The sequence below is a fragment of the Amia ocellicauda genome, chromosome 10 (genome assembly GCF_036373705.1).
Source record: "Amia ocellicauda isolate fAmiCal2 chromosome 10, fAmiCal2.hap1, whole genome shotgun sequence".
NCBI lineage: Eukaryota > Metazoa > Chordata > Actinopteri > Amiiformes > Amiidae > Amia > Amia ocellicauda.
In genome coordinates this window covers 2258239-2402417 of record NC_089859.1, presented here as the reverse complement: position 1 = coordinate 2402417, position 144179 = coordinate 2258239, and the positions used below count along the sequence as shown (strand labels likewise).

The 144179-nt window shown below is 40.0% G+C and overlaps 3 protein-coding genes and 1 long non-coding RNA gene across 13 annotated transcripts; 1 reads left to right on the top strand and 3 right to left on the bottom strand.

Moving 5' to 3' along the window:
* Nucleotides 1-4638: 4638 nt before the first annotated feature.
* On the bottom strand, nt 4639-9102 carry LOC136759722 (G-protein coupled receptor 83-like). The gene is made up of 4 exons (XM_066714720.1): nt 8424-9102; nt 6837-6962; nt 6271-6404; nt 4639-6023 (listed from the first exon to the last, which is right to left on the bottom strand). The coding sequence occupies exons 1-4, from the start codon at nt 8796-8798 to the stop codon at nt 5399-5401; spliced, it is 1260 nt and encodes a 419-aa protein (XP_066570817.1). The 5' UTR covers nt 8799-9102; the 3' UTR covers nt 4639-5398.
* Nucleotides 9103-83622: 74520 nt separating this feature from the next.
* On the bottom strand, nt 83623-113354 carry LOC136759718 (hephaestin). Of its 8 annotated transcripts, none has more exons than XM_066714712.1 (22): nt 113008-113354; nt 107813-108017; nt 104677-104921; nt 103740-103952; nt 103140-103319; nt 102556-102810; nt 100157-100325; nt 99915-100054; nt 96543-96690; nt 95591-95664; nt 95249-95460; nt 92768-92918; nt 92209-92421; nt 91736-91955; nt 90814-90953; nt 90448-90579; nt 88678-88784; nt 87057-87282; nt 86289-86428; nt 85641-85803; nt 85388-85414; nt 83623-83912 (listed from the first exon to the last, which is right to left on the bottom strand). In XM_066714712.1, the coding sequence occupies exons 2-22, from the start codon at nt 107971-107973 to the stop codon at nt 83704-83706; spliced, it is 3525 nt and encodes a 1174-aa protein (XP_066570809.1). In that variant the 5' UTR covers nt 107974-108017; nt 113008-113354; the 3' UTR covers nt 83623-83703. The 8 variants fall into 8 exon arrangements, with proteins under 8 accessions (XP_066570809.1, XP_066570806.1, XP_066570811.1 ...); XM_066714709.1 differs by having other exon boundaries at nt 113012-113354; XM_066714714.1 differs by lacking the exon at nt 113008-113354 and adding an exon at nt 111590-111627.
* Nucleotides 112456-129662, top strand: LOC136759720 (heat shock factor protein 3). Of its 3 annotated transcripts, XM_066714719.1 has the most exons (16): nt 112456-112631; nt 114445-114553; nt 114795-114922; nt 116992-117116; nt 117811-117886; nt 119590-119651; nt 119735-119819; nt 120964-121094; nt 124481-124561; nt 125335-125580; nt 125862-125967; nt 126337-126402; nt 126669-126717; nt 127155-127307; nt 128919-129003; nt 129501-129662. In XM_066714719.1, exons 1-15 carry the CDS (start codon nt 112536-112538, stop codon nt 128966-128968), a joined length of 1563 nt encoding a protein of 520 aa, XP_066570816.1. In that variant the 5' UTR covers nt 112456-112535; the 3' UTR covers nt 128969-129003; nt 129501-129662. The 3 variants fall into 3 exon arrangements, with proteins under 3 accessions (XP_066570816.1, XP_066570814.1, XP_066570813.1); XM_066714717.1 differs by lacking the exon at nt 129501-129662 and having other exon boundaries at nt 128919-129280; XM_066714716.1 differs by lacking the exon at nt 129501-129662 and having other exon boundaries at nt 127630-129280.
* Nucleotides 129663-138415: 8753 nt separating this feature from the next.
* On the bottom strand, nt 138416-141004 carry LOC136759717 (uncharacterized). Its single transcript, XR_010820102.1, has 2 exons — nt 140271-141004; nt 138416-138822 (listed from the first exon to the last, which is right to left on the bottom strand). It is a non-coding gene; the product is annotated as an uncharacterized LOC136759717 (long non-coding RNA).
* Nucleotides 141005-144179: the final 3175 nt, after the last annotated feature.

The following is a 144179-nucleotide window of genomic DNA, read 5'->3' as shown; positions in this document are numbered from 1 at the left end:
ATTTATTATTCGGCTGTGATGTAGCCTGCTCTACAGGATGACATTATCTGAGATAGTAAGAAGCTTTCCTGATGAAACGGATAAATGCATAACAAATCCAGTGTAATAAAACCCCTGCTAATGGTAAACCCCAAGAACCACATGTTAGGATAATCAATATCCCAGATGGTTCCCTAATAATTTATAGCTTCCTTCATTCAGGCTTACTTAAATGTCACTTACATGAATGCAATAAACAAAATCTGAACTCAACTGTCATTATCATTGGAGATTCAAGATACGTTCCTGGTTGTTATTTACAACGACAACTTTGAGAACTTGAATAAAGTGTTACCTGACTTGCTGTGTGCATGATCCTTAGGAAACCTCTGAGTGATGCTTTGTCATCTCAACCACTCTTAGCTCTTACCTGAGATGGCTGTAACTATAGAGTAACCCAACTCCATAATGATAAATGCTGTATGAAGTAAATATACCCTTTAGCGTTGAGTGCTTTTAGTGCGCTGTGTTTGTGTACTGGAGTCCAAACAATCCCTCTTAAGGGTAAGGACAACATCTTCATCCAAAGTGGCACGAACCAGACCAACTTCCGCTCTTTGAAAGAGTCACTGTGGTACTGTTTTTGATTTAGGTCTTTCTTTTCTCAAGGGGCATTTGAAAAGAGTTGCTTCATGTTTGGTACCCAGAGCATGCACACAAAAAAAAAACGTAATTTTATACATACATTTCAAAATACGATTACATAAATTATGTACGTGTACCACAGCTCTCGGTTCTTTAAAGCTCAAGATGATGCCGTGGCAAATGCCTGGGTATTATGAAAAGGGAAATGTTTGAACAACGTTTGTATAGAATGACAGGGTTGAAAAGTATGATTACAAAACATGTCATAATATAGATGTATAACTAGAATGTAATTTGTTAGGCAACTTTTCATTTAAATTGCATTGAATTGAATCTTTGGATGGATTTACTTGAGAGAAAGAAACATCAGAAAGTGTCCAGTTGAGAGGAGGCCATTCACCCCATCGTGCTCGTCTCATGTCCATTAATAACTAAGTGATCAAGGATCCTATCCAGTCTGTTTTTGAATGTTCCCAAATTGTCTCTTCAGCCACATCGCTGGGGAGTTTGTTCAGATTGTGATGCCTCTCTGTGTGAAGAAGTGTCTCCTGTTTTCTGTCTTGAATGCCTTGAAGCCCAATTTCCATTTGTGTCCCCGGATGCGTGTGTCCCTGCTGATCTGGAAAAGCTCCTCTGGTTTGATGTGGTCGATGCCTTTCATAATTTTGAAGACTTGGATCAAGTCCCCACGTAGTCTCCTCTGTTCCAGGGTGAAAAGGTTCAGTTCCTCAGTCTCTCAGTAGGACGTTCCCTTCAGACCTGGAATAAGTCTGGTTGCTCTCCTCTGAACTGCCTCTAGAGCAGCGATATATTTCTTGAAGTGTGGAGCCCAGAACTGTCCACAGTATCCAGATGAGCTCTAACTAGTGCATTGTACAGTCTGAACATCACTGCCCTTGTTCTCAATTCTACACTTTTGACAATATACCCTAGCATTTTGTTTGCCTTTTATATTGATCCACACATTGTTTGGATGGAGAAAGTGAGGAGTCCACGTAGACTCCTAGGTCTTTCTCATTACGTTTGCAGATTATTGTAAAGATTATTGTCTTTACATTTCTATTGTCAGCATCTAGTTTGATTAAGTTTGCTAGAGCTGTCTAAATAATTTACTTTAAAAATACAAACATCTTCTAACTCAAAGAGTCTACCTGTAGCAGAAGAATCAGTAAAATATGAAATTGTGTATCGTCTCTCTCTAATGAACTTTACAACCATTCAAGACAAAAAATTAAATAAAGAATTATGAGAAAGGCATCTTGTAAACCAAAAAAAGTTTAATTAAGTAATCGATTCACCTCCTGTAACATTATGTGTATAATTTATTACTGTATTTATGTGGATGGTGTCGAGACTGAGCAAGGTACAAGGAAATGTAACATTCAGAATCCTCGATTCAAGTCCTTAATTTGTTGGACTGTTTCCCTATGATGAGCATCTTTTTTTAGATTGATCACACGCTGAGTAAACAAGCCAAACAAACAAGCAGTCATTTTGTAAAATCAACAAACAGTGGAAGGAATGTGTCTTTGCTGGAGTGTAATTTGGATTTGAATGAACTTCATCTTTCTGATCAATGATGTTACCAATAAGCAATCAGTGTATCTGTCAGGTGAACACACCTCAAAGCAGACGGATAAAGTGATAGCAATGATAATGGTTCCTGTGTTGATACATGAAACTCATACATCCAACATGTTTTCAAAACACAACACAAACTCACAATTGTCACATTTTCCCTGAAAATAAGACTGCCGTCTGGTAATTTATCGGCCGCACCGGTTTGACCTTTAATGAGTCTAATTAGCATTACACTGAATAACATGTACTTGACGGGTATTACAGATGGTGCAGTGACTCAGACACGCTTCAATGGCGTTCACAACTTTGTTTCAAATAAAAGATTCACATACATTTTCTATTTCTGTTGTCTTACTCAAAGGCTGGTTGATTACCATGCTGAAAGGCTTCAAAGGCAGCCGTGTGGTAGTGAGACAATCATGACGTACTCAATGGTTAAAGGACCACATGTGTGACTACAGATTAGTTTTGTTTAAATCCCACAAGGTCTCCATGTGTAAAAACAAAGAACTGTAACACATTAGGAAACACATTTCTATATATAAACCATGTTAAAAGCCATGTATTTAGAAAAGTGAAGGAGAAGAGCATTATTTGACTTTTTCCTATTCTGTTAATCCTCATCACATGGTCTCACTGCAGACTAAAGAAATGCTAAGCATCTGAGTGTATGTCGTGAACAAAACCTGCCCCTTCACCTTTCTTGCAATTCTCTGTCCATTAGAGACTTCTCCATTAGAGCTGTTTTGTTTCATATCAAAAACTGTACCTTTCCAAATGTCAGCAGGCCCTCCAGCTGTTTTCAGTAACCGCTTAATCCACTACGGGAACCGGGGCCTAACCCAGCAGGCACAGGGTGCGAGGCAGAGTACAAACACACGCGCGCGCACACACCCCTCACATTCACCAGTCAATGTAGAAGAGTGAGTCCACTAAGCAGCATGTTTTTGGGAAGCATGAGGAAAGCAGATACCTGGAGAGAATCCATATGGACATGGGAAGGGCCATATAAACGCCCCACAGGCTGACACTGTGAGACCACTGCACCACACAAGACAAGCGTCTTAACGTTTGAGACAATAAATCATCATGATCATTCATTTAGCTGGCACACCAGAATACTGACACCCCCACCCTGGTCTACAAAAGGTCCAACAAAGACTCAGATTGGTCCTGAAAGACCATGGCATATTTTTTGAGAAATATAACAGCCTGAATCTCTTAGTCACCCAGTTCTGCCTTTCGCCTGAAATACATCCTGACAGTGAGAGAAATATCACTGCAAATTAAACCAACTACATTCATATTTTCCCTCTGTTTAAATATTCAGCAGCATCATATCAGCTTCTTTGGGAGGATGTAGCATATAAGCTCAAAAAAACACTTCCAACTAATATGAAAGGAGGGCCGTACAGGACAGGCAAGAAGTTAATTAAGTAAACGAATTCACTCGTGAGCAAAAGGAATGAAATGCCATCTGCGGTGCAGCTTTCTTTGAAGGACTCTTGAGTTTTATTGAAGAAGTACACTTAAAACCTTAAGAGAACATAATTCTGAAAAGGTTTAAGTGTTGTATGATAAAAAGACATAATGAATTGGGATAACATTCACCACCTATAATGTGCCTTATCTAAATAGTAATAAACCTTATAAATATTACAAAGTACAGCAATACATTAAACACTTTGGTAATCGAAGGATCAAATCAAATAACAAACGAGTGCAGTGCTGTACTTTAAACACAGGATATTTAAATTGTGTTTGGATCAATTGTTTTTTATACAGATTGGCACAAGAAAATAAATAATACATCTGAAAGGCTTCATAAGCTCATACAATTGAAATTACATGTGGTAACAGTACAATTTTACAATGGTTAGCGATGTCTTTCCTTTTTCTGATGAGCAAAAAGATTTCTACCCAAACAATCCGATCCAATAACTTGTTTTCTATCAATGTCCCCAATTTAAATATACAATAACTCAGTATTTCAGTATTATAGGTGCATTTACATGTACATTGCATATACAAAAAGCTTAAATACAATAATGTACAGCAGATATTATGGGGATTGTTATTGATGTATCTATTAACACTATATTTGCTGATAAATGGAATTTTTCAAATTGGGATGATCTCAAATAAAATTTGACACCATTTTTTTCCTTTTACAATGTAATATTTATTGTGCTATTCAGTAGATTGAGACAATCCAATGAGGGTGATGTTATGTTCACTTTAATCTCTTCATCCACTTTTCTCAAGTGAGAAAATAGATTTTGGAGATTTTTTGGGAAATATAAAAAAACACTTTGGAGAATAAATGTTGCTATAGGTTTTATAGCAACATTTATTCTCCAAAGTTTTTTTATATTTCCCAAAAAATCTCCAAAATCTATTTTCTCACTTGAGAAAAGTGGATGAAGAGATTTAAGTGAACATAATATCATATCTAAAAGTATAGTATGAGCACATGAGGAAAATGGGACACTAGGAGCAGTCAGGACAGGACTGCTTGACTTGGTCAGCTGAGAGTTGCATTGATTCATTACTTCTGTAAAAATATAACCTATTCTGTCTCTAAATCTAAGGCTCAAACTTCCCATAAGAAATGATTGTGTTACACATATTTTTGTGCGTTCTGGAGCAATATGCCTGCCCAGCACTTATATATCTGCAATATATCATCTCTGTGTCATGGCATTATAAAAACATATATACAGTACAACTTCATAACTGGAGTTGAATAAGGAGATCAAATCCTCCACAGCAACCTTCTCATTCTTATGAAAGCATGGATTTGTCCAGAATTTGCAAAATTGAGAGTTTATAACCACTCACGATGTCTAGCATCAACAGATTGACCAACGATCTCTTCATCAACGCACAGCACCAGCTGCTATGGAGGAATTTCTATTATAGATGCTGTGACACACACACGCTTTTCCCTGTATAACGAGTATGTCACTTCTACCACCAGTCCACAAAATGCACCTTCAAACAGCAAACGTGCGGGGCAGGAGATCAAGTGTTCAAGTATCCTGTTTGACATGCTGAATAAGTGTGAGGTCATCGCAGTATAATCCATGATCCTGGCAAGAGTTCAGATGGAGACGTCTGTATGATGGATCATTGTGTATGCGCTTCCACAAGGAGAGCCGTGATCCCATAGATTCCTCCGCTGCCAGGCCAGCTAGGTCACAGCCACGATGGGCTCCACAATGGAGATGTCAGTCCTCCCCGAGTGCACGTTGGACGTGGAGCGAGTGCACTGGTTGAGCTTGCTCCTCTTGTAGTTGTCACTCTCGACCCATGCGTTCCTGAAAGGGGGCGAGATGGAGGGCAGGGCGTGGGTGTTGGTGGGCGGCTGGCGCCTGCAGACACACAGCAGGGACTTGAGCTCAGAGCGGAAGCTCTCGTTCAGCCAGCAGTAGATGAAGGGGTTGTAGCAGGTGCTGCTCATGGCGAACCAGTGGAACGCAAAGTACAGGCCGTTGTTGGTGACGATGGCTTTGCTTGAGACGAGGACCACGTAGCAGTTCAGTGGGAACCAGCACACGGCGAACACCACCACCACCAGCATGAGCATCTTGAGGGTCATCTTCTTCTTGCGGCGGTGGGCGTAGTACTGCTCCATGGTGATGTCCCCGATGGCGTTCCTCATCCACAGCTTCTTGGCCACGATGACGTAGGCCACTGAGATGACGCACAGGGGCAGCACATAGAGCAGGACGAAGGTGGCCAGGTCCAGGTACTTCCAGAAGAGATCGGCGGGCGGCGGGAAGCTGTGAAGGCACACCATCCGGACCTTCTCATGCCTTCAAGACAAAGACAAGAGACCTTAAGCTTTTCTGTTGGGTATTATGCGAGGGCATGAGAAAGGTCTTCAACATTTCACAGCAGATGCAGTCTACAATCCAGGTTTGGAAACCTCATCAAAACACCTAAATGCAATAAATATACAGAGAAAAGGACCCATCTCACAGGGTGCCCAGTCGGTCTTTATAAAGGTTGTGATATAGGCTGACTGAGGACAATCTATGACAAAAGTGCAAGAGCTCTTACCCAAAGTCGAACCGAAAAAGCTTCTGATAAATCGCGTGCGGTAGTGAGAAGCAGGCGGCCATCACCCAGATCACCACGATGCAGATGACTCCTCTGACGGTGGATATGCGGGGTTTGAGAGGGTGCATTATCACCTGGAGAAACACAGCGGGTCAAATGTCAAGTACACAGTCTGGAGATCTAAACACACACAGAAGCAATTCAGTTTGTCACGGTGTTTTATTACTCCTCCCTGTGTGTTGATCTGATATAATCAAAGTCATCGGCAAATTATTTCAGCACGACTATTTCTCAAGTGCCACAACTCAGATGATTTTAGCGTACAGGTGATTTTTGTGTTTCTGCTCACAACTCACGCAGACCATAGACATTAATTAGCTGCTGGCAAACAAGTAATCACTCTCAGGTCTGTAATAAACAGCTGTAAAGTGGCAATTCTTCAAAAGGATGAGTCACATTTCAAATGAAGATGACAGACTTAAATTAGGTCTGAATTAAAGCATGTCACATAACAGGATCTGCTTCTGTGTTTCTAATGTTGACCATCAGTGACAGGGTGTTCTCACCTGGTGTCGGTCTAAAGCAATGGCCGTCAGGGTCAGTACCGACACGTGAACTGAGCAGTACTGGGCAAACCTGCTGACATGACACATCAGCTTCCCAAACACCCAGGTGCTGTTGACAAACCTCACCTGGAAGAAAAGACAAAAATCAGCAACGGCAGCACAAAACAAGCTGATCGTTTATTGCATTTTATATCCGAAATGCAAAGCAGTAGAACTGGGTCATTTAAAACAGTGCATCCTTTCATTTATGCCATGAAAACTAAAACATTTTTGCAGCTGTACACAGTGACATGTATATTATCAATCCAGACAAATTAAATTTAAAGTAACAGATTAGAGTGGGCTAATTTGGGGAGAAGGGGTATTCTTCTGAAATGATAATGCCCTCTTTTGAATGTACTTATTATGGTAATATTTTAGCATTATCAGACCATCTTAGTTTTTTTTTTCTTGTTCCATTTGTCACACAGATATTCACCTAACCCACTCGGGGCTCATAGTGGAGAAACAGCTCCCTCAAAACCCGCTAAAGGTCAATTAAGCCAAATCAATATAATTGTTTTCGCATAACCCTTAAAAATGTTCAGAAAAAGACTGAATTATTTAATAGACAAGCTAATCATATTTTATATCGTTGTAATTTGTGTCTGTACTGTTAATCACAATACTTCAACCTTGAAATTTAGAAAAGTAAATGTGAAAAAGTCTTTTAATACATACATAGCTAGTTAGCTTGTCCGTTTGGTTCATTTCGGCAACCGACGAAAATAATATCCCATTGACATGGTGCGCATGTGAATTTATTATACAAACTTTCATTACAAAGATATAGCCTATTACTTATTTAAAGCTCAGGCATTATTATTTAATATAATTTGACAGTCTACATCGTACTTAAATCTATTGGAACAGTAACCGCATCATCTATAGGAGGAGATGCATTTAACACACAGTTCAGAGGAGTTTCAGGTCAATTATTAAACTTGGCAAACAGGGACACAAATAGATCATTTGTAACCATTTATCATTATACAAATGTGTTCATGTACTGTCCAGTTACATTGATAGAAGCTCCACCATCAGTCAATACATAATCTTTTTTTGTATATATATATATATATATATATATATATATATATATATATATATATATATATATATATATATATATATATAGTTATTTGTATGGGGTTTACGTATTTATTTCTGGCTTTATTTTTATTCGTTTTGTTTGGTTGAACTATGTGGTTCATATTAAGCCAGGCTATGTTATCGAATAGAATACAACTGTATTTCTCTTCTAGACTTCTAATTAAGTCATTAATTGGATAATTATAACTATATTACACACAGGTAAGACTTTTAAATTAAACTATAATTCTCAACAGCATATCTACCGTCAACTCATAATTATGAGGTGACTAAGGACATTTCAAGCAAAGCGCAGATTACGTGCCTTCAATTAATCGGATATCTGCGATCGGAGAGGACTATTAAAGCACCCAACTGTCCTAAAGTCATATTAAACAGCCTCCACATCCCGGGCTGCACAGCCGCGCCTGAGCCGAGAGGACCGGCCTCACTCACCAGGGTGAAGGGGGTGTTGAGCAGGGTGATCAGGATGTCGGCGATGGCCAGGTTGGCGATGAACAGGCTGGTGGCCGAGGGGGTCCTCTTGCTCTTCAGCACGACGTGGCACACCAGGATGTTGCCGAACAGCGAGATGACGATGATCACGGAGTACGCCACCACCAGCAGCGCCTGCACGGTGCGGTTCTGCGACTCGGTCTCGTAGCGGGTCCCGTTGGCGTAGATGGCCTCGTCCAGCGTGAAGTTCCAGCTGAAGAAGGAGCTGTTGGGGAAGCCGTACAGGGTGGAGAAGAAGTCCGACGCGTTGGTGCCCCCGCTCCTCCTGAACGACTTGGACACGTAGGGCAGAGACAGCCACATGAACTTGGTCATTGTGCAGCCGGGGCTCCAGCAGGACGGGCTGGCTTCAGTGTCTTCTGCCCCGCGTATAAAAGCAGCGCTCCTGCATCGGATCTGCGCTGGAGGCTACTGAGGGGGTGCTTGTGCATGGGAGTGCACTGGTGCTTTTATCAGTGGGTGGCAAAACTTTCCTGTCCTCCTCCCGTCACTTTCTGCGCATTGGTTTCATAATGAAAGTGTGATGCCCACTCAGCCTGCATTATGAGACACAACCACACAAGAGCAGCAGAGATCATGCAAACTGCACACCTACGACTGCTCTCTGAATGCCATTCCCCCGTCTTGCAAGAGGTCTTTCTGTTATATACAGCTGCTCTGAATAAGAGTGATGTCTCTATGAAAGCACCAATAAAACTCCAGGCGAGAGGCGTCGCCACTGTGCCAGCTGTGGACCTGCCCGCCTGCACTGCCAGACATGCGCAGAGAGGCGCACACCTGCAGCCGCCGAGCAGCAGACAGGGGGTGGACGTGTGAGAGTCAGACCCAATGAAGCCCGATGTGCTTCTGCAGAAAACAGCACCGACTGAGCATCCGACAGCACGGTCGCTATTTTTAGAGCATGTAAAACAAACTGCAACTTGTTCAATGAAAGCCAGCAACACAAGGACATGTTTTCTGCAGCCACAGATTAGACACTATTCTGAACAGAATACGATATTTAATATGACCTTATTAGACAATCTCTTTATCGTCGTGATTATATAGTCTACAAAATGTAATGTAAAGCCAACACGTTTAGACTCTAAATTGCAATATTATTGTCTTACTTTTATGTATGTGTGATACAACATACAATTTTCTATTTGTACGAGGCGTTATGGTAAAGTATACAGTCTGGTATATAATGTTGTATAGTTTGGAGTACATTAGCGTAAATTAAAAACAAAAAACACGTCAGTAAAAAGTGCCAAAACTGTCTATAAAGTGTGGGGATGCTGCTATAGTGTTTGGATCAGCAGGAAACTGGATTTCTCAAGTGTGCCCGAGAGATTATTTTATTTATAATGTGGAGGGATAAAACAATGTACCTGCACTGAAATCTCAAGGAGGCAAGCTGTCACACTTTACTAATCCTACTGTCAAACACTTTTGATCAATTGTATCAAAAGATGTTTTGACAGGAGAAATGCAAGTGAGCAATTATTTCGTTTTTTTGATCCAGTAGCCTTGAACTTTTGATGATGGACACTATACTGGGAACTGGTAGGCTCAACTTTGTGTTTGTCTAAAACCATCACCCAACTTATGGAAGTCAAGGACCCTATGCCTGAAAATTTCAGACAACTCCCTGACATTGACCACAGTGATGCTACTACTGGATTTCTGTGTGCAACTTACTTTTATACCCCACAGAAATGGGTGATTCTGGGAAGTTTATATACAAGTTACAAACATCCTATGAACTTCCAGACAACAGAGCATTGATGCAGGATTATTTTTTATTTTGAGAGACTTCTAGGTGTGAATAATGGTGATATAAAAGCTTAATAAAAATGAGACATTTGTAAAACATGGTGTTGCTCTGTGCAGTGTTGTTAGTATTTAGAAAGGTACATATTTTCATGTATTTGAGCAACAGAATGTATTGCAAATGTTATATATGTTGACACACACATGCACCGATCAGCCATTACATTCTGACCACTGACAGGTGAAGTGAATAACACTGATAATCTCGTTATCATGGTACCTGTCAGTGGGTGGGATATATTAGGCAGCAAGTGAACATTTTGTCCTCAAAGTTGATGTGTTAGAAGCAGGAAAAATGGACAAGCGAAAGGATATGAGTGACTTTGACAAGGGCCAAATTGTGATGGCTAGACGACTGGGTCAGAGCATCTCCAAAACTGCAGCTCTTGTGGGGTGTTCCCGGTCTGCAGTGGTCAGTACCTATCAAAAGTGTCCAAGGAAGGAAAAGCAGTGAACCGGCGACAGGGTCATGGGCGGCCAAGACTCATTGATGCACGTTGGGAGCGAAGACTGGCCTGTGTGGTCTGATCCAACACACGAGCTACTGTAGCTCAAATTGCTGAAAAAGTGAATGCTGGTTCTGATAGAAAGGTGTCAGAACACACAGTGCATCGCAGTTTGTTGCGTATGGGGCTGCGTAGCCACAGACCAGTCAGGGTGCCCATGCTGACCCCTGTCCACTGTCGAAAGCGCCTACAATGGGCACGTGAGCATCAGAACTGGACCACAGAGCAATGGAGGAAGGTGGCCTGGTCTGATGGATCACGAGTTCAAGGTGTCGACTTGGCCTCCAAATTCCCCAGATCTCAATCCAATCGAGCATCTGTGGGATGTGCTGGACAAACAAGTCCGATCAATGGAGGCCCCACCTCGCAACTTACAGGACTTACAGGACTGAAAGGATCTGCTGCTAACGTCTTGGTGCCAGATACCACAGCACACCTTCAGAGGTCTAGTGGAGTCCATGCCTCAATGCGTCAGGGCTGTTTTGGAGGCAACAGGGGGACCTACACAATATTAGGCAGGTGGTCATAATGTTATGGCTGATCAGTATACATAATAAATACAGACGTGATAGCAATGTCTTATCTAGCATGGAATTAGAGTAAAGACTAAAAGGTTAATTGCATTATACTGGAATATGATTTTAATCTACCCTTCAAAATGACATGAAAAGAAGAATACATTAATATGAAATGCCAAGGATAAGCATGAAGACAGGACGACACAATGCCAAATGTTTCATTACTGAGCGCAAGGTCACTGTTTTGTATGCGTCTTTGCACATGTTTCAGTAATATACACCTCCTGATCATGTATAATTATCTTACAGGATTTGCTGGAATGTGTGTGTTTCCATGTCTGTTTCATGGCTTCACACCACTGGCATCCTCACCAGAAATGCCAGAGAACAGCTCCTTTTAGCCTCCACTGTACTGAAATTGATGCATTATTCCCCACTCTCACTGCCTGTCTTGTGAAATGAAATGTGAGAAGAATGCAAAGGTTTGGTGCTGTGTGAGTTTAGAGTCTGTTTAAGTGTGTGAGATAATCTGTTAACCCCAACATTATTATTATTATTATTATTATTATTATTATTATTATTATTATTATTATTATTATTATATCAATAAATAACAGCCATGTGCAGATCAAGCACCCTTCAAGTACGTTTTAAAAATACAAATAACGCTGTAGTTTGACACTTTTAAGGGTAGAAAAAAAATACTTTTAAATTGTTTAATGACAGAGGTTATTAGCAATATTTTCTTAATACGGTTTGAATTCTGGACGAAGTGTAATGGATTGACTCTGTGTGGTATTTGAAGCGGGAATGTGTAATTGGCACAACATTTTATAAGGAACTAAGCCTGATAATTATAATGTGCCTCCAGGTATTTCTTACTATCTAGCACGGACTTACTATAAGGAAGAAGCACAACAGAAAGAGTGAAAAACATACATTAAATACAAGTCAAATAATTTAATATCTCTGCAGACTCTGGATCGCATTTGAGATGCCTTAAAACTTTGTGACACTCTTTGTAGTCAGAGTTGTATGATATTGTGTTGACAGCGCCACAGAGAAGCTAGGATCCCCTTTTATCTAGAGTACAGGGTGATTTTGCTCCCCTACAAATTCAAAATCAGTCAGTGATCCTTTACACAGACTAAACATTTTACATCACACACGTGGGAGAGGTTACAGAATACACTACGGTCATTAAAGCAATTAAAACCATAAAATCATTAATAATCATCTCTAGTGCCACCGTGTGGAATATACAAGCTGACAGAATGCACAAGCACTTGTTTCCCACAATTTCATTAGCTGTTAAAATCAACTCAAACAGTAATGTCTACCCTCCCACACAAATGTCCGGAGGTTTGGGAAACTCAGGGAGGGCAACATCCTCCAAACTTTCCTGCTCTGTGCCCTGGAGGGGTGTGTGCTGGTGGTAGAGGAGGTAGTGGGCTTGCAAAAACATCATGTCTGCCTCCTGCACGAGGGGAGCTACAGACCTATTTCTAAAATGACAGATTAAGTTAATCTTGCAGTCGGACACGGAGCTGCCACCGATTATACTCAAATGCCGACACTGGACCTAGAAAGATCTCTCTGTCGAATATTGAATCTGCAATCTGCAATCTTCAGACAGCTGGCAAAACTGAGGACACCGAGAAGACTGACCCGACCCCTGAGCACTCGCTGCAGCACTGAACTGATTGTCATGGATTGGATTGGATATTGGGTTAATTTCACTGGACCAGACTGGGTTGATGGCCAGTTTTTGTTGGGGACCAAGCAGTCCTTTGTGTTCAGCTGTGACTTTGTGCTGTATAGTGACAAATACACTGTGCTAAAGATCAACGGGGGGCTTAGTGTGCCGTTCCCATGGTCCACAAACTATGCCATAGCCTCTGTAGACCAGCCATCCCTAGCCGCCCCTCCGCACTTGCAGTGGAGGGTCCGGCACACTACTGTTGCTGTCAGTGCTTTCATTCTGGCTCTGAGCTCTGCGTGTCAGACGTGTCCGTTATGCACTTTTTAAATGGCAACTCACTGATTGCAAAGATTATCGATAGTAAGTGCTGCTCAATAATGCAAAAAACGGGGACCATTTTCTCCCTCTGGTTGACTTTCTTCTACATAATTGGCACAGAATCTCTTTCTGTGATTCCTGTGAGCCCTGAATCATCTGACAAAAAATACAAAGATTAAGATTCATCACAAAATTATTTTTCTTAATCCAGCTGTACTTTTTCCATTGCATATAATTATAAAACTGGCACAGTACTTTTTCCCCCTTCACCTTTAAATTGCTTTTTTATAGCTTAAACCACTCAGCCAAAAGTTTTAGAAAGCAGACAAAAGATGAAAGGCTGTTAGTATTAATAACGTGAAGTTCAGCAGCTACAGCCCATCCGGTGTCTAGGATACACAGTGTTTTTATTTTATTTAAATCTTTTAAATTGGCTTTCCCACCATTTAAAGTTTGATCACAATTTTGAAATTAAACTATAATTAGCTTCCTCAGAGCGAGACAGAAGAGACAAAGTAACACTCTCGGGCGCATGTTAAAGAACAGAGTGCTCCCAAAGAACGGCCTACGATTTCGTATTGTGTGCTTTTGTATTCAGTTATTTAAGATTGTGTCTTGGCATTGTGTTTAGACTGTGGCAGCAGTTGGTTAAAAAGCGGGACATTTTTGAATATATATCAATTTGTAAACAGATGATTTAGCCAAAGTGTACATAAAATACATGTTATATAATAAAATAAAAGGTTATATGCGACTACGCCACCTTGTATAATAAAGTAACGAGTCTCCATTAGCAAAGATACACTGATAGAGGGAAAAAGCACAACCAGCTAATGTAAACCTAAAGTCCACTTAACAATTCCTCATTGCCCATTTGAATTTAAACATTTTCAAAGGCCAGTATTCGGTGGTTTACACCAATTCAGTCCTATACACACTTTTTCAAGACTAAATAAAGATACAAATAAGCTGCAAGGACTGGCACAACATACATCATCTTTTAAATCAAACAGTAAAGTCTTACATGTCATGTATTTTATTCAGTTTAGAAAAAGCGTCCGTATCAGCAAATGGGTGTAAAACTAAATATAGGCCAGTGTTGCTTTATCATTTGCTTCAAACACAACAGTCCTGAAGCACCACTCGATGCATTATTACAGTGGTATAGCTGCAATATACACTCACCTCTCCTCCCTCACTAACACACAGACTCGGTACTTGACTTGAGCCAGAGATGTTTTATGAGTAGGTCTATGCTGGCTTTAATTAGACAATTTCACTCACCTGTGGGAGCTGAGAAGGTACTAGAAACAAAGACTAATTAGTGAAAAACAAGTCAATGGAATAAGAAGTGTGCATAAATAAATAAATAAATAAACTAAATTAAATCCACCATGGCACCATTGTTTACAGGCTATAAAAGTACCATGACTATGTCAGGAAACTTGACCCTGAAGTGGGAAAGTGATAGAATAATTTTGGTATTTAAACGATCGCTGTTGCATTAACCTCTTTATTTTTAACCTTAATCATGTAAAGTGGCTGTTTATATGAGTTAGATACAATCAATAGCATAGATGAAAGGCTGCACATGGGAGATTTAATACACACTTATTCATCAGAGGAATTCTAAGAGATTTTGATCTGTAATATTGATAAAATGTTCATCTGTATTTATAATTTCTGCAGTCAATGTTGAATATTCTACAGTGTTAATTATGTGTCCAGCTGTAGTGGAAGAGAACAGTAGAAGGAAATGTCTAATAATGGCATTATTATTATTATTATTATTGTTGTTGTTGTGTATGCTGTGTTTGCGTGTTTGTTTTCTCTGAATCAATCAATGTCATTGGCCTTCATCATATCTGAAACAGTATAGTATTTGGTACAATTAGTGTAATGAAAATATCTTCTGAAATACTTATTTCTGAGCAAAGCAGTAGGATGTATAAACTTGCATGCAACCATCCTTCCATATATATTCCCCCCCACCCTTAAATGAATTCACGTGCTCTCTAAGAGAGGCTTTGCAGTTATCATTGTGAAACATTAGGTGTCTGATGCTCATATTCTCACCATCGTTAGCCAGCACAGACTGTCCCTGTCTACACAGTCGATGGGGAGCAGATCAGGTCAGATCACTTCCACAGTGACCTATTCTTTTCTATCTAATCTATGAAATTTGGTTTTAGGTGTACAATGTTTATATATAGGCAGTATAATGAATTAAAACTACAAGTTATCTTCCTCATTGTACAACAAATGTTTGATTAGTTTCCTGTGTTCAAAATATCCTAGTTCTTTGATCTATCTTTATTGTGTATTGCTCATAGGCATTTATAAAAATACATTAAAAAAAAAGAATGTCCTGGTTTTCAAAGTTGTTTGAAAGGATCACTCTGAGACGTTTTGAAACCTTGAATATTCTGAAACAGCCAGAACAAAATACTAGATGCTGGGGTGCTGCTACACAACACTTTCAACATTTGTGAAAGTCCTTTCATGAGTTTCTCTCCCACACAATCCTCATTTCCGTTTAAAGACCGGCATTGTTATTCTGCATATTTTTGATGTGCTTTTAAATGCAACGTTACAAACAGGCACAGATGAAAAATCTAACCTTCAAAGTTCACACCAGCCTCAGAGAACACCTGTCCAAACTATGAGCCTCTTGCTGATCTCCTCTCAGGACAGTGTTATGCTGTTCAGTTTTTCAAAAGCAACAAGAACAGAGAAAGCTGCTCTGTGTTAGAAAACCAAGCAAGCCATTTTCAGAAGCTCAGGCCTGGGCGGATGAAACTCATTTTTGAGTGTCAGTCGTGTCATTCACAGTCTGTCGGTGGCGTCGGGATTATCTGAGGTTGCAGCACTGCTTGTGTATTTAGTTTAGAGTCAGTGTTCCACACAGAAGGTTTTTGGAGACCTGCAGATAATTATCAAATGGGTTGTACTGTTTGAGCGACTTGAAGCAAAGTAGCACAGGTTGACAAACAGCAACATCACTCACCCTTCTGTCATAACTGGAAAAAACTAAAAAGCAGCGCAAGGTCCACAGCAAAGAGAAATCCCCACTGCCTTTTACATGTAAACAAAATAAGAATATAAGAACATAAGAAAGTTTACATTCGAGAGGAGGCTATTTGACCCATTGTGCTCGTTTGGTGTCCATTAATAACTAAGATCCTATCCAGTCTGATTTTAAATGATTCATGATGTTGAAGACTTGGATCAAGTCCCCATGTAGTCTCCTCTGTTCCAGGGTGAAAAGGTTCAGGTCCTCAGTCTCTCAGTAGGACATTCCCTTCAGACCTGGAATAAGTCTGGTTGCTCTCCTCTGAACTGCCTCTAGAGCAGCGATATCTTTCTTGAAGTGTGGAGCCCAGAACTGTCCACAGTATCCAGATGAGCTCTAACTAGTGCATTGTACAGTCTGAACATCACTGCCCTTGTTCTCAATTCTACACTTTTGACAATATACCCTAGCATTGTGTTTGCCTTTTTTATTGCTTCCCCACATTGTTTGGATGGAGAAAGTGAGGAGTCCACGTAGACTCCTAAGTCTTTCTCATGCATTACTTCATCTAGTTCTATTCCTCCCATAGTGTAATTATAGTGGACATTTTTGTTACATGCATGTAATACCTTGCACTTGTCCACATTGAATTTCATCTGCCAGGTGTCGGCCCACAACTGAATATTATCTAAGTCTCTTTGAATAGCCTGTGCTGCCGAGATTGTATCTGAGTCACCTATTTTAGTATCATCTGCAAATTTGTCAAGTTTGCTAACTATCGCAGAGTCCAGATCATTAACATAGATTAGAAACTGCACAGGCCCTAGTACTGATCCCTGTGGAACTCCACTAACAGCCTCACTCCAGTTAGAAGCGACTCCTCTAATCGACACCCTCTGTTTCCTAGACATCACCCAGTTCATAATCCATCTACTTACATTACCCTGAATGCCTACAGCTTCCAATTTGAGGATCAGTCTTTGGTGTGGAACCTTATCAAAAGCTTTTTGGAAATTTAAGTATATCATATCATATGCTTTCACAAGATCTACAGCTGCAGTTGCATGTTTGAAACATTTTAATAAATTAGTAAGACATGATCTGCTTCGTCGAAACCCATGTTGACTATCTCCAAGAATATGGTTTTCATTAAGATGCTCCTCTATTTTCTGTCTAATCATTTTTTCCAACATTTTACAGGTGATGCAGGTGAGACTGATTGGTCTGTAATTTTCTGGCTCAGTTTTGTCCCCTTTCTTGTGGATTGGTATGACATTTGCTATCTTCCAGTCAGTTGGCACATCCCCTGTTCTAAGTGTCATTTGGAATATTTGACTTAGCGGCCTATAAATAATTTCCCTCATTTCTTTAAGTACTGTTGGAAATATCCCATCTGGCCCAGGTGATTTGTTTGTTTTTAATTCTGCTAGTCCCTTTAGTACCTCCTCCTCATTTATCCTGATCTCTCTTAGGGTTTGACAGGACTGATTGTTAACCTGTGGCATGTTATCCTTTTTTTTGTAAAAACCTCTGTGAAATACTCATTTAGAACATTTGCTACATCTTGTTCGTTTTCCAAGATACTTCAGTTTTTGCCCTTCATCTGTTTCACCTCCTTCTTTATTGACCTCTTGCTGTTGTAGTGTTGAGAAAGGCTCTTTGCATTAGTTTTAGCTCCAAGAGCTATGTTTCTTTCTATTTCCCTCTTTGCTTTCCTGATCCCTTTCTTAAGATCTCTTTACAGGTCAACATATTCTTTGTATTTTGTTTCGTCTCTATCCCTTTTGTATGCGCTATACAACATTTTCTCTCTTTGCATACTTCTATTAAACCATTTTGGCCAATGTAAAGATCAAGTTAATACATGCACTCTCCCTGGATGTTTCCCTGACAAATTGAGTTAGAAAGCAGTCATTTACCATCTCAACCATTTCTATTTCTGCTTCTGCAGTTCCGACTGGGCTTTCCCAGTCTATGTTTGGGAAATTGAAATCCCCCATTATAACAGCCACATCCTTGCTACATGCAGTCCTGATTACACTGTACAATACAACATCTTTCTGAATATCTGAGTTGGGTGGTCTGTAACACACTCCTACCACTAATCCTCCAGATCTTTTATTCAAAAGCTTAACCCACAAAGATTCAGTTCCGTTACTGGGATCTAATTTGAGTTCTTCTGCCTCAATGTCCTTTCTGACATATAATGCTACCCCACCCCCTCTTCGATTTTGCCTGTCTCTCCTAAATTGTGTGTATCCCTTCAACTTGTATTCATCCCCATCATTTTCTGTAAGCCATGTTTCTGTCACTCCTACAACATCATAGTCACCCGCCAGCACTGTGGCTTCTAGGTCTACCATCTTGTTCCTTATCCTCCTGGCATTGAGGTACAAACATTTCAGGACTTTTCTACTAGTAGTTGCCCTTGGTTTTCTTTCTTTAGTGGAACATCTGATCCATCTGATAAGTTCTGATCCATGAAAAACCCTACCTCTAGCTGCGGGCCTTGTACACTGTAAGCCTCTCTGTTCTTATTTTAAAATGGAGGATACGGTTTCCTCCTGCAAGGCCTGTTCCAATCTGCTTGTGCTTTTGGTGCTTTCACAGTGTGAATGGAAATGAAGACCTCTGTAGCGAGAGTGGGCTTGTCGGCGTTCGTGTGCAGTGGCGGGTTCTGGTCTGGCGCCAGTGATACAGAGTGAATACAGAGAGGTGCTAAAAGGCACAGAGACACCAGCGAAGGCGTAATTGACGTTTGTTTATCAACAGCTCCTATGAAAAGAGCCACATAAATTACTTCACATGAAGCATGGAGAAGAAACCAGGAACAATGCACTCAAAGGAAGATTTATCCTGTTGCATTCATTTCAGATGAGGGACAGGTTTTATTTCCATTCCTGCAGGATGGTGGCTCAATCGTTTGTTTTTCTTGGATTCTGAATTTGGTAGGAAGCTACTTCTCACGTTGATCTGCACAAAATTTAAGATTAAGTTAGAAAAATGCAACTCAGACCAAATTGAAAACCTGAAGTGTTGATGTATTTGACTTGAAGTATTTAAAGTCAGTGCTCTGTCTGATGACTGATGTGCATGACTATCATCTAGATTTGGAGTGAATAACAAGTTGAAATCCACAAAATGAACACAAATATCACTGCTTCTAGCGCCTGGTGCCTTAAATTGGAGATTTTCTGCTACAGAGAGTAAGTTGTGCTTTAATAAACCAAACACATTATGCACATCATTTTCCTTTTAAAAAGAGAAGGTCGGGACATCTATTAAAGAAACCGTGCACACTGGCAGATTACATCCCATTGGGTTTGTGTGTAGCAATTACCTTGTGTGAAAGCGAAGGTAATTAAAATGTTCACAGATTAACTTATGATACTATAGCAGTCAACAGCAAAGCCCAGAGTATTCTAATTCAGAAGCCTGAGACATTTTAATAAAGATTTCTAAATCATGATAGAGACCTAATATAGGAAATTAATTATTGAGTGATGCCTGATTGGAAGCCAAGGTGCTGCTCCATATTCATGACTATTTCCTGCAAGGGAAAATGTAATAACACTGTATACAAAATCACTGGACTTCAGTGGCATAGCAGTCAGGGATCTGGACTGTGATATATTATAACAAGTCGCCCTGGATAAGGGTGTCTGCTAAGAAATATCATTTTTTGAAAAAGGACAGGGAAGTATGTAACACATGCATTTTATGTGGGGTTTGTATTTTAAATGTATTTATTGTTTATAAATCAAGTTATAAGTTTCTACCACTTTAAACTGATGAATTGCAACACCTGAATGGTATCCTGCTCATTAATTTACACATGCAGAACTAATTGCAGGCAATTAAGGGGCTAAGTTTTTTGTTTGGTTCTGGCTTATACAGCTCTGGAAAAAAAAAACACTGCAAAGGTTTCTTGAATCAGCATCTCTACATGTATGGCAGCCATCCCATTCCAGTGTCTGTTGAATTCCATCACACAGGCACGGCTCATTCTACTGAATGAGGTACTGATTAGGTGATCACCTGAACCAAATCTTATTTAACGAGGAAAAGTATAACACCCACTGCTGTGGTCATCACTATCCTCTTGCAATAGGACCAGCTGGATGGCAAAAACAGTGCTAGTAGAACCTCAAAAGTAATTGGAATCAAAAAATAACTATTGACCATGCCAAAAGAGTTGAAAAGGAAAGTTGTGAGTGAGGAAAAGAAGGGTTCAGTTCTGGCTTTACTGGCAGAGGGATACAGTGAGCGTCGGGTTGCTTCCATCCTTAAGATTTCAAAGACGGCGGTTCATAAGATCAAGGTCAAAAGCATCAGGGCGAAAACAGCTCTCCACTGACCGACTCATGCGAATGTCACTCAACAACCGTAGGATGACATCAAGTGACCCACAAAAAGAATGGCAAACTGTGAGGACGGTTGTGCAAAGCTAGAAAAAAGCCCTTCATCAATGAAAAGCAAAGAAGAACCAGGGTGAGGTTTGCAAAAGACCATGAGGATTGGACCGTAGAAGACTAGAGTAAGGTCATCTTCTCTGATGAGTCCAATTTTCAGCTTTGCCCAACACCTGGTCGTCTAATGGTTAGGCCTCTCCAGGTCTCCGTCTACAAGCCACAGTGTCTCGCACCCACTGTGTAATTTGTGAAGGATCGGTGATGATCTGGGGGTGCTTCAGCAAGGCTGGAATCGGGCAGATTTCTTTGTGAAGGACAAATGAATCAAGCCACGTACAAGGTTGTCCTGGAAGAAAACTTCCTTCCTTCTGCTCTGACAATGTTCCCCAACTCTGAGGATTGTTTTTTCCAAGACAATGCTCCATGCCACACAGCCGGGTCAATCAAGGTGTGGATGGAGGACCACCAGATCAAGACCCTGTCATGGCCAGCCCAACCTCCAGACCTGAACCCCATTGAAAACCTCTGGAATGTGATCAAGAAGAAGATGGATGGTTACAAGCCATCAAACAAAGCCAAGCTGCCTGAATGTGTGCACCAGGAGTGGCATAAAGTCACCCAACATCAATGTGAAAGACTGGTGGAGAGCATGCCAAGACGTATGAAAGCTGTGATTGAAAATCAGGGTTATTCCACCAAATATTGATTTCTGAAATCTTCCTAAGTTAAAACATTAGTATTGTGTTGTTTAAAAATGAATATGAACTTATTTTCTTTGCATTATTCGAGGTCTGACAACATCTTTTGTTATTTTGACCAGTTATCATTGTGGCACTGGCAGCGACAAGTAACCACCACTACGCCATTCCCCATTTACTTTAAAGTGAAGGGGTGGGGGGGACACTCACTAAACCCCTCTCTCATTCTCCCCACCCAGCCTCTAACCTAAAACTAATAAAACCTAATTAAACCCCACTAAAATCTAAATTAATCCTATCCCTAAGGGTGGCTTATATAAAAACAGGGGTCTAATCTACCCAGTCCAGAAAAAGAACGAAGTGTGTACTGTCCGTTTTCCTGCGCTCGGGCCGACAAGTCCTGGGGTTCTGCTGTCTGTCCCAAAAAGTCCTTCCTGGGCTGGTGGAGTGGGTCCCTGCAGCAATGTATGTCCACAACGGTGGCACCACGACCTTCAAGGAAAGGGAGAGAGAAACTGAGACTAAGGGACTACTACACAGATCAAGCTGGATAAGTAGAAATGTACACCACCAGCTGAACTTTTGATGCACGTCCCTCAGCTCTCCTCTCTCCCAGACTGTCTCCCTCCCGTAGGCACAATGTCCCGGGGTGGTCTCGCCACCAGCGCTGCTCCGCAGGACCCTCCCTTCTCCACCCACCCTGTAAAATAGGACAGAGCGTCAGTCTCCACAATAATAACTCTCCTGTGGAGAAGCATTTCCCTTGTAGGAAAACAGGACAAGACAGAAGCCAAACGGTGCGTTCCGAATAAGTTAGAAACCAGTCTGAATACTCAACTTATATGCTCCCTTCCACATCAGTCCGATTCTGCAGATCGCTTCAGTCTCTCCACTGATCTTGCAGCCAGGTTCTGTCCTCCTGCTTGCTCTGTTCCTAGTCTTCCCTTCACAATGCAGGCTGGCTACCTTTAAACCAAGTTCATAGTCTGGAGCAGGGAGGTGATTGGTTGAAGAGTGTTTGGCTGGTTGCTCAGGAGGGGATTGTCAATGCAAACGTGCTCATTGAAAGTAAAAGAATGTAAAATACAAGAAAGATACAATAAAGTGTAAACTACTACCAAGTGAAAGAAAAGCAAAATAAACCAAACCACTAAATTAAATCAATATAAAAGAAAAAAAAACACACACACCCCTAATATTACACACACCCACACTGCCCCACACCCCCTGCAACATCATTTTCTGCAAATAAATGCTCTAAATGACAATATTTTTATTTGGAATTTGGGAGAAATGTTGTCAGTAGTTTATAGAATAAAATAAATGATCATTTTACACAAACACATACCTATAAATAGTAAAACCAGAGAAACTGATCATTTTGAAGTCATCTCAATTTGCATTGCAATCTGTGCGAGAGAGGGGCTGCGTTTCAGTAAAGTTTGTGGAAAAGAAAGTGATTTTATTTGGGAATTATATTGTCACAGCTAAGGGTGGCCAATTTAGCTGGAGCACTGTCGATCACACCACCCTGTGTTTAGCGAGGGAGGGAACTCGTGCCACCAACCACATCCTGCGCAGGTACGGACCAGGACCCCAGAACACACAAGAGACCCAGGTAAGTAAGTTACAGAAGTAAACAGAAATGAAAGCAGGGCATGAATGATAAAACAGTGTGCAAATTAACAATCAATAAAACCTAACTTTTTAACCACTTTTAATGAATGATTGTTTTTAAAATATGATTTGAAAAATGAATTTTAATTGTTTTTTAAGAATTAGTTGATTTTAAATGCACTTGTTTTGTTTTGGTATTTGGTTGGTTTTGTTCCGTTTTTTTTCTTTTGTCAAATACATTGGCCGTTTGGTTATAATTTTAAATGCATCAGATTGTTTTGTTTTTGTTTTTTATTTTATGGTTTTATTTGTTTTATGATTTATCTGATGCATTTTCAGTTAATTTCAATGTATTTGACCATATTGTTTATTTGTTTAATGGATTTATTTGGCAGTATTTCCCTAATCACAAGTTTATTTGATTTATTGCACGTTTATTTGAGTTCATGTATTTTGTTTAAGTTAATCACTGTAAGATTTTAAAATTTTTAAGTGATTAAGAATTGATTTAATTTTTTTTTAATCATAAGCATTACAATTTTGAATGTTTTTATTTATTGAAATGTAAAATACTTTACCTAATAAAACAGTATAAAACAGTGTGCAAATTAACAATCAATAAAACCTAACTAAAATCGCCTTTAATTAAAAGGGGCAATAAAAGAAGCTAAAATCCTTACCTAATGAAAAATGAATTAAAAAAAAAAAAGAAAACCAAATGCTGGTAAAATATAAAATAAAAATCGCTATACACCACACTGTTCCTCATAAGTACTAATACGAATCTCAATATTTTTTCCATAGGCAAAAGAAACAGATATACAATGACAGTAAGTACTCATCCATCATAATAATGCTTTGTTTGGGGAGAAACAAATTTGCTTGTAACCAAACAGTGTAAGCTAGAATAACTGAATTGCTGTTGCTGAAGCTCTTAGGTGAGCTGTACACAGGGGAACACAATGTTAATCTTCCTGGTCTCTCTGTAGGTTTCCAGCCACCCTGCTGGTCTCTCTGCAGGAAATCCACCTGGCAGCTTGGCGTTTTAAGCCTCGCTGTACTTCCAATAATTAGTGATTAAAGTAATGGGACTGATGGTAGCCAGAACAAATGTTTAAATTGATATTTTGTACGAAGCACTAGTGGAAAACCACGTTTCATATCACTTTCTTTTGTGAGTGCTTAGATTAACCAAATCACATATGTTGTCTATATATCGATATCGGGCTGTTGCTGTTCTCGTAGTTCCTCCCTCAGTCTCCCTGACGGTTTATCTATTGCTATTTGGGGTAGTGCAATATTAAGGATAATATACACTCACCTAAAGGATTATTAGGAACACCTGTTCAATTTCTCATTAATGCAATTATCTAAGCAACCAATCACATGGCAGTTGCTTCAATGCATTTAGGGGTGTGGTCCTGGTCAAGACAATCTCCTGAACTCCAAACTGAATGTCTGAATGGGAAAGAAAGGTGATTTAAGCAATTTTGAGCGTGGCATGGTTGTTGGTGCCAGGCGGGCCGGTCTGAGTATTTCACAATCTGCTCAGTTACTGGGATTTTCACGCACAACCATTTCTAGGGTTTACAAAGAATGGTGTGAAAAGGGAAAAACATCCAGTATGCGGCAGTCCTGTGGGCAAAAATGCCTTGTTGATGCTAGAGGTCAGAGGAGAATGGGCCGACTGATTCAAGCTGATAGAAGAGCAACTTTGATTGAAATAACCACTCGTTACAACCTAGGTATGCAGCAAAGCATTTGTGAAGCCACAACACGTACAACCTTGAGGCGGATGGGCTACAACAGCAGAAGACCCCACCGGGTACCACTCATCTCCACTACAAATAGGAAAAAGAGGCTACAATTTGCACAAGCTCACCAAAATTGGACAGTTGAAGACTGGAAAAATGTTGCCTGGTCTGATGAGTCTCGATTTCTGTTGAGACATTCAGATGGTAGAGTCAGAATTTGGCGTAAACAGAATGAGAACATGGATCCATCATGCCTTGTTACCACTGTGCAGGCTGGTGGTGGTGGTGTAATGGTGTGGGGGATGTTTTCTTGGCACACTTTAGGCCCCTTAGTGCCAATTGGGCATCGTTTAAATGCCACGGCCTACCTGAGCATTGTTTCTGACCATGTCCGTCCCTTTATGACCACCATGTACCCATCCTCTGATGGCTACTTCCAGCAGGATAATGCACCATGTCACAAAGGTCGAATCATTTCAAATTGGTTTCTTGAACATGACAATGAGTTCACTGTACTAAACTGGCCCCCACAGTCACCAGATCTCAACCCAATAGAGCATCTTTGGGATGTGGTGGAACGGGAGCTTCGTGCCCTGGATGTGCATCCCACAAATCTCCATCAACTGCAAGATGCTATTCTATCAATATGGGCCAACATTTCTAAAGAATGCTTTCAGCACCTTGTTGAATCAATGCCACGTAGAATTAAGGCAGTTCTGAAGGCGAAAGGGGGTCAAACACAGTATTAGTATGGTGTTCCTAATAATCCTTTAGGTGAGTGTATATAAGGATGTTTTTAACTTAAATAAACTTATATTTTAATAGATACTTTTAGCACAAACAGACTATTGTAAACCTAATATTTGTTCTCTAAGGATCATCCTATTTAGTGGTGGGGGCTGGTATTGCACCTTCTATTTATTATTGTTATTATTAATTAGGTGTATTTATTATCGACTATTTATTGTTCATAGGATTTTACTTGGTTATTCTAAGTTTATAGTTCTACTGTGTGAGACTTTGTTTGTGTGATATTGGTGTGGTATATGCATTTATTTTGTGTTGGTTGTTTGGGAGAGCACCGCTACGCCCCCAGCCCTCCACCTTTTGCATGGCTGTGATTTTTAACAATAAAGGTTTCTGTATTTCTATCTTGGGTTTTATTTTGAGGAAAGTGTGAAAACCAACCCGATCCAAAGAATCTGTGGGTATGTGTAGAACAGATAGATAACTTAATTTCTATTGCCCTGACCTTCGGGTTGAGGTGTTACAAGTACGCTATTGTGATATCCCCCAGGGGCTGGTTAAAAACTCTGTTCAAAAAGTGAGAACAGATTTAACAGTGTGGTCTGATTGCTAGAAGGGAGACTCTTGTGTGAGAACCGGGAGGAAAGACTGCCTTTGAAGCCAAAAGCCAAAAAGCTATAAGATCACTATATCGCTAAAAGCTATAAGATCCAAAGTGAGTTGGGTCATGCTTCCAGTTTTAAAAATTCATTAATAAATACATGAATGGTATATTGTACCAAACTGAGAAGTTTCACAATTCATTCATATAATGAATTGTATCACTTTGTAAATGCTATTTATTTTGCTCCTCAGCTCAGGTGTAAGAAAATGTAAGTGTAAGTCTTAAAGCACTGGTGAACTCTAAAGACCCAGAGAGCCAGGTTTGTACTCCACTGGGGCCTTTATGTGTTTGAATAGATATCAGGCATGTGATCGATTTGATTCTTGACTGTAACTTTAATAATTCAGACATCGGATCTGGACTTCAGTCTGATTTTTTATCTGAAAACAAAAGGCAAAGAGCAAACAAGAAAACAGAAAACATGCCTTTGGATTATATTGAAGGCTTGACAATGTGATCAGCCCACTGGGTTTTGCACAGCTATAACATGTGCCAAGCCTTAGGCTTTGCATTACATACAGTGCTGTGTTTCCTCAATTAAAATGATGACCAATCTGATTCTCCGGCCCCCAGGCAAGTCTTTCTTATGGAGAATCCCAGCTCATCTGGGGCTCAGCAGTGATGTCCGTAAGTGTGCAGGCAAGTCTTTTATAATGATGCCGAAACTTTTCTTGCTAGGATGAGGTGAGGAGAGGTCAATAACTTCATGACAAACTGATTTTCAAAGCTTTTATTGGAAGGTGATTATTCATTATGCGTCCAGTATTGTCTCTTCAGGCCCCCTACCAGATGGGCTGTAAATGTAATTCTCTGAAGGGGAAATATAAATGGAGAAGCTCACGCAGGGTTTACCCTCATTTAAGGACACGAAAAAAAAGTACTTTCTACGGATAAAATATTTTCTTAAACCATAAAGTCTTGCTTGCTTAAACATCTGTGTGTTTATTTTAATTTTTTGCTTCAGGCACTGTCTGATTTTCATATAGAACATCATGGCTTGACTTTAATTAATGAAACCATAAAATTATATAATTCATTTTAAAATGTATTAAATTAAATTATGTAAAGAAATAGATAAAATAATAAAAATCCGTCCCAACTTGTGGAACACTGTAGAGTCAGAACATTTTATTTTACATCTCTGATCAGTAACAACCTTTTGGGATGTGGCTTTGAGTTTCCTGTATATATCGGTGCTGTAGTGTGTGCAGTACTTGAATGTTTGTTTATTGAAAACGTGATCCTGAAGGCCAGAGTTTGGAGATCTGACCCTACTATGAATTAACTGAGAATATATTGAAAGCTCTACAGGAATTATTACCCAGCTGGAATTGTAATGCAATATTATATTAATAATATGTAGATAATACAATTGTGCTGTACGTAGCCTATAGCCGACTTCATATATTAGTATATGCCAATATATTATAGTAGTGGAGTAATAATCAGGGCTCTGGACTCTGGAGTGCAGGGTTGTGGGTTCAATCCCCAAGTTGAGCAAGCTACTTTACCTAGATTGCTCAAGTAAATGCCCACCTGTATAAATGGGTACAAATGTAAAAATAATGTGATATACTGTAACAATTATAAGTCACCCTGTATAAATGCTTCTGCTAAGAAATCGGGTAATATAGTTAACCCTCAGACCCTTGAAAGTGTAGGATTTACACTTCAAAGTCTCACAAAAGCACTGCAATCGTCCGAACCGGCGTCAATTTCTTTTATATTCTTGAAAGATAACATTTCCTTTTGATTCATTTTCCTATTTTAAAACCTGCTATTCTTTCCCCATGACTGAAACTAACTTGTGCCGAAGTGAATGGAATACATTGTTGTTGTTTTTTTCCACAGTGAATAAAATATCAGTACAGACCATTGTGTGTATCTCAGCAAGTAAACATTTTTTTTTTGTATTTGCTAGATAACAAACTGTTTGTGGATTTATTCCTGTGCTGACACGGCACATTAAAAGCTTGAAGCTGGGGAACATGTCCAATATGTACCTGCTTTATTTGGTTCGATATTCTGTAGCATCAAACAATTCATTAATGAATGTAGACAGATTTATTTTCCAGCACTAATTACTGTCTATGTGAAAATTACACAACATGCCTTAGGAACTAAATTGGTCTGAATAACCTTTTGGGCATCGACTGCCCTGATTACTTTCAGCTGTGCTATACAACCTGCCAACCAGCCAGCGCCCTGTGGACACAGACAGGAGGGCAGGCAGTGAAAGAGTGAGGGAATGAGGGATGAGGGATGAAGGAGTGAAGAAGTGAAGGAGTGAGGGAGTGAAGGAGTAACAGAATGAAGCACTGAGGAAAGAGTTGTAATGACTTGAGTCAGAGTCACATGACTTTGATGAGTCGACTTGAGTCGTTGATAGCAAAAGAATCAACTCCACAGAAAGAGCGTTTTTTATTTTTTTATCATAAAGACAGTGACTCAAGACAGATGGAGACTTTTGTGTTTTGACGCTCTTCTAGCCTATAGCACGGCTCTGTGATAACGACATCAGCGCACAATACTCAGAGGTAACATGATCAGATTGTGGGCAGATTTGCGCAGAACTGCAGAACTTGGCAGAACCAGAAAGAAGACGTTGTGAAGGTAGTGTTAAACTGTATGTTCAAATATGGAAAGCCGCACTCTAACACACACACACTCACATACTGATACACACTCACACACACTCGCACACATACTGATACACACACACACACACTCACATACTGATACACTCACACACACACACTCACATACTGATACACACACACACACACTTGCACACATACTGATACACACACACACACACTCACATACTGATACACTCACACACACACACTCACATACTGATACACACACACACACACTTGCACACATACTGATACACACACACACACACTCACATACTGATACACTCACACACACACACTCACATACTGATACACACTCACACACACTCACATACTGATACACTCACACACACACACTCACATACTGATACACACTCACACACACTTGCACACATACTGATACACACACACACACACTCACATACTGATACACTCACACACACACACTCACATACTGATACACACTCACACACACTCACATACTGATACACTCACACACACACACTCACATACTGATACACACTCACACACACTTGCACACATACTGATACACACACACACACACTCACATACTGATACACTCACACACACACACTCACATACTGATACACACTCACACACACTCACATACTGATACACTCACACACACACACTCACATACTGATACACACACACTCACACACACTCACTCACATACTGATACACACACTCACATACTGATACACACACACTCGCACACATACTGATACACACACACACACTCACTCACATACTGATACACACACACACTCACACACACTCACTCACATACTGATACACACACACACACACACACTCACTCACATACTGATACACACACACACACTCACACTCTCACTCACATACTGATACACACACACTCGCACACATACTGATACACACACACTCACTCACATACTGATACACACACACTCACACACACTCACTCACATACTGATACACACACACACACACACACTCACTCACATACTGATACACACACACACACTCACACTCTCACTCACATACTGATACACACACACTCGCACACATACTGATACACACACACTCACTCACATACTGATACACACACACTCGCACACATACTGATACACACACACACTCACACACACTCACTCACATACTGATACACACACACACACTCACACACTCACTCACATACTGATACACACACACACACACTCACACACTCAGTCACATACTGATACACACACAGTCACACACATACTGATACACATACATACTGATGCACTCACACACATACATACTGATACACACACACACACTCACACACATACTGATACACACTCATACACACGCATACACACACACACACTCTCACACACACACATACTGATACACTAACACACACACACATACTGATGCACACACACACATACTGATACATACACACACTTACACACGCATACTGATACACACACACTCGCACACATACTGATACACACTCAAACACACACACAAACACACTGATACACACTCACACACACGCATACACACACACACGCATACATACTGATACACACACACACATATTAACGCATATTCAGCGTATTTTATTTTATTTTAATATTTTATATTACCTGTATATTTACCTAATCACTTCTTTACTTTTGAACCTGTAATATATTATGTTTCATTTGTAATTATATACAGTATTATTGTATAAATAATATTAAATAATTATCCTTATATCCTGTAAGTAGTCTGGATAATAATAATAATAACATTAATAATAATAAAAATAACACACACGTACATGCTGATACACACGCACAGTAACACACACATGCACACACATACTGAGAAACTTAATAATGGGGAAGAAATTTGAGGGAAAAATGAACACATGCACATGCATAAAAAACAGGGTTGTAATGTACATGTAACTAACACATTACATGTACATGTACATTACAACCCTGTTTTTTATTTTTCCCTTGGCCTCAGTTTTCTGTCTCCATATGAAATTAAAACTCGAGTTTGGCCACTGACTCGACTCAACTCAAGTCTTTTACGCCTTTACTTGACTTGACTCGTCCCAGTTTTAGTGACTCAGACTTTTACAACTCTGAATGAGGAAATTCTGTTGCATTTGCGGCTGTGTCGGGCTGAGACGATGAATCCCGTGGGAAGAAAAAGAAGCCGTTAACTCAACAAACGCCGCCTCATCTGCGATCCCGTACCTGTGACCCAGTGCCCATGGAGCCTGCATGCTTTCTCCATGTCTGTGTGGGTTTCCTCCAGGCACTCCAATTTCCTCTAACCATCCAAAGACATGCAGGTTAGGTTAATTGGCTAAATTACCCTGTGTGTGTGTGTGTGTGTGTGTGTGTGTGTGTGTGTGTGTGTGTGTGTGTGTGTGTGTGTGTGTGTGTGTGTGTGTGTGTGCATGCATGTGTTGCCCAGCAATGGCCTGGCATCCTATCCTGGGTGTGTTCCTGCATTGCACCCTATGCCTGTCAGGATCAGCTCTGGCTTCCCCACATCCCTCATAAGGATAAGCAGTTTCAAAAAAGGATGGATTATTATTATTATTATTATTATTATTATTATTATTATTCATTTCTTAGCAGACACCCTTGTCTAGGTCAACTTACAAAATATAAGAGTAATACAAAGTGCAGTAATACATTTTACACAAGTGTATACAAGATATACAGTAAATATATGAGGTCTTACATCCTGGATTGTAAACGCAGACGAGGTCACAGTCAAGGGCCGAGGGAAAGGGAGCATAGGCGAGATCAAAATAAACAATACAAGTGCTAGTAAAGCAAGGCAAGTAGTATGACAAAACGTTGTATAAGTGCTATTTTACAGGAGCATAAATGACTAAATTACAAGCTCTGCTATTAGCATAATACTTGGACTCAGGGTTTTACGGGCTGCAGTGGAGGAACAGCAGGACCCTGGGATCACAGTTCAGAAGGACAGGTGGCGAATGCACCCCCGGGTATCTGGAAAAGAGATGACCATCCAAAGGGGGATGGGACATTGCTTGTAGCCATGGGGAACTCATTAACCATTTTTCTAAGAAAGCGGCCAATAGGCGTCCCGTCCAGCAGGCTCACACGCAGCCTTGCTGCCATTGGGTAGTACTCTCTTTTTCAGGTAACAGGGCTTGCATTCGCAACCTATCCTTATCTTGAGAGAGAGATGGAGAGGGAGAGAGAGAGAGAGAGAGAGAGGACCACAGATTTAGTACACGGGTCTGAACAGATAATTCCAAGGAATAAAAGTATGAATACAAATGTGAAAAAATTAATGAACAGCAACCAAATTACTAATACAGTAAATTAAGAAAATAATTAAAATCGCTGCTTTGTCACCTGCAACAGACATAAGAGGTTTTAATTTTTAAAGGCAGGGGATTCGTGGTATTTAGTCATCGTTATCATGTAGTATAATTTAGTGAACATTTTCATGTAGTCTGACATGAGATTCAATCCTGATGGAGATCAATTTTTGCAGTCAATTCCAAACTAGAATCGCTTGTGGATTGTGTCACTCACGAATCTGTGTTTGGCAGAGGAGTGAGAGGTGTTCTGTCAATCGTTGATTAAAAAGGAGGACAATTTATGCAAATGGTAACTTTCCAAATTCATGAAGTTCCTCAGGTCTTCCATCTCAATCTGATTGTTTCTGACAGGAGCTCAGGGTCTGAATGTTGATGACTCATTCTGGATCAATGACACAGATTATTTGCTTGATTTATGTGTTTGTATATTTATGTGCTTATTTCCATATCTATTCAGCTGCCCCCCTAAAAGATTTAATCTCTTCACCTCAGCAATGTGCAGTTTTGAAAATAGTTGAATCTATGTGTACAATCTAAACTATAATGAAAGTCCATAATGAAAATGCCTCTTTGTGCAATAAGTACCATTTTGAATTATATAGATTATGAATACTAATATTGTTTGAGGTTACAAGAAAATAATTGTAATTGATGAGGGGAATCATGAGAACATAAACGTGTTTCTGTACTTGAAAGTTAGCGAAGTTTATTATGTGTAGAGCTGGGTGGGGTTACATTCATAAGATAACTAATAAGAAGCAGTTTTGTCTGATTGTTGCTGTTGTTTCTGCACTGCTACAATGCCCATTTAATATATTTATAGTGACAAACTGGAACATCAAGACTGGGTGCCATCATTCTAAATCTTACTTACACAACCCTCAGCATTATATCCATGCTTTTCACCTTAAGCAAGCTTATTATGTTTAGTAGTTTAATCTATGTTCCAAATAAAACCATGAATGCAGACCTCAATACATAGCATTTGCATGTTTAATTCCCCTCAGAGCATATATTATGCTGTGGTACTAAATGCTTTTCCTTCTGTTCTAATGAATTACGCCTGTGCGGACACCTGGGTAGCTATTGCTTTATACAATGCGACATGTGTCTTCCAGTCTTTCCATTTGTGACTCAATCCAGGCTGGACCGTTCTCAGGGTGTGTTGGACTCCCCAGCAAAAGTGTTGGCAGTGTTCAACAGAGCTGGGCAGATTAGTTTGGAGGAATATTTTTTCCTGTATCCTTTCTACATAATTTTATCTACTTTCTACTGGCTGGGTGCCGTATTGGAAGGACATTATGGAAATCAGAGCCAAATCTGCTGTGCAGTTTGGGTTACGTAACACAAATAAACACAAAACACTTTAAGCAAAAATACAGGCTTAACATCTTGGAGAAGAATACTAATTTATCATTCTGTTTAACTCACTGGGTAATTGTTTTTTAGAGCATTTTATCGAATTGTTTATTGGTTTTTTTCTACTTAACAGTCGTTGAACAGGGTGGGCAGAGATTTGAGAAGGTGAGACCGATACACAACACAGTCAGTGGCTGTGCGTGGCGCGCATTCTGTCACTCCCCCGTACTGACAGAGGGTGAAAAGGTTAAAAATGTGAACCACTTGGGCTCCACAAATTGTAATAGAATGGCAACACAAAAATAGCTGAGCTGAGAGGATCACATGGTGTAGAACCAAGAATCGTCTCAGTACCTTCATTTAGCAGCACAACAATTAGTCTTGTCTGTGGCTGGGAGAACATATGGATACCCAGTACAAGGGCTGTATGTCTGTATTTTGATGTTAGCAAAATCCATTATTCGGATATGGCTCCCCTTTCCACCCTGAAATAGCTCAGGCTTTTACTTCTGCCCCTACAATGAAAGAAGTCCGTACATAAAAGGAACATTAAGCATTTGCTCAATCTATTGTTAATCGTACTGGAGCAGTAAGTGCTTAAGTTGAGCTATGTTCTCAACTAATTGCCCTTTAAGGGGATTCTTTATGTTTTGTTTTTCTTCCTGCCAAAGGTCGGCGTTGTTTCTCTAGGCAACAATGAACACAAAATGTCAGACTTCTTTCACTGGAGTTCGATAAACTTCAAACACATAATACAGGAAAGTATAAAGAGTGAGAAAAGTTTGTGTTTGTGTTTGTGTTTGTGATCTGTCGATGTACTTTTTAATATCGTTGAGCCACTTTCACTATCATAGGGTGCTTGGCCCACCATCCTATAATTAGCAGCTTGTGAAAAACATGCCAAGCGTTGGGCAATCAATTCTGAATTTCAGCTCAAAACCCAAATGTTTAATTCCTGTTGGGCCTTGTTGTGCTTTGGTACATCACGTACAGTCACATGGCACAAATGTTACACCAGTTTGGAAAATGATGTGTGCAAATTGAAAACAGATTGTCAATATGTAGCGCGCAGTTGCTCAGTAAGATCTTTTCAGCCAAAAAATGAATCTAATAACTGATTCTACAAGGTCTCAGTCAGGCCCTGCTTATTACTGGGCTTCAGAAGTTTCTACATCTGTGAGCATCAAACAGAGTGATTCTGAAATAAAAGCCATCTTCAATTGACACTTCACAGCCTTCTGAGAGCCCCTCAGGCTTGTAAACAGGCTAATTTACCTACTAATTGATATTCTCTTGACGATGGACCTTATGATTGCTCCCACTGCGATTGTTGCTATTCTGAGCTACACTATTACTGTGATGTTTTTTGGTTCTTGTAGAATTCAGTGAGTAAACAAATGTGAAACTTTTTTCCCTCTAAACAGCAATTCAATATTCACTGCAAAACACAAGGTAAGTGCAAAACCAATTACATCTGTTTTCTGTTATCTTGAAAATCCATTATGTAGCTGTCATACTGCTTTTACTTCCCATTATTTCCACAAGTGTATCATCTCTAACTCTGGCCTCACTTCATTGTTTTTAATTTCAACATTTATTTATTTATTTATTTTAATTCCAAAGTTTCTCCGGTTGTCTCTTTGCAATTCCTCCTGTCACCCACATCAAGCCAGGTAATTCCCCCTGTGCCCAGCATTGACAGAAGCAATTATCCCAGCGCAGAAATCAGTCCTCATCTCTTCTGCTTCACTGTTTCAACGCTGCTTTCTAACAAAGTCTAATATGAAGTGACTCTCGGTAGAAAGTCTTTGACCGAGACTTTGCTGACAGAGAGAAAAGAGAGAGAGAGAGATTAATGGATTTTGGGAGTCACCTGCTTGTGAACAGGGGTGTCACAAGGGGGTAGGCATCCTAGGCAATTGCCTGGGGCCATGGAAAATGGGAAAACCCCCCCCCTCGGTCTGCCGCTGCCCCCCCAATCTAATGGGACAAAACTCCGCCGCACCCCCCCCGCGGCATCAGGAATTATTTTACCTGGGGCCCCAACATACCCTAGAATCGCCTCTGCTTGTGAAGGGTTTCTAGGTAAAAAGAGGACTTGACTGTGCAATCCAATTGGTTAAAAGAAAGTTATGTGTCCTGTGTTCTATTCCTATAGATTGCAGTATATGGCTTATGTGTCGCCTGTGTGAAAGAAAACTGCTCTTGTTGGGGGAAGGGAGGGACAGAGCGGGGGGACAGATAGTTTGTATGGATAAATAAAGGCACAATCTTTTTCATAAGAACATAAGAAAGTGTCCAATCGAGAGGAGGCCATTCTCCCCATCGTGCTCGTTTGGTGTCCATTAATAATTAAGTGATCCAAGGATCCTTACAGTCTATTTTTGAATTCTCCCAAATTTTCAGCATCTACCACATCGCTGGGGAGTTTGTTCCAGATTGTGACGCCTCTCTGTGTAAAGAAGTGTCTCCTGGAGAAAGTGAGGAGTCCACGTAGACTCCTAAGTCTTTCTCATGCATTACTTCATTATTATTATTATTATTTTCTTTCTTGGCAGGCGCCCTTATCCAGGGCGACTTACAACATAAGTGCAAAACAAAGTGCAAAAACACAGTTAAGTACAAGGCATCAATCATTACAAATTCAATTTAACTAAAACATAGTAATTCAATATACATTTTACAAATTCCAATTTACAATTTACACAAGTACAGTAAGTGAGGTCCTACATCCTGGACGGTGAATGCTAAGTGCTGTCAAGATGTAGGGTCACAGACAAGGGCTACGGGAAAGGGAGCAAGGAGGAAAACAATCAAAAGCACAAGGAGCATAATAAAACTGAAGTGCTATCTAGCGGGGATAAAAGGACTAATATTACAAGTGCTGTCGGAAAAGATGCGTCTTGAGTAAGTGCCGGAATGAGGTCAAGGACTTTGCTGTTTTGACTTCGGTGGGCAGGTCGTTCCACCATTTAGGGTCCAGGGATGAGAAGGAGCGGCTCTGGAGGAAGGAGACTGGAGAGGAGGCAGAGTTAGTCTTCTGGCACTGGAGGAGCACAGTGGTCTAGAGGGGATGTATGGAGAGACAAGTGTCTGAAGGTAGCTTGGTGCAGTGTGGTTGAGACAGCGGTAGGTGAGGGTCAGTGTCTTGAACTGAATGCGTGCCGCTATTGGGAGCCAGTGGAGGGAGCGGAGCAGTGGAGTAGCGTGTGTGAATCGGGGCAGAGAGACACCAGACGAGCCGCAGAGTTCTGGATGAGCTGGAGTGGCAGGTAGTAGATGCAGGCAGGCCGGCCAGGAGGGAGTTGCAGTAGTCCAGGCGAGAGAGGACCAGTGACTGGACGAGTAGCTGAGTCGAGTAGTCGGTGAGGAAGAGACAGATCCGGCGTATGTTGCTCAGGAAGAATCTACAGGTGTGTGTCAGCGTGGTGATGTGCTGGGTGTAGGAGAGCGCAGGATCGAGGGTGACTCCTAGATTTTTAGCGGTAGAAGAAGGAGAGAGTGTGGTCGAGGGGATCGAGATGGAGAGATCAGCAGAAGGTGAGGAAGAGTGGGGGAAAAACAGGAGATCCGATTTGGAGAGGTTGAGCTTGAGGTGGTGTGAGTGCATCCAGTCATCTAATTAATCTAGTTCTATTCCTCCCATAGTGTAATTATAGTGGACATTTTTGTTACCTGCATGTATTACCTTGCACTTGTCCACATTGAATTTAATCTGCCAGGTGTCGGCCCACAACTGAATATTATCTAAGTCCCTTTGAATAGCCTGTGCTGCTGAGATTGTATCTGCTGAGCCACCTATTTTAGTATCATCTGCAAATTGGACAAGTTTGCTAACTATCCCAGAGTCCAGATCATTAATATAGATTAGAAACAGCAAAGGCCCTAGTACTGATCCCTGTGGAACTCCACTAACAACCTCACTCCAGTTAGAAGTGACTCCTCTAATCGACACCCTCTGTTTCCTAGACATCACCCAGTTCATAATCCATCTACTTACATTACCCTGAATGCCTACAGCTTCCAATTTGAGGATCAGTCTTTGGTGTGGAACCTTATCAAAAGCTTTTTGGAAATCTAAGTATATCATATCATATGCTTTCACACGGTCTACAGCTGCAGTTGCATGTTCAACACATTCTAATAAATTAGTAAGACATGATCTGCCTCGTCTAAACCCATGTTGACTATCTCCAAGAATATGGTTTTCATTAAGATGCTCCTCTATTTTCTGTCTAATAATTTTTTCCAACATTTTGCAGATGATGCAGGTGAGACTGATTGGTCTGTAATTTCCTGGCTCAGTTTTGTCCCCTTTCTTGTGGATTGGTATGACATTTGCTGTCTTCCAGTCAGTTGGCACATCCCCTGTTCTAACTGTCATTTGGAATATTTGACTTAGCGGCCTATAAATAATTTCCCTCATTTCTTTAAGTACTGTTGGAAATATCCCATCTGGCCCAGGTGATTTGTTGGTTTTTAATTCTGCTAGTCCCTTCAGTACCTCCTCCTCATTTATCCTGATCTCTCTTAGGGTTTGACTGGACTTATTGTTAACCTGTGGCATGTCATCTGTCTTTTCTTTTGTAAAAACCTCTGTGAAATACTCATTTAGAACATCTGCCACATCTTGTTCATTTTCCAAGATACTTCCATTGTTGCCCTTCATCTGTTTCACTTCCTCCTTTATTGACTTCTTGTTGTTGTTGTGTTGAGAAAGGCTCTTTGCATTCGTTTTAGCTCCAAGAGCTATGTTTCTTTCTATTTCCCTCTTTGCTTTCCTGATCCCTTTCTTAAGGTCTCTTTGCAGCTCAAGATATTCTATGTATTTTGTTTTGTCTCCATCCCCTTTTGTATGTGCTATACAACATTTTCTTCCTCTTGATATTTTTTTGCATACCTCTATTAAACCATTTTGGCCACTGTTTTGGTACAAATTGCTCCTGAGCCTCAATTAGTATATTCTTAAAATATACCCATCCATTTTCAACTGAATCTGTATCCAGTGTGCTCCAGTCTACCTCTTCTAAGTGCCGCCTCATACCTTCAAGGTTTGTTTTTCTGAAATTGTAGACCAATGTTTTAGACTTGGTCCTTGTTTTTTGAAAGAATGCCTCAAAGCTAACCATATTGTGATCACAGTTTGCCATTGGTTCTCTAACTACTGTCCCCCTGACTCTATCCTGGTCATTTGAAAAGATCAAGTCAATGCTCCCTGGTTGGTTCCCTGACAAATTGAGTTAGAAAGCAGCCATTTACCATCTCAACCATTTCTATTTCTGCTTCTGTAGTCCCCACTGGGCTTTCCCAGTCTATGTTTGGGAAATTGAAATCCCCCATTATAACAGCCACATCTTTGCTACATGCAGTCCTGATTACACTGTACAATTTCAACATCTTTCTGAATATCTGAGTTGGGTGGTCTGTAACACACTCCTACCACTAATCCTCCAGATCTCTTGTCCAAAAGTTTAACCCACAAAGATTCTGTTCCGTTATTGGGATCTAATATGAGTTTTTCTGCCTCAATGTCATTTTTTACATATAATGCTACCCCACCCCCTCTTCGATTTTGCCTGTCTCTCGTGTGTATCCTTCCAACTTGTATCGTTTTCTGTAAGCCATGTTTCTGTCACTCCTACAACATCATAATCACATGCCAGCACTGTGGCTTCCAAGTCCAACATCTTGTTCCTTATACTCCTGGCATTGAGGTACAGACATTTCAGGACTTTCCTACTAGCAGGTTCCCTTGGTTTTCTTTCCTTAGAGGAACATCTCCCATTGTCAGAGCTCCCTGCCCCCCTGGTCCCTAGTTTAAATGATTCTGTAGCGTAAGGTACACTTATAAATTTCAATTAAAGAAGTGAATTTATAGTATCACCTTATCACGAATCCTGGAATCTTGTAGAACTCAATTTCTGTAATAATTGGACGCAGACACCAATTCCAAAGATATAAATTGTCAAATTTATTCAAAACAAAGACTAAATGTAGCACTACACTAATTATACAAAAGGGAAAAACTAATTAAAATTCAACTCTAGATCAACAAATCAAAGACAAATCACTTCCGTGACCAAATCAAAGACCATGGGATCGCATATGATAACACAAATCGTTAAACAAAAAAGGTTATAAACACATTGACTACAATACCGATTAGTAAGACGAAGGGGAGTCTCTCGTTAGTATTATTAGTCAGACATTAAATAACTACGCAGGTTAGTATTTATGTCAGGTAACTTCTCGTTATATATATATCAGTCTCATTTACGTTTAGGTGCCGAGAAAGATCCTATCATTACTTGTTACCACAATTTCCCTTAACTGATTATTATTCAATGATTAAGGATAGGCAGGGCCACCAATAATCTAATGTCTATTAACTTGTGTCAATTTCAGACTAAACAGTTAAACAGGAATGAGAAGATATTTCTCGGCGTTGACAGATTTTATTTCTAAAATTATCAACAAAACAGTTTAATGCAACACACATTTATATTTAAGAAAACTAAATGATATTACACATTCTAGAGTTATGAATCACAGATTAACATTTCTAATTGATTTCTCAAATGTCATGAATCATGAACTCCAAACTGTTAAACTTATCTGAACTTCGTCGCAGAGAGGCCTCTCTGGCTTCGGGCTCAGATAACAGCACACGGCACGAGGTCCGTGTGGTTTGGAACAAAGGCAGTCCGGTTCGGCTTTGTCCAAGAACTTCCACTCAGTCGATGCACCTGGAAGTTGGGGTTTCGCGAAAGTAGAGTCGTTTCCAAACAGATTTTCCACTGGTTTGAAGGCTCCAAGGTTGTGCACAAAATCTTCTTGGCAAGCAGGGTCTCTCACCGTACTTATTTGAAGACAAAGTCTTTGAGGAAAGCAGGGCCCTGTTCGTTCCAAGGGTCAAGTTTCTTAAGACCCAAATAGCTGTTTAAATGACTGACACTTTCGTATACAGTCGACTTAGTCAATTGTCCAGCTGTAAAACTCCACTGATCAGGTGGGCACAGGCGGGCATGCGCAGTCTGTAAAGTTCTTTATTTAATAAAGTCCTTTAAAAGAATTCTTCGTACGGCTCAATCTCCTTCTCCCAGTTTAACTCTTCTGTTGCCGGCAAAGACTTGGTTGGTTTCTGGTTCCGGTTCTGGCAACAGAGCTACAGGTTGAGCTGTGGCAGCGAGTTACTGGTTCAGGTGAGAGAGAGAGAGAGAGAGCCTGACTGTCCGCTGTTCCTTATAGTCTGTCAGATCAATAGGTGATTGGTTCCTGAGTTCTTGAGATTGGATTTCGGTTTCAGCCCCCAGTGTCCTATTGGAGGGGCGCTTGATTTATGACTGATGTCAATCCATGCCATCTTTTGGAAATGCCGATTGGCCCGGGTTCGTAGCTCTATGTCGGGATTTCGGCTCTCGTCCACTTCAAAGAGTTTTTATCACCTACAGGCCCCTTTCTCCAAACATCTCATAGCAGAATTCCAAACTATTTGGCCTCTTCTTGGTGCCATCCTCCCCAAAACTGTCACTTTGATGCAAACCAGTTCCAAGCTGATGAGCTAAGGGAATCTGATAACTTTGGGGGGAAGAGGTTTTCTTTAGATCAGTGCTTCAGCTCAGAGCCCAAATGCTCTTATCCAAATACACCCAACATAACGCTACAATTCTCAACATGGTTTTGCAGGGTAGGAGATAGCATGAGTATTTTCCCCCCTTTTGACAAATGGCCCTCCAAATTAAATGTGAATTTAAAGACAGTAGATTTTAACTGGTGGTTAATGTCTGTTTATCAGTGTATATAAAAGCCTAGTGGATATCATCTTCCTCTGAACCTGTGTGTTGTAGTAAAACCTGTAACTGAAAAAGAGATTTGATCTTCACTTATCTGTGTCTGGAGCTGGTCTCCCAAAGGTCCCGTGTGCCCTGCCAGTGCCTTGTGGTCCCCCAGTGCTTAACTTGGGGTGGCATAGGTGTCTTTCCTTGACAGATGGAAAGACACAAATAGATAAGACCCAAAATCAAATTGTATCTGAAAATAACCAGCACAGCAGTATAAATGTAATTGCATGTGTCCTTCTTAATCAGAATCTATGCCCACAGTGTCTGGTGTGCACTGTTCAGCTGTTTATTGCTTGTCGGAGTATATAAACACCATGTTTAAGCTTTGCATCCCACCAAGGTACCATTTTCATGTACAAACCTATGAAAGGAAAAGTGCAATTGTGGCAGAAATAGTGGTAATAATTGCATACCCCTCGAAGGTACAGGGGCTGAGGGGAAAATCAGATCAATTCAACCGCTGCTTTCCAGTGCTGGCTTTCATTTTCAGCACCTCATCACAGCTTTACATTTCCTTAAGATGAGCATTGCAGAAAGAGCACCTTTGAAGCTGAAACAAAGCTGACAGATTCAGTGTAAAGTCATTCACAGCGCGTTGCTCCACACGGCACACAGGTACCTACAGACCGAAAAATATATAATAACTATAAATCATAGTGCTTACTGCTTGACACCATGTCTGTGCTACTACAATTTGTTGCAGTCATCTTTTCTCCATAACAGAATAAAAACAAACATTATTGGATTATTTTTTTAAAGCTAATACCACTGTTCTAGGAATCTATAGATCTAGTATAGGTGATGCCCAGATACTTGTTGTCCATCCATTTAACAAACAAAAATCCTCTCCTTGAAGTGTGGCATGTTTTTTATTCATGCTGGGCTGGGGTTCCCCTGTATCCTTATCAAGAGTTTAACTCTTTAACGTTTCCCATTTAATAAGAAATCAGACACTATATCTCCTCTGCCAAAAAAGCATACTCGGCATACTTCACTAGCATGGCAGATATTAAAAACCTATTGTACCAATTATATTTGGGGAAAGTAAATGTGTTTCAGCGGACCGGTTACAGAACACAGTTGTTGCTTACAAGTCATTAGCTGGATAAGATGTTATTATGAAATAAAATGAGGGGAGCAATCAATCACATGACACGATGACTTGCAAACGCAACCCCAGTTATCGGAGAAAGAAGATACTACGTTCATCCTCCTTGAAGGAAGAGCCCACACTTTTACTACACCAAATTACACTGAGCCCAACGCTGCTAATTTCTTTAAGTCTACCGGTCACAGGCCCACCTGTGACACAATGATCAAGAGCACGGTCCTTCACTGCATTGCTGGGATGAGTGACTGAGAAGTACAGGGTATAACTATATTGGTACACTGAGCACATTTCTCACTTTGCACAGAAGCCATCTGTGATGATTAAAAATGTGTTTAGGCAGGGCACTTTGTGTCTTCTTGTAATTGATGAAGTCTTGATGATGGCACTTGAAGAGATGTTTTTTTTTTCTGAAGAACCCTTTGCAGATTTCTTATGCAGTCATGAAAAGTCCTCCCTTCATAATGAGGGGCAATTACATCCATGACAAACTACTGCTTCTATATCAGAAAAGGGAGTCTGGATGTACTGAGGGACTGCAGATGTACAAGGACTTCTGAGATGATGTACTCAATTATTTCAGTTCTTTCCATTGCAGAGACACCAGCCCACTTGTGCTTGCATTGGGTTAACTGCTGCTCTCGAATGATTGTGTGGGCTGTAGAGACTGTGTGAGTGTTTTCTTCTGGCTGAGTGGACTCTGGTGTGGACTCTACATTGCATTTTTATCATGAATTTATGACTGAATAACCCAACAAACTCTCAATGCATTAGACCACTCTAACTCTATTACTGGTATTCACACTTCCAGGACAGCCCTTTAGGGACAATTGAATGGGTTTGGGGAACAATGCCAATCCCTTAATACACAAATAGGAATGTATACACAAACACCTTCACTGCTTCGATGATTTATGGTGTCTAATAAATAAATACATGATGAGCTTTGTGGACCTAGGGAATTGTGTGTGTGTGTGTGTGTGTGTGTGTGTGTGTGTGTGTGTGTGTGTGCGTATATATATATAGTATGTGTGTATGATTTTCTAGGGGTATATTCAGTCTTTTGAGGCTGTCAAACACCAGACCACAGAGACATCATCATAGACACATTAAGACAGAATCCTTTCTTGTGAAGAACAGTTGTTGTTTCATTCATTTGGCACGTTAAACATCATATTCCCCTACCTTTTAAGGCAGGGTATATCTCAGTCCTGTATTTAAAGACAGATATTGTTTCCACTAACTGGAAAAATATTAATCCTTGTTTTTAGGTGGAGGGCAGGGTTTGATGGCTGTATTTCTCGTGGTGAAACATGACATGAAGACAAAATATAGTCAAATTGAAGACAGAGAAAGGGTTTGAATTTGGAAGCAGATCATTCACTATTCATAGGGGTGGGATGTAGAGTAGTCTCCTTCCCATCAAAGACATGAGCTCTTAGCAGCCTAATGAAACTTGCCATGATAAATCAGTTTTATTAGCATGCATTTAAGGTACTAGGAACACATCCTAATGAGGAAAGTAACTCTGCCAGAGCCATTAATGCCATTTTATCCCTCTCTAAACTAGTCAAATACAAAGGTGGTAATTTGATGATAATAAATGCATGATGTGTGACAGATACTTTGGACTAATATGAAATCAAGGTATCACACTTTCCTCTTATTATGTAATCTGTTCTAATTATGTCCTTTTATCCATCTCAAAAGCAAGTGGAATTTGACAGAAATTAAACCTGATTCATTTGGGCAAAATGGAAGGTGGATGTTTAAAAGCAGAACACACGATTGGCATTGCATTGACACGGGTTCATGAGGTTAAAATTATTTAAAGAAAATAGTTTAACTTCTATTTCCATGTAACATTTTTAAATACAGATCAAGAAAGGTCAGAAATACAATTACCAAATTATTGAATGAATGAATGGACCATTGCTCTTATTAATATATAACTAGTTTTATCATAAGAATATGAATTTCTATTATTTATATTGTTGTTCATGTGGTTGTCCTAATTTTCATCATCATAATTATAATAATAATAATAATAATAATAATAATAATAATAATAATAATAATAATAATAATAATAATAATAATTTAATACAATACTATTGTCAGCATCAGAGCTATGCTACTTTAGCTACCTATGTATTATTTTTGGTATGTTATGAAAACATTTCTAAAGTAAGACTTACGTCTTTGTGTCACAACAGACTTAATTCAATTCTTGTCAGGTTTATTATTAATGATTCCCCATTTTAAAGATTGTAGAAGTATTTGTATTTTCTGCAGCAAACAAAAAGTACCCTCGACCAGATCAAAGCACATTAGCTAGACTGATGAATGTTAACAGAACATCTTATCAGACAGTTCAATGTCAATTTCATGCAGCTGAAGAATTCACCTCTAAAGGACGGTTTGCAGCTCCTGCAAGAATGCAGATTGCTCCTAAGTGCTCCCTGTGAAATGAATATAAAAGATGGAAATTAGCATTTTTTAACCTCGTCACTCTGGAATCCCCATTCATTCCCTTCTACAACATCAGCACCGGAGAGCTGAAGACAACACACAATCATCCTCTGAAATGTGCACTGTGTAGATATCCACTTCTTTCCACACAACAATCCCACTGTACAAACAGTAGAGTATTGGAGGCGATTCGGATACTATTGTTGGATCAATGCTGTGTTTTCAGCATCAGCTAAAAGATGGATTCACTGTAATTAAATAATAGAATCGTGGCTTGTATAACTGGCTGTGCAATATCCCTATACATAATATGGACATTTTGTATTATTGCGTATGCACTTTATCACCCTGTTTCTCAATGCATTCAATAACCAACCATGATCAAATTGCAACTACAGAGAGTGTGCAATTGCTTTTTATTTTTAAACCAAAAACAGCACTTTACAAAATTGCATCTGATGAGAGAATATTGCTTATGTTCCATCTTCCCATCTCAATATTTCCTTTACATGATTTCAAAAACTAAAGCTTGATGAACAGCTCACAAGTGCACTTGGAGGTAATCTATTTCCATGTCACAATCTGTATTTGGTAATGTCCAGAAATTACATTTTGTGAAACAATTAAAACCATATCTCTATATATTTTTTAATATTCTGACCTCAACAACAAAGTCCAAGGCCTCTGATCTCTTGTTTAAAATAGTGTGCGCTAATGATTCACTGGATGTCAGCCAAGGATGTTTCTTTGAAGTACCAATAATTAATATGATGCAATCATATCTGAGAGAGACCAAAAAAAGTATATTGTGGCAGATTTTCATAAATCAGGTTGGATATCCAACTCCAAGCCCCAGTCTTCTATTTATAAATAACTTTTTAGTTTACGTAAGACTTTTCAAATTTAATTCCAGTTTGTCTAATTTTCATTCCTGGCTTCCTCTGTTGAACGGTGCAGTCAGAGGTTTTAGATTCACTGCCGTGCCACAGTCCCTGCTAGTATTTGATTAATTCGTTCTTTCACTACCCAACGAATCAATAGTCACTGGTGCGTTAAGCATTAACAGAATTCTACTACATTCCCAAAAATTATTAAACGTATTCAAACTGGACACATTAAAACTCTATCAGCAAAAATATGAGTACATCTTGTTTACATTGACAGCTGAATAATAGCTTTTAAACCACAGTGAACAAAATGCTGACTGGAGGAAAAAGTGAAGAAGACATTGCTGCAGTACAGTGAGCTCTGTCTCAGAGTTAATGGGATGAAAATAATATGCCTGAAATAATGGCTCTCTGCCAGTTTTAGTTTTGCATCAGTTATAAGTAATTTAATAAATTCCATAAGCTTTCACAAATGATTATGTTCACTCTCAGGTGGAAATGAAAAAAGTTTGTTTGCAGACAGTGCAGGAAAGTTGAATGCTAGCCAGGCAGGAAGTGGATACAACATACTGTAATAAAATCATAATAACACCCCAACTTTACTCCCGTGTGTTTCATTATGGTATCAAACCAGTGGCATACTGGGGCAGGGGGCACGGTCCCTGAGAATCCTCATTATAGATTCAATGACCTTAATTGTGTTTCCATTTAAAGCACAGCTGCCACAGTTTATACAATAATTGTTGTTAAGTATCTGTGATTTTCCGGTTAAATTCGATCAGATTCAGGGCTACCAACTATAAAACATTTAGCGTGTCACCTATACCTTCCCCCCAGTTGAAACCTGCTGCTCACTGTCTGCTTTGTTTCTGCCATATGATCATTTGCTGAATTTAATATTTTTAATAAAGGAAGTTTGTTTAAATACAGATGCTATAGATTCCTAATCGGCCTGATCAAAACACAGTTCACAGAAACAGGCTTCATTAAAACTATGCCTAGCACGCTGTAAAGTCATTTGTTCTTTCTGAAACCCTGCAGGGAAATAACAGTCCATCGGATATGCATATTTAATGTTTGATCTCAGTGGTTTCTGTCACATAACTGCAGGTCTGTGTTGCAAGTCATTTCTCAGGTTCACGCTTCTGGTTGACTGTCTATAACACTGCTCTGGCACTGGCAGATAATTAGCCCGTATCAGCAAATATATCAGTGATTATTTTCTGTCAGTCCTACTTTGTTTATCTTGATGTGTTCATTTTTCATTTTCGCTTTGCTTTATTTGTTTGTTTTTCAGCAAAAGCAACACATAATGTCAGGGTGACGTTTTCTTTGAAGAGAATATATAGGTCAAATTGAAGTGGATTGTGTTTGGTCAGCAACCCTATTTCTTGTACATTGATTTCCTTTCCCACAGCTTTATGTTGCTTTTTCATATGCTAATGAGCGTCGTTCTTCCCCCTGCATGAATATTATATTAAACAACCAACATTCACTGCAGGTTTCAGATTAATAATAATACTTTTTTTTTAATCCAGTGCATTATTGCTGTGCTTACTTTGAATATTGAAGTTTGTGTGTCTGTATTTAAAAGAAAATACACAACAGCATTTTAATGAAGACCCTGGGCACCCTTGGGCACCCTTTGCTAGCTATAAAGATAATTAATGTTGAATTGTTTGACAGCGTTTCCTTGCTCTTTGGGTCCCTGCTGAGAAACTCCTAAAAGGAAGCACATTGTTTTCTCCTGAGCTTTCACAGAAAAATGAGACCAGAATTTTTATACCAGAGCTGTGGATACTCTATCTGGAAATACACCAAATACAATATAATGCCATACATACAGTGACAACCAATAAAACACAGGTGGCTTGCTGTGTTTATGTTCTTATTTGTTATAATGACACTTTGAAAGAAACCTCAAAGCTTTGGGTGTACTCGGGCTGTCACCTGTTTCCCTTGGAGTCTTCATCTTTATTTCCTACAAACATACTAACAGCCATAAATAAATCATGCAAGCAGAAGACAAACAAAAGATGTTGAGTACTTGTGTGCTCTCCACTTCAGGGACTTCATTCAAATGTATTAATCAATTAATGTGATGCGGACTAGATGCTGATGAGTGCAGACTACGGTGAATTGGTTTGGTGCCAAGAGTGATGTTGTTAAGGTTTACATTGCATGAATCTGCCCTAAACCCAAGTTTTAATGGGATTGAGGAGAGATACCAAACTATGAATGTGGGAAAAAGGAATATATGTTTACCAACACAATGTCTGCACCTTTGACGGTTCTTCTTAAAAATCAGATTTAGAGAATATATGAAAGACATTGAATTTCAAAATAATGCTCTTTTCAGTTTTTTTCAGTTTTTTAAGTTGTCAAAACAGAATCACAGAGAGATTAGGAATGAAAGCAGTCTCAGAAACGTGGAATTTGGAATGAAAAGACTGCTAAAATACCAATATTGTATTTCCTTCCGAACCATGTCTATATTAAGTACATCATTTTTAAGCATAGGATCTTGTGTTGATTTAGCTTGTACTCTTAGATAGTGTTTTTATGATGAGAATGAGATATGAATTAAAACGCTAACAGAAAAGCTAGGACTATCTATCAAAACTATCAAAAGCAGTTTATCGTAAATGAAAATAAAGATGGAGCATGGCATTCTGTGGCTTCTCATTCATGCCTCTAGTATCTGGAAAGACTACCTCTCTTGGATCTCCCTGTCTACGCTGTTTGCCCAATCGACTGACCCCTGGACAATCCTTGTTTTTTTACTTTTGGATTTCCCCTTGTTGGATTGTTTGCCTTTCGTCCATCTAATTAGTGAGCCTGCGATTGGATCCACCATCCTTGTCCCTGAGGTTGTTACAATTAATATAATTCTGGCCATTCTAGTATTAATGTCAATTTCATTTCATTTTTCTTTTTGTTAGATATAAAGTGCAATTTAACAGGAGAGCTGAGCCCTGCAGGGATATAACGGCTAAGTTACAGGTACAGTCTGAATAGGTGTGTCTTGAGTAATTGCCAGAAGGTGGTCAGGGACTCTGCTGTCCTGATTTGAGTTATAATATAATCAGAACAGAAAATAATGATATTTTGATCATTCATGACACAACTCTTTATTCCCACAGTCCCTCAGTGTGAAAATGCAGGGGCCAGAAACTCACTTTATAACGGATTGCTGGAGAAAGAAGAATTCAAATGTGATAATTACTGGTTATTTTGTAGACAAAATAAGTGGCTGTGATCATCAAAATGCTTTCAAAATGTCTTTGTATCTTGAACAGTTTTCTTGCTGCCCTCTATGTGAATACAACATAAAAGTTAAAAGTTGAAGCCTTGCCTTTTTCCTTGTCAAAATTGCATTTTACAAATTACCAATAAAAGCACTGAAAAAGCATAATTATCAGTGGAAAGTCTATGAACTCCATGACTAGACAGTGTGTAACTCCAACCATCTAACTTTGAAATGTCCTTGAATCTGTCTGTATCATTATCAGTTTTTGTTTTTATTTTTAACTTCAATGCAGAGGTATGTTATTATGTAGGCTGTGCACAATGGAATGAAACACATGTAATGTAAGTGAGCCTCTCTCATGAAGACGGACAAAACCCGTCAGTCAAACAGCACATTTCAGTGATGGAGTTAGGAGTTATCAGACCAGTAAGCAATTATAATCAATTGTTTTTGAAAGCATGCCTGAAATGATATAATTATAGGTTTCTGTTCGGAGCTCCAAATACTGTTACAGCTGAGAGACTGATACGGGTCAATTATCTAAATTGTTGACAGCAATTGTCTACTTGTAGCCTTTATCAGCAATGTGACTTTCCAGTTTTTTCATTTTCATTAGTTTGACATAAAGCAGAGGTTTTTACCTCCAAAATTACTGCTCATATCACCGTATTGTAGGTGTGTGTTTGGTTGTCCTATTCTTATTGCACTTGTTCTTAGTGGTGCCACCTAATGCGTGTTTCAGGAAGTGTTTGCTTTTGTGAAGAGAAGAGATTTGGGAATGGCTAAAAGTCTTGAAGAAGCAACACAAATTATTTAACTGTTTATTCACTCTGGATCGGTATTGTTCTTCAGTCTAGTAAACAAGAATAATATAACTGTCACCTGAATACGTTCCAGTTGGTATGATTTTTATTTCATTGGAACAACCCCATTTTACTTCCCCTTCAAGACCTATTTCAACTGCATTAGTAAGTTCATGAATAGACTAAATAGCGGTTTATTTAACTATTTCCAGCGGCAATGAGTAAGAGAGAGAAACAATTCACAGCCCTATTAGGTTCACACCCACATAAAATCCAGAAACCAAAGCCTATGTAATCTTAAATTTCAACCCAACTTTTTCATGGTAGTTTTCTGTGAGGTAGATGTGAGTGTTTTGAAAGTGTCAAGTGATTTTAATTTCATTCAGACTTTGGGTGTTTTGACTGTGTAATAGAGGTAATGGATTAAATACATAAATAATAATAAATTATAATAATCAAAATAAACTAATACAGCAATCCTAACATGTTAGTGTTATAAATGTAGTTCTGCAAATACCATTAGCTCTATTGAATTGTAAACATCAACTTCTTTGATGACTAGTTTATTTCATTTCAACTTTCTTCATTTTTCTTTGTTTGTACCAAGATTAGAGGATGTATGCACCTCTGCGAGACTGGCGGTCCTCTTTGTCAGCACTAGCAAGTTTTGATGATTCTTTAACAATAAACCCATTCAAAACTAAAAAAATAATATAAAACGTATATTAAAACTGCTTGTTAATGCAAATCTGCAAAAGTCTGCAACCTTAGATTAAAATAGAATCACTGGTAAAGAAAACAAAGCCTTCTATCTCAACCTACATTTGGAAAACTTATTGTCTTGCCTCATTAAAAACATAATTTACCTTTTTTCTGAAATGGGTGAGCTATCTTTTATTCCTGAAGACTGGCTTTGAATGGAAGTATTTGATCCCCTGCTGATTTTGTACGTTTGCCCACTGACAAAGAAATGATCAGTCTATAATTTTAATGGTAGGTGTATTTTAACAGTGAGAGACAGAATAACAACAACAAAATCCAGAGAAACGCATTTCAAAAAAGTTATAAATTGATTTGCATGTTAATGAGGGAAATAAGTATTTGATCCCCTATCAATCAGCAAGATTTCTGGCTCCCAGGTGTCTTTTATACAGGTAACGAGCTGAGATTAGGAGCACTCTCTTAAAGGGACTCTCCTAATCTCAGCTCGTTACCTGTATAAAAGACACCTGTCCACAGAAGCAATCAATCAATCAGATTCCAAACTCTCCACCATGGCCAAGACCAAAGAGCTGTCCAAGGATGTCAGGGACAAGATTGTAGACCTACACAAGGCTGGAATGGGCTACAAGACCATCGCCAAGCAGCTTGGTGAGAAGGTGACAACAGTTGGTGCGATTATTCGCAAATGGAAGAAACACAAAATAACTGTCAGTCTTCCTCGGTCTGGGGCTCCATGCAAGATCTCACCTCGTGGAGTTTCAATGATCATGAGAACAGTGAAGAATCAGCCCAGAACTACACGGGAGGATCTTGTTAATGATCTCAAGGCAGCTGGGACCATAGTCACCAAGAAAACAATTGGTAACAGACTACGCCGTGAAGGACTGAAATCCTGCAGCGCCCGCAAGGTCCCCCTGCTCAAGAAAGCACATGTACAGGCCCGTCTGAAGTTTGCCAATGAACATCTGAATGATTCAGAGGAGAACTGGGTGAAAGTGTTGTGGTCAGATGAGACCAAAATCGAGCTCTTTGGCATCAACTCAACTCGCCGTGTTTGGAGGAGAAGGAATGACCCCAAGAACACCATCCCCACCGTCAAACATGGAGGTGGAAACATTATGCTTTGGGGGTGTTTTTCTGCTAAGGGGACAGGACAACTGCACCGCATCAAAGGGACGATGGACGGGGCCATGTACCGTCAAATCTTGGGTGAGAACCTCCTTCCCTCAGCCAGGGCATTGAAAATGGGTCGTGGATGGGTATTCCAGCATGACAATGACCCAAAACACACAGCCAAGGCAACAAAGGAGTGGCTCAAGAAGAAGCACATTAAGGTCCTGGAGTGGCCTAGCCAGTCTCCAGACCTTAATCCCATAGAAAATCTGTGGAGGGAGCTGAAGGTTCGAGTTTCCAAAAATCATGACTTGGAGAGGATCTGCAAAGAGGAGTGGGACAAAATCCCTCCTGAGATGTGTGCAAACCTGGTGGCCAACTACAAGAAACGTCTGACCTCTGTGATCGCCAACAATGGTTTTGCCACCAAGTACTAAGTCGAAGGGGTCAAATACTTATTTCCCTCATTAACATGCAAATCAATTTATAACTTTTTTGAAATGCGTTTTTCAGGATTTTTTGTTGTTATTCTGTCTCTCACTGTTAAAATATACCTACCATTAAAATTATAGACTGATCATTTCTTTGTCAGTGGGCAAACGTACAAAATCAGCAGGGGATCAAATACTTTTTTCCCCCACTGTATGAGTGTAACCCTGTTTATAAGTTGACCTAGATTGTATTCTGTCTTTAATGTGTAGGACATACTGTACATTGCCTATAGAAAGTCTACACCCACTTTAACTGTTTTACATTATGTTGTGCCAGTGCCTCATGGATTTAATTTTTTTTTACTAATCTATATGCAATACTCCACAGTGTTAAGGGGAAAAGGGTTTCATTGTGAAATATATATATATATATATATATATATATATATATATATATATATATATATATATTAAAAATTAAAAACTGAAATATCATAATTGGGTGCCTAAGTTAATACTTGATGGAAGCACCTTTGGCAGCATTTACAGCTGAGTCTTTTGGGATCTGTCTTTACCAACTTTGCACACCTAGATTTGACAATATTTACAAAACTGCTCTGTCAAGTTCCTTGGGGAGCCACACATTTGTGATTGGGTTTAGGTTGGGGCTCTGATTGGGTCACTCAAGGTGATTTACCATTTTGTTCCTTAGACACTCCAGTGTAGTGCTGACTGTGTGCTTCAGGTCATTGTCCTGCTGAAAGGTGAACTTCCATCCCAGCAGGGCAGCAGGCTTTCCTCAAGGACTTCCCCATAACAGATTTTGTTTTGCACACTTTGACCAGTCTTAGTCATAAAATTGCCATTGGCCTCTTGGTCGCCTCTCTGATCAGTCTCTTTCTTGCTCGGTCATCCAGTTTGCAGGGACGTCCTGAACTATGCAGGACCTTGGTGGAGCCAAACAACTTCCACTTCTTAATATTTGTGTTGACTGGCTCCAAAGGATATTAAAGGCCTTTGATATGTATTTATACCCATCCCCTGATCTCTGCCTTTTAACAACTTTGTCCCAGATTTCTTTAGAAAGCTCCTTGGTGCTCATAGTTGAGTCTTCGCTTTGGTATAGACTTTTTATATGCACCGTATACATGCTGGCATTACATAACACTTTAAAAGCCATGTTACTGACTCAGACTGAACCCCACTCTTGCAAGGCAGTTTTAGCAGATTGTTGTGGTTGCCTGTTCAGGAGTTGTTTGTATCCTTTATATCATATATTTCCTTCTTTCATCCTTCTTTTATCCTGATTTTAGAATTTGAAGCCAATTGTGACTGTTAGGAAAAGGTTACCATGTTATCATTAGCGGCTCATTAACTTTTCATGAGTCACAGTTAATTGATACAATCAGCCATATTATTATTTGCCTGGTTATTTTAAAACGAGAAGAGCAGGCTTTTATGAAGATCAGATTCCACATACCACATTACTTCGATGAGATGGGATTACAGCCACTGCTAATATCAAGTACCAGTAATAGGCAAAAAAGTGCTGTAGAGATCAAACATTGTAGCATAAGCATAATATCTGCTCAGCCATTTGATGAATTTTCTTGATTTTCATACTGCAAAACACATTGAGTCTGATACCAGTTATGTCCTGATATTTTGGTATTGCCAAAGCAACATCACTCTTAGTACTGGACCTGGGGAACCAACTGATTCTTTGTGGTCAATCAATCAATCAACCAATCAATCAAAACCTGTACTTATGCAGGGAAGCCCAACTGAGACTGAAACCTCAGTTGCAGTGGGTCCATGCTACAAAGTCAGGAAATAAATAAAACCTAGGTTAGTAAAAGAAAATACAACACATAATAGACACCTGTACATAAACACAAAAACATGTAGTCAAGCATAACAAGAACAACTCTCAACTTGTGTGTGCTGACATCCCTGCAAGTGAGCCCAGGCTGGACCAGAGCACAGCAACATCATCCCAGTACCGACTGAAAAACTGCACCTGTGTGGCGAAAGATCATTCCTTTTCAAAGAGGCTAACAGGCTAAATAAGGACTAGCAAGTGATTCATCTTCGACTGAAATCAAAGTGTCTCATACTCCACTTATCTGTAAAACATGTAAAAAGGAATGTGAGTAAGAATGTTTAATTGTAATGAGTCACTGAAGACAAAATGAGAATTCCCCCCATCTTGAAATAAACATGAGACGCCTGGAAACACATCATTGTATGGCCATTCTTCACTATGAGAGTTGTTACATCGCCTTCGGTGGAATAGGGCTTTTGGCTTTGGTTATTTAAGAGTGCAAGCAACCCTCATGGCTTTCCTGAAGGCATTTGAAACAGGACGGACACATAATCCCATTGTTTTGGCCTTGAAAGCCTTTCCCCAGCCTGATGTTTGCCACGATGCTGATGGAGAACGGGAGGCATTCATTCTGAAAGGAGGGGGATTACAGCGCTGATGCTTTAAAACTTAAAGTTAAACATGTACATCCCACATGCACAATTATCAGTGCCATGCACCTCAATGCTTTTCAGAGCCCTGTTTTAATTGCTTCATTAACACGAAAGCGCTTCCTCATTATTTTCTTGTATAAGTAATTTATCATTCCTTACATATTGTTATTTTTACTAACATTAATCCCCTTTTCATTTTCATGTTTCTGTGTTTACAAAACAATACATTAATTACAAACAAAATAATTTAGGAAGTATGACAAACCACACACACACACACACACACATATATATATATAATGACTATTTAATTAGAAGTTTACTTCTCGGAAACAATATTTAAATGAAAAACGTTTGACGGCAGTCATTTATAACCAGGTGTCATGCAAACTTCAGTTACTGCAACTCATACAACCAAGACTTGTCCAGGGCTCAAGTACCTGGACTTCTCTGTATCAATTAATCACTTTGCCTGCTTTTGATTCTTCTCGTACTTCAACATGCTAACCTGATGATTCATCATTTGCCATGAGTCATGTCTCTTTTGAAGCCTAACCTTGTCTCGGAAAGCTTTGAGATCCAATGTAGAAAACACATAATTGAACAAGACATTTTTGAATCCACACCATGTGACTCAAATAACAGCACAACAATAGAAGTGATTCTGATCGACTGAGTTAAAGTATGTGGCCTTCAAATGTACACTTCAATTGAGTTTCCAGTTCTCAATCCTGTTCTGAAAAGACTGAAAGGCTGAAGATCACAATTTTACAAGCCTGTGTTACATGGTGTCAAGCTTATTTCTTCTTTGATATGAAAAGTTACTGAGTAAACCATCAGCCCATATCAATCCCCTGCTGGATGAAGGCCTTGCTAAGATGTTTCCACTGGCTTCAATCTACAGCTTCTCTTTTCCATGTCAGTGTTTTAATCTTTAATTTAATCTTTTATGTGGTCATCTTTATGTATTTTTTCATCCATTGAGATCCATTCAATTGCTTCCTTTGTTCATCTTTGATCTGTTCTGGCAGTGTGTCGGCCCATCGCCATTTGAACATTTTCTGTGGTAACATTCTTTCAATGATATTACATTGACATCTTTTCATGCTCCTTTATGTCATCCACACTTTCTGTAAAATGTTTGCGTTTAGTGACTGGGTATCACACCCATAAGTGGGCGCTTGTAGTGTGCATTGATCAAATACTTTTCTCTGCAGGCAAATGGGTAGATCGCCTTGAAAAATCAGAACAGCACGGCATCACAATATATCAATACATCAATAAGTATATATATATATATATATATATATAGGCTATATTGTGACTGAGTGAACTCCTCCTGCCACAGGGACTTACAGTGCCAGTCTGGGAGGCTTAATTAACTGATTGGCCAACATTAGAATGCAGCCCATTGCTTCCTCACGAATGGTTGGCCAATTAGTAAATTATCCCCCAGAGCTGGACCACGCCCTTTATAAGGATCCTCTGCTCCCAAGCCCAGTGCAGTAGAAGGACTGTGAAAGATAGACTGAAACATTGGAAAAAGCAAGTCTGAAAGTGCTTTATTTTCACTTTAATCCTGTGTCAGCCTCCTGGGTGCCAGTTCACAATGCATCTATAACCAAATTATATTTTCCTTTCTTTAAATCTCAGTTCTGCAAATATGGTAATTTTGTGTGAGTCACTAGCCATAATCAGTCCAAAGGTGTATTGAGCCTGTTTTTGGCAGGAAAGATTGCTCTGCCTCATCCCTGTGAATTCCAGAATGATTTCATGCATTCACCCCCAATTGTTTAAAATATCAACAATGTGTGAGAAGCCAAGGACAGGTTGTTCTTGATTTTTAGAAACAAATATATTCTCTGGGTGGGAAGCATCATAAACCCCTTTCATACTGATGAAAAAAAAAAAAAAAAAACTGTATTACGACCCACTCCTTAACCAGCTGGGTTCTGATTTGCATTCGTGTGAACGCACATCCATGGGTAGAATCACTCTAGGAGTTTGAGCTATAAACTGAACATAAAGTCTGATATTTATTGAAGCCTGTCTATATAAGGTTCATATAAAGCACATGAAAACACACAGGTGGATAGAGCAGTAATTTAGGACACATATACAATTCAACAAGTACCTTTACATAAGACTCAAAAAATCATTAAGATGAATGTCAAGTTGTTTCAGGGAGAAACCCTCAGCTAAGGTACTTAATGTCACCTCACTGATTATTGTGCAACATATGTTGTTGTTTTAAAAGCAGCAGGGGGTTGAATTGCACAGTTATTTCCTCAGCCAACCATATACTTCCTGCTGAAGTGAACAAAGAGACCGGACTAAGCTTTGTTATAATACAAGGTATACTTAAAAATACAATAATACTAAAATAAAAAAAAGCGATTAAACAAAATAAGGCCAAAAAAAATCAATGCAACTGTCAGACAATTATTTGCCTCATCACTTCAGGTCAAAGTTATTTAGTGGTACCGTAGATTGATTTAGCACACATCCTTATTGTTTGCTGAATACATAAATAGTGTTTGAAAGAAGGCGAAATCCCATGTGGGCGTATGCTGGGCCTAAGAGGAGAATTTCAGTTATGGCTGTATATTGATTGAGTTGTAAATATTCACCTCTTCACCGAGGAGAAAGAAGAAAGAAAACGATGAAGGAGAGATGAATCAGAGAATGGCCTTTATCATCCCCCCCTGTTACTGGAGAAAATTGGTCAATGTATCAAAGTGACATCTGAAAACACACAGAAATAGAATAAGTGTGTTTGACATTGATCGTGCTCTTTGTAAGTACACTTAGTTGGAGATTGCTTTAACATGCCTCTGTATTTCAGCTATTCATCTCATGCATTTTAAGGCTGTAGTTTTTTGTTTGTATTTCTTAATCTGTTGCAGGGATTGTCTTTAATTGTCGACACTATTTTGCGAACGGTTCTGAAATGGTGATATGGTGGACATCTGTGAGGAACTGTGACTTAAACTGCACCTTCTCCCAGTTAAATCCCCTAGAGCTACTTTGGTATAAATTGCTTAACCATCCATTACATTATTTCAACCTCTTTTAACAAAATTGCTTATGACTGAATTTATGTTCAAATGTAAATTAACTTTTAACCATTGCCCTGGACTTAGAGAGAAGCAGGAAAACTCTATTATGAAGCATGTTGTAGCATTAATTAGGCAGAGATTGTGATGACATTTAAAATTATATGCTTAAGAGGGTTATTTTGTGAAATAATAAATTAATTAAATGAAAATCAGAGAGTAGGGGCAAAAGTGTACAACATGCAAGGGCATGTTTAGTCTATTTATGAAGCCATAAGTTATTTCAAAGGATTTTTTTCAAAGAATGGACAAAGGTTGGGTGGATTTAAATAAATCACAAAGAAATACATTTTTTGGAGGGAAGCCCACCATTCCTGCAATCTCAAAAAAAACCAACCACAAGGCACACTTGCTAATAAAGGATCTTTTGATCATCTTTTCATCATGTTTTCCATAAATTAAGGATCTGGCCCCCCAAGTGTTTAAAGAACTACTGAACAGAAAATCAATATTTACATGAACTACTATATTTTCTTCTAATTAAGTGTGGTTCCTTTGCCATAACACATTCTGGAGATCAACGGATACTCAAAGATGTCAAAAGTTATGTCTATCTTGGACAGCAAATCAGCAGAGATGGAGATATTATGGAAGAAATCAAAAGAAGAGTGAAAATTGGATGGAGTGCATGTGGAAGAAACAGCTGCTGAAAGGAGATCAATACATACTAGCAGTGCTCACCTGTGGCTGTGAAACCTAGTCACTATGTAAAAAAGATACAGTAACTGATGATGACACAAAGAAGCATGGAGAGATGTCTGACTGGAATAACAAACAGAGAAAAATAAATGAATGGATCTGAGAACAAACAAAAACGTGACGTAATTGAAAGAGTGAAAATGTTAAAATGGATCAAAGGTGGACAAAGGAAGTGATCAATTGGATCCTAAGGGAAGCAAAACAACCTAGAAGACAAGCACATTGAAGATTGGAAGTATAAAGAGTTGTTGTTTCTAGTTTTGTTGGGGGCCAACAGATCAAATTGCACTTGAAATTAACTTAGTAATCAAGGACCACTCAGAATGCCTGTAATCTAATTAAGCTTACCCTCCTATCAACTTTCTTTCCTTGTTTATAAGAGAGAGCAGTTTCCTTAATTTTTCCCAAAAAGCACAGTAACTATCCTTATTGACTATACATATGCAAAATAACAGAGAGAGAGAGAGAGAGAGTGAAACAGCACTCCCACTACACTCTTTTCAGACTCGTGCTTTTTAAATACCAGTTCTTTTCTTAGCTTTGATGCTTATAATTTTTGCAACTTCAAAGCCATCTGATGAGCACAACAACAGTTAGGTTTCGAACAGCGTAGCGTGCGATCCAGACCGACCTGCATATTCATGCTGCAGAGGTGCCTCCACTTTGAAGTAAATGGGTTTTATTATAACGCGCCGCAAATGAAAGCATACCTTCTTCCCTTTCAAGTCATGCACATGGAAAAGACGAACACAATTATAAATAAATAAAGGAAGATACATTTTTCAGGTGGCTGAGTAGAGGACATGTTGGACCCTCTAGTCCAGAAACTTTAATGTGTGTGTCTGAGGTCGAAACACAGGAGAGTTCTGTCCACGCCAATCTGAAGACCCGCTCCATCCAGGTGACATCTTGCACTCTTTGAGCCTGTTGGTCTTTCCAGAATTATTTCCAGGTAAGACATACAAATACAACACAGGTGAACTGAGACATGTGTCTGTCCATGCACACACACACAAAGCATCTTAACATGATGACTACACAACCACAGATTAAATGTATTTGTAGACTGCCTACCTTCTGAAAAACAGTCAAGAAGCCACAAATAGAAAGCAAGAATGTTTTGCATCAATTAGTACAGGTTTCAATTTCTAAACCAATTATGAAATCAGCACTTAAGAAAGACATATAGATCACTGCAAGAATACTACTTATAATCAAAAGGTTGTTGTGACAAATAATTGATTAAGAATCCGAAATGATCAGTGATTGGGAGAAGAAACCAAGGAGACGAAATCCAGGAAGACTGAACGGACCAGAACCAGAACTTCTCCACCAAAATCCTGAAGCTTTGCAACCATCCTCAAGTGGAAGCAGTCTGCCAGCCCTCCCCACTATCAACCGTCTGCATAACTGAATCTCGGTAAACCACACAGGTCGTATATTTTGTGTACTAGTCAGAATTAGGTAAACCACAATGACATAAACCCTAGTTGTGTATGAGATTGTAGGAACGGGCAGCGTAATCATAATACGGGTTTGTTATTTTACATGTTTTGTTCCTTAAGTTTAAACTCGAGTATTGGATAGATCTCCTCTCACTCTCACTCTTAATATTATCCACCCTGCTTGTCTGTGTCCTATCTTTGCAAATACATGTTGTCTCTTTACATTTTTAATAAACCTATATCTGTATAAAACGAAACAGCCTCAAGGTGAATTCATGCAGATCAACCTCACCGCTAATCTGAATTCGTATTAGTAAAGTATTGTGGAAACTTGCGCATCAACATTTTCAAAGACCTTGACCACTGTGGGTTTTATGTGTGGGGATCACTAGATACTGTAATAGGACTTTATTCACCAATTATTATTTCTTCTGATCGATACCCGATAAACAAGCCACACTCCAGTTTAAATCCTCGGCCAATCGAAAGTACCTACTACTAAAACTGTAATTATCAATTAAAACACAATGCAATATTTTGGCTGTATCTGATCAGATCAGCATCCTTTCATTTCATTAAACTATTTACGGTATACTGTATCCATTTTCTTTATTGATTACTTCAGGTTAAATCATTCGAAATAATTTGCATATTAAAACTCGGTTCATGTAAAGGTCTTACCGACACGTTTCCAATACATTCTACCTGTGAGACACTCTTGTAAGACCTTTAAACGTGGTTATAAGCTATACAATGAGGGAAGGAAAAATATTATAATTACACAGTTTACTTCTGGGTTATACAGCAGCTATAGGAAGTATTCATCCCCTTGGACATGTTCACATTTCGTTGTGTTATAACCTGAACTTGTGATGCATTTAAATTAGATTTGTTTTCAGTTTGATTGACACAACCAACCAAGATGTAGGTTTTGTAAATCAAAAGGACAAACATCCACTTTAAATGCATCACAATCTCAGGCTATAACACAACACCATGTGAAAAGGTCCAAGGGGCGGTGAATACTTCTCATAGCCACTGTCTAAGGGTGACACACTGTGAACACTGCATTACACACTGCTAGGCAGAAAAAGATGACATTTCAATAGGCAGATTTTATTCATGTATTTCTTTTTAAGCACTTTGCACAGAAGGAAAGACGACATTTGCCTGGGAAAATGGAGGAGCACAATTCTATGTAATGTCATCAAAGCTGCTCTGCTAAAGTATCCTTAGGATGTGATCCCTAATATATAGCATCACGGATGGCTGACAGAATGCATGTGGGTTATTTTTCAGTGATGGGGAAATGGGCAAGAGACCTCAAGAATAAAAGATTTTACAAAAGTATCCTGCTTTCCTTTCTTTGTTTCGTCTGGGACTGGATGTTTGTTGGGGAATTGTGACTCATGTGTCAGTGGATGAGTTCACTTATTAAGCAGAACTAAAAGGACTTGCAGCAGCCGTTCAGTTTAACTGAGTGTCACTCAACCAGCAATTGACCATTAATCGTCTGAGCTCAGGTGCTGCAGTAGGTATATCCACACTTTAACTTCTATTGGGATCTATACTCAAATAAGTTATAAATTTGCCTCTAAAGCAGGGGATCCCAAAGTGCAGCCCTCAAGGATGTTGGTGCAGCCCACCAAAGCCAACCTTCAACCACCCATTTTCTGAAACTTCACTATATAGCAATATTCTGTTACAAATTGCACATGTAATTTGTGGGGAAATAATAAAACAACAATTAAAGTTAATAAATGTTCCGTAACAGAAATGTATAGGAAATAAAATCGGTGGTTCATTTTCTACTGCGCCCCCCCCCCATCCCATGCAACCTCGGGAAATTGGCCCTCCATCACCAGACACTGGGAACCCCTGCTCTAAAGGGTCAATACAAGTCTTAATATTAGATATTTCCCTTGGTTTGTTGGTGTTCAGAAGGCACTATGATTACTAAGGATAATATTCAGCTTCTACATTCCCAACACGAAGCTTTGGAATGGATTAATATAGGTTGTTCTCAGATCGAATCTGCATTGAATCCAACAAGATCAACACAATCTTGGTTTATTATTCCATACCACTTTGACACTAATTCAACCTTGCTGGAGTCTTATCATTTGCTGGCCACCAAAAGAACATCTTTATTTATTGCTGTCATGTTAATAAATCAAGTTGCTCAATTAGTTGGGAAGCGCTATTATTATTTATCAAGCTTTACTTCCATGTATCAGCTTATCACACAAGTCTAGCTCAGTCATTCAAATGATTAAATGTTTTTCACTTCGATCTATAAATATCACACCTCGCCTCTGAGAAGATAAACTCTCACTTTCCGTCGAGTATCATGCCAAGATGTATCAGAACATATGCAGGTGTCCTGTCTAAGAATTTACTGTGGAGTACAAAAATAAAATACAATTTAATAAACGAACAAAGATAAAACCTGGCCAATATAAAAGCACAGTAACATGTGGGACAGCAGAGAGAAATTATGATCAAGCAGACAAAACTATGAATCAAAACTATTATGAAACACACACAACTATGAATCTAACCGTGGCTCAGCAAAGTAAAGGCAGAAATCCTAGGAAAAGAACAGTGCAAAGTTATGAATTCATGGTAGGGCAGCACAAAACTAAAAATGATCAGTTGAAAGACAATCTTGAGATTTCTTCTTTACTGATTACATTTAAAGGCAGTTGATTCAAATGATTCCCCTCTAAAGAAGTTTTAATCATCAGAATTGGTAGCAGATATCTTCCAAATGCATTGTGTCATTTCCCTCTATACTCACTGCTTGAGAGTGAAATAGTATATTTTGATGCAGCAAACTGTGAAACTGGCGTAACTGTGAATTGAATTTCCCAGTATAGCTGGTGAGGAAATCAGGTATCACACATGCTGGAGGTTCATAGTATTAATTGGCATTAGAGTAGTGCAGTTATGATCATTGTCTGAGTGTCTTTGTTTTATTTTCTTCCTTCATGACAAAGCCATATGGCCAAGGGATAATTCAGTGAACAGACTCACAGCAGGGGCTTGCAGTGTGATTAGAGACCACCTGCAATGTTGGTGTCACGGGAGAAATGACACTGACTATTCCACCCCAGTTTTGTTATGAGGGGGTTGGGGATCCTCCACTGTATCCTTCAAACCACTGTGCCCCCAGATTCAGCGATCTAGGGACACCCACAAGATGGACACCAGAAAATAACTAATTAAATTTATTATTTTGTTGAAACACTTTTCTTTGGCTTCGTCATTTCCCCTTTGTGTTGGTTAGTCATTGTAATGAATCATTTTATCACCCTGTGTTTTATTAATGGTGATTTTAACAAACTTTAAGACTAGTTAGCATTGCCCCCCCTCTGTGGATACACTTGTGGGAGCACAGACTGTTGGTCCCCTGTGGATGTGGGAAAAAAAAAAAAACATTTTTTCCACTTACCTGTGTCTGTTGCTGGGTGATCCTTCAAACCTTTGATCCTTTGTGTGTCTGGGGTAGGTGTCATCATCACAAGTGACATATATAGTTTCAGATTAAGACACTTTAAGGTTGCCTGCAAGAATTCATGACAGCTTGGCATCACAGCCCAGGCCCTCAAACAGTCTGTGAGTTTAGTGAGTTTAGTGTATTTCTCTTCAGCACAAGATTCAACATCAACTTTTGGAGCAGCTTTCAGACTGATACGCATTGAGCTCTGTGCCGACAAAACTAAAGTCAGCTCCCACTGGATTAACTCACTGACACTGCTGTACATCTCCAAATTCATCAAGATAAAAACATTCCACTGCTTGAAAAGCCATTTGGAAGATAGCAGATGATTACTTGTACCACCAGATATATATAACTTTTTAATTGAAGATTACTTTTCTAGAGAAGAACACTTTTGGATGTCCTGCTGATAGGAGATAATACTGTTTGGGACTTGGCATGCCTGGAAGGTATCCATCCTGTCGAGCACTCCCTTTGAAATATTCTACAAAGAAAATGTCTGTGAATGAGTTCTATTATAAGCTGCATGTGTGTAAAAGTGGTGTTCAGTGAGGGACTGCAAGCCAAGCTCCGCACAACGATTTGAAGGATTAAAACGTAGAGGTATTACTCTACTCTTAAATTTCTATTTTTATATCATCTGCGCTAGTTGTGCTTCCCTTATACCATCACTTCGAACAGCGATATGCTTGTGTACACTGAGTGATGTTGCACCCACGCTGCTATAACACATCTGAGCTCACACTGTGCTTGGACTGGATGACAAGTCTGTCTGTGTGAACAGTACGCTGCTGTCGAGAGGGACGACACCGCCACACGCATGAAACAGCTCAGCACATGCATAGAAGTTCATAATGCAAATTACAGATAGACATATATAGTCCATAAGATTGACACCTCAAGAGAACAGTATTTATACCACCACTGCTCACCTGGTCACAAGACAAAAATCATACAGAAACTCCAGACAACACAAATAAGCTTGGACAGGTGTGTGCTAACAGAAAGAGATAGAAATTAATTAATTAGAGAACAACCAAAGACATGTGACATAATTGAGAGAGTGAAGATGTTAAAACTGCAATGGGCCGGACACACTGCAAGAACAGATCAACAATGGACTGAAGATCTATAATTAATCCCAAGAGATTCAAATAATACCAAGAAGAATCCACATACTGGATGGGAGGATGAAATCATGAGAAAAAATACCCTGTAGATCAAAAAAAGTGAAGGGAGACCTTCATCCAATCCAAAAGCCTATCCTATATATAGCCCAGTTCTTTTTTCCTCAGACCCTGACTGAAATATTGTCTGTTTTATCTGGTGATGGAGCAGTGATAGATCAAGGCACGCATGTTTCACAAACACTGAACTGTATCAGAAAATGTGCTCTTAAAACTGAAGGAGTCAAGATCTGGACCTCACTTGTGGTTACTCTTGTGCCATTAAGTAATTACTCATGTTTAACAGAGCCCAAGCAATCATCTGCACGTGTGTTTCAGTGACATTGAATATCTCACGGGGGGTCCTTGTTTGTTTCCCATTGATTAGCGGAGGATGCACGGAAGGGTGTCTGTGAGTGCCATGTGAATCTGGGATCTAAGTGTGTACTCTACCGTGGTGCAGTCAGTGACACGGCACACGTAGAAAGATAGCTGTTAGCTGCTGAGGTTGCTGCAGAGATTAGAGGGCTCCTATTGTATGTATCAGGGTGTCACATGGACATGACAAACCCTGGTTTCACAAGGGTGCACAAAGTCATCATGCCCAGGACCTGATCATTTAGCATAATGTCACTGTGGCTTCTCTGAGGCATGCATCGACAGGGACTCACAGATATGGTTCAGTTCCTCGGTCAGACGGATTATGTGCTGTGCATTTTGGTACGGCATCTTTCTACAGGACTTTAACATGGAGGATGTAGCTACACATGTTGCAAAAGTATAATGTAATTTCTAGTAATAGAAGATGCCAATTTTTAAGAAGTGTATGTCTCTCTGAAACCTTCATGACCAGGTCACGTTCCCTGTCATGACAAAATAGCCAGAAGGCAAAGAGTTTAATATTCCAGCTGCAGGCGTAAAATGAAGAACTTTGTGGATATATTGCATTTGGACAGTGTTGTGGAGGGAGAGGGAATTTAAAGATGATAAGTTCCATTCTTCTGTTTAAAGTCAAAGGACCTGCCACAGAACCATCTCCATGGAAAACAGATAATTGTGGAGCAAATAACAGGGTTTCATAATAACAGCCCAGAGGAGCTGCAGGCGGCCAGGCTGGTGAATTCGAGTCGAGATGAAGCCATTCGACCCATCGTGCTCGTTTGGTGTCCATTAATAACTAAGTGATCCAAGGATCCTATCCAGTCTGTTTTTGAATGTTCCCAAATTGTCTCTTCAGCCACATCGCTGGGGAGTTTGTTCAGATTGTGATGGAGAGCACTTTGGCTTCATTAGTGGCCATCAAACACTAGTTTTGCCTGACACTGGCCACACAGGTTTGGGAACAAGTATTTTTTCAGTCCAAGGGCCAGGGCTCCTGGATATTTTCTGCCCAGTGGTGACCTCATGTCCATGTTAGCTAGGTGCCAGGCGTGGCCTAGCTGGGCTCTGTCGGTAGTCCTCCCTCTTGACTGCTCGGGTACCTGTAAGGCTCATGATGGCATCGTGACAATATAATTCTGATTATTGTTACTTTCTTAATTATTTTCTGGTACGTTTATATACAGTGAGGAAAAAAAATATTTGATCCCCTGCTGATTTTGTACGTTTGCGCACTGACAAAGAAATGATCAGTCTATCATTTTAATGGTAGGTGTATTTTAACAGTGAGAGACAGAATAACAACTAAAAAATCCAGAAAATCGCATGTCAAAAAAGTTATAAATTGATTTGCATGTTAATGAGGGAAATAAGTATTTGACCCCTTCGACTTAGTACTTGGTGGCAAAACCCTTGTTGGCAATCACAGAGGTCAGACGTTTCTTGTAGTTGGCCACCAGGTTTGCACACATCTCAGGAGGGATTTTGTCCCATTCCTCTTTGCAGATCCTCTCCAAGTCATTAAGGTTGCGAGGCTGACGTTTGGAAACTCGAACCTTCAGCTCCCTCCACAGATTTTCTATGGGATTAAGGTCTGGAGACTGGCTAGGCCACTGCAGGACCTTAATGTGCTTCTTCTTGAGCCACTCCTTTTTTGCCTTGGCTGTGTGTTTTGGGTCATTGTCATGCTGGAATATCCATCCACGACCCATTTTCAATGCCCTGGCTGAGGGAAGGAGGTTCTCACCCAAGATTTGACGGTACATGGCCCCGTCCATCGTCCCTTTGATGTGGTGCAGTTGTCCTGTCCCCTTAGCAGAAAAACACCCCCAAAGCATAATGTTTCCACCTCCATGTTTGACGGTGGGGATGGTGTTCTTGGGGTCATTCCTCCTCCTCTAAACACGGCGAGTTGAGTTGATGCCAAAGAGCTCGATTTTGGTCTCATCTGACCACAACACTTTCACCCAGTTCTCCTCTGAATCATTCAGATGTTCATTGGCAAACTTCAGATGGGCTGTACATGTGCTTTCTTGAGCAGAGGGACCTTGCGGGTGCTGCAGGATTTCAGTCCTTCACGGCATAGTGTGTTACCAATTGTTTTCTTGGTGACTATGGTCCCAGCTGCCTTGAGATCATTAACAAGATCCTCCCGTGTAGTTCTGGGCTGATTCCTCACCGTTCTCATGATCATTGAAACTCCACGAGGTGAGATCTTGCATGGAGCCCCAGACCGAGAGAGACTGACAGTTATTTTGAGTTTCTTCCATTTGCGAATAATCGCACCAACTGTTGTCACCTTCTCACCAAGCTGCTTGGCGATGGTCTTGTAGCCCATTCCAGCCTTGTGTAGGTCTACAATCTTGTCCCTGACATCCTTGGACAGCTCTTTGGTCTTGGCCATGGTGGAGAGTTTGGAATCTGATTGATTGATTGCTTCTGTGGACAGGTGTCTTTTATACAGGTAATGAGCTGAGATTAGGAGCACTCCCTTTAAGAGAGTGCTCCTAATCTCAGCTCGTTACCTGTATAAAAGACACCTGGGAGCCAGAAATCTTGCTGATTGATAGGGGTTCAAATACTTATTTCACTCATTAACATGCAAATCAATTTATAACTTTTTTGAAATGCGTTTTTCTGGATTTTTTTGTTGTTATTCTGTCTCTCACTGTTAAAATACACCTACCATTAAAATTATAGACTGATCATTTCTTTGTCAGTGGGCAAATGTTCAAAATCAGCAGGGGATCAAATACTTTTTTCCCTCACTGTAAGACAAAGACTTATATTGTGTTAAACAATAAACTCATTCAGAAAAGTATTTCAGTGCAAATCATCTGTTTCCAAAAATGTGGGGGAAATCATATGCAGGTTGAAATTAAATTAATTTTCCAGCATGGGCTCTATACATAAGAACATAAGAGAGTGTCCAATCGAGAGGAGGCCATTCGCCCCATCATGCTCGTTTGGTGTCCATTAATAACTAAGTGATCAAGGATCCTATCCAGTCTGTTTTTTAATGTTCCCAAATTGTCTCTTCAGCCACATCGCTGGGGAGTTTATTCAGATTGTGACACCTCTCTGTGTGAAGACGTGTCTCCTGTTTTCTATCTGGTGTGGAACCTTATCAAAAGCTTTTTGAAAATCTAACCATCTGGCCCAGGTGATTTGTTGGTTTTTAATTCTGCTAGTCCCTTTAGTACCTCCTCCTCATTTATCCTGATCTCTCTTAGGGTTTGACTGGACTGGTTGTTAACCTGTGGCATGTTATCTGTCTTTTATTTTGTAAAAACCTCTGTGAAATACTCATTTAGAACATTTGTTCTTTCCCAAGATACTTCCATTTTTGCCCTTTATCTGTTTCACGTCCTCCTTTATTGACCTCTTGCTGTTGTAGTATTGAAAAAAGCTCTTTGCATTAGTTTTAGCTCCAAGAGCTATGTTTCTAACTTTCACCTTCATCTAATTTTCTCACCTTTTTTGTTCAGGTTTTCTCATCAGATATTCTCATTCACTTTCTCTACAAAGGAACAAGGAAGTTGAATTAAAAAAGAAGGCAAAAGTAATAGCTTGGAGAAGTGCCAGCTCTCTTAGATTCACATTTTTCCTGTTTTCAGAAATTGAGGATTTTAAGTTATTTAAAGATCCAAAAGCACTGAAAACAGGAGGGGGGCACCGATATTCTGTTCCTGTTTATTATTTTCCTATGATTATTTTTATTGTTTCACAGCACAGCTTCTTTTCATTGAAGGGTTTGTTTATCAGCCTCGTAAGGAGTCTTAAGACACAGACAGCCTCTTAATTACTCATCTCAGGAAGCAGAACAACAGGCTTTGATGTTGATGGACCAGCCTGCCCATTTACTGTACTATAACATATTGTAAGATGCTCCAGACAAGCCTGTTAGCACGGGTGAAAAAAACGGTGGAAATAAACCCAGCCTACAGGTGTGCTGGGAGATGATTCAGAACAAATGAACAAAAATAGACGGAGGACACACAGTTAAGTGTGCAGCTGTGATTGCTGACAACGGGGGGTAAGGTTGGTGGATAAAAAGCCAGCAAAACATGTCCTTGATTCCATTCTCTTTGGACACCATAAATACGTTTTCCTTTTAATGTGTAGTTTATTTGCAATCTGATAATGCCTTCCTTAATGATATTTCAGTGAGATTTTCAGGTGGCTTTATGATTTAAACTGCCAAGATTATGAAATGCTGATGACTATAATAACTTGAAAATGCCGAACTACATGTCAAAGGGAGATTGAGCCGCCTTCCCACACTGAACAGCGGAGCAAGGTCACTGAAAAAGCATCGATGCCATACTTTGCCAATGCTTAAGTGGTGAAGATCTCATAGCTGGTGAGTGAATAACTTCCCAGCCACACAAGCCACGCATTGAGACATGCATTTAGTATTGACACGATTGCTTAAATGAAAATAAGGGTAACACTTTACAATAATGGGCATTAATTCCTCATGAATTCTGATAGTACAACACAGGAAAAACACATGAATGCATGAGGTAATTCTTGTGAACTCAGAACTCAATAAATATATGCGCAAACATTTAAAATCTTTGTATTATTACTCGGTATTTTATTGTGCCGCCGAACAGAAGTGGAAAAGGACCAAACTCCCAGCTGCCCTCGAACTCTACCGCTCCCTACTGTCCACATTCTCGTCCTCTCTCACCTCAGCCAAGAAGTCTTGCTTCCAATCTCTCTTCGAATCCACTATCAACAACCCTCGCAAACTCTTCTCCACCTTCTCCTCCCTCCTTGCCCCCCTCCCCCTCCTCCTCCCCCATCTCTCACTGCTGATGATTTCGCCTCCTTCTTCTCCTCCAAGATTGCAGACATCTGCAGGCTCTTCAATACTCCACCCTCATCTCCCATCACACCGAAACCTCCCACCAACCAAGCTTCCTTTTCTTCATTCTCACCTCTCTCAGATGCTGAAGTTTCTGCTCACAAACCCACAACGTGTGACCTGGACCCTCTCCCTTCTCATCTCTTCCAAGCAACCGCTCCTGATCTTCTCCCCTTCATCTCCTCCCTCTTCAACTCCTCACTCCTCTCTGGCTGTTTCCCTTCTGCATTTAAACAAGCTGCTGTCATCCCACTGCTCAAGAAACCAACCCTTGATGCCACCTCTCCTCAGAACTACCGCCCTGTCTCCCTACTTCCCTTCCTCTCCAAGACTCTCGAGCGGGTCGGTCCACCGTCAGCTCTCGGACTTTCTGTCCCAACACTCACTTCTTGATCCTCTGCAATCCGGCTTCCACATAGCTCACTCTACTGAGATGGCTCTCCTGGCTGTCACTGACTCCCTCAGCCGTGCTCGGGTGGCCTCCCTCTCCTCAGTCCTCATCCTCCTTGACCTCTCTGCAGCAATTGACACCGTTGATCACGCCATCCTCCTCTCCTGCCTCGCTGACCTTGGGATCTCTGGGACTGCTCTCACCTGGTTCTCCTCCTACCTGAGCACCTGACATGGCGAGGCTCCTCATCCATCCCCCAACCTCTCCTCACAGGTGTTCCCCAAGGCTTCATCCTGGGCCCGCTCCTGTTCTCTCTGTACACTCGCTCCTTGGGCCCCCTCATCGCTTCCCATGGTTTCTCCTACCACTTCTACGCTGATGATGCCCAGATCTTCCTGTCTTTTCCCTCTTCTGACCCTCTCATTCCCTCACGCATTTCTTCCTGCTTGTCTGCTATTTCCGCCTGGATGCACTCACACCACCTCAAGCTCAACCTCTCCAAATCAGATCTCCTCTTTTTCCCCCACTCTTCCTCAACTTCTGCTGACCTCCCCATCTCGATTAATGTCCATTATTGTAAAGTATTACCAAAATGGGTTAACCATCTCATTATTGACCGCATGTTTGTTTTTGAAACTCAGGTAAAATACAATATTGCCATCACAAAACTTAAAAGCATCATCATCATCATCAAAAAGAACACACCCTGCTTTGCTGAGTAGTTGAAGAAGCTCATTCATGTAAGATTTGTTCACATTTCCCAGAGCCTTCAATAAATCCCGACAAAACCCAGTTTATTATAGGCAAGCAATACCAGAAGCTGTGCACTCACTGAATAGCTATTTTTAAATTATAACTGGCATTTCAAATGCCAAATAGTGCAGGCAAGAAGTGGGACTTATTTTTTCTTATCTACCAGTGTAAGGAGAACATATCTGAGCAACTGGTGTTTTTCATTATTTTGCAGTACATATTTTTAAAGCTGCTTCAAACATGTTTCATTCTGTTAAGCTGTTTAACTTTCATCATTCAATCATGAGAGTCTTGCACGTGGTGTTAAATCACAAGCACCAATAATGCATCTTGAGATGAGGTGCTGCCGACAGTGCTGGCTTGACTAGGACCATGGACACATGATAAGACATGAATAGAAATTGAACATGTAACAGGAGGTTTGAAATTATTCATACATGGATCAAGAGAGTTAAACCTATAAGCTGGGAGAGAGACACAGATGTGAACAGATGGTGAGGTGAGAAATCTTGATGAGAAATAACTCAGTTGAATGGTTCTTATTGAGACCGAAGTGCTGTCAAGATTAAAACATTATTATTATTATATTTTTGGTGGTTGTTATATTTAAATTATATATTTCTTTATGTGTAATGCACTACTACAATACTTTATGTTGTACGCTGTACTAGTAAATAGATACATTAATGCACATTCATAGTGTTTGATGGGAGAGAAAAAATGCTTCACAGATGATGTTCTTCTCAACCTATTTCAAGAATCCAATTTAAAAGTGCTGATTAATGAGAACAACATCTGAGGAATGATGTTCGTGGCGATCATTGTGTGGGCAACAAAAGCTGAAGAAGCTGGTCGCTGAGGCACTGAAAGAGCATTCAGTTGCAGAGCTACTGTCATGCAAGATGGAATATTTTAAGAGAAGCTTCTCTGATCAATAGATGAGAAGAACAGCTCAGGGATTTTAAAAGAACACCTCTGTTAATCAGGTTCTGGTTCTGATTCTGGAGATTCATTTGCAGTATACCTTTCAGGCTATGTATATAATCTTTTAATTCACAATCAACTGGGTTACATTTGCATTTTTCAGTGTTTACAATGATATGCAGTTTGCAGCATTAAAGAGTATTTTCAAGACTCAAGCTTCAGTCCCCTTGGCTGTTAATATCAGTTCATTACCAGGGTTCAATTTCTGTAAAACAAACTCTGTATGAGATTAAATGGTTTTGCTATATTAATAACAGTCTTACAAATGTGTGTGTATTCATTTAACTTTTTTAGTCATTCTAATAATGCATTAATCAACGCAGTCAAATTAAAATATATTAAGTTGAAAGTTTCCACACCCTTTTTTGTATCAAGCAGTGAGTAATTCAGTTACATGCATATTGTTCATTAAACTATCATTATCAGTGGAGTTTTTTCAGGTTTGTTGAGCTGTGATTCAGCCTGGAGGAAACCTGAGATTCCAGCTGATTGAACTGAGTTTATTGATTTCTGTGGAGCCGAGGTCAAAGCTTTACACAGCCCTTGTAGCTCAGATCAATCAACTGGAATCTTTAGTTTTGCTACAGAGAAGCAGTGTTTAAACAGCTCAAGAGGTCTTGATGATATAGACAGTGCCTATAGGAAGTATTCACCCCCTGGGACTTTTTCACAATATGTTGTATTACAAGAAATTTTGACACATTCAAATTGGATGATTTACACAACCTTTGAACCTTTGTCTTTGAAGAAGCAAGAGAATGTATGTGTAAAAATGAAATGTCTGCAATGTCTTTGTTAGATAAGTATTCACCCACCTGTGTCAATACATGGTAGAACCAAAATACAATAAATATACAGCCTATGCGTCACTAAATCAATACATTTGCCAGTAAACTAATGTATTTGTAGATATATGCCAGCAAACCAATACAAATGCATGTAACATTAATATTTATTTTTTCCTGACCGGCAACCCATATCCTTATGTGTGTTTGTGAAGTATGGTGTTTAGAAATGTGAATGCATGAGTCAAGGTTTTGGTGAAATAGTATATGATAATAGAATTAAGTTGTGCATTTATTTCATTACGTAATATATGTGTATCAAACACTTTAATTTTTGTTGTATTCTGAAATTCACAAATGACTTCATTAAGAACATAATTAATCACTTGGTATTATTTAGCATGCTTTACTCAACGTTGGGAAACAGCTGTCATCAATCATTTTAATAATCATCGTGTTCCAGTCCTCTCACATGTATGTGTTGCTCATATAATACATAGGTAAATTTTGAACAACTCAGACTAAAATGTGGCCCACCTGCCAATTGCATATTTCAAATCCAGTGCTGTACTTTATGTTTTCAAGATGATCCATGTTTGTATCTAATGTTAACCTGCAATCAGGAACTGGGACTCTATCTTGCCAACATTGCATTTAACCTTTCATTCGATCATTTGAGTAAAGGACATCCTCATTGCAAAAGTCATTTATGAGTCGTGGATACCAGCAAGAGCACCTTGAAGTCACGGATAGAAATGCTGAATGTGAACTTTTACAAACTAATTCTCTCTTCAACCTTTGATCTTAACAAAGCGAATAAGTGCAGTCTGTCGTGAAGGAAAATAACAAACGCCTTTGATATCCCCCTCACTAAGATCTAGCACTCTATATTTCCCATCATCGCTTTGCAATACTTCAGATCTCTGCCTTTTCATAAAAAGACATTTTGTCCTTGCCTCTTAGCAACTGTGAAAATTGTAGATCAAAGATGACCAGAGCACATCGAGTAATAATTTAGATCGATCTGTTTATCAATATCAAACAGGAGCATTTTCATTAGGTTATTAGTGGTGTGTTCCTTCGTATATATATCTCGCCTTCGCTTTGTAAGACATAAAAAGTTAAATCAATGCATTGATTTATTCATATCAAATTTGAAGGCTACAGAAACTGCTCTGTCGTCCCATGAGCCTCTCTTGAAAACTTTCTGTATTACCGAACGGCTGTGTAACAGGCTGAAAAAGTTATAGACACGATATCTGTTATTCAAATGGTGCACTTCACATGTCATTTTGTTTCAAAATGAAACTGATCAGTGTCATGAATTCACAAACTGAAAGCACCATTTTCTTGTTTTTTTTATGTCAAGAAAGCCTTGGGGCAATTAAATACCAAAATCAAGCAGACAATGGGCTATGTCTAAAAGGTTTGTAGAACGATTCGTAACACTTCAATTTTGTTCATTGCTTTTTCAATATATTCACCATTTCATCTTATTCTTCCAAGTATCGCTGGCAGAGTTAATAGTTTTCTGGAAAGGATTGTCCAAATTTGGAGGACGATATCTTGGGGTAAAATGGTTGTTGCCTGAACAATAAACTATTTTGAATTACATATTAAAAAGTTTTGGGTGAATGTATTTACACCCAACATTGTAAACAGTTTCATTTGGCAAATGATTTGGTTATAATATATAAGTAAGTTTGTGCTTAAAATAAATGAAAATTTCTCCCAGCTTGAATTCTGTAATTTTAGTTCCCAAGCAAAGAATTTTAATTGGTTATATAAAGTACTGGGAATGAATTTCCCATCACCATCACCATGAGCCCATATCGATCCACTGCTGGATGAAACCTCCCAAGAGCTCCCATTCTAGGTCTGTGTTTATCTCTTGGGATCCATTAGAACATAAGAACATAAGAAAGTTTACAATCGAGAGGAGCCCATTCGCCCCATCGTGCTGGTTTGGTGTCCATTAATAACTAAGTGATCAAGGATCCTATCCAGTCTGTTTTTGAATGTTCCCAAATTGTCTCTTCAGCCACATCGCTGGGGAGTTTGTTCAGATTGTGACGCCTCTCTGTGTGAAGAAGTGTCTCCTGTTTTCTGAGTCTCTGGTGTGGAACCTTATCAAAAGCTTTTTGGAAATCTAAGTATATCATATCATATGCTTTCACATGATCTACAGCTGCAGTTGCATGTTCAAAAAATGAACATAGATGATGCAGGTGAGACTGATTGGTCTGTAATTTCCTGGCTCAGTTTTGTCCCCTTTCTTGTGGATTGGTATGACATTTGCTGTCTTCCAGTCAGTCGGCTCATCCCCTGTTCTAAGTGTCTTTTGGAATATTTGACTTAGCGGCCTATAAATAATTTCCCTAATTTCTTTAAGTACTGTTGGAAATATCCCATCTGGCCCAGGTGATTTGTTTGTTTTTAATTCTGCTAGTCCCTTTTGTACCTCCTCCTCATTTATCCTAATCTCTCTTAGGATTTGACTGGACTGATTGTCAACCTGTGGCATGTCATCTGTTTTTTCTTTTGTAAAAACCTCTGTGAAATACTCATTTAGAACATCTGCCACATCTTGTTCGTTTTCCAAGAAACTTCCATTTTTGCCCTTTATCTGTTTCACTTCCTCCTTTATTGACCTCTTGCTGTTGTAGTGTTGAGAAAGGCTCTTTGCATTAGTTTTAGCTCCAAGATCAATACCTCAATACCTTCCTTTGTCCATCTTTGATCTGTTCTTCTTGCAGTGTGTCCGGCCCAGTGCCATTTTAACATTTTCACTCTTTCAGTGATGTCACATATTTTCATTAGTTCTCAGATCCATTAATATCTCTTCCTGTTATTCCAAGCAGACATCTTCCCAGGCTCCTCTGTGTCGTCCGCAGTTTCTGTAAGATTTTTGCGTTTAGTGACCAGGTTCACAGCTATAAGTGAGCTCTGGTCGTATGCATTGATCAAATACATTACTCTTCAGGCAAATGGGTAGATTTCCTTCCAACAGTGTGTGGTTTCTTCCAAATGCACACTTTTCTTTTGATTTATTCCATATCTCCATCTGCACTGATTTGTTGACAAAGGTAGACATAACTTTTGACTTCCTCCTGTATTCGTTGATTCATTGTTTTCTTAGATATAACAAAGTTGTTAAACATGACTTGGGTAGGAATTTTAAGTCCAGTCTTCTTGTGTGCCTCTGAGAGTTTTTGAAATAGAATTATTTACAAGAAACTGTTGCAAAGAAACTTTACTTTTGGAACAGTCTCCTGTTGACAAATGCTCAGACTACATTAAAAAATTACATGATTCTATCACTTCACTTCACTTCACACTTCACGACCTATAACTAAAGCTACAGTGTCAGGACTATAGCATTTTAATTTCTACGGTTCCAACACCCACTACAGATGTGTAGCACAGACAACACATTGACTATTGATGTAGTGTAGCCATTTGTCTGAAGCTCCAGGCCATGTATTTGACATTGTCCTTTCAAGTGAAATACCAACTATTTCACATGTATAATTAAGGTTATTTTGCCTCAGATGTAGTAATTTACAAATATTTACATTAGGCCCCCTTTGCCACACGTCTTTGTCAAGCTGTGGACAATCGATGCATCTAAACCAACAATCAGCTGCTGTTTGAAATTACAAATCTGACAAATTTGATGGAAAGCAAAAGCACTTCAGAAGCCTGACCTAATCGAATGCGGTCGCACTCAACATCGGACCCCACAGTGCTCCTGCAGCCTCTGAAACGGTATTGACTTCTGTCAAAATATATCTGCTTTCTGGTCAATTCCTAGTTAATATAGAGAGAAAATTATATATTGAGCTGAGCTAATCTTCCTGCTGCAGTATCATATAATTATACTGCCTGGAGGGGAGGCTGTGGACCCCCAGGGATTTGTTTTCTCCTATAACAATCTGCCAACCTATATGAGTTTCTGTTTTTCTATCCTCTGTGCCTGATGGTTTATATTATTTATTTGGTTTATTTTTGTGTTCCTAATTTGTTTGTTATTTGTATATTTGTGTATATTCAATCTGTAAAGTGCTCTGTGCCTACCCTGCAAAGGGCACTATACTGAAGATTGATTGTTTGATTGATTGATATTATTACTGTGAAAGGAAACATCAGTAAAGGTGTAAAATCCTACCATTAATAACCCAAATGTAAAGCTCTTACAGTATGTCAAAGTCAATGTTTCTCAAACTATTTGTTGGATTTATTGCTGTATTTTTGTTTACCAACACCATAATATAACTGTTTTTCTAGAAAGGTTAATTGAATTTCACCTGGGTTGGTGCTGATTTTGACATTATTTTAAAGATGTTTATCCATTTTAATTGTTTAGATTTTATTACAGGAAGGGATTCAAGCGTCAAGCTTCTCATTTACACTGGCAATCGAGAGAACGAGAGCTTCTGACACTTTGCTGTAAAAACACCTTAATTTTGAATAGTTTTTTCTACAGAAAACAGGTGTAGTAATCCTGGTACATAATCTCCTTAAATCTCACTCCGCAACCACAGGCAGCATCTGATAATACTTTTGCATGCTAATTCTTCACACCATTCTTCTAAATGCTTTTACATTAGAATAAAATAGATCTGATCACAGTTTTTCTGACTAGATTTCAATTTGAGGTGTTGATTGTATTTCAGGGGTGATACTTTTTATTTTATTTTTCTTTCCTGATAGAAAAACACGTTTAATTTCAGATCATCCTTCACACCATTTATACCCTCTGTAGAAGAATCCCCAGCTGAAACCTAGGATGTGGTCAATGCTCATATCCACCAAATCTGTATGACAATAATGTTGTCAACAAGAGTTACTATTGACTGAGCCTCTTATTACCTCTGAAACAGCCTGCATTCAAACCCCATAAGCACAAAGCACGATGAGGCATTGATTTAATCAGCTAATAAAGACAAATGATTGAACCTGTAGTGAGATATACTAATAGGAGATCAAATCATACAACATAGGAAGCCCAGACACATAGATTAGGGAAATTAAGCTGTTTGAGCTGCTATACTTGGTCTGCCATTACCATGTTGAAATAGTTTAGACAGATATTCATTCCATGTGAATACAAAAAACTAAGTAAAGTGTTAACATTTTGATGAACAAAATTATACATAAATACATACAAAAGTCTCCTATTGATACCATCGAGAGCTGACACCAATGCCTTCACATTATGACCACCTGACTCTTCAGGCTGACCTGAGAGCCACAAGGCTTTTTCTGCACATTCTGTAGCTTCTGCCCAGCAGGGATGTCCGCACCGCCTCTGCCTACGATCTTGATCTCTGCACCTGACACTGGGAGGTCGGGCACGATGTGTGGGGGCGGACGAGGAGTTCATGAACCACAGACACTGCCAGAGAGATAGTGTCTCTCCTTCAGGGCAGATCACTACACAGCAGGCAGCAAACTGATACCAATTACAGGCAATTGTAAGGATGATTACCCTTCCTTTAGCTGAACATCTTTCTTGGGGGGACATCTTCTTTGAATATCTGTTTACTGCTGAGCTATATATTTCCCTGAGCTGCAAACAGCATAGATTTGTGACCATCTGGAGACCTTATGTTCAAGTTATAGTGTCCAGTTTTTGTTTGCCTGTTTTTTGTGTTTTTTTGCTGTTGTTATAGATTGACACTGCACTCTCCGATTGCTTTCAAACTACTATACATTTGTTTCTCAGAGCACAAGTCACTGAATTGAATCCTAAACAGCAAAAATGGAGCTCTGAGTGTGGTTACTGATTTAGTTTTAAACAGAATTGATTAACACCAGTGTTTAAATAATTCAGGAAGTCAGCCGTGCCGTCAGATAACTGTACAGTCTCTAAAGGCTGGACCAAATCAAAATGTTGTCGCACAAGCAAATAGCAAATGACAAAGTTGTAACCCACCGTGTTTTGATCTAAAAATAGTAGAAAGTGGCTTCAAACAATTAATTAAACTGGTTCAGATTCGTACTATATTAAGTTAGTCTTTACTAATGTACCACTGTGCACCTCTTGATCTTGTGCATAGGATGTTTTATGAATTTTGATGATGCCTTTAGACATGAACTACATTTATTGTACTGCCTTCAACACCGTCCTTTAAAGAAGAAAATAATCAAACTCAAATTGGATGTGATTTTAACAGTGCATTGCTATTAGGACACATCTTCATATTTTTGTTGTTGGAAGGCACTACGCTAAATAAATACCACTTGATGCTTTACTAATGTTCAAAATAAAGCATAATAACAATTTTTTTTGGCAGTGCTATAATTTCACTCATTTGCGTGGGTGTGTGTCTGCTCTTGTTGTACTGTTTCTGAAAAAGGACAAGCAAACACAACTATTTGTGAGACTGTGGGCTCAAACTATATACAATTGTGTTACTGATTTAATTATGTTCATGTGAAATAAAACAAATCATAACTCAACTACATTATACATTATGTAATGCAAAAAAACTATGTAATATTCAATGTACTTCATGTCTCATATCTATTGATGTCATTTTTCTATACATCAAGTCAATCTACATTTTATCCAACCATATTGAATCTTGCACGCCACCCTTACTTCTTTGGTCAGGTTTTGAAAAGGATAATAGCATTTGAACTTGCCAGCATAAATTATATGTCTTCACTGAATCTGGCAGAAAATATTCACACATCACCAACATTATGTTAAATAATAATAATTTAAAAAGCTTGCACTGCAAAAGCAAAACAAACAAGATGTTTTAGCTCCAAACTGTAGTAGGAGCACCAAAGATGTTTCTTCAGTCTTTATTTAGTTTTTCCCCTCTGTGTTTTGAGTTATAGGAGTGATTTAATATCTACAATTTAAAAACAAAATGGAAATAACAATCAAATCCCCTCAGACACTCAATCACAGTACGAGGGACCTGCGAAATGTTGGGATTCAATCTCAGTGGCCGGTCAGGATCGGATTGGGCATTAACCTGGCTGTGAGTCTACGGCTGGGGGGGGCGCTCTCTGGCTGTCTAGAAGCAGGGGTACCCAGTCACCCTGTAGCCTTGAAACAACTAAGGCAGACAGACAGAAAACTGTCAAACGACTGCCAGTTGAGTGTGGACGCTAATCTAGTTCCTGTCTGCTTGTATTGAGAGAGATGTGCCAATGACTAACAATGCTCGGAAATGCTCCTAAAGATCTTATTCTTGGATGTGACCAAGAGTTCGCAATTGGCACATAAGAACATAAGAACATAAGAAAGTGTCCAAATCAAGAGGAGCCCATTCGCCCCATCATTGCCAGTCTGTTTGACAGTCTATTTCTGAATGTTCCCAAATTGTCTCTTCAGCCACATCGCTGGGGAGTTTGTTCACATTGTGACGCCTCTCTGTGTGAAGAATTGTCTCCTGTTTTCTGTCTTGAATGCCTTGAAGCCCAATTTCTATTTGTGTCCCTGCTGATCTGGAAAAGCTCCTCTGGTTTGATGTGGTCGATGCCCTTCATGATTTTGAAGACTTGGATCAAGTCCCCACGTAGTCTCCTCTGTTCCAGGGTGAAAAGGTTCAGGTCCTCAGTCTCTCAGTAGGACGTTCCCTTCAGACCTGGAATAAGTCTGGTTGCTCTCCTCTGAACTGCCTCTAGAGCAGCGATATCTTTCTTGAGGTGTGGAGCCCAGAACTGTAAACAGTATCCAGATGAGCTCTAACTAGTGCACTGTACAGTCTGAACATCACTGTCCTTGTTCTCAATTCTACACTTTTGACAATATACCCTAACATTGTGTTTGCCTTTTTTATTGCTTCCCCACATTGTTTGGATGGAGAAAGTGAGGAGTCCACATAGACTCCTAGGTCTTTCTCATGCGTCACTTCATCTAGTTCTATTCCTCCCATAGTGTAATTATAGTGGACATTTTTGTTACCTGCATGTAATACCTTGCACTTGTCAACATTTAATTTCATCTACCAGGTGTCGGCCCACAACTGAATATTATTTAAGTCTCTTTGAATAGCCTGTGCTGCCGAGATTGTATCTGCTGAGCCGCCTATTTTAGTATCATCTGCAAATTTGACAAGTTTGCTAACTATCCCAGAGTCCAGATCATTAATATAGATTAGAAAAAGCACAGGCCCTAGTACTGATCCCTGTGGAACTCCACTAACAACCTCACTCCAGTTAGAAGCAACTCCTCTAATCGACACCCTCTGTTTCCTAGACATCAACCAGTTCATAATCCATCTACTTACATTACCCTGAATGCCTACAGCTTCCAATTTGAGGATCAGTCTTTGGTGTGGAACCTTATCAAAAGCTTTTTGGAAATCTAAGTATATCATATCATATGCTTTCACCTGATCTACAACTGCAGTTGCATGTTCAAAAAATGAACATAGATGATGCAGGTGAGACTGATTGGTCTGTAATTTTCTGGCTCAGTTTTGTCCCCTTTCTTGTGGATTGGTATGACATTTGCTGTCTTCCAGTCAGTTAGCACATCCCCTGTTCTAAGTGTCATTTGGAATATTTGACTTAGCGGCCTATAAATAATTTCCCTCATTTCTTTAAGTACTGTTGGAAATATCCCATCTGGCCCAGGTGATTTGTTGGTTTTTAATTCTGCTAGTCCCTTTAGTACCTCCTCCTCATTTATCCTAATCTCTCTTAGGATTTGACTGGACTGGTTTTTAACTTGTCATCTGTCTTTTCTTTTGTAAATCCTCTGTGAAATACTCATTTAGAACATTTGCCACATCTTGTTCATTTTCCAAGATACTTCAATTTTCTCCCTTTATCTGTTTCACTTCCTCCTTTATTGACCTCTTGCTGTTGTAGTATTGAAAAAAGCTCTTTGCATTAGTTTTAGCTCCAAGAGCTATGTTTCTTTCTATTTCCCTCTTTGCTTTCCTGATCCCTTTCTCAAGGTCTCTTTGCAGCTCAACATATTCTTTGTATTTTGTTTCATCTCCATCCTTTTTGTATGCGCTATACAGCATTTTCTTTGTCTTGATATTTTTTTGCATACTTCTATTAAACCATTTTGGCCAATGTTTTTTGGTCCTCAATTTGTGGTACAAATATTATGGTATATTCTTAAAATGTAACCATCCATTTTCTCTGAATCTGTATTGAGTGTTAGCGGCTGTTGTAGTATTGTTATAGTATAGGCTGCTAACTCAACAACATCTTTGACAATGACCTCTCGTTAGTGAGATCTTGGATGCAAACTGCCATCACAGACACCACCACGAGAGCCCGATCCTCCGAGTCTGAATGAGCAATGAAGTCGTGGTGTTTACAGGCTTCCTTTCTTCAAAGTGACTTTCTCAGGTGCAGCAGTTCAAAGCATGTTGTGTTATCAATCCAATAAGTAGCATTAGACCACATTAAATAGCTGCATTTCCTCAGGGCAGACACCACTTTATCGCAAGATACACAGGCAATGTAACGACCTCTAAAATAATAATGAGCATCTCGTGTACATGTGTGCCTTGTGTGTTTAGTGTAATTGAGATGGGCACAGGCGTGTTTTATCACCCCTCAAAGTGGATAGAGAGCAGAAGATCACAAAAATGTTAATATGAATACTTGCCACTTGTGTTTAGCCTTCGCGCACTCCGCGGTTGGTGCCCCTTTCTGAAATTCTGTTGACTCTTCTGAGAAGCAGCTCGGCCGACGTGACTTGCTTGCTGTCCAATGGCGTCAGTCAAAGATATTTTATGATGTACCCTCCCTTTCCATAATTGCTTCTGAAAGTGTTGCAGGCGCTTTTATTTTTTCAGCGGGTGCACTTCTGGGCTGCTATTAATGTTTCACGCGCTCGCTTATTGTTTCAGCTGCTCCAAATGTCGCAGCCGCTGCTTTATTGTTTCAGCTGTTGCAAACGTTGCAGGCGCTTTTATTTTTTCAGCAGTTGCACTTAAGGGCCACCATAATATGATGAACTCATCCCTCAGCAATGTGTGATCAAATAAGTTGCAGACATATTAAATTATTTTTATTTGCAGACAGTAATCTATCACTCATCTGTTGACATTTTCGAAAGACCAAGAATTATTGTTTGTTCGTTAGATGGAATTAGTCTACAAAGGCTGAACAAACAAGGTAAATTGATGCGAGTGTCAAGTTAAGACAATCATATCCTCTGTCAGTGTTAAGCCTTGAAAGATGGATTCCATAAAAATTAAAGGAGACTGAAAACGAAAGAGCGTTGAGGTGGATTTAAAGACATGGGTTTTTGGCTTTAATGCACGTTGGGAATTAGTAATGTTTCGTCTTCTCATGAGAGACAAATAATTGCTTAGAGAAATCTAATGACTTTGCGCAGAGAACCCATGGGCCTCGTGAAGGAATTAGGCAAACACTTAAGACTGATTTAACTGAATTATTCATAATTTCATTCCTCCTCGGTCTTTCAAAGGGGAGTGAAGTGGGGGAGATTCCTGTGTTTCTAATCCACAGATTGCTCTGGTGGGAATGATCATACATGGGTAGGGTTGTTTCAAGGCCTCGCGGTTTGCATTCCCAGATGCAGAGTGAAAAAGCGGTGCCTGGTTCGGTGCAAATCTGAGAGAGTAGGATCTGAGTGAAATCTGTCTCCCTCTCCTTCTGGCCTTTACATCGGTAAAATGGGTTGAAAAATTATATTTGGTTTCTATAGTGGCTGAAGATCAGAGAAGCAGCTGCAAATTATAAATAAAAAATGTGAAATCAGCATTGATGCTGCAGTGGGACGGTCCACACAGAGTGGAACCCAGAAAGTTTGATGCTTGTGCTCATTTCTATCTTAATCCCACCCCTGGTGTTGTGAGAGGACAGAGCCGTGGTCACATATTTATTTCATACAATCTGAGACGTTACAAAAATATAATCGGTCCTACATGTATAAAATGCAGGCTTCGCTTATAGTATATTCAAGGACAATGCTTCGGGGGGAGGTTTATTTACTCCTCTTCTCTTCCTGGACACGACGATGACAGTTCCCAGAAGAATGACAGCTGTCAGTAGGAGAGTGACGCCCAACACCAGCAGGACACTGAGCACCAGCTCGGCATCTTCATGTGACAGGAACATCCCCAGAAAATTCACCTGGTCATCTGCTATCTCTGGACCTACAGAAAACAGTCATCATAAGGTATAGTCAGAAATGAACATTTTTATTCTAGATGCAGAAGCAGTCCAATTGCTGTGAAACAAACAGCATTCACTGGGGCCTCCAGCTCTCCAGCCAAGGTCCATGGTCTCCTGGTTCATTTTCTCCGACCAAGATCTATATTACATATTTGAACCAATTATTGGATTAACAAGTCAAGATCAACATATTCTCTAACATCTACTGAAGGTCCCCGTACAACATTATTGAGTGAGGCTCTCTGTGACCAGGGCTGGAGAACAAAGTTAAGTTGCTTTTTAACCCATAAATGACTGTCAGTAGTGCAGTTTTAAGTGTAGCATGAAGGCTGATGTATTGGATTGGATTTCATTATAGGGTAGGGTTTGTTGGGGTTCACTTTGTGATCACAGTCAATGGCACCTACTTAAACTTCTCTGATGAACATCAGTCAAACCTGATGCTGGTTCACGATGTGACATCACTGTTGTTGACAATTTCCTTTTTTTGGTATAATTTTAAAATAAATCCAATGAGTATCACTGATGTTTGGTAAATAATGAAGAGTATAGCCACCCTTTATCCCTTTTTGATCATTACTTTAATGAATAAGGTGGTCATTCGCTGTGGAAGGAATGTGTGTATAAAATACACAAGAAGTGGTTGTTTATTTGGTATTATTAATACAAATACAAATGTGTCTAATCTCTTACACTTATAATTAGGTTTTTTTTCCATATTTCTGTCCCACGGTCATTATAACTGATCATTAACACACAATATGTAAAATAAGGATCTAACCCAGAGGAAAAATCAGGCTTCTGCAGTTTGCTGGGGCAGGGATATTGATTTACATATATTTTATGTATAGGTTACGCACTTAATTGATCTTAATTATGTCAGTCACGTAATGGAAAATAATTAGCTTTGCTGCTCTTGCTTAAAATGAGGTAATGATCTATTCATCTTTAAAAGCGGAAGAGTGTGAGGATTTGCATTACAAAGCATTTGCTGTTTCTGAACATTATAATTCTTCAGGCCAGAGCTGGAACACGACCACGTTTAAATCACCAGCACCTCTGATACACAAACACACACAGATCGCTCATTAGGGCACTCGTCCCAGATTATTAGTTTGCTGATATGATAGGTTGTCCATATTCCTGTAGCTCTACATCTAACTGTGGAATAAGTGTGTGGTTCTCATTCTGACTCTCCTCTCAGCGGGTACACGTGGGCTTTTACAACAACCGCAGAGACGTGCGAACACACTAACATGCCTGACAGCAGCCGGACACTTAGATGACTGCGGAGGAGATGGTCAAATCTCTCAAGAGTCCTGTATGATGATGTATGTTTCAGTTCTGTCTGTACCTTGTGACAAATCATCACCACCCCTGTGAGAACTATTCAAGAAGAGGGGTTTGTGTTTTTTCCTTTTTTATGTTTCATAATGTACCATATTAAATCACTTACCTGAATTAACGTTGAATATGTGCGGCACTGATGAGAAAGCAGAGAAAATATCTTAAATTAAACATGAATACAGCAGTTCTTGTTTTTTCTCTTTGGCAAGATGTAATAAATGTGCTTCACAACAGCTCTTAACAGCATTTCATCGGCTGCATAATGGATTTAAGAAAGCAAGATGTACTTTGCGTTCATTCAGTAAATTAAGAATTTTGAAAATGTTTTCCGCAGAGATGAACAGAAGCGCTGAGCTGCATACCAGGCTTGGGGTAGATGGTGTACAGAGCCTCCATGCCTGCGTGGATATGGTCTGAAACGTGGCAGTGAAGGAGCCAGGTGCCCGGGTTACTGGCCTCCATTTCTAATGTCTTAAAGGTTGCGGGGAATAAATCAAACACGTCTGCCCTGTGACGACTTCCATCCTCAAATAAAACATGGGCATAAAATAAGCTGTTATTCACAAACATAAAAAGAGGGAAGTCATAATCATCTAATGCCTGACAAACAGAATTTCAACAACAGTTTAATCGATGCCACCAACCTACATGTGTGACTAATTAATTGCTAACTGTAGAATACATAATTAAACCATTGTATTAGTTTAATCTATAAATACTTATGGCGGAGACTGTATATGTCAATAAAAAAGTTTCAATTATATTGCATTAACACAAAGTTATTATACAAACCTATTTTTAACAATGATATCATTATAAAAATGTTTATTTTGTGTTCTTAATGTCATAATGAACTGAATATTGGAAAACAAATGTTTACAGAACTTAAACGACACTGAACACAGTAATATAAACACGTGCTGGCGTCTTATTGAATGTGAATGATTAAATTACCCCTCAACAAGGAAACTCAACAAGGGATTGAGATAGAAGTGTCTAAAAACACTCACCATGAATGTAAAGCTGTGTGCGTGGAAGTGAACCGTGTGCATATCGATATCCTGCCCCATGCCTATCAGATACCAGTCCACTCGCTCTCTCTCACACATTGCAAGTCCATGAAGATTTGCATAAATCTTCCCATTTATTGCTGGAAAAAAGCATATATCAATGGTTTGTCCCAAACTGCTGGTGTTCCGTGCCAAGCATAGCATCAACTAGTCCACAGGTCATTTCCCTCAGTGCCTCGGGGGTGTGAGCACAATTTCAGCACCAGCTAATGAAACTATTTAACGTTCGCAAAATGGACACTAAATTTCAGATTACATATCATTTAGATAATAGCATTTAAATCAATTAAAATAAACCCTACTCTCCTGCAATGGAAAGATTCACACATTTTGCACATTTGTGCAGCACATTTAGAAAACAAAGTTAGTTTAAATACGTTAAAGTTCAGGAATGGTTATTATTATCACTACTACTACTACTACTACTGCTACTGCTACTGCTGCTGCTGCTGCTGCTGCTGCTGCTGCTACTACTACTACTACTAATAAAAACAGTGGGAAGCTATAAACAACCAATGTCATTCTCCGTTTGCTCAGGTGCTCTTCATGTTATTATTATTATTTATTTCTTAGCAGACACCCTTATCCAGGGCAAGTTTCATTGCATGTCTCATTGCAATTCTATTTACACAGCCCCCATGTCAAGCAGTGAAAGTCATTTCCACCGGAGCGCCTGTTCATTAGTGCCTACAGGCTGGCCGGGCTCACCATGCATCTTGTTGCTCTCACAGAACCTCTCGTCCTCGAGATTAATCTCAGAGGTGTCGTGCTGGGTGTACTTGGCTATGTTTTGGTCAAGATACCACGATTGGTTTTCATCAAAAATGAAGAACAGGAGGCTGAATTCACGGTCCACGTCTGCTCGAGTCCTGGCAGGAGTCAGAGTGCCCTTCCGGCACGTTATCAATGGTCCAATCAAACCACTGTGCAGATCCTGTGTGAGAGTAAATACACGCATACAATCACACAGTGACCTGGTGCACAAACACAAACATACCGCTATTCCTGACTCAACTCTGGACTCAAACAAAGCAGTGTGATTGAGATCATTAGGGCCTGAATATCTTAAGAGCTCATGAAAAAAAACATCTTAATTACATCCTACACAGGGAAGCTTGTCAATTATATACAATTGTTGTGAAGCAACTGTTTATACTATCAACATAGTAAAAAAAAAAAAAAAAAAAACTTTATATATAATTTAAAATATAAAATATTATTTTGATGTACTGTGCACATCAACATTATTTCAACAGTAGAGTAAGCAGAAAATTCAAGTCTACAATTATAAAAGCTCAAAAGTTTGAACTGAATTAATTTTGGCTGCTGAGTTTTTGTTCCTTTTCTGGAATTGTTTAGAAATGATACCTGGCCGCTGTCATGAACAACATCACGATCATATATTAATATATTCTTGAGGTATTGCATTTATTAGTATCTAAAACCTGTCGGAGGTTGACAGTGCATCTCGGATGAGTACAGGTACATGCAATCTCTAATTTTCAGTCTGACTGACTTCATGTTTTTATTTGAGAAAAGCTACAATTACGTTTTTGTCTAATAATCGGAAAGATTCCTGTAGAATACATTTTTAACTTGTATTATACTTTCTAATGGCATTTAGTTTCCAGTTTTGTACTGCATCTCCTGTATCTTTGAGTGGGTTTTCTGGATGTATCTGTATATTAATATCCGAATTTGTATTTAATCATTTTCTATGGTAAACTGCAGGCATACATTCAGCAAAATTTTCTTATTAGGCGATGCACACAAATAACCCATCTGGTTCAATTGTCTGGTCTCAAGCATACCGCAGCCTGAAAATATTTATAATTACTGCGAAAGATTCATTAAAACGTATTATCGGAGCAGCTGTGTGTTCATCGCTATATACATATGTATCCCTCCTGTTAGGAAGCCCACCATCCGAAAAATGGGAGGGTTTTCATTTAGTATATTCACTCAAACCGATTTGAGATGGGTACATCAGCAGAAGAGCATAATTTAGATTACCAAGACATTCTCACACATTTGTAAACAGATGTTAAAAAACAGCAGGTTAATTCATTCAAAATGTTTCTTTGTGTGCTCTAGAATAAAATGTATTTCAGATAAAAGTTCAGTACAACATATCAAGAGGTGGAAAAGAGGAATTTGTTTCTTGGTTTTTAGGTTCACTTAAATGTCATTTTGGAAACTCAGGAGGAGTTTATTTAACATTAGAAAGACTGGAACAACTTGTGTACTAGAACTTCTAAAGCTCATACAGAAGTGTGTGCAGAAGAGCTATTTAAAAGAAGCAGCATGGAAACCAGATATGGTAGATTACCTTTACAGGGTCTTCCATAGAGTAATAAGCCCAGGTTATACAAGCAGAGTCCCCGGGTCCCGGTCCGGACCGTTCTGGGATGTTCCATCTGTACACGACTATCTCCCCTGAGAGAAATGACAGACATACACCCGCCATCAGTCCTGGCACTGAGAAAGCCACGGGTGGCCACAGCGCAGTGAGTAATTGCTTGATATTTCTCACAGAGGACAATCTTCAATTGATTGGGAATAATTCAACATATGAGCCGCACAACAGTCTCCGGTTGAGTCCTTGGGTTACATTTCAAATGTTCAGTGTTGGAAAGGAGCAACATAAATCTACACTATAGTATACTTAATTGTAATACATTAATCAGGCTAATTACTTTGAACAAAGAATGCGTATTTGAGATATACATCATTAAGGCTTATATGAGCAGTATCAATTAAGATTAAAGAAATTCCAAGTTGGTAATAAAAACAGAGAATAGATAGAAAGAAAAAGAAAGAAGCGAACATCTGTTCACTATTCCAATCAACAAGTCGGTAAAGCTGGTTCTTTTCTAAGGATCCTGAGGTAAAAAAATAATCTAAGCTCTATTTAGTACAAGAAGTCATAATGAATTTAACTTTAGATCACTGAAGCTTATAAGTTAACCCCTTGTGTGACTCCTCGTGAAAACTTTATTGCATTGTCCCTCCTGTGTGACAGGCTGCTAAACACTCAGGCACACTGACTGCCCTCTACATCTCCATTAGCCAGGGGAGATATTTTGGGGGGCATTTCCAGCAAATTAGTTTCATTCTTTCAGTCACCAATTATTTTCAGAAAGTATTACTGCCACAGAGCTGATTCAAGTTGTATTCAATGTTGGAAGCGGGGGCTGTTCCCCAGGGTCTTAGGTAAGTCCCAGTTGGATTTGAATACATGTCAAGAACAACCAAGAACAAGCAGGACTAAAGACACTGCAGTGCAGGCCTGGCAGAGCAGCACCAGGGAAGAAACCCAGCATCTGGTGATGGCTATGGGTTCAGACTTCAGGCAGTCATTGACTGCAAAGGATTTGCAACCAAGTTTTGAAACTCACAATTTAATTAATGATTATGTTAGTTTGTCCAATTACATTTGAGCCCCTAAAATTGGGGGACCACATATAAAAATGGGTGTAATTCCTACACCGTTCACCCAATGCTGTGATGCTGGATGTAATTACCCTCCAATTAAAGAGGAAAGTCTACACATCTTAATTGTTTTCTTTCAAATCCATCGTGGTGGTGTACAGAGCCAAAATGATGACAATTGTGTCACTGTCCAAATATGTATGGACCTAACTGTATATATTTATTCCACAGAATGTACGAACAACTACAATTATTAAATAACAATTATTTATTAATCCAGTCAACATGGAGATACTTTCAAATACAAGAAAGAGAGCTAGAGATAGTCCTTCCACAGGGGACAAAAATATATTATAAAAATGATGATCACTCTACAAAATGCATTGGAGTTCAGATTACTGATACAATACATTATAAAAACTTAATTCTATCTGAAAGGTTGAATTTAAAGTGGGGCTTCTTCAGTATTAATCTAACAGATTTTCCTGAGGGAACCTCACAGGGACCATCTGACAGTGACTCCATGTAATAGGTGTTATTCCTGAATGAGGGGATTCCTGTATCATGAAATTACACACCAATTATCACCAACGCCAACAATCCTGAGAATATGTAAGAGTATAAGACATTGATTTGCAAAGCTTTTTTGCCGTAATCGTGATCATACCTGGCTGAGCTGCGGCGATTGTCCCCCCATTGGATTCCTGGACCCCGTGGGCATGAAGGGAATGCTTGTATGCACCATTATTTTTGAAAACAATCAGTATTATATCTCCAACTTCAGCCCGGATAAGGGGACCTGTGTAAAAAGAAATGATTTTACGATTCATAAATGAAAACTCAAACTAAACACATGCATAGCCTTTTATATTGTGTATCATTAGCTCTGAGTAACGTGTTCCAGTTGAACATCAGAGAAACACCAGTCGTCACTCATATGTATAAACAACAGCACAGATTATGTTTACATTAGATGTATTTATGAACTATTCACTGTGTTCCTGAGCAAGAGTGCAGGTTGTGAGATAGATACCAAGTATCCCTAAGTGTTGCTCCTTGTCTGTCCGGTCCTTGAGTTTAGTGAAAGATCCATCTGTATATTCTCTGTAAACAACCTTCTTGTATTTTGATCCAATGAGGCCGTCTTCTTTTCCCACAAATATCTCACCATAACTGTGGATAGACAAACAAAGTCACTGTGGTCCAGCCAGGTCCTCAGCGAACAGTTAGGTCAATCTGAGGACAATGAAATGGGACTCCAAGCTCTAAGTAAGATCATAATAAGAACGTGACATTTACCCTTTGGTGATGTCTGAGGAGTGAAAACAAACTGAAATGTCTGAGAGCATGATCTAAAAATACCGAGCTCTCCTTGCACTGTGTGCGTCTCTGTAATAAATCTGGACATATTTGTGCATTATGATGTCCACATTGTTCAGAGTGCAAATCTCTGCCTGGCAAATACACGATAAACCCTCAACTTCTGACAATGTAAAATCACAAAGTATTTTTCTATTAACATTCCTTTGGGCACAAAAGGATCTAGTTTATCTATCCTGGACAACTGTAATTATTTTCTGAACAACTTTTCACTGCAAAATAAAAAGCTTTTCGTCTTACTTGCGCTCTGTGCTGATGGCAGATCATGTGCTGTATGAATTCAATAGACCCACAACCTGACACATCACATTGTACATAAAGAATTGCAGCACAACACATGCAGCTATTTTAGGCCAGGGCCGGCCAACACTTGCCCACAACAGCCAGAGTTTCTTCTGTTTCTTTATTAAATTCAAATTAATCACTACTTAAATGATGTTCCAGGTATTTAGCAATTGATGATTTAGAGAGACCTGCAGGATTGAGTCATTCCAGGCACAAGGTTGACCGCCACTGTTGTCGGGTATATTTGTGTTAAGTTGCACTTCCTCGTTAGCTCTTAGTCGCCATCTTACCTGTCAGAGGTGGAATTATGCTGAATGCCAAACTCCCATGTCCTGTCTGGAGAATAATCCCATTCAACCTCGTCCGCTGCGATGTAATACACAGAGGGGAGTTTGAATTGAAGTACAGGGGCAGGAGGGACGCCATCGCTGTTACAGGCAGACACCTGATATTGCTGTTTCATTCCCGCTAGAAAATGCCCGCTGGTCTGGCATATGACCCCAAAGGTGCCTGGAAAAGACACCTTGGATGAGCAACGACATGGAAACAGCAAACCACTCCCATCAAAGCACAAGTACCAGATAGATAGTCCTTTCATGGATAATTCACAAGGAATTCTCTCTGCAATTCATCAAGAACGGTAAATAAAATATACTTTCTTTCTGAAGTGCGTGCCACACACATGAGACAAGCCAGCTTCTTGTCTCATATATAAAATCAGCTATTGAGGGAAACAATAAAAATGGTGGCCCAGTAGACTTACCAATGTTGTCGGGCTGCATCAGTGCCGTGACAGAGGTGTGAGGCAGCAGCGTGGCCGAGTCTGTGCGTCGGCTGTTGATCTGGATCGTGTTTCCCTGGAAAACCGCCCCGTGGATATCCATCTCACCACCCAGACCCAGGAGGTGCCAGGAAACATTACTCCCCAGACACATCTCCAAGGCAGGCAGATTGCTGTACAAGAATCCATTCACAGCTGCAACAGGCAACACAATTTCATTACATTCGTGTCAGAGGTGACAGCGAGGAGCGCGTCTGAGAACAGGCTGGTCTTACTTGGCTGATGCATGAAGCTGGAAAGTCATTACCTCAAATGTGATTTATGAGAAAAATATTCCCTGTGAAAATCTCCCAGTGCATCTTTGAAACCTTTCAAAATGCCCACATGGTCTCAGATTGTGTGTTGCATTTTGGAAGCCATTTACTGACCATTACACCGTATTAGTTTGGAAACAAAGTTTTTTTAAATTCAAGGGATTTGAGGATTAGATCTCAGTGAGCTGTAGACACACAGACTCTGTATTTGGCAGCTTGAGACGTACCGAACATTTGATTCGCCTCCCGGAACTCCTGATCCTCTGTATTTATGTCACCGGGATTGATGTTGGCATGTAGCAAGCTCTGTCTCAGATACCAGCTTAGATTCTCATTAAAAATTGTAAACAACAAGAAAAACTCCCTGTCTATTCCATTCTGTGCAAGAAAAAAGATAAACATGAAATAAAAAAACATTATTCTTTATCATGCCAGCCTACATGATAATAATTGATCCTTCTGAAAACATAAGAATAAACTTCAAACACTATGCCATGCTGATGCCAATATACAACGCTGTAAATTAATCTAATTGAGCTGAACTTGCCCTATATGAATTCTCCTGAAGTTACAATAGTGATAAAAAACATTTCAAAGTATATATCATAATCCAGGAGCAAACATAAAGCCAGTGAGTCTTCATGAAGTCTAAAACAATTTCTATAATATATGGGTGACTCAGTGACTAACCAGGACACCTCAGTATCAATACTATCCGTCTCTGTCTCCTAATTGCATCTTGATTGGGTTGGTGCTTCAGTAGCTGAACTGAGTGATGAAGGAGGTGCTCGGGAACAGCAGCATAAAGTTAAAGACTTTAAAGTGGGATCATTCACATCCGGTGAGGCTCACACTAATTTATCCATTGAACCAGTTGTTGAGAAATCAGACACATTCTTTGATCAACTCATCACAGGGTGTCAGACTTCAGTCCTTGGCGGCTGCAGTATCTACTGGTTTCCATTACCAAAGGAGCTCTCAATTAATCAATGCATGTAATTATTTTCTTGGGTCAGTTTATCTAAGACATTCGCATTTTAGTTTTACAGTGGCTAATTTAAAATAGGTTGATCACTACAAATAGTGCCTCAACAGAACATTTCAGAGTCTGGAGAGTTCAATTCATCCTGTTAATTGATTGATTAGACCAATTAAGCAGGAAAGCTCTGGGCTGGAACAAGAAACAGGACTGGAGTCTGACAGCCCAGGAAAGCAAGTGAATTACGGTATCACTGGTTACTGGCCTGATTCCTTTGCATAATTTAATCCGTGGAATTCAGACACCGAGAGCGAGTGATACATTTAAAATACAACTGTAAAGTAGATATGAAGAAATCAGCCAGATATGTCTCAGATGAGCACGTTGTCTGGTCATTTGATTAGCTCCAAATTGATTATGCTTTCCTTGACTATAAAAATGTCTAAAAGTGTGAATACTTCCGCAGAATGAAATTGAAGAAATGTTTCTAAGAACATGTGGAGCCTCTTAACAATCAATCCTACAGAGTTTACAGTGTCTGCAAAGTGGAAAAGATTCATAAATCTATTAATAAATCCAATATGTGTTTTGGGGGAAGGGGAGGGGGGTGCGCACAGGCAATTTCTACTTATAGAAAGTTGCTTTGTCATCTATCAAGTCTCATAGATTAACAGTATGGTGCTGTTAAATTTAGTTAAATTACAGTGAAAGCATTAGAATTTTCCCCGCTCATTGCTTATATTAATAAATCAGTACAATTCAGTGCTCCAGACAGCGTAATTGTGATGAAAAGTATCCAGCACGTATTGTTAGAATGTCTCAGGGTGAAGAATTATGGCACCGGAGACCCATTTATAAACTGGAATACATAAATGCCGAGTAAGATAGAGGGGAACTCTTAGCACCAGTGAGAGAAGAATAAGTCATGTTTACATCTACGGTTCCCAGGCCTCGAAAAGAACAAGTCAGGACTGGGTCTTAAAACTTTCCCCAATCTGAGAGTAGTTCATTTTAAAACTTTGCGTAACGGCTAGTGTTTCTGTATTACACAGCATATTACAAATACAGCAGGATTGATAATTATAAGAAACTAATAGCTTAATAAATAAACCCAGATACCCAGATTCAACCCAGATTCTCCAATGTATGTCAATTGATTTTCCAACCCAAACTGAATTCTCTCTGATCATAGAGTGACTGATCACTTGGTCTTTTTAGTACCAAGAATAAACATAAGCGTTACTTATGAATCTGCACAAATAAGGGTGAAATAACATAACAGTTAACAGAAGATGAACTGCACATTTAAGCAAAGCTGGTAAATGTTATTGTTTGAAATCCATGAAAGATTATTGCATTTGAACAGCAACTGGTAATATATAACAACAATTACCAAACATGATCAATTGAATCTCAGTTCAGCACTGACTCTGAAAACCTGTTCTTTCTGTACGTGTTTAACAGGACTAGTTGGAAGCCCTAAATTCCTAAATTGTCATATGTTTAAACTGGAATTAAATGACACGTGACTTGAAGGAAATGTTGTAGTTGTTGTATTGAATTCTACCATTTCTAATAATTGCTCTGCTGATTGATTAAGTATTCTGAGACGTATCTAAGATCAGGCGTAATATTAATCAAAGCTCAGTGTTTTTCGTGTTTGTTTGTTTTGTTAACTAAAGCACTAGAAAACAAACATCCCTGTATCCGTCCCTGTGGATGTGGGTACCTGAGTCGAGTCGGATTTCAATGTCCCGGGTTTGCAAACCAGCAGAGGCCCAACAAGGCCCGAGTTGGTATCTCTGATGGGGTCCACGGCTGAGAAATACATCCGAGTGAGGCAGGCTGGGTCGCTGAGTGTCGGCCCATAGCCCTCGGGCACAGTCCATGTGTAGGTATAGTTATGTAGTGGCTGCACAGAAGCGACTTCCCCTGAGACACCTTGATAACAAAACAGTTTTTTTCCCCATTAAGTGTTTTCACATTAAATTTAAAATGGCTCACAAGCTCTTAAATGATATCTCTTTACTTTTGTCACTCTCTCGACTCGTTGATCATAAAAGCCTCTCACTTTTTATAATCATGCTTCTCGGTTGCAACGACATGCTGTCACAGTGAGAGGTCTTCTGTTTTTCTGCTCTCCTCCTTGACACAAAATGTATTAGTTCTTTCGGGAATAAATAACTTCATTTCTGAGTGCAGATCACTCCCCTGCACTGTGTTTATTACATTGCTGAAAATAAAATATGTGGAATTAGGTAATCAATCAAAGAACACATCAGTAAGTACTTCAGAGGAGAGGCAAACACCAAATGAAACGTCCCCGCCTTCACAAATCACTGAAACATGATGGCAAACATATTCCTTATTTCCACTGATGCTTAGAGAAGTGAATCATCCTAACCAGATAAAACAGATTGTACAAAAATGAGTAATTTCAGAATTCAGGTCATTAAAGGTATTTGGACCGAGGTTGCAAAAACCCATAACAGAAATCACATTGATATGGTTTATTTGGTACAGAACATAGATCACCCAGAATAAAGAAATATCGACCTTCACTTAGCCTTGAAGGGAAAATCAAGACTACATAAACTGAGATGGTTCTACCGTCCTGCTCCCATTGCATGTGATTATGATACAATAATAGTACGATACAAAACATCTTCACAATGCCAGTGTGCCAGGTTTGGCAGGAGATGATCTTTCACACTTGTGTTGGATGTACCGAGAGCCAGTACAGCAAGTCTTCACCCACCTTAGAATTAGGCAAGGGGTTAAATTGGTTACAGATTTATTCAATTAACTAATTAAGACTTCAGAGTGGAATGGGCCTCAAGGGAAAGATGTGAAAACCAAAGCTGTACAGTTCTTAGGTAATTATAACTCTATTATGTATATATTAGATATAGTAGGTTTCTGAGTGCCTTCTAGTAGAAAAAGTAGAAAAAATAAAGCAAACCGAGCTCACAAGGTAGGAGAAGGTGTAAGTAAATGACACACACAGATACATGTCCCAGTACCTTTGTAATAACATACCATCATCATCTAGGGTTCTGTTGTGGTCGTTCTTGTAGATGACACCGTGCGCTTGGATGCTGTAAGATCTTGAAGCTGCATTAAGGAATGTGACCAGGACAGTATCTCCGACTTCAGCCTTTATCACCGGGCCTAAAGTATGATATGAGAGAATCGCCAGACGCAATAGCGTGGATAAATAAAACACAGATTCTGTACACAAAGTTAGGGGGAAAAAATTACTTTTAGGCTATATATCATTACTAAAAGTTATGTTTAATCTCAGAAACAATATTAAAAAGGATGTAAGGGAACACAGATGTTATAAATCACCTCTTAATTGTCTCACCAGCTTTTTGTAATAACAATTATAATTATGTAACTATATTGTTTTTAGTTTTTAATTCCAAAGCTTTTAGCTGTGTTCCTTCATGATTATATATATATATATATATATATATATATATATATATATATATATATACACACACTGTAAGCAAAAACAATGCATTAAAAACACAGTAATATAAAGAAAGGGACACAGGACTAATCAGATAAACAAGGTGCAGTCTCACCCCCCTCCCACCTACTGTCCCATTAAACCCAAATGGGAAAAAGCAGGACGGAAATCTCTGTGTCAGGCATAAGGGGCAGTACTTGATGAATCATCCAATTTGCCTTCATCAAACAAAAGGGGCAGAGTACTGCTGAGATGAATCAAAGCTGGTAATTTGGTAAGTGGCTTTTTCTAGTAAGAGGTTAAAAAATAGCTTAAAATAATGTCATACACCAATGTAAAAGCTAGTATAATGATAAACAGGAGTAGAGGCTTCCAATTAACACAACATCAGTGAAGCTTCTAATGAAAGGACAGCAAAATAATATATAGAAACCTATAAGTAAATAGGTTGTAGAAAGGAGATTTAGTCAAGGACTAGCAGGAATTCTGTTCCAGGAGGAGCCAGGTGTGGCCAGTTAGGTGTGAATTAGGGGCAGGTAGACAAAAGCTACTTAAAGCAGCTGTTGAGAAAGAGCTACGCTGTTTCTCGGTCACAAAAAGTTAAGCAGTTGACTAGGATACAGGAACCAAGAGACTGAAAAAACTAACATTTAGAAGCATGTGGCCTCTACAGTGTCAGGTTTGCAGAATGATTGCCTTCCTGGATGAACTCATCCAAGAAGATTTCATTTGTGAACGTTGTCGGCAGGTTGAAATCCTAGAGATCAAGGTTCTTGATCTTGAGGCTCAGCTTGTTGATCTGAACTGTATTAGTGATATAGAAGAATTAGTCAATCGGCCCATGAGAGAGATGGTGTGCAGCTAAAACCTAGGAGAGTTGAGACCTTAGTGCAGGAAAGTGTACAGAACTGCTGGGTTACAGTAGGTCGTAACCGCAGAAAAGGGCGTGCACAACCCCTAGAGACACCCCAAGAGCTTGAATTGCCCAACAGGTTCCAACTGCTGGACACCGAGTTGGACAATGACAGCTCAGAGGGTAATGGGAGGGCAGTTGAGCACCAGAGCACCATGGTGCCCACTCCCCCCCCAGAACAGGGAGGTAGTTATAGTAGGAGATTCGATTCTTAGGCGTAGATCACACAATGTGTTCTAGTGATAAGGAGACCCGCATTGTATCTTGCCTGCCTGGTGCTCAGGTTGCAGATCTCCCTGAACTAGTAGACGGGCTACTGGCCAAAGCTAGGGGGAATCCACTGGACATGGTCCACATTGGAACCAATGGCATAGGAAAAGGTAGGACAGAGGTTCTGCAAGACAAATTTAAAGAGTTAGGAACAAAACTAAAGAGCAGAACCTACACAGTAGTTTTCAACAAAATACTTCCAGTACCACGTACCAGGATAGGGGGACAGGCTGAGATTAGAAAGTTTAACACGTGGTTGAAATCTTGGTGGAGGGATTTAGATTTTTGGAGCAATGGTCTTTCTTCTGGTATAGATGGGACCTGTACAAACCGGACGGTCTACATCTAAACAGACGGGGGGCAAATGCATTGGGAGAGCGTATGTGCAGTAAAATTGAGAATCATTTAAACTAGGGACCAGGGGGGCAGGGAGCTCTGACAATGGGAGATGTTCCTCTAAGGAAAGAAAACAAAGGGAACCCGCTAGTAGGAAAGTCCTGAAATGTTTGTACCTCAATGCCAGGAGGATAAGGAACAAGATGTTAGACCTAGAAGCCACAGTGCTGGCGGGTGACTATGATGTTGTAGGAGTGACGGAAACATGGCTTACAGAAAATGATGGGGATGAATACAAGTTGAAAGGATACACACAGTTTAGGAGAGACAGGCAAAATCGAAGAGGGAGTGGGGTAGCATTATATGTCAAAAACGACATTGAGGCAGAATAACTCTCAATTAGATCTCAATAACAAAACACAATCTTTGTGGGTTAAACTTTTGAATAAAAGATCTGGAGGATTAGTGGTAGGAGTGTGTTACAGACCACCCAACTCAGATATTCAGCAAGATGTTGCATTGTACAGTGTAATCAGGACTGCATGTAGCAAGGATGTGGCTGTTATAATGGGGGATTTCAATTTCCCAAACATAGACTGGGAAAGCCCAGTTGTGACTACAGAAGCAGAAATACAAATGGTTGAGATGGTAAATGACTGCTTTCTAACTCAATTTGTCAGGGAACCAACCAGGGAGAGTGTCATACCAATCCACAAGAAAGGGGACAAAACTGAGCCAGGAAATTACAGACAAATCAGTCTCACCTGCATCACCTGTAAAAATAGAGCAGCATCTTAATGAAAACCATATTCTTGGAGATAGTCAACATGGGTTTAGACGAGGCAGATCATGTCTTACTAATTTATTAGAATTTATTAAACATGCAACTGCAGCTGTAGACCGTGTGAAAGCATATGATATGATATACTTAGATTTTCAAAAAGCTTTTGATAAGGTTCCACACCAAAGACTGATCCTCAAATTGGAAGCTGTAGGCATTCAGGGTAATGTAAGTAGATGGATTATGAACTGGTTGATGTCTAGGAAACAGAGGGTGTCGATTAGAGCAGTTGCTTCTAACTGGAGTGAGGTTGTTAGTGGAGTTCCACAGGGATCAGTATTAGGGCCTTTGCTTTTTCTAATCTATATTAATGATCTGGACTCTGGGATAGTTAGCAAACTTGTCAAATTTGCAGATGATACTAAAATAGGTGGCTCAGCAGATACAATCTCGGCAGCACTCATCTCATCTAACAAGTAAAAGAGCTGAATAGGCAATTGAGCGGACAGAGAGAGGGACAAGTTCATATTAACTTCAGATCCTTGTGTTGCATTCCAGAACCATCATTAATCATTAAGGAGTCGTCAACTTAAGAGATGTCAATGAAACCAGTTTACCCAGAATCCCCAGGTGTTGCTCAGATGCCGTCCTGACTTTCTCCGTACTAAACGTTTCATCCGTGAATTCCATGTACTTAGCTTTCCAATACACTCCCCCGATTCTCTCCTGGTTGTGTTTGAAGAAAATCTCAGAGTAGCTGCAATAAAGAATGTATGGATTCAGATTCAGACTAGTAAAGAAAAAGTGCCTTCTGTAGACTGTTGTTAGGTGGCGTTTCATGTTGTGCTCATTTCTGTACCTGTTCTCTTTCAATAGGCTGTCGCCCGTCGCTCCATCTTTCCCCGAGGACCCATAGTTCCACAGCACTTCTTTGGCGGCGATAAAATACTTTCGCACTTTCCCAGCGATGTGCCGAGTGTGAGAAGTTTTGAGACATTCGTTCACGTCAAACAGGGCCTCCATACCAGCTACAAGAATAACATTTCATTTGAACATTTCTACCTCAAAAGAAAGTGCATTACAGACCATGAATACATAACTGTATGAGTACGCTATGCTTTTAAAGTTAGTCGCCTATTCAAGCTGAACTCTGGACTGTGCAACAACGAGACTGGAAACACATTTGATTGGAAAACAACAATACTCACCGGGTTATATATCCGTAATGGCTTGCATGAAAGAAAGTAGATGAAAACATAAAATGTATCCATTCTAAATGGATTTTTCACTTTTCTTTGTAAATGCTTAATTCATTATGTCCATTATTTATTTATTTATTTAGCCAAAGCAGTGTGACATTTAAGAAGAACAGTTGCTGAATTTCCACTCTTAACTAAAGACATGCAGTTGGTTTCACATTTCCTAAATAATATATGGCTCCTTGATCAGTATTGACAGATGTTTAGCTCTGGTTCAGAGATTTCTAAATGTTTTATTTTTGGAGTCACATTAAACCCTTTTAAGATGAACATCTGAATCAACAGTCCTGATACAATTCTATCTTGGAGTTAATGCTTAATAGTTTGTCATATGTATATATGCATTTATCATGAAGAGTGAACAGTAAAAACTAATGCCAAAGCATAAGACATGACTTCCTTGCCAGGAGTCAACTTTAATAATAATAATAATAATAATAATAATAATAATAATAATAATAATAATAATTACACTTCTATAGTGCTTTATCTAGACACCCAACATACTTTACATGTTATGGGGTCATGCTAATGCATTAAGGGAACAGGAGTTAATGTATAACCTCTCAACCACTTACAATGCATTTTTCCATCTTTACAATTCATATTCATGAATATTCATGTTTTCTTATAGAAATGTAGCCAACCCTTTTAAAATAATGAGTTGGAAATTGTCAAAGGATATAAAAATGCTGTGTCCCTGTTGACATCAATAAAATGTAAATGTCAGATTTCAAAAGTGTTGACTCAATTTGTATTTTATATTAAGAATCCAGAGGAAGTGACATATTTGCAAGCAAAATATTTGAGGAAAGAATGTCAGAAAAGTAATTGTATTATATGTATCCAATATCTGATAAACTTGTGTTTTATGCTTCTGCTTTTCTCTCATGGGACACCAAATGTCACTATAAGATATATTACTGTGCTGTAGCTTATTCATACAATCCAATGCAGGCAAGTGGGATGATTTGAGTTGTTTGAATATTCCAATACACTGTGATCAAAATGATTGTGCTGCAGTTGGCAGATTTTTTCCCTGTGTTAAATGTGAGATTGTTTACTTCCACAAACTTACTTTAATCTCCTGTGTTGTTGGAAGGGAAAAAATAAGAATTTTGTCTTCAATATATATCATGCAGTTGTGGATGAGGCAACACTTAATATCATTACTATCAAGGAGTAAAACGGCAGAACCCTAACCCTAACCCTAACAGCAGTTATTAACATACTGACCTGAGTTGCCCCAGGGAAGACAAATCTGGTGTTTTTTTGAAAAGTTATGGAACAACACGTCCTGAAACCCTGACTGAGTTCTGTTTTTTGACATTATACAGTAAGTTTTAAATGGTAAAGTTTCACAGTTGTGTACATGGTAGAATCGATCTGGAAGAGTGCCAAACATTATACCTATATAATATAGCAACTCGTAAAGGTGCATAAGAGCATCATTTAAGGAACCATGCACGTCATGCTTTAAGCAGAAGAGGGCAGTATGGGTACAGGCTGTGTGTGTTTCCCAGGGTCCTCTTGTCAGTCTACAATCGAGACTAATATTGCAAATCACTATAAAAGTGCATGCATTCCATGTATTGTAATGGAGGCTCTAAAGTTTCAGCTTAAGTTACCAACACTGGATGTAATGTCACCCCTTCTGCAAAAGGAAACAGTGTGGCTGCAGTTCTCCTCAGCAGACGCCTCACTGACCTCAAACTGACTGATGACCACAAAGACAGATCTAGGGAATTCACTTTAACCAACGACCATGCACCGCTACACCTTCTGCTGTTCAGATGAAGAACTGGTCACCAAGCCTCTACCATTTTTTCCCTTCTCCTTAAGCATTGTCTGTAATCATATCAACCGATCCCAGTCATGGAAGAACTAGTTTAGTGTTCATTTTATATCAATAACAGTCCAAACCAAGTCAACCAAGAGGCTGACTCTTAGACAGGACAGGCAGCTGCTAAAGGAGTGTGAAAGGGACTCTGAAGTTTACCTGTCAGGTGTTCGTTCACTTGGCAGCTCAGCAGCCATCTCCCAACGTTGGTGGGAACCATCTCTGCCGTCACAAAGGTTGCCGGGAAGAGACTGACCACGTCCGTTCTCCGGTGACTGACGGTGACGCTCTGGCCGTGGAAGAAGGCTGTGTGAATGTCAGCCTCACTGCCCATCCCGAGCAAATGCCAGGACACCGACGCTCCGGCACACATTTCCAGGCCTGGCAGGTTCCCGTACATGTAGCCATTAATAGCTGAATGAGATCATAAATACATATGGATTAATAACTCCTTAATTTGTTAATTTCTTTCAAGACAGTGTCACTAGTTTCTTGGTGTTTAAAGAAGCAATTGATGCGTTGATACATTTTTTCCATGCCAGCATTAATTGTTGCGTTGATGGTACACTAGTGCAAGTCAATGTCATTTCAGATTTTAATTTATTCTCCATTGTCACATTCAATAGCTGTCCCGCCTCCCAATACCATCGATACATGTAGTCTGGTTTGAATGGGTTTGAATCTAAACCAGTTATACATTAATCAAATGGCCGAGCCCTTATGAGTTTGCCTCAGAAACGTACAGTGCATCTGGTTGCTGTCTTGAAATCCCTCATCTTCCTTGTCCACCGACATCGGGTCGGCACAGAATCGGTTAATGTTCTCATCCAAGTACCAGCTCAGGTTCTCATCCACATTCAGAAACATTAACAAGAACTCCTGGTCAACATCGGATCGAGTCAGAGAAACATCGTCCACCACACCTTCAAAATGAAAGCACACATTCGAAAATTGTTGTTAAATATATTTCATACAACTTCCGTTTCTAACTGTCTCTCTTATGTATCTTAGTTTCTTTAAGGATGTATTTCAAAGGCAATGAAACCTGTACTATATAGATTGACACATCCACACTAATATCAAAATGCTAATTAAATAACTCTATGGTACGTTCGATGGAAAATAAATATGGGCCCAGCTTTCCATATCAATGTCTAGCCAAATGTTATTAGGCTATGGAAAAGTGCCATGGTCTAACTGACACTTTAGTTTAACAGTTTACCTTAGTTAACTCCAAATAATAATAATAATAATAATAATAATAATAATAATAATAATAATAATTGTCAGTCTAATGTTAGTCATAAACATCTAGAATTATTCTAACAAAAGGATGGCGTTACCTTTCTTGCAAGTGAGCAGTGCTCCGATGAGGCCAGACGCGATGTCTCTGGGTGCGTCGAGGTGCGAGTGGTAAGCCCATGTCAGGCAGTTTGGATCAGCGGGGGTGGGCGCATGGTCCACAGTTACACTCCAGGTATATGTGTGGGTCCCGTTTGGTGGCACTCCATCATCTAATTTATCATTTCCAGAGGTGTGGTCAGGATAAAAAGCACCTAGAGGTCCATTAAAAGCAAGAGAACTCTATAAATCTCTCAGAAAACAAACAAACCATAATATCTAAAAAATGTATGCGGAGAAAGCTTCTGTGCGTTTGTTTCATTTGCTCAAATTGTGATTCAGATTCTAGAATGTCCTAATCCTCAATACTACATAAGGACAAAATGAACTTCAAATGATACATTCATGACAATTTAAACTATGGGCTTTAAGGACATGCATGAGCAAATAACACAAAACAATGCTCTGTGATTATAACGTTTAAAAACCTCAGAAGCCTCAAAAATGAAAACTTCGTACAATTGAGTGACTTTAAAAAGGCTGAAAAACGCACCATCTTGAATGTAAGGTTCCCATAAAAAGACATACATTGAATGTATGGCAGGAGCGGCTAACAGGTCCTTAAGTAGACTTAAAAGCATAGATGAAAACCCTCCATTAGATTCTCCATTAGTAACATATACTATAACATCATAAGAACAGTATTTGCATTTGAAATTGTGTCTTACAATTCCCTCACCATCTGTCTTTGCGCTTTGAATGTGAATTCTTTAGAATCACACCTACAGCCTATGGGTACAAAGCCCTGGTGCGTTTGATGTAGAAATGGGGCTGGAAATCTCAAGAGCAGACGAGAGATAATGGTAGCTGATCGTGGCTTTGGAGTTATTCTTAGGAGCAGAGGCTGCGGGAAGGGAGATCAGCCATTAGCTTACTGACCTTCAGAGTCTTTATTGTAAAAGACTCCATGAGGGTGGATGGAGTACGGCCGAGAGGCGAAGTTCTTCAGGTGAATGATAATCTCATCGCCCAGTTCAGCTCTGAGAATAGGACCCAGGAATCCTAGCCAAGCCGGCCGCACAATCTCGTTTGTGTACGAGGCGTCTGAGTACTGCTTATAAACGGCCTTCTTGTAAACCCTTCCAATCGTCTGAGAGCTTCGAGAGAGATACTTAACAGCATCTCTGTGAAAGACAGATGAAAGTTATCATTGTCATATGAACCATTTAAGGATTTATAACCAGTAAAGATTACAAGCCATTGCTGAATAATTTGGTGTTTCGTTTATCTTGACCCAATCTGTATCAGCTGTAAATTAATCTCCATCGGCATGATCCACTTTAACCCTTTAACCTCATTATCACATTCTTTTACAATCATAGAGACACATCTCAATATACCTGCTAGGAAGTATAGCTTTTGTATCCTACAAAGTGTGGATAATAGGTTTAAAAGCATGTCAATGGTTTTTTGATTTTAGTATGTTTCACAGCAACAGTTTTGTCCGGGCGTAATAGGTTACCAGTGAAGGGATCTTATGAAAGTTCAGCAAAAGAGCACACATGTCCAGAAGCTCAAATGGTCAAAAGTACCTTGTCACATGCTGACCAGAGATCTTTATGGTGAATAAAAGATGAGTACTGATTGCTGATGCACTGAGATGCCCCTGATTGAAGAGGACACAATCTGCTTTTAAATCAGCAGGTTACTGTGACAGTTAATGATGAACACAGTTGGGGGACACATCGGGCTATCCTCCCAAATTGAAAATCACCATCTATAACATGCACAGAGCTCATGTAATCCTGGCTTCTCCGTCCGATTGAAAGACACTAGAGACTGGTTGTGCTGAAGGCTCGCATCGTGATATATAGACCACTGACTGAGAAACTTTTGAAGTTTAAAAAAGAGATACAAGTGTGTTTTCATACTTCCATGGGTTTTCAATATAATTAACACAAGTTGGGTTAAAAAAATACTTTGTTAATGTTCTACAAAATCAATATAAAGGTAACCAGTTATTGAAATGTACACTCACCTAAAGGATTATTAGGAACAGCATACTAATACTGTGTTTGACCCACTTTCGCCTTCAGAACTGCCTCAATTCTACGTGGCATTGATTCAACAAGGTGCTGAAAGCATTCTTTAGAAATGTTGGCCCATATTGATAGGATAGCATCTTGCAGTTGATGGAGATTTGTGGGATGCACATCCAGGGCACGAAGCTCCCGTTCCACCACATCCCAAAGATACTCTATTGGGTTGAGATCTGGTGACTGTGGGGGCCAGTTTAGTACAGTGAACTCATTGTCATGTTCAAGAAACCAATTTGAAATGATTCGACCTTTGTGACATGGTGCATTATCCTGCTGGAAGTAGCCATCAGAGGATGGGTACATGGTGGTCATAAAGGGATGGACATGGTCAGAAACAATGCTCAGGTAGGCCGTGGCATTTAAACGATGCCCAATTGGCACTAAGGGGCCTAAAGTGTGCCAAGAAAACATCCCCCACACCATTACACCACCACCACCAGCCTGCACAGTGGTAACAAGGCATGATGGATCCATGTTCTCATTCTGTTTACGCCAAATTCTGACTCTACCATCTGAATGTCTCAACAGAAATCGAGACTCATCAGACCAGGCAACATTTTTCCAGTCTTCAACTGTCCAATTTTGTTGAGCTTGTGCAAATTGTAGCCTCTTTTTCCTATTTGTAGTGGAGATGAGTGGTACCCGGTGGGGTCTTCTGCTGTTGTAGCCCATCCGCCTCAAGGTTGTACGTGTTGTGGCTTCACAAATGCTTTGCTGCATACCTCGGTTGTAACGAGTGGTTATTTCAGTCAAAGTTGCTCTTCTATCAGCTTGAATCAGTTGGCCCATTCTCCTCTGACCTCTAGCATCAACAAGGCATTTTCGCCCACAGGACTGCCGCATACTGGATGTTTTTCCCTTTTCACACCATTCTTTGTAAACCCTAGAAATGGTTGTGTGTGAAAATCCCAGTAACTGAGCAGATTGTGAAATACTCAGACCGGCCCGTCTGGCACCAACAACCATGCCACGCTCAAAATTGCTTAAATCACCTTTCTTTCCCATTCAGACATTCAGTTTGGAGTTCAGGAGATTGTCTTGACCAGGACCACACCCCTAAATGCATTGAAGCAACTGCCATGTGATTGGTTGGTTAGATAATTGCATTAATGAGAAATTGAACAGGTGTTCCTAATAATCCTTTAGGTGAGTGTATGTGTCTCTGTTATTTCTGTACACATAAAGTCATTATCTTGTTCTTAGCGATATCCCTGACTCGGCTAAGTGCGAGACACTTAAATGCAAAGCTGATTTGGGGGCTGAGATAAGCTAATGATGATAAAAGGTAAACGGAGCAGGGGTGACTGCAGCTCTCTCTGTCCAGGTCTCTCCGAAAAAGTCACTCACAAGATAAAATATCATGTCTTGAAATTGAAAGAGTGGTGGACCCATTTTTCTTTTTGTTGAGGGCAGTAATGCATCAAATAGGAGCAGGACACCACTGTTATCTAGAAACATTACAGCATTATGTTAGTGTATTATGTTTTTTTTTTTTTTTCACACACACACACACACACACGAAGAACCCATCTGTTTTCTTATGCCTTTCTCCCTCTATAACAAAACACATATAAGTATCATCATGTAACTACTCATGCAGTAGGTTGGGTCCTAGATATCACACTGTTGCCTCTTAGATTTCCTTATAAGGATATAATGCAGATATTTTTGAATCTGAGTCGACGTGCAAAAACACTTCAACCAAACAAACAATACTCATAATCATTATAATTTACCAACAGCCTTTCAGTTTGGATATATTATTAAAGCTCAGCTATCTGTGAGTAATGAGCAGAATAATAAATAATTAACTCACACTTTAGGACTTCCTTACAGATGCAATTCATCTGCCCTTTAAACCCTTACTCCTGCAGCTCAGCTTCTTTTTGTTTAGTTCACAAATACACAATTCAAGTTGTTTAGTAATGGACACAATGCACAAACAAAGGAACAAAGGAAATAAGATAAGTACATACGCCTCTTCTGAGAATGTGTGTCCAGTGACTTCATCCCTCCCTGTGGGGGTGTAGTCCCAGTCTATCTCTCGAATGCCAACATAATAAAGCCTGGTGGCAGCCCTAACATACAGCAGCAAACACACTAATCCCAGGATCTGCAGGAGCATAAAACGTCTCATTGTGCTTCACTCCCAGCCTCCACCAGCCTTGACTGCAATAGTATCTGTGGACCAAACAGTAAAAATAACATTGAGGATAATTGCGATTAAACAAGTTCCGCCAAATAACATTAACTTGATTATGCTGTTCCAAATTGATTTATGGTGCCAATAAAATAATAATAAAAAGTAGCAATCATCACCTACAGAGTAAAATTAAGTTGATTGATCCCCACAATTGCATGTCCTTCTGTGCAGGGATCTTTAGGTACCAGAGGTGTTGTTAAACATTTTATTAAAAATGGTGAAGGATCTTAATTAAGTGAGAGGTATTGTGCCAAACTAGCCAAACTATGATTCAAATGATAAAGAGCGGAGGAAAGGAGTTTCACGTCACAGGAACATATGCATGTATTCCATCATTAAATCTACAATCATAAAATTGGTCTTGTAAACCTCATTCCCAAGGGAAAGTGGATTAAAGTGATGGAAGAGACATGTTGAATAACTAGCATTATTGTACACAGAGATGTTTTTAGAGTTGTGACAGGCTGTGGTGGATGGTGTCCGAAGAGACAAATCGTTACGTTCTCAGTGTTCATTTGTAACAGCCACATCACAGCGAATACATTTTTAAAATCTACGTTAAAGCTACTGTTTGTTAGTTACTGTCTTACTTACCGCATTGAACTATATATTGACAAAGTTTCTGTAACTGGAAATGGCTGCATCGCATATACTATTGTATAGAGAGATTGTACAGTGTTGCTGCGCGCTTAGCTTCACCTTTTCTGCAATCAGAAGAGGCAGTTACGCAGAGTTTAGCATTCCAGACATTCCAAGCAAGTTCGGCCGACGCTGTACTAGGGCGTGACTTGCAGGATCTGGACAGAGCAGTGTAATCCAACGCAATTCAGGTGTGCTCTCTGCTAATTAGTTATAAGTTGGCTATTTAACAGCCCCCCAGGTCCTCCGCACCAGCAGTCAGTGCCAGCAGCCTCAGTGCCCCCCTTCCGAAGAGACACATTTACAAGGGGCAGGGACTCTAGCTGTGGGACTCCAGAGAGGAGAAGACTGCAAGGAGACGCCGTACATCATATCCAGGCAGTCATGACTATCTCTGATTCCAGTCCTGCTCTCCGCCCCCTTGTCGTGCACCTGCACGCCATTGCCTCCCTAATCCCTCTAATCCCTCATCTCTCTGCCTCTCCTCCCTCCCCTCTACTCCACTCTCTGGAGGCCTGTGGAACTGCTACTCAGCTTCCAACAAGGCTGACTTAATCTCCGCTTTTGCCTCCCACCACTCTCTGGATTTCTTCCCCATCTCCACTATTTTAACTTCTCTCTCTCCCCATCTCCCCCCACTCACAAGGCAGGTCGCCAGCTAGATCTCATCTTCTCTAGAGGCTGCTCCCCTCCCTCCCCACCACACCCACTCTCTCTGTTACCTTCCGCCGTAATCTCCGCTCCGTCTCCCCCCCCACCCATGCCTCCACAGCTCTCACTCTCTTACCTTCCATTGACTGTTTTTCCCATCTATCTGTCAACTGTGCTACCTCCTCTTTGTTCTCCTCCCTCACCTCCTTCCTTGACTCTCTTTGTCCTCTCACATCTCGTCCTGTCCGTCCCTCCCCTCCTCAGCCTTGGATCTCTTCCGTTCTCTGCTCAACCCAATCCAGTCTGCGTGACACCGAACAGAAGTGGAAAAGGACCAAACTCCCAACTGCCCTCGAACTCTACCTCTCTCTACTGTCTACATTCTCCTCCTGTCTCACCGCAGCCAAGAAGTCTTACTTCTAATCTCTCTTTGAATCCACTGTCAACAACCCCCGCAAACTCTTCTCCACCTTCTCCTCCCTCCTTGCCCCCCCCCTCCTCCAACCTCATCTCTCACTGCTGATGATTTCACCTCCTTCTTCTCCTCCAAGATTGCAGACATCCGCAGGCTCTTCAACAGTCCCCCGTCCTCTCCCATCATGCCCAAGTCTCCCACTGATCAATCTTCCTTTTCTTTATTCTCACCTCTCTCGGACTCTGACCTTTCCTCTCTCCTCCTAAGTCACAAACCTACAATGTGCGCCCTGGATCCTCTCCCCACTCGCCTCCTCCAAGTGACTGCTCCTGATCTACTCCCCTTCATCTCCTCCCTCCTCAACTCCTCCCTCCTCTCTGGCTGTTTCTCCTCAGCATTCAAACAAGCTGCTGTCACCCCACTCCTCAAGAAAGCAACCCTTGACCCCACCTCTCCTCAGAACTACCACCCTGTCTCCCTACTCCCCTTTCTCTCAAAGACCCTCGAGCATTCTGTCCAACATCAGCTCCCTGCCTTTCTTTCCCATCATTCACTCACTTCTTCCAGAGCAACATATGCTGAATCCGACCCTTCCTCACTGACTATTAGCTGCTCGTCCAGTCACTGGTCCTCTCCCGCCTGGACTACTGCAACTCCCTCCTGGCCGGCTTGCCTGCATCCACTACCCGCCGCTCCAGCTCATCCAGAACTCTGCGGCTCGTCTGGTGTCTCTCTGCCACGATTCACACACGCTACTCCACTGCTCCGCTCCCTCCACTGGCTCCCGATAGCGGCACGCATTCAGTTCAAGACACTGACCCTCACCTACCGCTGTCTCGACCACACTGCACCAAGATACCTTCAGACACTCTCCATACATTCCCTCCAGACCCAGAAGACTGCCAGAAGACTAACTCTGCCTCCTCTCCACTCTCCTTCCTCCAGAGCCGCTCCTCTTTCAGACTCTACTTGGAATTTAGTCATTTACTCTCCTGTAAGATAGCACTTTACAATGTTTTATCATACTCTTGCCTTTGCATTACTTGCACTTGTATTGTTTGTTTTTTTTGCAATGTATTGCACTGTATTATTGCACTTTGTATCACACTTAAATTTTGTAAGTCACCCTGGACGAGGGCATCTTCTAAGAAATAAATAATAATAATAATAATAATAATAACCTTCACAAGGATAAAGGTCATGCCAAGATTATTAAGAGAGTTTTAATTTGAAAAGATCAAAATCTGATTCACACTAATATGTTGTAAATGCATGATTTGTGTGCTTTACCCACCCGTATGCTGCCCTGAGTGAGGAAACTCCTGGTACAAAGAGAAAACCACATGAACCATATGGTTTTGGTCACCAGAAGCTCAGGGCTCTCCCCAGTAACAAGCCCCAGCCCTGATGCATCACAGAAGGTCATCTTAATAAACATTTGACAGAATATCACTGTGAGAGGTAGGTCATAAGGGTATGCTTTGTCAAATTATGCATTTCAATTGTTTAAGGTTTCCTTACAGAAGCAAACACACTCATAATAACAATAAAACCATCGTTTTATGTGAAATGTGAAGACAATATATACACACAGGTAAGGTTTAAGATAACATGGACATAAAGTCAACAGGTTTGTTCTGAGCAAATTACGAGACATTTTGCCAAAGTGTAACACAAATCCCTTTGGTAGCAAGAGAAACACAATTCCACAAAACCAGGTTAAAGAAACTTTGAAATTGTGCAGCCTACTGTTTTGACCTCCAAGAGCAGGGTTGACTTCACAAAGAGAACAAGTGTTCCTTCAGGAAAAAGACAGTTTATCTTCCGAGTCATAAGTTTTATTACTTGCATGTGTGCTGCCCATTTCCCATATTTGACAATGTGAGCGGTGAATTCTCCAGAATAAGAATAACGCTATCTTAAGGTCAAAGTCTTCACAGTAAACAACTGACTTTATAATGACGTGAAGTAATGCATGACTTATATCTATTTAGAGCCAGTGATGCAATGGGAGACACTGTCGCACAAATTCATCAGTGGTTAATAATCAGTGGCTAAAACTGCTTCCCAGAATTGGTCCATTTCCATTTTCATATATATATATGTGTGTGTTTTTATGGCTACTGTTAAATTTGGAAACACTGGTAATAATTATATGATGATAATGTGCCTTGGTGCTGCTTTTCCAAATATCTGTTTCGTTTCAGTTCAAAGGTTTATTGTTGCTAGTTAACCTAGTATGGTTTATGGATTTGCTCCATTGATTATAGATTTTAAAGCTAAAGTTAATTCGTTTAAAAAAGTTTATTAATAATTTACCATTCTTTCTTGAGGAAATATTGAACAGTGTCAATCAATACGCGAGTCTGAGGGTAGCCTACCTGACTTAATAATATTACTTTTTAATTGTTTTATTGCACCATTAATAACTTTAAAAAATCACATTGTTTAGCAGACACAACCCAGAAAACACTTGCACTAAGTGAAGCCTGGCTCTATCCTGGTCTACGTGGCCTGGACAGCGGGCGCATTCCTGTAGCGCAAGTGTCCGCAGTTCTGGGCGGATCTTCGCGGCTCCACCAATGGGAGCGCTGGGATTCTGCAGACCTGCGCAGAGCTGCGGGCATCTGCGCTCTACAGCCTGTGCCATGTGACGAGAGCTTGCCGACGACTTCCTCCGAGGAGCGGAAGTACGTCAGGACCCCGGGAGAGCGAGTGAGCCGTGTTGGCGGTGTCGAGACAGCTCCCGAGTAGGACTTGTCGATAGAAGCAAAACCAATAAACGTCAAACATGATGAAACACAGTAACAGTGTCCCGGGATTTATCTCAAAGCTGTGGATGCTGGTTGACAACCAAGGCACCAATGAGGTTATTTGTTGGAGCTTGGTAAGCGCAGGCAGAGGAAGCCGCTCCAGGTCTTCCGCACTCCTCTCTGTCTTCACTTTTACAATAGTGTAGCTCGCATTACTGCAGCTCTGCGTGTTTGCAGGGACAGCAGTGCGTTTTCCGTGACACAGTGCGGCGTGTCGATGCGGCGCTGCTGTAACTGCGGGTCCGTGTGACGCATGCGCGCACTGCTGTCTGCCTCTGCGTTCACTTGGGCTGAACGTCACCCCCTCTCAAATAAGTGCAGAAACGAGAATCCGCTAACGTAGTCTGCATTGTGTATATGCTTTTCTGCCGATAAATACTATGCACTGCAAAACAACATCTTACAAAAACGCCACGGTCTAATTCATGTAAAATGTGTGCTTCAGCTTACCCACCATGTGTCTGCGCCGAGGTCAGTGTAAACTCAACTCGCACCCTGTTGCAATCCAGTTTCTCCAGTCATTCAACCCGGCACAGAGAGCATGTTCCCCGGGGAAGGTCGGGAAACTATTTTAAAATGTCCACAAAACTGCTATATAAGGACAATTGTAAAACAAAGCTATTCCGTATAGTAGTCTAGTGTGGGAAAAAGGTTGTACAGTCTACAGAGTGATTGATTTGCACTTCTGACGTTTGAGTACAAATATAAACCTAAAGAGTTTCCTTTTAAAATAGGTTGGGTACTCTGAGAAATCTCGTTTGCAGTTCCCTAAATATTACCACTTAATACTCCATTTGTAATAATACTACTAACAATAATGTTATTCTATAGTTTAGAAGCTACTATGCATAACATCTGCATACATGTTTTGCAACCAGCAATGTAATACATTAGGTCTAACTAGCTGACTTTCAAGATTTTAATCTGTTGCTGTCTTGATAAGTACTTAGTTCCTCTGAGAGAATTTTTTAACCCCAAACAGAACTGAATTGACAGATACAAAGTTTACAAAAGAGAAAATATTTCCTTTAAGTCCCACAAAAGGTGAGAAATTAAGTCGTTTCTGTCTGACTGACCTAAATACTAGGCTAGAAAAAGAAAGCGTGTGTAAGTGGTTCCACAGGGTGTAGTGCAGCCATTGTAAATGTGACAACAAGACCATGGCAACGTGACACCATGGAAATCGTCTTGACAGGACAATATGCTCTGCAGCTAAATATGTCAATTTTCAAGCATATAATAGGATTTATAAAATGAAATGGAGCATCCAGAAAATTTTTCACTTAAAATATAGGACCTGAAAAAGCATCGTTACATTAAGCTTTGTAAAAGTTGAAGAATTAATTTGCTCACACATTTCATAAGACCCAGAAGATAATAGTGTGAATGCAGGCTTCGCAGAGTTAAACCTGAGAAGAAACAGGTTTGGGGTCTTTTTTGGACTCGAGCATTTTTCTATACAGACAATAACTATGAGTATCCACATAAAAACTGCCTGCAGTAGACAAACACATGCTACCCTTTACACATAAACTGCAAATCTACTGTTCCAGTCTGAATAGAATCAGTTTGGACTTTGGTTTTAGTTAATTAAAGCCTTGTGTTTTTATGTGTTACATTTGTATAAACTATACACAGTTGTTTATGGGGCAAATCATATTTAATCTCTTCAAGTTAAAATTAAATACTGCTATTAGTTAGCATTTGTGTAGTTATACCATTATAGTACATGAACCATTACTGCATAATCGTATCACCCTGACTGTGGTTAACTCTCAGCACCTACTCTTTTAGTCAGGTATGTAATGTTGAACACACGTAACGGACATATTACATAGAAGAAAATAATGGCTCTTGAGAAGAAATATCATTTTTATTTGTTCCTAGAATGGACTGAATTTCAGAATCCTCGATGAAGAGAGATTCACAAAAGACATCCTTCCCAAATACTTCAAGCACAATAACCTGTCCAGTTTTGTCCGACAGCTGAACATGTGTAAGTACACAGTGTAGTAATGCAATGGGATTTCATTCCTTACATTAAAAAATGTCTGTCTTGATTTCCAATTGTGCAATCGGAGAACAGTGCCTCTCCCTTGAGCATACACACGTACAGGACGCCTCGTCTAACTGGGGGTTTATGTCACTGAAAATGTAAATCACTGTAAATGTAGTGTGTGATCAACTATGCAATGCTATTTCAACAAAACTGTTAGAAATGTCTGTATGTATTGCAGATGGATTTCGAAAGGTGATCAGCATAGAAGGCGGCCTTGTGAAGCCAAAGCAGCACACCGCTCTCGAGTTCCACCACCCGCATTTTCAGCGGGGCCAGGAGGAGCAGCTGGAGCTGATCCGACGCAAGGTGAGAGTGCGTCCACACAGGTACACACTGGGTCATATTGCCGTTCAGCGTCAATGAAACGCCCCGGCGTTTATTCCAGATAACCGCAAGAAGCCCCGGCGTCAGTAGGAGAGCGGCGGTTGTATTAACATTCATAAATAATAAAGACATCGCGGACTCATGCAGGGTAAGAAGAGCCTGGAAACGTTGCTTCATTGTAGAAGTAGGCAAATAGGCCAGGCCTTTTTTTTTTAATGTATTATTATTTATTATTAATTTGCTGACCAAAGATGCAAGCAAATCACAGTCAGTGTATGGTGAAGGATACACTGTATTGAAACCATGATGCCAGTAATTCTGTTAGCAGTCTAAGAGTCGATATATTGTGAACTCTCACTAAATACACAAAAAGCACTTAAACAAAACTGTGGAAATACGCTTTAAACCAAAGCATCAACATTATACTGCATTAATGCATTGTTTATGTCGCATTTCCAGTTCAATCACTACAATTAACAGCAATACAAATACACACACACACACACATATACATATATAGTTAAAAGTGAGAAATTAATAAAAACACGTGATGGTGTTTTTTTTAATTAATATACGGTATATATATATATATATATATATATATATATATATATATATATATATGTACTGAAAACAAGAAAAATGCAAAAACTAAAAATACAAGTTTACATAAATATGTTGTGGAAGAAACTGTATCGATTTCCCTTTTCTTCATTTATAAAAATGAAAAAGTTTGTTTTGTAACCCGGCGTTTATTAGAGACCGGCTTTTGTTTACATGATTATGCAAATCGACCCAGCGAGTATTGCAAGTTTTACAGTATTTAAATATTTATAAGCATCTGCATTGATCTGCTGACTTACATGACTAGATTCAGCTGAATTTGGCCCCCAGTCCTGTGTGCTGTTGGGAGCCACTGAAACGCAGGGAAACTGTCTCAGTTCATTGGGTTTCCACACACATCCTCCGTGGTACAGTGTTTTATTGCCTGAAGAAGGCAATGATTGCTGCCCAAAAAGCAATTAAAAGAAGCATAGCTTAGATGTGCAGCTCGATGGAGTAGCAATGTGTAAGGATCTGTGACCACAAAGGTGCCGCTCACACATTCGGGTGAAACGTCTGCGATTGGAGGCCTTTCTGTCTTTATTTTCTCTCCCTGTGTCTTGAGAGCAGCCATGACTCTCACAGTTGAACAGGCCTGTTTCCAGATGTCAAATGTCCACACTAGGTTAAGTGGTATCAGTAGAACACATCCATGTCGATGTCGTTATACACAAACTCTTCCTCATCTTCCTCACTCGGTGTCGTGACAACCTTAGATAGACATCGGTATGAAATGAGCCGCAGACGCATCCTTGAGTCTCACAGACCACAATAACAGCCGCTGTGCAGAAGATCTAGGGACGTCCTAGATGCAGTCTTACCACGTTGTCTTGGACCTGACGTTTGCTTCAGTGCTCTTACAACGCTCTCTCTCCGCTTTTGCCCCTTTCCTCGGGGCCGCGGGGTTGTGTTAGTCACGGTGCTCTAGATGTATTTGATTGTATGTGATGACTTGTACGCTGGCAAGTGAGGACCTATCCTGGCATTAAAGAGCCCACATTTCCTGTGAAAGCGCCTGCTGTGGATTAATTTGCGGAGACGTTCTAGACTGGTGTTGAGATGGCTGTTGAAAGTGGATTTTTCAGGAATAGAGTTTAAATGAAACACTTGCTCTGATAGGATTCGTGGACACCAACTTGTATGGTCTTAACACTGGTTTGCTTAAAACATGTGACATGAGATATAGATTGGGTATATTTGAGGGTTCAACTAGGTTTGTGAGCTTCTTCTCTGTAAGTCTTAATGTGTTAATCATAAGCCAACCTTGTTTATAGAAGAACTCAATATTGCCTCCGCCCAGATTAAACAAAGAGTAATTGTGCCATGGTTATCATTTGTTTGTGATTTAATCTCATTTGACTTACTTCTGCTCATCCAAGGATGTGTAATGGTGCTTGGCATTGAATGTTAATAGGACAAAGGATTTATGGTTGTCCAAACTATTTCAGGTGTCCTCAGTCAGAACAGAAGATACCAAGATAAGTCAGGAAGATATGTACAAAATACTGGAGGATGTGCAACAAGTCAAAGGCAAACAAGAAGATATGTTCCAGAAGATTGAAAGCATGAAGAGGTATTTGGGATTAAATTCATTTCCACGGGATTGCTTTTTGTTTTTAGGTCAATAACAGTATTGATATGACTACACATAAAAATCTTCTGTCTCTCTCTCTCTCTGTATATGTGTGTATTTAAATTGTATTCTTTATTTTTGCCACACTGTATCAAGTCAGAGCTGGCAGCATTTGTCATCTCACATTTCCACAAAATGCTTCAGGCCATCACAAGCCACCCAGAACTGATGCAGATTACAGTTAAAACATTTGTGTTATTATGTTTAGGTTTTGTTTTTCGATGCCAAGAAGCTATCAGACTATCCGATCTCACTGATTTGTTTTCCACCTCCTGGAAGCCAGTGGCTCAGCTGTGATGTGTTAAGACACCTGCAAATTGAAACCATTAAAATAGTAAAGCATGTCACATTTAATCACGGTCCTGATGTATCAGGGGGTTCGAAAGAGAAAGACATCTCTCTGACAATATGAAACAGTGACAGTTTTCAAAGTCGTCGTAGTGCATACTTTAATTGAAAGTTATCACTTAAATGACAAGTCTCCCAGTTTGAACGATAACTATCTATAGCCATCAGAGTCCGCTTAGTAAGAATGAATTATAAAATGGTTAAGATCTGTTTTTGTTTTGTTTTTGTAGCTAGTATAATTACATTAAATGTGCACCATAATTAGATTCCCATCTTTTTGTGACAGGGACAATGAGATGTTATTGAAAGAAATTGTGTCACTCAGAAGAAAGCACAATCAACAGCAGAAAACACTCTCCAAGGTAAAAGTAGAAGGTAGAAAACTAGAAGGCATTGGTTGTACAGACGGGAACCTCAGCCAGTTCTCAGTCTTTCCTGATTCCCATTCTCTGAAGAAACAAAAAGCTGTTTCTGTTGTAGGTGTAAACCTGGGCTCAAATTAGCGCCATAAGTAACGAATTCAAAATAAAAATCCACCCTGCTCACTGATTGGGTTAGGAAGAACCGTGACTCAAACCTGCTGGACCAATGGAGACCCATGATCCACGCCTCCCTGTAAATCCCGCCCTCACGACAAAACAGACAAAACTCATAAACGAAAAAAACGAAAGCAAAAAAACTGGTGCTGAAAACGAGGCTCTCAGCAGCACAGCCCCAGACAGGGACTCCAGTGTCTCCTTAAATATTATTTTATTTCAATTTTTTATTTTTTGCTTTTGATATAATTATTTTTGTTTACAATTCTTTACATTTTGCTTTCGATTCTTTTATTCTTGCTCTCAATATCAATTTTGTCTCAACTTTATTTTTTTTGTTTACAATATTTTTTATTTTGAATGTATTACTTATGGTGCTGATTTGAGCCCATAATACTCAGCATAACAAATAACAGAATTCATAAGTCTGTTTTTATTGTGGGGACAATTACCATTAGATCCTTTGTGTCGAGCAAACGTGCAGAATGAGGTTTATTCAACTTATGGGTTCTGCACCAAGATGCTGTTGTGTCAGTATATTCAAGGTAAAATCAAGCGCAAACAAGAAGGCAGTCTAGTCAAAATGGATTCCATGGCAGATGTGTGCAGAAATAAAGACATTTATCAGCAGCATTTCTAATCTGAACTTCTCCTCGTTTACGGAGCAGTCGCTTTAAAAGCAGAGATCCTATCCTATCATTTAAAATGACAGGACACTCTCTGAAGTGTCGTCCTGGCCTAGGAGATATAACAGAGCTCATTAGCTTTATTGTTTACGATGCTCATTGATGGGATATGGATTTCACAAATAATAAGAACTCGTTCTCCACTCAGCATTGCCAGTCTTTTGTTTTTGTCACGAAGGGAAGAGATGCAATTATCTTCATTACCTCCTCAGAGAGAAGACAAACTGTAAGACATGGAGTTGCACTTCTGTCGAAATCTCCTTCATGTGTGTTTTGTAGACATTTGATCACGTATGCGTTGCTATACAGTCCCTGAAGGAATGACTTTAAACACAGGAAGCAATCCGTGTGTGAACCTCATTGGGCTTCTGCTGTCATTCTAGACAGCCGGACATACGTGTATAAGTGGGATAAGCACATGAATGTAGACTGAATACATATGTTTGCTTTTATTTTTTTGAAGTCAGTCCCCACTGATCAAGGTGTGTTCCTTCAGCATGTATTCCGTAAGACCATCAAAGTGAAATATACTTCAAGCAAAATATGCTTTTTTTGCCTTGGCATCTCCTGCCTAACAATTCATTCTGCTTGTTTGTGATTCTATGGATGTCCCCTCATCTCACAAATACACTTATCAGTGCTGTCTACAGATACCTACAGATTATAACCATACAGACCAGTGATCTGCTCTCATAAGTTAGTTTAATCTATTGTGTTATTGTTACCCTTGATATATATAGTGAATATTGTATTCTGGTGTTGGTTAAACCATGCAAGTTACCTCTTTGTCTGCTGAATAATAGTGATGATAATGCTTTTGACACTGAATGTCTGTGTTTCCAGGTGATTCAGTTCATTCTTAGCCTCGTTCAAGGAAACTGTGTCTTTGGAATCCAGAGGAAAAGGTAGAGTATACCTGTTTATTCTTTTGTTAAATAGTAGGATCTAATGACCTTAGATTAATTTCACTTTTCGCTTTTCTTCCTAGACCACTCACACTAGACAGTTCAGAGGCACCACCTGCAAAGACCAGAAAAGCCTTCGTCCTGAGAACCCACGAGAGCCCTGCTCCTGTAAGAAACACAACCCCTTACTAACGCATCAGTGCGTGACTGTGGCGGTGTTGTCCGTTGGCTTCAGGATGTTTTGCAGTATTTTAAAAAATGACAGTGACTCTTCTGTGTCTTAGCAAGTCCTCTCGGGGCTTGTCTTAATCACATTCCTGTCCCCTCTTTAATGTGCTGTTGGTTTTGACACTCATCTTTTCTCAGTTACAGTAACCTCCTAGTAGCTGCAGGTTCGTTGTGGGATCTCTGAACCTTTGAGAGGGTCTAACACAACCTACCAGTTTCTCTCTAGGGGGTAGATATATTAATTTCTCATGTTCAGATTGTTTCAGCTCATGAAAATGTCCACAGTCATTGACGAAGCATTTGTGCCCCTCCTATGTTTTCCATTGACATCTTGCCACTTAAGCAGAGTGCTGTGGGTCACACTTGTGAAAATTCTCCGTAATGCAACACTTCGAGTGTAATTATCATTTACACCAAGGTGTTGTTTTTAATAGTTTTTAAAAGATACAGTAAATCAAATGGAAACTATTTTTTTTCATAAAATAATTGAAAATATAGGCACTGTGGATAATTGTCAAACAGTATTAGATACATATAGACATACATATCAGTTATTTAGTTTGACACTGAAAGGATAGGAGGGTGTGCACACTTCTGTTCAGGTTTGTTAAAATCTTCACCACTTTAATTAGCAGTGCAGTCTTTGAATCAACCCAAAGGCTTTCGTTAGTTTCTCCTTATAAACGTGTGGATTTACTGTTTTATATATTGCTTATATATACAATGTACATTAGTAAGTGAGTGATGCCTAAACTTGTTATAAATGCCATAAACATTTATTTGAAAGAAGTGTAGCTGAAGAAATGGCCACTTGTTAGTTTATACTCTTCAGAGGTGGACAGCTGTATTAGGTAATTTAAATACAGTGTTTTTTCATAGCAGTAAAGAACTGTGATGTTGATTTTCATGCAGTTCTCCCTTGTCCTGAGTATCAGCAATGATTATCAATTTGCTTTTAAGTCGAGATTCAGTATTGGTAGGGGAATAACTACACCAAGGACACCATTTCTATTGAAGCCAGTTAACAAAACATATCTTATTTGTTTATCGCACTTTCAGTAAAAGATTTCCATTTGTTTCACAGATGAACAGCTCGAGCAGCAACTCGGCTGCTTCTCCAGGCAGGGTCACCATCCTGGACGTCACAAACAACCCCAAGGAAAACACAAGCGATGCGGCGTTTCCTGTGGTCTCACAACAAGTCACAACGCATAAGTGCGATGACAAAAATCGTATTGCATTCTTGAACAGTTACATAATACAACATGGCTGAAGCAATAGGTTGCAAATGCAACCCCGTTTATCTGAGAAAGGAAGCACTGCCCAAGGGGGTGGGGTTTCTGCGCACCTCCGTAGGAACCCGATCGAAACATCACTGTATCAAAGCTGCCATTGGCCCCTGCGCTCGTCACTCACAACAGGTCCCTTCCACTTCCTGTTCTTTAAAAGCTGACGTCAGCGCAGGTTTGTCCTCTTTTGCTGGGAACTAGGACACCCGCGCGACCTTGTAACCCTTGGGCAGCGCTTCCTTTTTCAGATAACCGGGGTTGCATTCGCAACCTATCGTTATCTTTCAAGTCGGAAGCACTGCCCAAGGGAGAGGGGTTACTGTATAACCAAGCCGTCGCAAGGGAGGAGGCAGCGAGCTGATAAGGCAGCCTGCCCCAAAGTGACCGCTAGGGGCCTCGGCAACACAACTCCAGACAGTAACCTCAGGGGCCCCGTGGGGCCGCACCTGAGCCACCCAGGAGCAAGGACCGCAGTCACGCTCTTACCGGGAACTGTCTGGAATCACCATATATTAGGCAGGGCTACAGAGGTCAACTCTTACAGCTTCCACTTACAATAGCAAGGCCGGCTGCTCTACTAGTGCAGCTAGGAGCGAGAAATCTACTTGCACAATATCTGGCGCGGGCAATCAAGCACGTTGTGCAGCCTCCGCGCATTATCATGGCAGTGGACCCCTGATCCAATAGGAGCAGGGCCACAGACCCAATGCAAACAACAGAATACATAGCCGGGTAGTCAGTAGAGTAGCCGAGTTGAACAACAATATACAATATGTACATATCGTGTGACAGCAAGACCTTCATGCTATATACTATAAACTATATACACCACGGGCACAGGAGCCAGCTCATGCGCAACACGTGGGACATCGGAGCAGTGGCCACTTGCTCCACTAGCACAGCTAAGATCGAGGCTGAACCAGCTCTATAATGTCATCACAAACTAAACTATATACATTGCGGGGCGCAGTAATCTTTTCATGCGCTTCCTGCATAACCACAGAAGTGGTGGCCGCCAGCACTATTAGCATAGCTAGGAGCAAGGCCACACCAGCTTAACTGTTGTGACAAACAAACTATATACACCACGGGGCACAGGAACAAACTCATGCGCTACCCATGGAACACAGGAGCAGTTGACGCCTGCTGGTTAGAACGGCTAACGCAGGGCAACATTAGCTCTACTGTGTTGACAAATGAACCATGTACACAGCGGAACAGCAGCAGCGGACACTTTCTCGATGGGACACAGCCAGAGCGGCCACAGACCCGCTGACCAAGGAACTATATAAACAGCGAGGCAGCGAACTCGTCAGAATGGAGCCACAGTCCTGCTGTTTAACACATTTTACATATATATACAGAGCGGGGTACAGGCCAGACACATGCACCACCGCAACACAATGTATAATGAATATACAGGGCGGCCTCGTAAGGCAATGTACCTGGAGGCCGCATGACAGACCCGGGGAACACATCGACAGGGCTGTCAGTAAATCCAGGAGCAGCTCGCATAGGTGCTCGACTGGAAGGCATAGTCCGGTGGAAGGGAAGACACGGTTCACTAGCTCCCTCAGGATGCACTTAACAGGGGCAGACTGGGAGAGGAAATCAGGAGCCAGAGCCCGTAGGCTACTGGGGCTCGACTGCAGCCGACACTGGGTTCCCAATGGAAGGGACCGGTCCCGTCACATCTAACCTGTAGAACCGGGCAGATGTAAGCGGCGAGGCCCAAGCTGTAGTCGCACAAATGTCTGCCAAGGGGGCACCTTGAAAAAGGGCCCGCGATGGGGCAACGCCTCGAGTCAAGTGGGCCACCAGGTGTTCAGGCACCGGGGTCCTGGTGGACTCGTAGGCAATGGTAATGGTGTCCACAATCCAATGTGAGAGGTGCTACTTTGAAAGCGCCTGGCCCCGTGTCCGCGCTCCATAAGATACAAACAGTTGGTCTGAGCACCGAATGTCCTTAGTGTGTTCCAAATAGCACCTGAGGGCCCGCATAGGGCTGAGCAGGTGAAACCGACTCTCTTGCTCCGAAGTGAAGGGAGGAGGATGAAAAGCCATCAACTCAATAGGCCTGTTGACATGGAATGGAGACAGCACTTTCAGGAGGAACACAGCGGGAGGGCCCGTGTGGGCTGCTGCGTCCGGTGCTCTCTCTTGAACCTGGAGCGTTGGGGGGTGGGGTCAGAGGGCCAAGGGATCTGCAAGCAGTCCACAGCCCTCTGGATCACCGCCCAAAACTCCCGGTCCTGACTTACAGGAAGTGTTGTTGCTCAATGGAGTGGGGGGGGACGAGGCCGGTTCCCCCTCCATGAGCTCCGCCTCTGACTTCAAGCCTGTGTGCGGGCTGAGTAATAGGCGGTCCTCCTCCCAGATTACCTGTCTGCTATCCTTGTCCATAGACAGGGCAGAGAGGCTCCTCTCAGAGTCCCGTGGTACATGGGCCGGCAGTGGAGACTCGAGATGTGGGGGGGGTCAGGGTCTGGGCTGCTGTTTGTGCTGCCTGCACAGACAGGAGGGCACAGATGTGGTCCATCCTGCTGTTCAGGGCAAGGATAGCCTCATCTCTGCCTCTGTCCGTGAAGCTGGTCCTCCGGACAAAGAGGCTAAGCAGGGCTCGTTCTCAGCGAACTGAGAGAGCGAGATCTCCTACAGCCGCAGAAGCGGGCTGTAGTGCGGGCGCAAGCCGGTGGAGGAGCACCTCACGCGGGCAAGATGTCTTACGACACAGGCAGCTGGGCCTCGGATTTTACTGCCGCTGCTAGCGCTCCTGCTGTGGAAGAAAAAGCCCTGTGGACAAAAAACCAACACAGCAAGCAGTTGGAATATATATAGCACTATATAAACACGACTTGTTTTTAAAGTGTACTATTTGTAGCCGATACTGAAACCGAAGCGCACCAGAGCCCCGGAGCACAGACGGGATTAGCTATCAATAATAACTAAACACACACAAGACAGAGACGATGTGTAACAAAAACGGTGGTGAACAACACTATGAAGTGAGCCAGCCAGCCGAAATATGCAGTTTCAATGTTTATTACAAACACAGACACAGAGAGCTCACGTTCTCAGGCCCAGCGAAGAGGCAAAAGAGGACGAACCAACGCTGACGTCACATTTTATAGAACAGGAGGTGGGAAGGGACCTGTTCTGAGTGACGAGCGCAGGGGCAGATGGCAGCTTTGATAGAGTGACGTTTCGATCGGGTTCATACAGAAGTGCGCAGAAACCCCTCCCCCTTGGGCAGTGCTTCCGACTTGAGAGATAACAATAGTTATATTATGTCTTTTGTCATGTCATTTGCAGGCCAGAGAAGGTGTATAACTTTCTCGATGTCACAAGCAGTGAGATGCTGGATGATTCACAAACAGACCTGGGAGGTTCCTGGTAACAAACTTTTTTTTATGCACTGGACTTCATGACTATAAAAGCAGTTTTTCCCTTTCAAATACTGGACATCATCATGTAATCATTACATTATAAAATCGAACCCGGTAATGTCTGCATTGCTACCTTGCTTTTTAAGTTTGATTGTTTAGTCCAGGGGTGATCACTGGGTACCTTGAACACATGGCATTTTGACTGATTACCCACAATTGGCTCAATTAAGCACTTAACAATCTGGATAAAATTCCAGGACCAGGGTTGAACAGCCCTGGTTTAGACCCAAGTGTAAGAAATGCAATTTAAATTATTACACCGTGTAACATTTTTTTATTTTTTGTTCCTGGGTAGTAAGTGTTATTTCCTAATTGCTTATGCGATAATTGCGAATTTGTGTCTTTTCGTTCACATAAAGTCAGAAAAAAACAACATATGAATCCAAATTAACATGTATTTATACTAAAGTAATATAATAATTACTTCTAATTCATATGTTGTTTTTTTCTGACTTTATGTGAACGAAAAGACACAAATTCGCCCGTTATCACTGTCCTGGTCACAGAAGCAAAGTTTGTGGGAAATAATAACCATTTTCTATACTTTTGAGACATAAGCAATTAGGAAATAACACTTACTACCCAGGAACAAAAATTGTGTTACATAGTGTTATCAAACCTTTAAGAGTGTGATTTCACATGCCAGGATTCATGTTTTAAATTGCCGCAGGTTTTTGCAGGCCTTTGTGCTGAAATTTGTGTTAATTTGTTAATTAATAGGGCTCTTCCATCAAGTCATCTGGCTTTGGAGGCTTGTGATAATGGCACCTCAATGTTTTCTACCGTGGGACTTCAAATACCAACCAGCCAGGCTGCCGGCAAAGAGACTATTATGTGCAAAACCTGGAAAACCAGCTCATCATCCCAGATCAAACAAGAAGCTCCCATTTTTCCGGACATCCTTCCAGACTGTGTCATGAAAGAAGTGACTCCTTCAGTGAGCAAAACTGCCACCACCAAAACCAAGTATGGCCATCACGACACATGAGATAAAACCACCGCGTTAGAACCCTGAGCATGATAGGAATAAAGTTTCAGAAATATTGATCTCTTAGTTGCATCAGTCTACATGTGAGCCATTATAATGTCATCCTGTCCACTTAACTTGACTTAATTGCTGCTGTTTGCATGAAGAGGTTGTTTTGTTTCACAATTGTACACAATCTGTGTCGAGCATCTCCGGTCATCAGTGGAAGTTGTCTTAAAACCTTGCTAACTAAACATATTTCCATTCTTTTTCCCTTAAGGAATGACATTCAGGAGACCATAGACTGTATAGATTCCAGTTTCGAAGACATTCAGTCGTTGCTGCTGGGAAAGCAGTTCAACATCAGGCCCGAGTTCATCAGTGATGTGAGTTGGACTGTTTTCATCTCAGCTGAACTCTGTACTGTAATTAAAATCAAATTGTTGAACTACTAAACTACATTATGTTGAAATGTGTTCATTGTCAATAAAATGTGTTGATACTAGCAGTCTTTCCAGTCGGGAATACGACCCACAGGGGGGTGTTGGTGTCGGCAGTGTCCCACCCCCTTCGGGTCGTGTTCCCGACTGGAACGATAACAATAGGCTGCAAATGGGAAAACACCGAAAGACTGAGGCTGTGTGTGAGCCTGTGGGTGGAAATGTGTTGACATTTGTTTCCATTTATAAATATGCACTTTTTCTTCATTCATTTTGCATTTACACACTTGTCTTTATTTCCTCTCCCTTTTACAGTTGTTTAATCCTGGTATGTCAGCTGCGGAAATAAACATGCCTGAGAGTGACTTTAACCTGGGACCCGTAAGTCAAAGGAGAAATTAATCAAAACCTTATAAGAGCTGCATGATTAAGCATGAAGCACAACAGGTTCCTTGGTCTCCGAGGAGTGGTAATAGTAGTAGTAATAGTTCAAATCAGTTTGTTCACTAAATCGAATGAATTCCACACTGAACATCCAGGGCGACTTACAGAATATAAGAGCAATTACAGAATATGGTTTATGTCCCGTTTGTCTAAAAGTGCTACTAGTGTGTTAGTAGACAATAAATGGATATTGTTTTCTGCAGGTTTCAGAGTGGCTTGAGAACACAGCTGACGTGCCAGAGACGAGCAAAGGTTTGAGTCCCCTTTTCTTCTGATATCTCTCGCTATAGCCTGGATTACATTGTATTTGTTCCCACACATCCTTTGCAAATGATATGCCTAGTACTCGAAACTTGTTTCTGAATGGAAATTTACAAACGCAAATTGGCCTAGTAATTTGCAGGTGGTGGGTGGATCAAAATGTTGATTTAATATGAGCCAGATATCACACACAGGTGCAGTTGTGACATAAGACGGGTTCTGAGTCACTGTGTCAGTTTCTTGGCTGCAAAGTGAAGTGATAAACAATAAGTTAATGCCACATATTGTGCTGATCACAGTGGTAGATCTCTTAGAGCTCAGTCATTAGGCTATATTTGTTGCCAAGTTAAAAATATGCAGTGCATTGTGGGGACAACACACCAGGGAACATCAGAGCAGGTTAATGACTTTGTTTTGTCATTTAACAGGAAACGAAGTGGTCCAGTCTACACCGGCACAGATCCTCAGTGTCCTGGACACGCTGTGCAACAACTTAGACCCGGAGAAGAGACGCAGCGATGGTTCTCTCTCTCTGTTGGCTGAAGACAGCCCGCCCCCTCCTGTGACAGAGTCCCAGTTAGGTAAGCTTGTCTGTGGTTGTGTCGCCCAGATTTCAGCTGTTGGGGTTGTAGCAGGCGTGTCACATGTGGGGCTCCCAGTCGTCTGATCTTTTCTGATCTTTCTGCAAACCTGCTCTCAGCCCCTTCCTTAAATTGTAGATTAAATGAGCCAAACTCACATCAATAATGAAAGTACCAACAATTTAGTAACTGCGGACGTCAACCAGAACAAGACCAGAAGTCCCAGCAGGCCCCAAGGAGCTTGGTCAGTCGCCTTGATTATAGACCTCTGTGTGTGGTACAGAGCACGTCCTGAAAGACGGTGTTGTCTGTGTTTTTCCAGGTGAAACAGACCTCACTTTTCCGCAGGATTTGCTCAGCCTGTGTGACCAGACTATGTGACCAAACCTCGATTCCATGAATGTGACTGTAAAACATCAACATCCAGCTTCCATAACTCCTCTCCTGTCCAGACACGAGGCTATCTGACTGTTGTTGTTTTTCATAACACATACTGCGTTGTGTTTTCTCAACCCACCTGTTTGTTCATTAAGAAAGCAAAACACACAAACTTCAGACTGATTCAACAAACATGTTGTACGATGTTCTGTTCAGTTTCTCTCTGTCCATGTATTTAAATTTCAGGCCGATATACAGAACAGGCTGCACTTTTAAAGTCATTTAATCCAAAATAAACTGTGGTAGTATATTACTAAACTTGCTTTAAAAGTGTGCAGTCTGCTTTTTGTCTTTCATTGGATATAGTGATAATGTATTACCTAATCTATTCCTTAAGTGAGTGCCTGCAGTCATTGTGCACTAATACATTTACAAAAAAGGGATTGTACGGACCACTATGGATTATTTCCTGGTAATAGTAATTAAGCATCCACAGTCAAATGTTTGTTAAATCCTTGTCTGTCCTAAAACTCAATGATCGTCCATACAGACACAGGGGAAGTGCAGGTGGAGGACAAATTGATAACAGCGCCCCCACTTGGACAAAATTATGATTATCTTTCCCCATCAGTTAGTGTGTGTGTCCAGCTGTGTGCCCCGTCTGAACAGCACCATGCATAGGGCTCAGCTCCGCCCCGTCTGAACAGCACCATGCATAGGGCTCAGCTCGTCCAGATCCAGACTGTAGCTTTCTGTGCAGGACGAGAGATTCTTCCCATTCGATGCTGTGCTTCAGCGGGGTTTCCAGTCTTCAGAGCGTTCATTTTCTCCTCTGAATTATGTTATTGAGATGGCTGTGGTTTCCCTCCTGTTTTTGTTTTTGGACTGTATGCTTCCGCCTGTTTCTTTAGAAAGAGCTCCTTACAGTGTTTAAGAGCAGGCATCCCACTGCTGGCTCAACAACTAGCTTCTTATTTTCTGTTTTATGTATTCAAGCAAGTCAGACAAAGATGTTTTCAGCCACCCTTTGATACTTACCAAGCACCTGTTATATATATATTTCATACAGATATGTTCAGTTCAGTTCAGTGTAATTAAATTAAAATGCAGGGTAAATACGTTAATAAACTACAGCAATATACATGCATAAGGTATATTAAAGCCTTTACCAGCAAATGTTATTTATACATATTTGTCTTGTTATTTTCATTTACTTTTTTTGTGAATTTGTAGGAGTAACTGACTGTTTTGGAATGAGGGCCGCCAGTAATTCAAGATCCTAACAGATACTTGTTCATCCTACTTCACTGCTGCTGAGGTTGGCAAGGCTGTTTAAATTGCACTTTACTGCTGTCTCTTTCACTCCTTTTTTTGTTTTAAAGGTTGTCTCGAAGGTCACGTTTGCTCATCACAGGGATGTGTGCTTATTCTCCAAATGTCAGAACATAATTTTCTTTAACAAAAAGGGATGCATGACTTGAATATTGTTTTATATTATCCTATCTTACATATTGTTCTATGGAAGTTTTTTGGGGGTGGGGGAGGATTTAATAGCTTAAGTATTTAATAAATAAGTACATCTTACTCCCGAAGAATTGTCAGCCTCCATCCGTTCCATTATCTAACAATTAGCTAAATGTCAACCACAGTGAGTCTTTTTTTCTTCAACAGCGTATTATTTTATAAATAAAGCCATGACATTTAATCCCATTCTGTCACAGTAAAATCTTTGTTGTTGTATCAGAGGAGATGTGCATCTCTTATTTGCCATTTTATTTCTTGTGGAGGCGTAAATAAGACTGTCTGCTTTCCCAGAATAAAGCTGGGCTGATTTGCGGTGCAATCGAAAGTGATCGGCTTCCTTCAGGAGAGGGGTAGGTTCGAAGACACTTCAAGAGAAGCTGAGGCCTACGCTGCGTAACTATAATTGCTATATATCGAGAGTGTTCAAGGTCAATAAAGGTCTCTGACAGTTTTGTCAAGCACAATATATAGTTTGATGTTTTTGTTCTGTTCTCTTATACAGTCTTTATAGATATGGGAAGCCCTGTGTCATGAAATCAGACAGAGAGGGAAACAGGGAACTAATGCCATTATAGCAAGAGTGGGTAGCCGGAGCTGTGTTTTCCACCTACAGGGGTTTTGTGTCATCGCTTCATACCAAACAGTCATGATGTTTTAAGAGTACATATGTATTAGTAATTATCTATTCAAACTTTAGCATGATGGGCCCCCACTCTGAATGGCTTGATGTTTGAATACCTCATGAATACCTCACGTGCTTACCCGCATTCTGCCCAAGGGTCAGGGCTGGGGGTACAGCCGAGCTTTGGGTTTGGCGATCAGCACCAGAACTTGGTGGAAGTGCAGGTGCATTGTGCTACTATGGTGGTGAATTAAGTCTTGTGATATGGAAACATACTTTTACTATTTTTTGCTTCACATAATGCTGACAAAGCCATCAGATCTTAAAAAACGTGAGCAAGAAAGGGACTTATTCACAGGATTGAATACACTTGCCTTAGACTGAAGGGAAAAGCAGGAACATGTCACCTTAAGTCACACTGTCTCATATTTTAAGCTATACACACAATCACATAAACATTACATCTCTATCAGTCAATACATCAGTCCTGTACATCAGTGGTTCTCAGCCCTGGTCCTGAGGTGCCCCTACCCTGCTGGTTGTTCCAACCGAGCTCTCAATTACTTAATTGAACTAATAATCTCCTAAATTAGAGCCTTTTAATTATTTTAAAGTGTAGTGATTTTAAGTACTTTTCAGTTGAGTCAGAAGGAAGCAAATTATTAATTCAATTAAATAATTAAGAGCTCGGTTTAAATGCACACGAGCAGGGTAGGGGCTACTCCAGGACCAAGGCTGGGGACCACTGCTGTAGATTGAAGCTAAGCATATTCAGACGAATCTGAATGTAATGATCCAACAGAAATGATTGTACCCTGTGGTACGTTCGTTTCAGCAATTCACACACTTGTCCTGCAGGGTAATGTATTGAACTCAGAAGTCTGTTGAAGTACCTTGAAACTGTCCTCCTCACCCCCACTGTCAACAACCAGTACTAATCTGAGCACCATCCATCAATTGAAATTGCTCAATTAGTGTCCATCAAATTTGACAAGGGCCAAACGACAGTAGCATTCGATGCTCAATACTGAGTTTGATTCCCACTGTACAGCTGGACATCGATCCTGCACTGAACTGTACTATGGGGTTTATTTTTTGTTGTTTTGTCAAGTGGTTTCTCTGAGCCGCTTGAGTTTGAAGGCAGTCAGAGGGATGAGACTCTGGGTGTGTGTGGTGTCTTGTGGTTACTGATCACTGAGAGCCCCACACGCAGCAGACATGTTCAATTTCTGAGCAGCGTGTGAAGAGGGTCTTTTAAGAATCAAGTGAATCCTAATAGCAGGGCTGGGCGATTCCAATGTCCGTGTTCCTGCGAGGTCTATAGGGATCTTTCAATGAGCAGCTGATTAAAACAGAGAGCAGAAACAAACCGGTGTTTCCAGTGACATGATTTAAACTTGACTCTGCAGGAGAAGCAGACACCCCTGCAGGTTGATTGTAAAGCACCAACAGGGGGGTTTATTGACACGTGAAAACCCTACCTTCCCGCCTCCGTTTACTCAAAAGTGCCATGTCTTTTTTAAGCTTGTTTCATTTCTGCAAAAATACATTAATTGTTTACCAAATAAGAGATGTTATTTATAGACAGACGGCTTTAGCCTGTGGCCAGGGCGCGCCACCGCAGCTCGCTGTGGTATAGTGTCCACTGAGCTAGTCACCATTTTAGTCCATCAGAAAAACAACTAATGGAATCAGAATAAACCTGATTTATGTGACAATCTATTAAAAAAAAAATACATCACATTATCAATTGAGATTTTGCCTATTTAAGACCTTTCTGCACCAAAGATAGTGTAATGTATTTGTCTAGTAAGATTTCATATGAGTATAATTGCAGGTATCGATGAAAGCAAGTTTGAGATCCTATAAAACAGGAAACAAAGCCTACAAATTCAAAACACGAAAAATAAATGAAAAAAGAAAGAACAGTCTGCCGTGCAGTTCAGCTTTCAGAGGGCTGGCCTGTCATCAGCTATCGAGGTCACACAGACACTGGTTCGCATCTCAGACCAGTCTTTTTATACAGCTGGCAGCTTAATTACAGACTCGTGTGCCTCGTTAAGAAGCCTAGTAATTATCTCACTATACCATCTTCAGTCACAGGAGCATTTAGGGGAAACCATTTTCTGTGACTTTTTTAGTCACCTCTACAGTCTAAGTGGGGAACCAATGGATTGTACAGCAGGTTATTAATACATAAAGCAACAGATCCCAAACCTAGCAGTCCTGGCCTCGCGTGGGCCTTCAGGTTTAAAGAAGTGCTAAGCGATCGCTGAGAGGCCCACTAGGGACCTTCTGAGTATGACTCCGCAACAGAAGCAAAACATCTCCTCTCAGAGGACACACAGTGTCTAATGGAAAGAGGACATCAGAAGGTTCTCTTCAATCCCCGTGACTTGAAAGTAAAATATGTTCCCCGATCGTGTTTCTTTGTAATTAAATATTAGGATTAGGTGCGTTTAGGTTTGCAAATAGGAGGTGCTTCTTTACCAGGAGAGTTGTGGGGGTCTGGAACAAGTCAGCCAGTTATGTATCGAAAGCTGATTGAGTTCCTTTCAGAAATGGCTCATTAAAAATACTGTTACGTGTTAAAAACAAACCATCAGCACACCCTCCCTCTCGTTTGTAGCCTTAATTTCTCCCTCGTGTCCTAACGGTCTTCAGCAGACCACAGGCAGGAGTGTGAACATTTAACACTACCAAGAAGCACATGCAAGGGGCTTGAAAAGATGCAGATTATACGTGCACTTCCACTTCTAATTTAACTTCTTACAAATTCGTATTATTTGTATGACTATTGTAACTATTTCATACTTTGCTGACACATTTGTCCAAGGTGACTTGCATTCAAGTTTTATAAAGAAGAAATGTTATAAATTAACAAGGAGCTGTAAAAAGTGAAATAAAGGAAAGAATTTTAGCCAAAAGAACCACAACAATGCACTGAGATATGTGCTGGAATAAAATACAGTACAACACACAGTAGGATATGGAGTGCAACATTATAGTGCAGTTCAATAGTGAGTTTGTAGAACAAAGATTTAAACAAAAGCTCCAACGCTGTGGACGGGGTGAAGTGGCACTGCTCTGGCGATACGAGTTACAAACCACAGAGATGAGCTGCAGGGTCAAAGGCAAAGACTATTTTTAATGGGTTTCAATGAACGCCACATGTGGCCTATCTTGAAGAAAGGAAACTGACGGTTTCAGAGTAACACTGAATTATGATAATGTGTTATTTGCAGCTGTTATTTATTCGGTTTCAGTTACGATATTCGACAGACACTTTTATCTTTACAAATAAGTCTCTGGACAGCAGTTCTCTATTTGTGCTTCATATTTTGTGCTCTATTTGTAGCTGTACAGTGTAAATGTAAATATGTTCAATCGAGATTGTTTTTCTCTCAGAAACTGAGATCTCAAAACTCCAGTGTCGTTTCACTACAACTTCAGATGAGTGTGTGTGACGACGAAGCACGATCTTGTTGGAGAGTTGGTTGGTTTCTGAAGCAGTGTCTGTGTCCTGCAACCACTGCAACCTTTCTGTAGTACAGTATGCTGGATACATAATATCTGACAAACATACATGTTGCTAAAGTGTACCATATGATATCTGTTACCAAGTGCAGTGGGGAAGCAGGAATATAATATAACACTGCATAATAACGGTTTCATAAAGGGGTACATGCAGTGAAAGTTTGGGAGTAGGAGTTTGGTGTGTAAAACATTTTTTGTTAAATTGTGGAAAGTGATGTTTTCAAATTGTGCCGAATAGAATAGGATACATATATCATCCTCATCCTCAGCCTATATCGATCCACTGCTTGATGAAGGCTCCCCAAGATGTTTCTTCTTGCTTCGATCCACAGCTTCTCTTTTCCATGTCATGCCTGCAAACTCTTTTTCATCTCTCGATATCCATTCGGTAGCTTCCTTTGTCCGTCTTTGATCTGCTCTTCTTGCAGTGTGTCTGTTCTCTGATCCTTTCATTTCTTTGTCCTTCTCTTCTTGATATTCCAAGCAGATATCCTTCCCTGCTGCTGTGTGCCGTGCACAGTTTCTGTAATGTGTGTGTGTGTGTTTAAGTGAGCAGGTTTCACAGCCACAAGTGAGCACTGCTAGCATGCATTGATCAAATACACTTCTCTTCAGGTAGATTGCCTTTCAGCGCTGTGCCATTTCTTTTCCAAATGGACTGATTTGTTGTCCAGTGCAGGTGCCCATTGAGTGACGAATTACAGGATGAAAGGGGCAGCACAGCTTTACAGCAGTTACAGCATTTTACACCACGGGTTGAAAGGAATGATGTGATAATTTGCACCTCCATTAGAATGATTAAAGACTTGAACAGAACAAATCCCCGGGAACAGATATCACATGTGACTTTGATCTGCTACCTGCAGCTTTAACAGACACTTAGATGTAAATCTTGAGCAGGGCACAGGTTTCCCTCCTCAGTGTGTGTGTGTGCGTGAGTGTGTGTTTACACAGTGGGAATGTGAAGCCGCTTACTTTTCAGCTGGGATGAATTCAGCTGCATATTTCTTTAGACATTTCGAGCTCCTGACTCCCCTCAGAGCTGCGAATAATCATTAGGATGGTCTGCACTGACACGTTAGCCATATATAGCTATCAGATCACAGGATCTCACACATCCTCTCTTACTCAAACCATATTCAGTTGAGAGGGGAAGTCAGAGGAGCACTGACACTCACTGATAGCCTTAATAAGGTTCCGCTGTAAAGACGAAAAGACATTTGTGGAAAAAGTATTAGTATTAATTCTGTCCCTTCCATCAAAACAATACATACATACTGTTTACCTGTATATATAGCTGAACAAATGGAGACATTCATGTGTATTAAAACTTTTTACAAATGAGGCAAGCAGCTGTTTAGTGTAATCTTGAGACCCACTTTCATTCTCACTGCTGAAGTCTGAAACTTTGTGTTGCAAAGGGCATGTTGTTGTCCTTGTGAAAGGTTTCATTATCTCACCCAGTTCTGGTGCAGTGAAATCTTGCCATTAAAGACCAAGGGCATCGCATAAAGCAGGTGAAACACATTGTACTGGAAGAACTGAAATAAAATAACATTATAATTCCACCAGGATTCCCTTCCCATATCATTCAGAGACCAGTCTGTACATGCACAGCCAGCGTACTGTTTCACACCAGCTTTACACAACGGCAAGTCCCAGATGCACATACATTCACACAAAATCTGTATTTTTTAAATAAACACTTCTAACACTACAAATGTTTCTCTAGTGTAATTTAATGTGCATACAATATACTGTACTATTATATGATTCTCACCAAAAAACTATTTCAATATAAGAACATAAGAAAGTGTCCAGTCGAGAGGAGCCCATTTGCCCCATCGTGCTCGTTTGGTGTCCATTAATAACTGAGTGATCAAGGATCCTATCCAGTCTATTTTTAAATGTTCCCACATTGTCTCTTCAGCCACATCGCTGGGGAGTTTGTTCAGATTGTGACGCCTCTCTGTGTGAAGAAGTGTCTCCTGTTTTCTGTCTTGAATGCCTTGAAGCCCAATTTCCATTTGTGTCCCCGGGTGCGTGTGTCCCTGCTGATCTGGAAAAGCTCCTCTGGTTTGATGTGGTCGATGCCTTTCATGATTTTGAAGACTTGAATCAAGTCCCCACATAGGGAGGATTATTAAAAAAGTAAAATATGATAATAAATAAATAGATAAATAAAAACTTAATTCGTAAATTACAGCAGAGGTTGAGGATAGACTGTCCTTAAACAGCTGGAGTTTTGATTCATAGCCTTCTATTAATAATTCTGCTTACATTTAAAATATACATATAATTAATCTTAATGCAAAACAAAACATAAATCTGACCTGTTTTTAACATTCAGACACTGGTCTGCCTCATTCCTCATTACCTTGCATTTATAATATTCAATTTAATTTCACAATGTTTTGGTTGTACTTTTTCCACCATCCCCCCATCCGCCTTCCTGCCATTTCAGTTCTAACTGCAAAAATTCATAATCCTAGATGCTCAAAATGCAAGAAACTGCCAAAGTCAGAATGTATTGAGGGGATCTGTTATTATTAATGAAACGTTGCTGGCACTCTCTTATGCTTCCTGAAGTCAAAAGTGCAGTGTGACTTGTATTTGGAGAAAAAAATACATTTAATTTGACTTGTCTTGCAATAAAGAATAGGATGTACATGCTTGATAAAAATACAGGGCAGTGCCAACAACTATGGAAAAACAGTTGAGCGAACAAACGTCAAAGAGTATTTATTATTGTGCAGCAATGATTGGGTGCTTAAGCCTGTCAGAAAAAATGTTTGTTTACAGCCATATATAATAGAAATTGGGCCTGAAATAGAAATAGTAGTGTTTCATAAATGAAAGTGTGAAGGCAATTGATTCGTTTTGTGATTTACTCCCATGACTCAGATCTTAAGTTTATAAAGAAGGTCAAAGATGTTTGATTGTCCTGTGTAAATGCTGGCCATAAGGTTGACATTGACTCCTTATTTATGTTCAGTTTTTGGGGTGGATACTATGGCTACAGCAAAAGCAGAAATAAATATACTTTCAGCGATGTGCAGAAGATACAGCATCAGTTTCAAAAGGCGGAGATGAAATGGTGAAGCTTAATTTGAGGTAGAGGTAGTTTGCAAAGCCTGATATAAGTAACAGAATCGCATCGTTTACATTTTAAATGTTAGTTAATTCTAAGTTTAAAGTGGCATCATGCCCGTGCTGTCAGAACAATCTGCTTATGTGAAACTACATTTCGACAACAGCAGTTTGTAGACTCTCGGATACATCAGTACAATTTTGAATGCAACGTCGTGTCACAAAAATGAAAATACAATGTTTTCTGCAACCTTTGATTAACGTTACAATAAAGTAGTGTGAAAGTTTTTTTAATGATGCTGGGATGTTATCTACATCACATACATATTTAAAACAAACCTTAAATGTTTTTAGATAACATGGAAAACCGTGATAGATTAAATACCAACTAGTCTACACTTATAGATTTCTCGCCAATTAAACCACAACCTCAATATTCTGAAACACTTGACAATGTTGTGCATGTGCTGTGTAAACCCTTTTTAAGTCGCCCCAATGTGGCTTCAGAAGTTACTTTGCAACATTTTTCTTATTTAAAATCACACTGTTAGTGAGAAAGCAGACGAATCGTACATCGTGCAATCGTACATAACTGGGAAAGTCAGTGTCATAATTGATTCTCTTACCTAGTCACAATTTATTACAATTTCATATATATTTTCCTACTACAAAACAAGCTTTTTTGTAATAGTCATTGTGTGAAACCCTCCATTTCCTCTCAATACTCAGAAACTGCGGTGTTCATCATCATTAATACCAAGCTATCATTTCTGAGAATAATTAATACCCTGTAAGCATTCTCCTCTGAATGACATTCTGTACATCTTCTATACCTATTCCTGACCCCTTATATATATATATATATATATATATATAGTATTTTCCCAGAGACTCATTTCATATCTATTACATTTAACCTTAATTTGAAAGCTGAGGTGAAACCACTGGTAAGACAAAGATTCTGAGAAACGTTTTTGCTTCTTTTCCTGGAAACCCATTAAACTCTAATAACAGATTCTGTACTTGATGTGTTTCATTAAGAACTGAAATTATGAAATACAAATACGTGCAGGACCTGTGTCTCAATATTTCATAGAAGGAATCAAATAGATGTTTTTTGAGCCACATTTAGCAAGTCTTTCCTGTGCTATCAATTATCATGTTTCAATTTGTTTAAAGTTCACCAAATAAAATATATCAGGAATTAAAAAATGTTTCCAAATTATCATCATTCTTTACTGGTGTTATAAGAGGTTTTTTTACTTTTCTATCAGAGAGCCTTTCATGAGGCGTCTTTTAAATTATGCTTTTGCAGTTCTCAAAATATCTGCATCTAGATGAACAAAAGAGGAGTTATTAAATAATGTGTGTGAACACTTCTTGATGTGAAGAGGAGAATCCCTCGTTCTGTGTGACAGACGCAGCCCAACAAGCCGTGCTGGATATCTGTACCCAGTGGGGGCTTCGGCGGGGCTGCGATGTTGGGGGGCCTCTGTGAGGGGCCCACTCTGAAGCACAGTTACTGCTGTTTGCTGGTCAGGGACGGGGGGAAGGGGGTGTATTTATTTATTGGTCGGTTCTTTTTACACCTCTGTAGCAGTTTCCGCTGAATCAAGGTTTTCTAGGAACCTGTGGGGCGCATTCTTGCACCAAACTTCGACTTAATGGGAACTGACAAATTTACAGTCATTACAATGTTTGAATTTATTTTAGGCATGTTATACAAGAAAGCAGAGCAGAATGTGGGTTTATATAGTGATGTATACAGGGAGTTTTCTACTTGCTTTTCTTGTTTGCTTGTCTCAAGTGGTATGTATACCAGTGCATCACTCAACAAGTTATGTCTTAGGAAAAAAGAAAGATCAGCTTGTGATTGTATTGGCAACTTTGGGCAATAAATTGCAAGACACAATACAAGAAACAAACTGGCAGAATTAAATAAACAAGCACACAGTGCAATTGCACAGTCAGTGGTTTATTTAGAAGAGAAATGACAAAATAAGCACTTGAAATAAAGACCGGCACTCCAGCTGAGCACAAAATGCAATAACAGAAAAAGAAAAGAAAGAAATACAATAATGGTTGCCTTTTTTTTTTTATAAATACAAGATTTCTTTTAAGGTATCATTTATTGGCAGCGTTAAGAATTCTACATTAAAACCTGTGTTTGTGGAGTTGGTTTGCACAACTCGTTTGACTGTCCCTTCATGGTGCAGGTCTCTTCTGGACGTTAACCAACCTCTCACTTGGGGTATTTGACAAACTGACACCCTGCTATACTGAGTGTCGAACTCAGCTTGTCAAATACACTGAGTGCAAGGCCTCGAGCTCAACCGCGCCGGTGGTCAGGGTGCTTTAGAAAGTCTGCAGGAAGGAAAAACACTTTGGCTAAAAAACGTCAGAGACCACAGAAAGCATGCTTTTTACAAAACTATCCAAAAGCCATTTCATTACATGTGATCTTTCAGAAAGGATGTAATTTACTTGGTGGTTCTATCAAAAAGCCATCTCTGCCTCAACATCGAGAGGTCCAAACTGCAGTCTCAAGCTGCCGCATCAGTCACTTGTCTTTAAGCAGATAACATCAAAGCAACAGATATTCAAGTGAGCTCGTAAGTGCAAGGCATTGTACAGAGGAACAAATGTACAAGGTACGGATACAAATAATACATTATATCCTACAGAGAACACAGTTTAGAAGAATATACTTTTTATTCCAAACAGCTCCTCAGTGTAACAGGGATCTATAGTTTTGTATTTATAGAGAAGTGCTTCCACTGAACTCATTGAATTTACCTCCCTTTTTTGCAGATCATGTTAGAAATTAAAATCCTACTACATTAGACACACACATCGTGTTCAATCCTGATGAAATTATGGACCAATCTGTTACATTTCCACAGTTTCTTTTCCTCCACACTATGCTTTAATCTGGGTAATTGGATTTTGACAGTGTGCTGAAAACCTCACTACGCCACTGTGTTAAAAGACATAAAGAAAACAACAGGGGGTCCATTTATTTTCTTCTGAGGTGTTGGTATTCAGCTGTCTTGAGCTGTGGTTGTTCATGTATTGACTAACTTATATTTTGCATTATCCCATTTTAAAGGTGCAACTCAATTTGACATCCGCTGACTATTCTTTGCTAGTAAAGGTTGTCTATTGGATTAACACTTGTCTTTTGTAAATGTATGAACGGAGAAACAGAAGTTTTGTCCCAATTAAATGTGTATGGGTCTGAGCTTTCTTTTCTGCTAATGCGCTGCTGATTTTTACACTGAAAATGTGTGCTGTGATCCGTGCATGCTCTTAATATATATGTCTGAAGTATGATAGTAAATTGGTGTAAAACTATAGCCAACTATAGCATGCTTTGTAAATAAGTATTTTTGTTAAGTAATAATACATTTATAAATGTGCATGTCTTAGTCCTGCTCTGCTGATAGGGCAAAGCTTCAAAATAAATTGGAGACTTCCTTGTTTAATCCCTGGGGGATTCCCTTGTGTGTCTATTCTTAACTCATGTGGTTTTATCAAATTCACAATGAATTATCTTTGAGTAAAAGGTTTCAATCAAACGGGTCAATTTCTGTGAGAAGTATCTCACTCAAACTCCTGTGAAATGTAAACCCCTCCCAAATCGAACACCATTAAGAAACTAATAAAGAAAGAAAGAAAGAAAGAAAGAAAGAAAGAAATGACGCGAATACTGAATCCTATTTTGACTGGACTCTAATTTGAAACACTAATCAGAAGACCAGCTCATTTGATATTAAATGTCTGACCTGCCGCTGTTGTTTGGTTTTACTTACCTCTGTGTCTGCCGCTCACCTTGGGTCACATTCAGATGTCATTCGTCTCATTTCCCCCAGGCCCCGGTGCCGGGCTCGAGCAGCGACTGGGGCGTCTTGTGTCTCTCTTGTGAAAGGACAACTGCGCCGAGGACAGGAAGGCGGATCATTTTGAAGGCTTGAAATCGTGAAGAGGAAGCTGAAAATGAGGAAGATAACTGTGAGGTTAGCTAGCAGGAAATATCTGGGACTAAAGTGACAAAATGTCACAGTTGTGAAAGACTGCAGGAGCTCAGTCCGTTTGCATTGAATCTTCAGTCCACTTTTTCTTTTATTATTTTTAGATGTTAATTGTGTTGTAGACAATTATGTTTACGTCTTTGTGAAAGGACACATTGCTACTGCTTTTCTCCCACCTTCCTGGTTGCCTTTTAAATGCAAAGTGTGTTTGTGTGTTTTGTTAGTTGTGTGCAGGCAGGCTGTGGACTTGGTGCAGAATGAGGTAGTTGAGAGACATGTCAAAGCATTGCAGTATTACTGAGCATAAACTATTTCCTATGCAGCCATTTTAAACACTTACAAAATCCAATCAAGAAGTGCTACTTCATTTATCGCCTAAACATCCCTTCTGAATGATGAGCCTATTCCTCATTTCCAGGCTGAAAGAGTTTTATATTAATATTATTGTTGTTGTTGTTGTTGTCAGTATTATATTATTTGTATTCTATTATTTTACCTGTTTCGAGGCTTTCTATAAGCACTGACACCCTTGCCTTTTAAATTGTATTATATGGAAAAGACCCCCTCAGCATTCAAAGCCATGCAAATGCATTCAGCAGACTCTCGAACCGAAAGAAGGAAGTCCCTACACAGAGGATTCACCGGGCAGGAGGCGTAAATCAGTCAATGGAGGGAAACCACACACTCCAAAATGCTGCACGGAGTATTTTTAAACACACGCCTCACCATTTAGTAGTACTACTGCCATGTCTGAGTTGTACTGAAATAATGAAGTTGGGGAAACCCACGTGGATTGCATTGACGTCTGCTGATTTCTCTCCCTTTGTGCAGAAGCACCTCTTTTGCATATTTCTCATCGCCGCCTGCAAAGGGATCATTTTGTTGGTCAGATTCATGAAATGCCTGAAGAACTGTGAAATTGGGGGACAGATCTTGTGTTGGCTTGCATTAGCTTGTCCCAGGTGTCTCAATTACAGCTTCAGTCCTGCTACAGAGAGAGGAGCTGAGTTTAGTTTTCTTTCTGATTGTACTATTACAAATATGGCAAAGGCTAAAATGAAGAGGAAGAAAGTGTGGTTTTGAAAAGGATAAGAAGTGATGGATGTAACCGAATTACTTCAAGTGGAGAAAGTATTCATTTAATTCAGGGACCCCAAGTTCTTATTTTGCCCTTAAGAACATCACTGTATATATGTAAAATTTAAAACAAAATACGTTATGGCAGGTTCGCAATCAGTCGGAGGAAAATCTTTCCCTCTCTCCCATTCTCTCTCACACTTATATATATATAGTTTCAAAGACACCATTGAGTCCTGGGATTAGACATTGTGATGGGGTCACATAGGTCAGAGATCGTATCTGGTCCAGCCCAGAGACAGGGAGAGGATAATATAACGATTGAAATGGCTATATTAATGTTAAAAGGCTTTACAGATCAGGGTTTTCATGGTGTATCTTACCAAAGCCAAATATTTCACTTTCTATATGACACGGATATGACTTGAACTTCTTCAGACACCGTGGGGCTGTTAATTGAGGCCAAGTCAACAATAAACGCAATTAACCCGAGTTTAAAGGATACAGGATATATGCACATCTGTCTAATACTGCCATTTTTGCAGAACCACAGATATCTTCCCATGTTCTTCTCAGCATCTTGTGGCAGAAGTGCCCCAACTCGAATGTGCTGACAAAACAACTGCCTACTTTTAAATCACATAAGAGATAAGATAATTGAATCCACACTGTGGTTGTCTACATTAAACGCACCCACAGGGCCACGTATGTAAAAACATTGGTGGTAAAAATAGTGGAACTGCCGGAAAACCTTTCTGAAGGGTCAGAGGTCAGAGGGCTGAAAATGTATTGAACAGTTCAAACGCAAACGCAGCTCTGCTCTCTCTCTACGTACATTTCCCCTTCTTGTTAAATGTCTCTCCTTCACACCTGCAAGCAGTTTTGTCGCACTACGCTCCGTCTGTATTATCATAGGTTCCCCCATGTTTACAATCCTCCCCAGTGCTCGTCTGCGCTACGTTTCCTTGCCACTCTCCTGTCAGAAGACACGTGTAACACCTCCACGCGAACATGAAGAGGGAAGCGAAAAGTTAATGTCTCTACTTATCGGAGATCTTAGGTGTCCGAATCCCCGTGCTTGCTCTCTCTCTAGTGCTGTTATTTCCCTGGTAATGTTGTGTTCATGTAGAACATTGTATTTAGTGTTTGTAAAACCAAAGAAATTGCCTTGGAGAAAGTCTCCTGCAATTTAATAATAATAATCTACCATAATAGTCATAATACAGGACATGTAGCTTCTGTCTGACCGTGTTTATAAGCGCACTGTTCACCCCAGTGGCCTTCCTGAGAATAGGCAGTCAACAGTCAACGGCTGACATTGGTGTATGCATTGTCTGTGAAATGGCCAAACAACCCTAAACGAGCTTGAGCCTCTTCTGGTGCTCAGCAGTGGTTTGAATTCAATCCTGGTCCTGAAGGAGCCCCTACCCTGCTGGTTTTTGTTCCAACTGAGTTTTCAATTACTTAATTGAACCCTTAATTGAAGTAATTAGATTACATTTGAATCTGTAAATTGTGTAATTGATAACAAGTTGGTTCCTTAATAAGATAATAATTTCCTTATACAATTTTATATGTAAAACCCCTACTGTTAAAAATATTATTGATTTAGTTATTATTAGTTCAATTAAGTAATTGGATTGAGGATCGGACCAGGATTGAGAATCACTGCTCTAGCTGTTTGTGTCCTCCTGGTCTAAACAGTAAGATCCAGCCTCTGCAGTCCAACAGGCTTGGAGTTTCGACTTTTATCTCTCTTCATTTCTCCTAAGTCGGATTCGTTGGCATAGCTACCAGTTGTATGTGTCTGTTTTTGTTGTTGTGTTTTCGTGGTCAGCACATTAATGTTAAACGTTAAACACTTTCATTTTCCCAGTTTCCAATACAGAACACCCTTTATTGTGAATGCTAGCTGTGGGCACATCATACATCTATTTCATCTCCTTTCTTGGAGCCATTGTTAACTCTCAATATAATCCAATATAATTAAATTCATATTTCATGTTTGCAGAAAATGGTGTTTCCACATATAAAGGAATCACTTAATACAACATTAGTCCAGAGTAACTAATAAATCATCTCTTCTGGCCGTATAATTATGAAACCCGTGCTCTTCATGCTAATACAAGCTGAGGTCATTCCAATCTGCAATTATATAAATGTTTGGTACATTAGCAAATAAACAGAGGAAGGCACTTTGGGCTGAAAGTGTATCATTTAAAACACTAGTTCAAATGTGAAGGATTAGTAATGTGCCATTTTGAGTGCAGTGAGTCTGAGACCTGCTTTTCTTTAAAACAGGTGATAAGCACGGGTAATTAATAACATTTGTGGGGGGAAATAAAAGACTGTTGACCAGAAAATGAAGCTAGAATACGAAATGTAACAAAGCATGCTTGAAATGTGTCAAAAATTGTAAAAAAAAAATAAACCAACGTATTACGTGTATTTTTATCCTATCGAGATTTACTAAGCATCCTTTCACGTCGCTGGGACGTCTTCTCAGCCTCATGATGCATCCTATTCATAACGGGAATAATATATTCACTCCAGCATGAATAACAGGAGAACAATAAACAAACTGCAGAAACCCGCTGATAAAAGTGTGTGTCG

What these genes read in the sequence shown, in the direction of transcription:
- LOC136759720 (XM_066714716.1), top strand. Translation starts at nt 112,536, where the DNA reads ATGATGAAACACAGTAACAGTGTCCCGGGATTTATCTCAAAGCTGTGG. An exon ending in AAGATTGAAAGCATGAAGAG is followed by an intron (nt 117,117 to 117,810) that starts GTATTTGGGATT and finishes TTTTTGTGACAG; the next exon opens with GGACAATGAGATGTTATTGA. An exon ending in GGCCCGAGTTCATCAGTGAT is followed by an intron (nt 125,968 to 126,336) that starts GTGAGTTGGACT and finishes TCCCTTTTACAG; the next exon opens with TTGTTTAATCCTGGTATGTC.
- LOC136759718 (XM_066714712.1), bottom strand. Translation starts at nt 107,973, where the DNA reads ATGAGACGTTTTATGCTCCTGCAGATCCTGGGATTAGTGTGTTTGCTG. An exon ending in GCAACACTTAGGGATACTTG is followed by an intron (nt 90,580 to 90,813) that starts GTATCTATCTCA and finishes CTTTTTACACAG; the next exon opens with GTCCCCTTATCCGGGCTGAA. An exon ending in TGAGAGCAACAAGATGCATG is followed by an intron (nt 86,429 to 87,056) that starts GTGAGCCCGGCC and finishes GCTTTTTTCCAG; the next exon opens with CAATAAATGGGAAGATTTAT.
- LOC136759722 (XM_066714720.1), bottom strand. Translation starts at nt 8,798, where the DNA reads ATGACCAAGTTCATGTGGCTGTCTCTGCCCTACGTGTCCAAGTCGTTC. An exon ending in TTGCTTTAGACCGACACCAG is followed by an intron (nt 6,405 to 6,836) that starts GTGAGAACACCC and finishes GTGTTTCTCCAG; the next exon opens with GTGATAATGCACCCTCTCAA. An exon ending in CTTTTTCGGTTCGACTTTGG is followed by an intron (nt 6,024 to 6,270) that starts GTAAGAGCTCTT and finishes TTTGTCTTGAAG; the next exon opens with GCATGAGAAGGTCCGGATGG.